Source organism: Vulpes lagopus, chromosome 12 (assembly GCF_018345385.1).
Source record: "Vulpes lagopus strain Blue_001 chromosome 12, ASM1834538v1, whole genome shotgun sequence".
NCBI lineage: Eukaryota > Metazoa > Chordata > Mammalia > Carnivora > Canidae > Vulpes > Vulpes lagopus.
Genome location: NC_054835.1, coordinates 25,410,131 through 25,554,309, shown reverse-complemented (window position 1 = coordinate 25,554,309; position 144,179 = coordinate 25,410,131). Strand labels below are relative to the sequence as shown.

Sequence of the window (144,179 nt, the reverse complement as noted above, 5' to 3'; positions counted from 1 at the left end):
TTCGATCCCGGGTCTCCAGGATCGCGCCCTGGGCCAAAGGCAGGCGCTAAACCGCTGCGCCACCCAGGGATCCCTACTTAGCCTTTTCTTCTAAAGAGACCTACTCTTGAATTTACTGCTTTTCCTTGATGAGCATTCCATTTTTTTTTTTTCATTTTCTGGTAAGTCACACAAGTTATTTAAATAATTTGGAAAAATCTTTTTCTTGAAGTAAGTACTGTGTGTTTTAGTTTTACTCAGCAGTACTATTTACTGTGTTTATTTCTTTTTTTTTAAGATTTTATTTATTTATTCACGATAGACATAGAGAGAGAGAGAGGCAGAGATACAGGCAGAGGGAGAAGCAGGCGCCATGCCAGGAGCCTGACGTGGGACTCGATCCCGAGACTCCAGGATCGCGCCCTGGGCCAAAGGCAGGCGCCAAACCGCTGAGCCACCCAGGGATCCCCTGTTTACTGTATTTCTGTTGGAGAAAATTTTAAGCTCCAAATAATGTGCCGTTTAGAACTGGAGACAAAAATCACAGACCATCTTTAAGAGAGAAACCTAGGTGGCTCAGCAGTTGAGCATCTACCTCTGGCTCAGGGCATGATCTTGGGGTCTCGGGATCAAGTCCCACATTGGGCTCCCTGAATGGAGCCTGCTTCTCTCTGTGTCTTTCATGAATAAATAAATAAAATATTTAAAAAGAGAGAGAAGCCAGTAAAATTTAAACATTACATTTTTTTTTTTTTTTTTTATGATAGTCACAGAGAGAGAGAGAGGCAGAGACATAGGCAGAGGGAGAAGCAGGCTCCATGCACCGGGAGCCTGACGTGGGATTCGATCCCGGGTTCCAGGATCGCGCCCTGAGCCAAAGGCAGGCGCTAAACCGCTGCGCCACCCAGGGATCCCTAAACATTACATTTTAAAATTTTTTAATTATTTTTTTGAGAGGGGAGGGACAGAAGGAGAGGAAGGGAGTACCTTAGGCAGGTTCCAGCTTTAGCACAGAGCCCAATTACGGAGCTCAATCTCAGGACCCTGAGACCATGATCCTGAGATCATGACCCCAGACAAAATCAAGTCAGATGCTTAACCAACTGAGCCACCCAGGTGCCCCCATTGTTTTTAGATACTAACAAGATCATTTGGTTTCTTTCTTTTTCTTTGTAAATTTTTATTTATTTATGATAGTCACAGAGAGAGAGAGAGAGGCAGAGACACAGGCTGAGGGAGAAGCAGGCTCCATGCACCGGGAACCTGATGTGGGATTCGATCCCGGGTCTCCAGGATCGCGCCCTGGGCCAAAGGCAGGTGCTAAACCGCCGCGCCACCCAGGGATCCCTGATCATTTAGTTTCTGAGGCAGGGTAGAAGCAAGTTATTTATAACACTCACTGCATCCCCTATGCTGAGCTGTAAGGCATAACATTATTATTTTTTCCATATATTTTCCCTCCATTCAGTCTGTGGGACTTGAGAGAACTTAGAAGGGATTTCAGAACCGACTGTTAAAGGTGAACTTTTAAATCACCTATGTAAAGAAGGGAAGCTTGTACATTTAAGTAAACATTGGCAAGAACACTTTAATAACTTATAATTTGCTTTTTTAAAGATTTATTTATTTGAGAGGGAGAGAGTGCATGCATGTGCAAGAGAGAGAGGGGAAAGGGGCAGAGGAAGAGAATCTTTAAAGAAGACTCCCTGCTGAGTGTGGAGTCCAACATGGGGCTTGATTCTAAGACCCAAACCCAAGAGTCAGTCACTCGAGTGACTGAGCCACCCAGGCACCCCTAAGTTTGCTTTCGATTTAAACCATTTATAATTTTTTTCCCTAAGTTATTCTCTCACCACAAAAATCCTGAGTTTTTTTTCCCCCTCAGCATGTGCTTTAACAGAAAAATCTACTTCACTTTCCAGCTGTTTAACTTGGTATAGACCATATTGTACCTACCTCCTAAGGTGTTTGTGAGAAAATAGATAGTGCCTGGAAAATGTCTAGGATAGTACCCACATACAATAAGTATTCAGTAAATGTTACCCCTTACCATTTGCTTTTTTTTTTTTTAAGATCTGCTTTTTAAAAGACTTGTTTACGTATTGTTAGAGAGAGCACATGCGTGAGCAGGGGAGGAGCAGAGGGAGAGGAGAGAATCTCCAGCAGATGCCCCACTGAGCATGGAACCTGATGCAGGGCTCAATGCAAGGCTCAATTCTATGACCCTGAGATCATTACCTGAGCGAAAATCAAGAGTCAGATGCCTAACTGACTGAGCCACCCAGGCATCCCTCTTACTATTTGCTATTAATGATTTTTTTCTATTAAGCTTCTTGGTTAATTTTTCTCAGTACAGTAGTTTTATTTTTCACCTACTCTCCTGTAATCTGGCCTCCATCCTCTTTACTTTCCTGAACCACTTCTTACCTCCTAATTACCAACTTCAGTTCCAATTCTCTTGCTCATGGACCTTTCACCACAATCCATATTTTCAATATTTATTTTGATTTGCATGAATATATATTAATTTGCCAATCTTTCAATGTAAGGCCAAGACTTTTACTTGACATACGAGTCCACTGTTTGAAATTCAGCATCCCTTCTTTTTCATAAACTGCATCAACAGTGTATCACCTAAGACTTTCAGTTTTGACTTCTTTACAGTGGAACAAGAACTTGAAAACATATGCAAAGTGCTTACAATGCAGAATCTTTATGGATTTTATAATTTACTCCAAACACCATCAATCTTTTACAGTTATCATGCACATACCTAATTCACAGCAGTTTCTTTTATTGATTTGCCTTTATTAAATCTTTCTAAAGCATTGAATTTAATTTTCATGGAGATAAATTATTTTTCCTCCCATTCATATTTCATCATGTTGCACAACATTTAATTAAACAAGAACAACTGGAATAAACAGGTTTGTGAACCAGCATTGACTTACCATGTGGGAACAGTAGTGTGTGGGATGTAACAGAGAATTAAAGTCTAGCCCCAAACGGATGTCAAAATATCTGTGATATTTTATTTATTTTACTTAAAGAGGTCAAAAAAGTGTGAGGAAAGTATTCACAATCTTCAATCTTTGGTATTTTAAAAAAATTCTCGGGATCCCTGGGTGGCGCAGCGGTTTGGCGCCTGCCTTTGGCCCAGGGCGGGATCCTGGAGACCCTGGATCGAATCCCACGTCGGGCTCCCGGTGCATAGAGCCTGCTTCTCCCTCTGCCTATGTCTCTGCCTCTCTCTCTCTCCCTCTCTCTCTGTCTCTCTGTGTGACTATCATAAATAAATAAATAGAAATTTAAAAAAAATTCTCAAAGAGAAAAAGCAAAAGCAAATGATTTTATAGGCTGTATGAGGAGGAAAAGTAAGGGAGAAACTAAAGATCTTAGATACTGGTGTGTCCAAGGAAAGGTTATCCTGTGCCTGGTCCTCTCTGTGAACAAAGCCTGGGGGAAATCAATTGAATTTCTCCGCATCGTTTAAGGATCAAATGCTCCCAAGTGTTTGCCTCATTTTCTTGGGAAGTCAGTCAGCAACCTCTAAGCCTTACCTCTCCATTCTGTCCACCATGGTAAGGCATCAGGAGAGTAAAAATGTCTGCCTTGGGATTTGGGAAGGTGTATCTAAGGCCCCTCTCACCACTCATGTTAAGTAAAGCCTCACATATGGAGACTCTGAATGGAAATAGCCCATCTGAATTATTTGAAAGAACACTTGATTTCCTAAAATGAACCAACACAAGAAACAACAGATGGTGATGAGGTTGTGAGGAAAGGAGAACCCTCTTGCACTGTTGGTAGGAATGCCAACTGGTACAGCCACTCTGGAAAACAGGCTCCATGCACCGGGAGCCCAACGTGGGATTCGATCCCGGGTCTCCAGGATCGCGCCCTGGGCCAAAGGCAGGAGCCAAACCGCTGCGCCACCCAGGGATCCCTGGGAAGGAATTTTTAAAACCCTTTTTGGGAATCACTATCTGAAAACAGAAGGCCAACAAATTGTCTAACACTTTCATAAACTCATTAAAGTGGTCTTCTTGCTTTCAGGGGATAGTACACATATACAAAGGAAAAGGGAGAGGAAGAAAGAAAGTAGCTAAGCACTTTCCTATCCTATTCAGATATCCTTTCCTTTTATCTTGTCTTACTGGAGAGTCTTGAGAGTAGTTGTCATGGGTAGTCTATAGTTTACCCAGGTTCTAAGTAGGGCTTCTAGAGAAGATTTAAGTGATCTTGAGGGTGTAGAGAAGTAACAGGACTGAAAACCAAAATTATGATGAAACAAGATATTCTGCCTAGAGGAGTGTAGTAATTTGCTAAACATAAATTCTGTGGTGGCGATATTGGTGGATCTGTCATACTGTCAGTAAGAAATATAGAAATGTGAGTATTCCTTGAAAATTCACTTGAAATTACAGTCATGGTCATCCATCTCTGTGATTGGTGAGCAATGAACTTAGAGATTCTTTAAAAGTCTCTAAGATTCTGTCAGGCGTAGAGTTGTGAGAAATATACTAGAGACGTGTGATGCAGGTACAACACAAAACCTCTGGTGGAAGAAGTTTATAGAGAGTCAGTTGAGTGCATGCAGTCCCCTACTGTCTCATCCCATGGAGAGGTAAGCTTGGGTCAGGCATAGCTGAACATTCTAGAAATTATGCTCCAGGAAAACACACACACACACACACACACACACACACACACTCCCCTAAGCTGCTCTTTATATTCACAGGGAAATGAGAGGGAGTAGAGAACACTAATCAACCAAAGTGTTTTAGTTGGAGGAATAGCCATGAATACAACAGGGACACTCTGTGTGACAGTTGTCTAAAGGAGTTCAACCTCAGTGCTAGTATCTGCTGGTAGTATTGTAGCCTTTCCTACTGAGCTACATCATTTCAGCTGAGCCAATTCTTTGCCAGGCTACTCAAACCCTATCCAGCAGATAAAGGGTTTGTCTCGTCTCACTCTGAAATCTGGGATTTAATTTTTTTTTTAATTTTTATTTATTTATGATAGTCACACACAGAGAGAGAGAGGCAGAGACACAGGCAGAGGGAGGAAGCAGGCTCCATGTACCGGGAGCCCGATGTGGGATTCGATCCCGGGTCTCCAGGATCGCGCCCTGGGCCAAAGGCAGGCGCTAAACCGCTGCGCCACCCAGCGTTCCCTGGGATTTAAATTAAAGGCAATACTTAAAAGGAATGAGCCATTCATGCAGTAGATGCCACTGAAAATTGATTGGCAATGAGTCATATTGTGGGGTTTGGGTCAGGAAATAAAATGTGCCGTTATGAGAACCATGGCAGATCTATAAAAATAGATAAAATCCAGGGTAGCCTAGAAATGTTTGGTTACCAATCTCTTCAATCTTTCAGAACCAGGGCTTCCCAGGGCAGTCCTTGAGCTAAGCAATGACAGATAATCTAAGTGTGGTTCATTATGTGTTTCATGTGGAACTGCCCCAGAACGCTTGTGTCTTATTGGCCAGATTTTATTCACATGGTCACACTAACTTATAGAAGGCTGGGAAATGCATTTCTCTTTCTGAATGGGCCATATGCCCAAATTAAAAATTCTATGGCAATCTACACCAAACCCCACACAACAGTATAATTAAAAAATAATTTGTGGGCCCCTAGGTGGTTCAGTCAGTTAAGCAACTGTCTTTGGCTCAGGTCATGATCCCAGGGTACTGGAATTGAATCCTGATTGAGCTTCCTGTTCTTTGGAGAGACTACTCCCTCTCCCTCTGCCTGCTACTCCTCCTGCTTATGTGCTCTCTTGCTCTGTCAATTAAATAAATAAAATCTTTTTTAAAATAATAGTAATTTCTTAAGAAAAAAAAGAGGAGCGCCTGGGTTGCTCAGTTGGTTAAGTGTCTGACTCTTGGTTTCATCTCAGGTCATGATCTCAGGATGGTGAGATCAAGCCCCAAGTCGAGCTTCACACTCGGTGTGGAGTGGAGTCTGCTTGAGGGTTCTCTCCCTCTGCCTCTCCCACTTGTTCTCTGTCTCAAATAAACAAACAAACAAATAAATATTTAAAAAGAATTTGTTATATAAATGTAGGGGTATCTTGTGAAATCAAAGGGCAGGGAGACTTCAATACCTACTTAGGATCTTGAATAGGGACTTGTCAGAAACCAAACCAAGGCAGTTGTTCTCTTTATCTTTCTTTTTTTTTTAATTTTTATTTATTTATGATAGTCACAGAGAGATAGAGAGAGAGGCAGAGACACAGGCAGAGGGAGAAGCAGGCTCCATGCACCGGGAGCCCGACGTGGGATTCGATCCCGGGTCTCCAGGATCGCGCCCTGGGCCAAAGGCAGGCGCCAAACCGCTGCGCCACCCAGGGATCCCTCTCTTTATCTTTCTAAGGGCATAAAGAGCCTCAACTGTGCCTTTCTCAATAGACCAGCTCTTTATTATTATTTTTAAAGATTGTATTTATTTATTATGAGAGACACCCAGAGAGAGAGAGAGAGGCAGAGACATAGACAGAGGGAGAAGCAGGCTCCCTGCCAGGAGCCCGATGTGGGGCAATCCCAGAACCCTGGGATCAAGACCCAAGCCAAAGGCAGATGCTCAACTGCTGAGCCACCCAGGTGTCCCCCCAAAATATGTATTTTCAAAAATGTTCATCCATGCCCTTGTAGCCTGTGTATCCTTTCAATTGCAAGGACCTGTAATTTATGGACTCTTGTTTCTATTTCTCAATTCCAGTTCTTCCACAGGATTAAATGAGAGGTCTTAGAACTGCAAAGAAAATTGGTTTCAGGTTAGTTAGAATAGTTCAGCCTCCTAAGGTCATATCAGCAGAAGATACCACTGAGCCTCAGGTACAATGAAAGAGGGTTCTGGAGTCTAGCCAGACCCTTTTTCTGACTTCTCTGTTCCAGGTGCCCCTTCAATTGTTCAGGGAGAGTTGTTTCTGAGGTTTTAGTTTAGGCCTAGGAGCTAGGAGTCATCATGACAGTGGTGAGATGGCTGGCCTCCATGCAAAACATGGAGAAAGAGAGAAGAGTTAGTGTCTTCTGGGAAACTAAAGTAGAAAACCAGACAGTGCAAATAAAATGACAGTCTAAAGGGAATGAGCTGAGAGAGGAAAAACAGGTACAAGCAAACGAAACAACAGGAGGCAACAAGATGAGTAAGTAAATTTGGAAGGTATATTATTCAAGATTAAATCTGGAGGAAGAACAGACATTAGGACTAGTTGATCCAGTGATCCAGTGATGTCATGAGACTCATCTCATTCTTCACCCAGAGTTACAGGATGACTGCCTGTAGCATTCAACTTACATGCTTCCACCATACAGTGGAAGAAAAAGAATGGCTTTCCATAGCTCTTTCTCAAGTACAGGATTTTCCTAGAAATCTTCAGGAAGCCTCTCTTAGTGCTAGGTCACATGGGATTACCTTTAGACCATATGGTTTTCAACCGTAGGCAATCTTTCTCCTATGAAGACATTTAGCAATATCTGGAGACATTTTTGGTTGTCACAACTGGTAGAGGAAGGTGCTACTGGGATCTAGTGGGTAGAGGTCAGGGATACTACTAAACATTCTACAATGCACAGGACAGCACCCACAATAAATTATCTGGCCCCAAATGTCAAGAGTGTTGAGACTGGGAAAGCCTGTTTTAGACCAAGTAGGCCCACTCCTCTGAAGCACCCAGACTAAGGTATGGGAAGGGTACATACCAGAGAAAGACTGATAACAAGGAGCCAAGAAGTAGGAGAAGATGGGGAAAAAATGTCCTTTTTAAAAGCCAAAGGAGAATTTCAAGGAAGATATGGCCAGTAATAACATATGCTACAGAGAGGTCAAGTAAGTTTATGACTGAAAATCAGCCAGTGGATTTATCTATAAAGGGGTTACTTGTTACCTTTGCCCAAGAAATTCCAAAAGGATGATAGGGACCAAAGGTAGGCTGATATGGAGTGAGTGAGGGATGGTGACCAAGAGATCTTAACTATGGTGTACGCAAATCCTTCAAGAAGTTTGTCTGTGAATGGAAGGAGAGAGAGAAGGAGCTGAAGGATCAGGGAGTAATTTGTTTTAATTTTTTTTAAATAATAACTTGTTTTTAAATCATGAAGAGATAGGATCATTTTTTAAAGGCTCATAGGGAAGATCCAAGACAGTAAAAGGTAAAAGAGAGGGGAAAATGAGACTGCCATCTACAATAGTGCTTCTCATACTTTAATATGCATGTGAACCGCCTGGGAATCTTGGACTCACCTGTAGGAATCTATTAAATGCATGTTCTGATTCAGTAAGTCTGGGAATCTTGGACTCACCTGTAGGAATCTATTAAATGCATATTCTGATTCAGTAAGTCTGGGGTGGAGCCTATGGTTTTACATTTCTAACAAGCTCCCAGGTGATATCATAATGCTGCTGGTCCATGGGCCCCACTTTAAATAGTAAGAATTTACAACAGTGGTTCTCAAACTGAAGGGTGCATCAGAATCACCTTGTGGGCTTGTTAGAACAGAGGTTGCCAGGCCCCACTCCCAGAGTTCCTGCGTTCCCAGCAGTACATCTGAGATTGGGCACAAGAATTTGCATTTCTAACAAGCTCCAAGGTGCTGATGCTGCTAGTACAGGGATCACACTCTGAGAATCATTGATTTAGTGTATATATGGAGAAAATCACCTTCAAAGAGAGATCGCTTCACCACTGAGACAATAAGGAAAAGGCAAAAATTGACAGGGCTAGAGATAAGTTGGTAGGTTTGGGGGAGGTAGTATGCTGAAGAATTTACTGCTTATTGACCTGTATCTTCTCTGTGAAGGAGGAGTAAAATCATTAGCTGAGAGCAAGAAAGAGAGGATGAAGGGATAAGGAACTATAAATATTAGGTATAGCTTATTGCCCTCCAATTAGCTCTCTTCATAACACCATACAAAAAGTCTATTTGTTTTGTTACTTATTAAAGGAATGTTTTGCAATTAATTCATCCAGACAAGTTGACCAGGAAGTTATGTGGTGCAGTGGAAGAATTAGCAAGACTTTCCTTTGGCTGGTAACTAGAAACTCCTGCTTTGGAAATTTCCAAGCTTGAATCTTGTTGACAATGTGCTTTGATGTAGAAATGTAGGAATTCAATTAGTTTTATTTTTATTTAATTTTTTAAGATTTTATTTATTTATTCATGAGAGACACAGAGAGGGAAGCAGAGACATAGGCAGAGGGAGAAGCAGGCTCCATGCAGGGAGCTCAATGTGGGACTCAATCCCAGATCCTGGGATCACGCCCTGAGCCAAAGGCAGACGTGCTCAACCGCTGAGCCACCCAGGCATCCCTCTAATCGTTTTAAAAGCAGAAAGATATAGAATTTATAAATGGACAGACTCTAGAATGAGAGTCTCTGTGTTTCTTTCTTTTTATTAAAGTAGGGCACCACACTCAGTGCAGATCCCAAGTTGGCTTGAACTCAGATCCTAAATAATACTGGAGGCTTGAGATCAAGAGATAGTAATTTGCCAATCTTTCAATGTAAGGCCAAGACTTTTACTTGACATACGAGTCTACTGTTTGAAATTCAGCATCCCTTCTTTTTCATAAACTGCATCAACAGTGTATCACCTAAGACTTTCAGTTTTGACTTCTTTACAGTGGAACAAGAACTTGAAACATATGCAAAGTGCTTACAATGCAGAATCTTTATGGATTTTATAATTTACTCCAAACACCATCAATCTTTTACAGTTATCATGCACATACCTAATTCACAGCAGTTTCTTTTATTGATTTGCCTTTATTAAATCTTTCTAAAGCATTGAATTTAATTTTCATGGAGATAAATTATTTTTCCTCCCATTCATATTTCATCATGTTGCACAACATTTAATTAAACAAGAACAACTGGAATAAACAGGTTTGTGAACCAGCATTGACTTACCATGTGGGAACAGTAGTGTGTGGGATGTAACAGAGAATTAAAGTCTAGCCCCAAACGGATGTCAAAATATCTGTGATATTTTATTTATTTTACTTAAAGAGGTCAAAAAAGTGTGAGGAAAGTATTAACAATCTTCAATCTTTGGTATTTTAAAAAAATTCTCGGGATCCCTGGGTGGCGCAGCAGTTTGGCGCCTGCCTTTGGCCCAGGGCGGGATCCTGGAGACCCGGGATCGAATCCCACGTCGGGCTCCCGGTGCATAGAGCCTGCTTCTCCCTCTGCCTATGTCTCTGCCTCTCTCTCTCTCCCTCTCTCTCTGTCTCTCTGTGTGACTATCATAAATAAATAAATAGAAATTTAAAAAAAATTCTCAAAGAGAAAAAGCAAAAGCAAATGATTTTATAGGCTGTATGAGGAGGAAAAGTAAGGGAGAAACTAAAGATCTTAGATACTGGTGTGTCCAAGGAAAGGTTATCCTGTGCCTGGTCCTCTCTGTGAACAAAGCCTGGGGGAAATCAATTGAATTTCTCCGCATCGTTTAAGGATCAAATGCTCCCAAGTGTTTGCCTCATTTTCTTGGGAAGTCAGTCAGCAACCTCTAAGCCTTACCTCTCCATTCTGTCCACCATGGTAAGGCATCAGGAGAGTAAAAATGTCTGCCTTGGGATTTGGGAAGGTGTATCTAAGGCCCCTCTCACCACTCATGTTAAGTAAAGCCTCACATATGGAGACTCTGAATGGAAATAGCCCATCTGAATTATTTGAAAGAACACTTGATTTCCTAAAATCAACCAACACAAGAAACAACAGATGGTGATGAGGTTGTGAGGAAAGGAGAACCCTCTTGCACTGTTGGTAGGAATGCCAACTGGTACAGCCACTCTGGAAAACAGGCTCCATGCACCGGGAGCCCAACGTGGGATTCGATCCCGGGTCTCCAGGATCGCGCCCTGGGCCAAAGGCAGGAGCCAAACCGCTGCGCCACCCAGGGATCCCTGGGAAGGAATTTTTAAAACCCTTTTTGGGAATCACTATCTGAAAACAGAAGGCCAACAAATTGTCTAACACTTTCATAAACTCATTAAAGTGGTCTTCTTGCTTTGAGGGGATAGTACACATATACAAAGGAAAAGGGAGAGGAAGAAAGAAAGTAGCTAAGCACTTTCCTATCCTATTCAGATATCCTTTCCTTTTATCTTGTCTTACTGGAGAGTCTTGAGAGTAGTTGTCATGGGTAGTCTATAGTTTACCCAGGTTCTAAGTAGGGCTTCTAGAGAAGATTTAAGTGATCTTGAGGGTGTAGAGAAGTAACAGGACTGAAAACCAAAATTATGATGAAACAAGATATTCTGCCTAGAGGAGTGTAGTAATTTGCTAAACATAAATTCTGTGGTGGCGATATTGGTGGATCTGTCATACTGTCAGTAAGAAATATAGAAATGTGAGTATTCCTTGAAAATTCACTTGAAATTACAGTCATGGTCATCCATCTCTGTGATTGGTGAGCAATGAACTTAGAGATTCTTTAAAAGTCTCTAGATTCTGTCAGGCGTAGAGTTGTGAGAAATATACTAGAGACGTGTGATGCAGGTACAACACAAAACCTCTGGTGGAAGAAGTTTATAGAGAGTCAGTTGAGTGCATGCAGTCCCCTACTGTCTCATCCCATGGAGAGGTAAGCTTGGGTCAGGCATAGCTGAACATTCTAGAAATTATGCTCCAGGAAAACACACACACACACACTCCCCTAAGCTGCTCTTTATATTCACAGGGAAATGAGAGGGAGTAGAGAACACTAATCAACCAAAGTGTTTTAGTTGGAGGAATAGCCATGAATACAACAGGGACACTCTGTGTGACAGTTGTCTAAAGGAGTTCAACCTCAGTGCTAGTATCTGCTGGTAGTATTGTAGCCTTTCCTACTGAGCTACATCATTTCAGCTGAGCCAATTCTTTGCCAGGCTACTCAAACCCTATCCAGCAGATAAAGGGTTTGTCTCGTCTCACTCTGAAATCTGGGATTTAATTTTTTTTTAATTTTTATTTATTTATGATAGTCACACACAGAGAGAGAGAGGCAGAGACACAGGCAGAGGGAGGAAGCAGGCTCCATGCACCGGGAGCCCGACGTGGGATTCGATCCCGGGTCTCCAGGATCGCGCCCTGGGCCAAAGGCAGGCGCCAAACCGCTGCGCCACCCAGGGATCCCTCTCTTTATCTTTCTAAGGGCATAAAGAGCCTCAACTGTGCCTTTCTCAATAGACCAGCTCTTTATTATTATTTTTAAAGATTGTATTTATTTATTATGAGAGACACCCAGAGAGAGAGAGAGAGGCAGAGACATAGACAGAGGGAGAAGCAGGCTCCCTGCCAGGAGCCCGATGTGGGGCAATCCCAGAACCCTGGGATCATGACCCAAGCCAAAGGCAGATGCTCAACTGCTGAGCCACCCAGGTGTCCCCCCAAAATATGTATTTTCAAAAATGTTCATCCATGCCCTTGTAGCCTGTGTATCCTTTCAATTGCAAGGACCTGTAATTTATGGACTCTTGTTTCTATTTCTCAATTCCAGTTCTTCCACAGGATTAAATGAGAGGTCTTAGAACTGCAAAGAAAATTGGTTTCAGGTTAGTTAGAATAGTTCAGCCTCCTAAGGTCATATCAGCAGAAGATACCACTGAGCCTCAGGTACAATGAAAGAGGGTTCTGGAGTCTAGCCAGACCCTTTTTCTGACTTCTCTGTTCCAGGTGCCCCTTCAATTGTTCAGGGAGAGTTGTTTCTGAGGTTTTAGTTTAGGCCTAGGAGCTAGGAGTCATCATGACAGTGGTGAGATGGCTGGCCTCCATGCAAAACATGGAGAAAGAGAGAAGAGTTAGTGTCTTCTGGGAAACTAAAGTAGAAAACCAGACAGTGCAAATAAAATGACAGTCTAAAGGGAATGAGCTGAGAGAGGAAAAACAGGTACAAGCAAACGAAACAACAGGAGGCAACAAGATGAGTAAGTAAATTTGGAAGGTATATTATTCAAGATTAAATCTGGAGGAAGAACAGACATTAGGACTAGTTGATCCAGTGATCCAGTGATGTCATGAGACTCATCTCATTCTTCACCCAGAGTTACAGGATGACTGCCTGTAGCATTCAACTTACATGCTTCCACCATACAGTGGAAGAAAAAGAATGGCTTTCCATAGCTCTTTCTCAAGTACAGGATTTTCCTAGAAATCTTCAGGAAGCCTCTCTTAGTGCTAGGTCACATGGGATTACCTTTAGACCATATGGTTTTCAACCGTAGGCAATCTTTCTCCTATGAAGACATTTAGCAATATCTGGAGACATTTTTGGTTGTCACAACTGGTAGAGGAAGGTGCTACTGGGATCTAGTGGGTAGAGGTCAGGGATACTACTAAACATTCTACAATGCACAGGACAGCACCCACAATAAATTATCTGGCCCCAAATGTCAAGAGTGTTGAGACTGGGAAAGCCTGTTTTAGACCAAGTAGGCCCACTCCTCTGAAGCACCCAGACTAAGGTATGGGAAGGGTACATACCAGAGAAAGACTGATAACAAGGAGCCAAGAAGTAGGAGAAGATGGGGAAAAAATGTCCTTTTTAAAAGCCAAAGGAGAATTTCAAGGAAGATATGGCCAGTAATAACATATGCTACAGAGAGGTCAAGTAAGTTTATGACTGAAAATCAGCCAGTGGATTTATCTATAAAGGGGTTACTTGTTACCTTTGCCCAAGAAATTCCAAAAGGATGATAGGGACCAAAGGTAGGCTGATATGGAGTGAGTGAGGGATGGTGACCAAGAGATCTTAACTATGGTGTACGCAAATCCTTCAAGAAGTTTGTCTGTGAATGGAAGGAGAGAGAGAAGGAGCTGAAGGATCAGGGAGTAATTTGTTTTAATTTTTTTTAAATAATAACTTGTTTTTAAATCATGAAGAGATAGGATCATTTTTTAAAGGCTCATAGGGAAGATCCAAGACAGTAAAAGGTAAAAGAGAGGGGAAAATGAGACTGCCATCTACAATAGTGCTTCTCATACTTTAATATGCATGTGAACCGCCTGGGAATCTTGGACTCACCTGTAGGAATCTATTAAATGCATGTTCTGATTCAGTAAGTCTGGGAATCTTGGACTCACCTGTAGGAATCTATTAAATGCATATTCTGATTCAGTAAGTCTGGGGTGGAGCCTATGGTTTTACATTTCTAACAAGCTCCCAGGTGATATCATAATGCTGCTGGTCCATGGGCCCCACTTTAAATAGTAAGAATTTACAACAGTGGTTCTCAAACTGAAGGGTGCATCAGAATCACCTTGTGGGCTTGTTAGAACAGAGGTTGCCAGGCCCCACTCCCAGAGTTCCTGCGTTCCCAGCAGTACATCTGAGATTGGGCACAAGAATTTGCATTTCTAACAAGCTCCAAGGTGCTGATGCTGCTAGTACAGGGATCACACTCTGAGAATCATTGATTTAGTGTATATATGGAGAAAATCACCTTCAAAGAGAGATCGCTTCACCACTGAGACAATAAGGAAAAGGCAAAAATTGACAGGGCTAGAGATAAGTTGGTAGGTTTGGGGGAGGTAGTATGCTGAAGAATTTACTGCTTATTGACCTGTATCTTCTCTGTGAAGGAGGAGTAAAATCATTAGCTGAGAGCAAGAAAGAGAGGATGAAGGGATAAGGAACTATAAATATTAGGTATAGCTTATTGCCCTCCAATTAGCTCTCTTCATAACACCATACAAAAAGTCTATTTGTTTTGTTACTTATTAAAGGAATGTTTTGCAATTAATTCATCCAGACAAGTTGACCAGGAAGTTATGTGGTGCAGTGGAAGAATTAGCAAGACTTTCCTTTGGCTGGTAACTAGAAACTCCTGCTTTGGAAATTTCCAAGCTTGAATCTTGTTGACAATGTGCTTTGATGTAGAAATGTAGGAATTCAATTAGTTTTATTTTTATTTAATTTTTTAAGATTTTATTTATTTATTCATGAGAGACACAGAGAGGGAAGCAGAGACATAGGCAGAGGGAGAAGCAGGCTCCATGCAGGGAGCTCAATGTGGGACTCAATCCCAGATCCTGGGATCACGCCCTGAGCCAAAGGCAGACGTGCTCAACCGCTGAGCCACCCAGGCATCCCTCGATCGGTTTTAAAAGGCAGAATGATATAGAATTTATAAAGGGACAGACTCTAGAATGAGAGGCTCTGGTTTCTTTCTTTTTTTTAAAGTAGGCTCCACACTCAGTGCAGATCCCAATGTGGGCTTGAACTCAGGATCCTAAGATGAAGACTGGAGCTGAGATCAAGAGATAGATTCTCAACAGGCTGAGCCACCCAGGCACCCTGAGGCTTTGGTGAAACCTTGGGCAAGCATGTTCACCTCTCTTGGCTTCAGTTTCTCACCTATAAAATGGGGACAAGAACAGGAACAGTACCTATCTTAGAGTTTTGGGGAGAATTAAATAAGATAATGTAGTAAGTACTTGAAACAGTGTCACAGGAAATACTTCAAGTCAACTTCTCATTTAAATCAATTTCATAAAGATCATCTGAGGGGATTGAATTAAATCAAATCTAGAGCCACATCCATCTTCATCCACAATTCTAGGTGACAATTCATATGAAGTTGTGAAAAATGTATATATCATTTCTATTGTAATAGCTAATATTTAGGGGCGCCAGGGTGGCACAGTGGTTGAGTGTCTGCCTTTGGCTCAAGTCATGATCTCGGAGTCTGGAGATCAAATCCCACATCGGGCTCCCTGCGAGGAGCCTGCTTCTCCCTCTGCCTAGGTCTCTGCCACTCTCTGTGTGTCTCTAATGAATAAATAAATATATTTTTTAATAAATAAAATTGAAAAATAACTAATATTTATTGAACCGTTTGTTGTGTGCTAGGCATTGTTCTAAGCCCTTTACACATGAATTCAGGTGACCTTCACAATAGCTCCATGAGATGGGGTCTATTATCCCCATTTTGTAGGTGAGGAAACTGACACCTGAAGGAAAAGTTGCTCAAAGTTACACAGAAAATGAGTGATAGAGTTTGATCTCACACAGTCTAACTCCAGAGCTATATTCCCAACCATCTCATCATATAGCCTCTTCAGGGCACCACAGTGTGAATCCAGTTCAGGTGAAGTGTCAAATAAGTGGATCACTTTTCAGTTGGTATTAATAAATTTTGAGATTCCAGAGTCTAGAAACAACTGTTTTCAGCTTTGTTCAGATCACAAGTGGTGATCACTAGGTGTACGTAGTACCAATTAACCAGAGATTAGCTTTAAGCTTGGTGCTTCACACAAACTCTCAATAGTCTTCTCTTTAGGTCGCCAACTAATTATTCTTATTCAACTGGACTATTATTATACTTAAAAAGTAGAATTTATGTGAAATGGAAAATTATAATAATGGTCACTATTTGTTGAATACCTTATTTCATTCTAGGTTCCTTATATGCTCCAGCCTTAATACAATGGCTCTACAAAGGTAAATACTAATACCATTATTTAACAGATAAGAATCTAAAATTAATAGGATGTCTGGGTGGCTCAGTGGTTGAGCATCTGCTTTAGGCCCAGGGTGAGATCCTAGAGTCCCAGGATGGAGTCCCATGTCAGGCTCCCTGCATGGAGCCTGCTTCTCTCTCTGCCTATGTCTCTGAAGACGGGGAGTCTTCAGGGGGACATTGGGCCGCGTTCAAGCTGACAGGAGCCCCGGTCTCCTCAGAACCCCTTGACTATGACTCAGGAACACGTGGGGCCACGTCCGCATTCACAGGAGCCCGGCTTCCTCAGGACCCCCTGGAGGACTCTGGAGGCGCCGCTGGGGGCCACGTCCACATCAGAAGGGACTACTCACAACCACAGGACTGTTGTGCCCAAGATTGCGAATCCGAGAAACCACGGAGAAGCCGACACCGATGCAAACACACGAGGGTTGATTTACAAGCTGGAGCTGGCGTCCAGGTACACCCGACACAGAGGAGCAGGGACTTGGACCCCGAGCTCAATCACTCATCAGGAAATGCATCTTTTTGGATTTGGAAAGAACTGAGAGACATTATTACCAGTGGTCCTATTAATATGTGAAGGATTCTTCCGTGAGATTCTTCCCCTGTTTCAACTGACACTGAAACACTGTGAACTCTTTGGAAGACAAATGTCAAGGAAATAAATGTTATGCTTTGCTAATTTGAAAAAAAAAAAAAAGAGTCCTTTCTCACAGGGCTCTGCACTCAATATGGAATCTGCTTGAGATTCTTTCCCCCTTCTTCACCCTCTGCTCCTACCCCAACTCACCCACATGCTCCCACCCTGAAATAAATTAAATCTTTTTTTTTTAAGATTTGTATTTATTTATTCATGAGACACACACACACACACACACACATACACACACACACACACACACAGAGGGGGTGAGAGACATAGGTAGAGGAAGAAGCAGGCTCCATGTAGGGAGCTGGAGGAGGGACTTGATCCTGTAACTCAGGGCTCACACCCTGAGCGAAAGGCAGATGCTCAACTGCTGAGCCACCCAGATGTCCCAAATTAAATCTTAAAAAAAAAAAAAAAATTGCTGGGGGATGCCTGAGTGGCTCAGCAGTTGGGTGCCTGCCTTCAGCTCAGGGCGTGATCCTGGGATCCGGAGTCCCGGGATCGAGTCCCACATCAGGTTCCCTGCAGGGAGCCTGCTTCTCCCTCTGCCTATGTCTCTGCCTCTCTCTCTGTGTGTCTCTCGTGAATAAATAAATAAATCTTTTTTAAAAGTTTGCTGGGAGTCAGGAGAGTTTCACTATTTCCAACACTGCAGAATGAAAATAATTATTTCAAAAAAAGTAGTGTGCATTGAGCTTTCACAACTTCAGGGTCTGTCAATCTCCCTAACAAGGCTTTACTTTCAGTTTATAAGGTGTTATTTGCATATGGTTCTGGGTAATTAATGACAATCCTATTCAGCACCTTCTGTACTAAAGCATAGTAAAGGGAAGAGGAAACAAATCAATAAACATATAGCACAAAACAATAAAATCCCTGAAGGACAAGTGACAATATCACTGAGATTAGATCTGTGGGAAAATATTCAGAAGATGAAGTGAGGTTAGGATATGTCACAATTGTAGGTTGATTAGATGGTGGTGATGGCAGGAAGTGAGATGGACAGAGAGATTGTTTATTTTTTTTAATTTTTTTATTTAAAAAAAATTTTTTTTCTATTTTTATTTATGATAGTCACAGAGAGAGAGAGAGGCAGAGGGAGAAACAGGCTCCATGCACTGGGAGCCCGACATGGGATTCGATCCCGGGTCTCCAGGATTGCGCCCTGGGCCAAAGGCAGGCGCCAAACCGCTGCGCCACCCAGGGATCCCCAGAGAGATTGTTTAAAAGACATTTCCTCCACTTCACTTGGCAAAGGAATGATTTCCTTATGTTCCTTTCAGAAGCTTGAGTCTCATAGACTTTTCAGTTAGTGACTCTTTTGAACATGTATCATGGGATGAAGTACAATGAATTCTCTCCACCTCCTCCTCAACAAACACATCTTCCTACCCAAAATTAAGTTCATCTGGTCCATACCCTTGCCTTTGGATAAGATAGCCTCTCCGCCATTCCAGTTCTCTGAGGTAGCCCACTCCTATCCCACCCCATTCCCCTGTTCTAGGACTGTTGATATGGGATAATTAATATACATTGAACATTGACTATATACAATGGCTTGGAAGTTATTCAATGATAAATCCAAACTAGACCAGCTCCAACATGACCACCCCAACTCCCCAACTTGGATATTATGATACAGAATCCACTGAGACCTTATCTGAATATAGCTATCTCAGGAGATCATCTGAACCCAGACACCAGGATTTCATCTAGAGGCCAGCTAAAATTACCTATCATTCTTGGATTTTACCCAAAATACAGGGAACTCATCATTTAGCCTCTCTATTTTTAAAATTTATTGTTGAATAATAAAATAAATAAATTTTATTTATTCATGAGAGACACAGAGGGGCAGCGACACAGGCAGAGAGAGCAGCAGGCTCCATGCAGGGAACCCGACGTGGGACTCAATCCCCGGTCTCCAGGGTTAGGGCCTGGGCCAACGGCGGTGCTAAACGGCTGAGCCACTGGGTGTCCCTCAGTATCACTTTATTCTCTCTTTCCTAATTCATCATCCCACTGCTCCCTTCCCTAAAATATTTCCCCTGTGCCTTCTGGACATTTATTTCCTCTATAAACAAACTCCCCCACACTCTCTTCTCTCCTATAACCTTACCTTCCTCCTTTCCTTCTTGTCTTATCCTGAAAATCCTATTCCTGTACTCTCCTTTTGAAGTTAGGGAGCTGATGTTTTCCCATAATCCACAGATCGTAAGGGCTGAAGGGTATTTTGAATTTTTCTTCTTTCTGTAATTATCAAACCAATATTCCTCTCAGAGGGGTACAAGTTCTTCTACCACTTTTATTTATTTTTTAAAGGTTTTATTTATTTGAGAGAGAGAGAGTGTGTGTGTGTGTGTGTGTGTGTGTGAGAGCAGTAGAGAGGAACAGAGGGAGAGAGAGAAGCATACTTCCCACTGAGCAGAGAGCCTGGTGGGGGATCCCATCCCAGGACCCTGGGATTAGAACCTAAGCCGAAGGCAGATGCTTAACCAAATGAGTTACCTCAGTGCTCTATCACTTTTCTTTCTTATCTTCCAGTTTATAGTTACTATTCTACATTTATAAGAAGAGCCTGCAGTTCTAGGCTCTTATCTACCTCTAAACCCCATATTGTGCCTGCATTCTGATAACTTCACTTTGGAAGAACCATTCAACCCCCAAACCTCACACTTTCATGACTTACTCAAGTGACATACATCCTTCACTCCGGTTCAGACTCACACATGACCATGCTAGAAACTACTCTACACTGGAAATCTTTGACTCCAATTGACTTACCATTCTCTCTCTTCCACCTCCAACACACTCTAACCTTCACCAGTATTGTTCTCAGGTCATACAGAGACCTATTGTTTCTTTTGTCTTACCAGCTTTATTGACGTTTGACTAACAAATACTTATAGGTTCTTGATCTTTCTTCTCTTCCCGACCTATCAGCCCCATTGTTACATCGCTTCTTTTCACTCTTCAGTCTGACCTCCATGGCTTGTCACTTCAAATACTCTTTCAGAAGCACTTTCACCTTCCTCACATCCCTTCCTTCTTCAATCAACCTGCACATCAAAACACCATCTCTGAAATAAATCCTGTGCCCTTTTCTCTGCCCCATACCAAGAATGAAGAGGAATGCTATGAGGAAAAATGCTGGTAACAAATTTCTGGATCTGCAGATGCAGACTAATGCTCAAGAGCCTCATACATTGTCCTTGGTTGAGTGACCTCCTGTTCTCTCCCACCATTCCAAGCTTCCCCCACTCACTTCCAGTCCCCTTAAATGCAGAGCTACTCACTCTGCAGCTCATTCTTGACTTGTTTTTAAATCACTTTCATGGGGATCCCTGGGTGGCGCAGCGGTTTGGCGCCTGCCTTTGGCCCAGGGTGCGATCCTGGAGACCCGGGATCGAGTCCCACATCGGGCTCCCGGTGCATGGAGCCTGCTTCTCCCTCCGCCTGTGTCTCTGCCTCTCTCTCTCTGTGACTATCATAAATAAATTAAAAAAAAAAAATAAATCACTTTCATGTTATGCCTTTGTACCAATCTTTTTTGGTCAGTTTTGGGAATTTTCATTTTCCCCAAATCTTTCACTTAATCCAGATTTCTGACATAATACATTTTTTTGAACATCTGCAGAAGGAAAGTGACTGAATCATAGAGAAGAGCTAAGAAAAAAGATGGGATAAAAAGACCATGTTTCTCCTCCTTTTGATCTACCCGTCCTCAATTATCTGAGCTAATAATCTTTTCCTACTTAAGCTGGTTTCAATGGGATTTCAAACCAGCTTAAGTAGCTGTCATGACCAAATGTGCCTCAATATATCTATCTCTTGTGTATGCTGTGTTTATCTTTTTCACTGGGTCACAGACCCAGTGTTTTCCCGAACTGTTCATATTTGAGTGAGGGTAAGTCTAGATCAGCGAACCATGAGCCATACCTGGCCAGCAACCTGTTTTGTTTCTACAGCCCACAAGCTAAGAATGGTTTTAATATTTTTGTAATGATTACATTTTAAATAGATTTATAAGTATCTGCATAATTGCCTTGGTTGTGTCTCTTGGCTCACAAAGCCTAAAATGTTTACCTATCTGGCCCTTTAAGAAAAACCTTGCGGATCCCTGATTTAGAGAGACATGATAATTGACTAAAAATATTGTGCATTTATTTATTTAGCTGGTTACTGTCAGAGTCCTTCATCGTGTGGGTTTAAATCATCAGTTCAGCATTTCAGCATTCTGCACAGGGTAAGAGGAAGTCACAGTCATAGGTCATCTTTTCTAGAAGTTTGTCTTAGTGAAGCTTTTCCCATTGTTTATTCAAATTGCTGCCCCAGGTAATAGTTTTTGGTATCAATTTTGTTTGGCCTGGCTCCTGTTTTGGATTTGGGTGTTATGGCTTCCTTCCTGGCTGTTTTGTAAGTTGAGTTGAGAGTAGCTGCCTCACAGGGTCAGTTGCCCCTAAAAATAAGGAAACTTCTCCTAGTGTTGAGTGTTGAACTACCTGCTCTAATGAGATGTACAATCAGGGAAAGATCTCCCCACCGGTTTTTCTATTTTCATGACCTCCTTTTCTAAAACCTGCAACTGCCCTCAGGTGCTATTGATCTGTAGCATCAAATCAGTTTCCAAGTAATAATGGCCCCCAAACTTCCAAAAAACAGCTTTTTCTAGGAGATTTTATTTCTTTGATTAGTAGGTACTAGTGTGGCTCTGCCAGGATTTCCTCTGCTTAGTTTTCGTGATACTGCACTATTCTCTTGGAAATGATAAGTTTTTACCTTTCATTGAATCCAAGGGGACCATTATCTAGCAGAAATTCTTTTGTGATTGTGATATATATATAATCTCCCTTCCATCATTTCATCATTGGCATTATTTTCTTTTGATTATTTAAGTCAGTTCCATAGACATAGGGGAGTAGACATATATGTCTTTCACTAACTCTCAATCACTGGAGGACAATAAAAATTAAAGACAGAAAACTTTTGTCAGACTAGTGCCTAGAACCCCAAAAAGGTACAGTTCAGGGCAGCCCCGGTGGCTCAGTGGTTTAGCACCGCCTGAAGCCCGGGGTGTGATCCTGGAGATCCGGGATGGAGTCCCACATCAGGCTTCCTGCATGGAGCCTGCTTCCCCCTCTGCCTGTGTCTCTGCCTCTCTCTTGCTCTCTCTGAATAAATAAATAAATAAATCTTAAAAAAAAAAAACAACAACAAAGGTACAGTTCATGTCTCAGCCATAAAGGCATGAATGACAATGGAGATGATATGAACTGATTCTTGGGGGTGGGGGGGTTGGGGACTAAGATGTCTGCTCCACTGCCTGGATGAGTTCAACTAATGCCAGATGAAAGGTCCAGAGCTAAGTAGGAGAGATTAGCACCTTATTCCAAATAAATAGCCCATGATGCTTTTCCCTTCCCCAAAGATAGCAGTGATGGATCAAGAACACATCCTGGATGATAGGATGAATAAAAACAGGACCAGAAGAATCTATTGGGATTTGTTTCAGCCAAGGCAGTCATACAGAGAATTGACAGTACTCAAGTTATCACCTTCTTTTTTTTTTTTTTTTTTTAGATTTTGTTTATTTATTTGTGAGAGAGAGAGAGCACAAGCAGGGGGAGGGACACAGGGAGAGAGAGAGAGAGAAGCAGACTCCCCACTGAGCTGGGAGCCAGACACAGGGAGGGCTTGATCCCAGAACCCTGGGATCATGACCTGAGCCAAAGGCAGATGCTAAACCCACTGACTCATCCAGGGACCCCTCAAGTTGTCACCTTCTGTCCAGGATCTGATATCAATAAGCAGTCTTCTATTGCACAGCAGGCTAGGGTATTGCTCTTGATGAAATGACCTGTGGAAGTTCCATTTAAGAGAACCATACACTTTAAAGATAATTGGGATATTTCACATCAGAATAAGTTTAAATCATGCTGTGAAGACTCAGTCAGATCTGACCTTGAGTCTGGTGGAAGCAGCACAAACTTTAAATAAAAGCTCTGCTACAAGGCAGCCTGGGTGGCTCAGTGGTTTGGGCACCTGTCTTTGGCGCAGGGTGTGATCCTAGAGACCCGGGATCGAGTCCCACATCGGGCTCCCTGCATGGATCTCTGCCTGTGTCTCTTTCTCTCTGTGTCTATCATGAATAAATAAATAAAAATTAAAAAAAAAAAAGCTCTGCTACTACAGAGATGTAGAATATGTGCGAAGAACCATGTTTAGGAATGAGCTTGCCTAGAGATCAACTTCCAAAATGGCAGAATGAGGACTTCAGTGAACTTACTTTTCCACAAAAACAATACAAATACTGGCAAAACAACTAAAATGAACCATTTTATAACTTTGGAAATTAACCAGAGCCCCAGGACAAACTGGAAGTCATCTATCCAGGAGAAATTACTGAACTTTGGTTAGAAAATGGGATCTGTGGTATTTTAACTTGTGGATGGGATGCTATTTCTATCCACCCTCCCTCCCCAGCTCAGTTTATGGTAGCCACAAAAAGCTAGCAGTCTCACAGCCCATGTAGAGGACTGACCTCTTGTGGGGCTCAGTTAAAAGCAACATCCCCAGAGCACAGCCAATATTTTTTTCAGCTCCCTGGAAAATCTCTATCTTTAGGTAGTTCTGGCTATTAGATTTGACTCAGAATTCAGCTCAGCAGAAAAAAAAGAAAGAGGGGGACTTGCGGCTCAGTCGGCTAAGTGTCTGCCTATGGCTCAGGCCATGATCCTAGGGTCCTGGGATCAAGCCCCAAGTCTGGCTCCCTGCTCAGTGAGGAGTCTGCTTCTCTCTCTCCTTGTGTCTGCCACTCCTCTGCCTGCTTGTGTTCTCTCTCTCTGTCAAATAAAAAAATAAATTTTTTTTAAATGAAAGGAACAAAGCATTTCCTTTCTTTTTTATAAAGATTTTATTTATTTGGGATGCCTGGGTGGCTCGGTGGTTGAGTGCCTGCCTTCAGCCCAGGACGTTATCCTGAAGTCCTGGGATCGAGTCCCACGTCAGATTCCCTGCATGGAGCCTGCCTCTCTTTCTCTGCCTATGTCTCTGCCTCTCTGTGTGTGTGTGTGTCTCTCATGAATAAATAAATAAATTTATTTCAGAGAGAGAGAGAGAAAGAGAGAGAGAGAGAAAGAGAAAGCATAAGCGGGGGGGGGGGCAAAGGGAGAGAGAGAGAAGCAGACTCCCCACTGAGCAGGGAGCCCGATGTGGGACTTGATTCCAGGATCCTGGGATCATGACCAGAGCTGAAGACACTTAACCAAACTGAGCCACCCAGGGGCCCCACATTTTCAAAACAATAGCCATCTACTGGCAACATTGCTGCTGGTAAGGTTATGCTTTTCGTTGGGGTTAGCAAGAGACAAGATGGGCATTTAAGAGTACACCCTGAAGAACTAGATAACCATAGGTAACTCTAAAAAGCTACATCATATTCCAGGGGATCTAAAAGGCTGTGTAGAGACACCTGTCTGGCTTAGTTGGTAAAGCACGTGACTCTTGATCTTAGGGTCATGAGTTCGAACCCCACCTTGGGTGTAGAGATTACTTAAAAATAAAATCTTTAAAAATAAGTAAATACAGGGATCCCTGGGTGGCGCAGCGGTTTGGCGCCTGCCTTTGGCCCAGGGCGCGATCCTGGAGACCGGGGATCGAATCCCACGTCGGGCTCCCGGTGCATGGAGCCTGCTTCTCCCTCTGCCTGTGTCTCTGCCTCTCTCTCTCACTGTGTGCCTATCATAAATAAATAAATTAATTAATTAAAAAAAAATAAGTAAATACATAAATAAAAATAAAAAGCTGTATGGTGAGAAAACACACATTTCTTTGACTAATAAAGAATAAAATTCCCACAAATGTGCGAGTTGGTGGAGTAAGGCAAAAGTAGAGGAATAAAAGTATTTTGAAGCTATAAAAAAAAAAGGGGCTGTGCACATGCTCAGGAGAGACTTGGGAATGGAGAAGGTCCTAGTCACTAATTTCAGGCTGACTTTAAGAGTCTTTATAAGCAGAAAGTGAAAGCTGAGACTGTCATAGACTGTCTGAGGTTTGAAGGCGTGTCTTCTCACACAGACTCCCTTGGCAGACATCCAAGTAAAGAATACCTCCTGTTCCTAATGGATTTTAATTTGTAAGTTTAGAGAATGAATGACAAGACCCAGGACCCCATTCCCAAGGAATGTGAGAAGAGGAGAATTACTCCTCTGGCCAAATTAGAGGAAGAAATGGAGAAAGTGGTAATAATAGTGTGATCCTATAAGCGTACAAAAGTGACCTGGCACTGAGGCTGAGCCACAACTCTTGAACTTAAGAATCAAATATATAGGGTCAAAGTGAAGAGCTCAGTGGCTTTTATCTTCCTCTAACCTATCATGAAAGTCTACCTGATGATCAGTTGGGGTATCAAAAAAATCAGGGAGATAGGGGGCTAAGGAAGGGTAGAAATGAGCTAGGTAGGGATCCTTGGTCATAGGGCCTGCACCATGCATTCCCTTCTCTCCATACTTGCCATATATCATCCCTGGAGGGGGGATAATACCCATGACTGCGTGTTCCTGAATGTGTTGGAGACTCACTGGAGCTATCAGAATAAGAATTAGGGGAAGAATAGAAAGAAAGAGTGATATGTCAGTGTAGCCTCAGTACAGTCTTGAGCTGGTCTCCTTTCTAGAGTGAAGGTGTATGCTCCTTTTCAGATTGTACAGGACGCCCATTCACCCTTTTCCCCATTCCGTCAAAACCCTTCCTCTTCTGCCTTGTCCTGGTCTGAATTATTCTCTCCTCCTTTACCTGTCTCTGTTTGCTGCAGTATTTTATTCCATACTCAAAACCATCAGTTTGTTCCCACATCTCCCCAGCCATAGTTCTCTAGAGGGACCAAGTGCCAAGATATCCAGGTTTCTGTACAGAGAACTCAAATATCAATGCCAACTTTTGGGTTTACCTGAAAGCAGAACCTGTGACAAGGAATTGAATGAAGGTTGTTTACTTGGAAAATAATCACATGAGGGAAAAGATCATGTAAGGGCCATTACCTAGGTTGTTTCTGCGGGAAATGGAAGGTCTGGTCAGCCAGGGCCTTCTGAGAAACTATAGGATGCCTCCCAGAATGATCCGTCTGCAGGCCAGCAGGGTGGACCATCATCCCCTCTCATTCCCCTTTGGATAAGTTTGCCCTGGACTGCATGTGTCTATGGATCTAGCAGACTCCTGTGGCATTGGGGAATGTTGTCAGGGCTTCTGTATATGGTCATGGCCACTGTGGGTGTTACACACCTCTGAGCTCACATGGAACTATATCCACCACAGCTGGGACTGTAACCAGAGATGGGTCAAGGAAATATAATGTGGAAGCCCAGAGGTATGCCACAGACCCCCCTCCTGTGATTTCCAAAACTTTTTCATCACAAACTATTATAGATGATCTCACTTGGAATGGAGGTTTATTTCTGTCATTTTCTACAACTGACAATATTCAAATATGAAATTCCTGGTTGGGAGAGAGGGAGAAATGTACTATTCCGCTAAACCTAGGATAGATCAACAAGAGGGAAGAAACACAAAAGGGCTTCCATTGACTCAGTAAAAGTGCAGCCACTGATAATTTGACATTTCAAGTACTTGCGTAAGTTTCAGATAGTTTTTCTGTCTTTTTAAAAAAGATTTATTTATTTATTTAACAGAAAGAGAACACACAAGCAGAGGAGTACAGCAGAGGGAGAAGGAGAAGCATGCTCCCCACTGAGCAGGGAGCCCCACAAAGGGCTCGATCCCAGGACCCTGAGGTCATGACCTGAGCCAAAGGCAGATGTTTAACCAATTGAGCCACCCAGGTGCCCCTAATTTTTCTGTTTAAACGCAGAGTGGATTTCAGTTTTCCTCTGACATTTCTCAAGAGAAGATTTCAAGGATCTTGTCTATGACCGTTCAATGTCTGAGGTCAAGGAATAGGTTTGCTTAAAAGACTTCCAGAGCTTTTAGTTGCTACTCTTATGTGTGGGGAGAGTCATGATTTATACTTTTTGCTAACAATAAGGCATCTATTGAATTCTTACATGATATTCAGGATTTTTGGTTTAGTGGTTTTCCTGCTGGGTATGGGTATTCTATGCTGTTGGAGAGTGAATATACTAATTCTAACTTCCTGTAATTGCCTAGCACCTGAACCTTTACTGCTTCCCCAAAATATCTTGCTACCACAAGAGCTAACAACTTGTGATAGCACGATAACACGAATTGGAACAAATATTTTCCTCTTAATGATTGTAATGTGATTAATTTAGAGGGAAGCAGAAAAGACAAAAGGTAATGGTCATCAAAGGCCATATAGGCTTGATTACATGGTGAGTGGACCCAAGCAGTGGGTTAGTTCACCCCCTGTGCCCACTCTATTATCCCCAGTGACTTTGTTGTAACGGTTTGTTACAATGGAAACTATTCTAGTTCTGACCACCAGGGGGCATTTTCAAAATAGAAGGGATAGAATCATGTGGCAAGATTTGCTCTTGCCACATTGGGGAATGATCCAAAGTTCTAAAGTTGACATTCAGTTTCAGAGTGCCTCTTCTGAAGAAACCAGGTCCTTTGAGGACAAATGTTAGCAGAAAACAAAGATACTAAATGTCGTCAGGATGTAAGAGAGATTTCTGTTGCTAGTCCATAGTAAGCAATAGAGACTCAGGTGTCATCTGGGTTCCAGACTTTAGTATATGATGGACTGAATCCTGATGTTTCACAGGATCATAGGCAGGTTCTGTTTGGTTAGGAATACCTGAACTCCCCCCCTTTTTTCTTGGGGTAATATTAGACATTAGGTCTAATGCTTTGATCCAAAGCAGGGAATTTTCTTATTGCCTCACAGAAATCCTAATCCACCCAGTGGATAGGAAAGTACCAAGAACGGATATGTAACTTATCTCTAGCAAGTCAACAAGAAAAGAGACACCTCAATCAAATTTATACAGACCAGATGGGTGGTTTCTTTGTGGGAACCTCAAGTACTGAAGTACTTGCTACTTTTATCTGCTTGGCATCTTTGCCATCATTTTCTTCAGGTAGCAGGCTCATGTTCCAGGCAGAAGGAATATGACCAAACCAGGCTAATCATAACACCTCATCTGCAGGGATTAGGCCACCAGCAGTCATGAACACATGAACAGCAGTCTATCACCCAGGAATTGCAATCTTGAATGGAGACACATAGAAACAGTTTAGAGTAGAGATGCCCTGTGGCAGCATACCAAGGACTTCTCTGAGGTGCCTGGGTGTTCCAGTGCCTATTCTTTCCAATATAGACAGAGCACTTAAGAAAGAAAAAGAAATAAAAGGTATCCATATTAGAAAGGAAGAAATAAAATTATTTCAATTTGCAGATGGTATGATCTTATATGTACAACACCCTCAAGAATCCACAAAAAAACTGTTAGAGCTAATAAATGATATTAGTAATTATGCAAGATACAAAATAAATACTCAAAAATCAGTTCTATTTCTATATACCAGAGCTACAAACAATAAAAAGGAAATTAAGAAAACAATTCCAAATAGCTCATGGGAATGTTGTGTACAGCATAGTGACTATAGTTAATAATACCGTATTGCATATTTGAAAGTTGCTAAGAGGGGCACCTGGGTGGTTCAGTGGTTGAGCATCTGCCTTTGGCTCAGGTCATGATCCCAGGGGCCTGGGATAGAGTTCTGCATCAGGCTCCCACAGGGAGCCTGCTTCCCCCTCTGCCTATGTGTCTGCCTCTCTCTGTGTGTCTCTCATGAATAAATAAATAAAATCTTGAAAAAAATGAAGAAAAAGAAAGTTGCTAAGAGAATAAATCCTGGAAATCCACATCAACAAGAAAAAAATTGGGGTAATTACGTATAATGACATATGGTAACTAGACTTTCTGTGAGGATCATTTCACAATGTAAACAATTATCAGCTCCTTCCTCATTAGTACAGTGGTCAGTATCCCCACTTGTCACAATGTATACAATTATCAAATTGTTATGTTGTACACATGAAACCAATATGATGTATAGGTCAATTACACCTAATTTTATAAAAGATCTCTTGTATATATACACTCCTAATAAACAGTAAGCTCCTTGAAAACAAACAAACAAAAAATTCTGTTTACAATATCATCAAAAAGCATAGAATACTTGGGAATAAATTCAACCAGGGAAGTGTGAGACTTATACATCAAAAACTATCAAACAGGGTATCCCTGGGTGGCTCAGCGGTTTGGCACCAGCCTTTGGCCCAGGTAGCGATCCTGGAGTCCCAGGATCGAGTCCCGCGTCGGGCTCCCGGCATGGAACCTACTTCTCCCTCTGCCTGTGTCTCTGCCTCTCTATCTATCATAAATGAATAAATAAAAAATCTTAAAAAAAAAAAAAAGAAAAGAAACCTATCAAACATGGGATCCCTGGGTGGCGCAGTGGTTTGGGCCTGCCTTCGGCCCAGGGCGTGATCCTGGAGTCCCAGAATCGAGTTCCATGTCGGGCTCCCTGCATGGAGCCTGCTTCTCCCTCTGCCCGTGTCTCTGCCTTTCTCTCTCAATCTCTGTGTGTCTCTCATGAATAAATAAATAAAATCTTTTAAAAAAACTATCAACATTATTGGATGAAATTAGAGACCCAAATAAATTGAAAGACATTCCATCTAATGAATTGGAAGATTTAATATTGATAGGATGTCATTACTTCTTAAAGTGATCTATGGATTCAATGTAATCCTAGCAAAGTCCCCCCCTTTTTTTTTCAGAAATGGAAAAAGACAAGATTATTTTATCCATTCTAAGATTTCTGATATGATCATATTTAAGAAATACTCTCTAAGTCACAGTAAAAAAAAGTTACTAAAAGATTAAATCATGGAAAACAGTATGGTGGCTCCTCAAAAAATTAAACACAAAATTAGCCTATTATCCAGCCAGTCCATCTCTGGATCTATGACCATAAAAATTGGACACAGGAATTCAAACAGATATTTTGGTTTTTTTGTTAAAAACATCATGCTAAAAGAAATAAGCCAAACACAAGAGGAAAAATATTGTACGAGTCTGCTTACATGAGGTACCTAGAGTAGCCGAGTTCATGGAAACAGGAATAGGATAGAGGTTACCCGGGGCTGGAAGATGGGGGAATGGGGAGCTATTGCTTAATGAGTACAGAATTTTTCTTTTATTTATTTATTTATTTATTTATTTATTTATTTATTTATTTATTTATTTATGATAGTCACAGAGAGAGAGAGAGAGAGAGGCAGAGACACAGGCAGAGGGAGAAGCAGGCTCCATGCACCGGGAGCCCGATGTGGGATTCGATCCCGGGTCTCCAGGATCGTGCCCTGGGCCAAAGGCAGACGCCAAACCGCTGCGCCACCCAGGGATCCCCAGAATTTTTCTTTTTCTTTTTTTTTTTTTTAAGGGAGAGGCTTCTTTTTTTTTTTTTTTTTTTTTAAGATTTTATTTATTTATTCATGAGAGACACAGAGAGACATAGACACAGGCAGAGGGAGAAGTAGGCTCCATGCAGGGAGCCTGATGTGGGACTCGATCCTGGGACCCCAGGATCACGCCCTGGGACGAAGGCAATCGCCAAACTGCTGAGCCACCCAGGGATTCCCCCAGAATTTGTTTGGGGTGATGAAAAAGTTTTGGAAATAAATAGTAGTGATGTTGCACAATATTGTGATTGTAATTAGTGCCACTGAATTTTACATTTTGAAATGGTCAAAATGGAAGAAAAAAAAAAGACTACTTTTTTCCAAGACTTGTGAGTTGCTTCAGCTGCTTTTCTTTTCTTTCCCTTAGTATGTAGCAGTCACTTTCTGTTAACATCCAAAGGAATTTAACTGATAAACCCTCACTACTTTCTTATTGGTTGCTGATTAGGAATTCTGAATAGTTGTTAGATAACCCCTTACACTTCTGGGTTTCAGTCATCCATGGTGTCCATTCAACAATGAGTGGAAGAATCCATGGGAACCATGTGTGGCTTCTTGAAAAAAAGGGGGAGGAAATGAGTGATATTTTTGGCCTTTAGGTTTATGAAATTTCATTTAAAGAGAATCTGCATTTGGAATCCTCAGCTTTATGGGTTAGGTTAGAAAGATGGAGGAAGGGCCTCTGGCAGAAAAAAGAATGACAATAGGAAATCTTTTTTTTTTGGTAAGATTTTATTTATTTATTCATGAGAGACACACACAGAATGAGGCAGAGACATAGGCAGAGGGAGAAGCAGGCTCCCCGCAGGGAGCCTGATGTGGGACTCGATCCTGGAACTTGGGAATCATGCCTTGAACTGAAGGCAGACACTCAACTGCTAAGCCACCCAGGCGTCCCAACTATAGGAAATCTTAAACGAAGAAACAAACAGCAATTTTTGTTTTGTTTTGTTTTGTTTTGAAGTGGGTTCCATACCCAGTGTGGAGCCCAATGCGGGGCTTGAACTCATGACCCTGAGATCAAGGCCTGCGCTGATATTAAGAGTTGGTCACTTAACCAATTGAGCCACTCAGGCGCCCCAAACAGCAGTTTTTATACAGAATTGGCAGAGAGTAGACTAGGGGTTATCAGCATGTGAGGGAGCAGAGGACCCTATCAGAAAGAAAGGCTGTGCTTACAAGTAGGGAGACATGAAAAAAAAAAACTTTACTCAACTATAATGGTCTTGGAAAATAGGCAGTTCATCATTGTTACCATTTCAGGGAGGGACCTGAAAGATTTAACAAAACAGGATCAAGTAGTACTCTCAGAAGTAGCTGGGTCTCTCTCAGAAAAAAACAAAGTTCAGGAAATCGTTGAAATTTACCCTTCAAGGGATGCCTGGCTGGCTCAGTGGGTAGAGCTTGTGACTCTTGATCTCAAAGTCTTAAGTTCAAGTCCCATATTGGGCATAGAGATTACTTAAAAATAAAATCTTAGGGGTTCCTGGCTGGCTCAGTTGGTTGAGTTCTCGATTTCAGCTCAGGTCTTGATCTCAGGGTCATGAAATCGAGCCCCATGTCGGGTTCCTGCTTGGGCAGGGAGTCTGCTGGAGCTTCTTTCCTTCTCTCTCTGTCCCTCTCCCTGCTTGTGCTCTCTCTCTCTCTAATAGATAAATAAATCTTTAAAATAAAATAAAATATTTTAAAACAAAAGAAATTTATTCTCTGAAAGCAACTAAATAGTGGGGTTGGTGGTAGGGTGAGGTAAGTGAGGCAGTAGTGCGCAGGAGGAAGCTCCTGCAAGTGCAGGCTGTGTATAAAATAGAACTATTCTCTACAATTTAATTGTACTTTCTGATCTTGAGTCCTCATCTTGCCTGAGGCAGAAAACAATCTTGCCAATTTAAGGCAGCCAAATTCAGTTTATCTTAATTCATGTTTAAAATATAGTGTGTTTAGGTTTATTTCTACTGGGTTCTTCTTCCCTTTGGAATTCATCATGGGGGTGGGAGGATGGGAAGGTGGTTATGGGAGTGAGAAGTCATTTTCTCAGTCTCTATTATCTGGTCTTGCCTGCTGGCTATATTTATCTACTTTCTCAGTATTTCTTGCTTTATAATACAGAAATGGCCTTTGAACTTACAAATCAAAATTTACTGACTTTTGTTCCTTATATTGCACAGGGATGTCCCCACCTCTTCCCCTGTTTTGGCAAAGCAACAGGGGAGCGAGAGCTAATAGTAGGTTGTGGAAAAAAATTCTTCTGGAAAAAGCAAAAAAAAAAAAAAAATTTTTTTTTTGTATGTGTGATCTGAAGGGCAAGGAAATACATATTAACATTTGAAATATTATAGCCCATCTTACAAACGGAGACATATGCTAAATGTGACTGGGCTTAGAATGCAAATGAAGTTAAGGGAAAACACAGGTGTTGAGAGGCATGAAATGGGAGCCAGACGGGACCACAACACTACCAGTGACAGTACCACAAAAGGTCATGTGTGAGACTAGGTTGGATAATGGGCTAACACTCCACCAAGGAGGTACTGGGTTAAGAGGGAGTTTTTAAACCAGTTGACTTTAGATCTCACTCTAGAAGCTCACCACAAGACAACACTTAGAAGAGTATATTATGAAAATAACTCTAAGTGCCTATATTCAGGGCAGCCCCGGTGGTTCAGTGGTTTAGCACCGCCTTCAGCCCAGGGTGTGATCCTGAAGACCCAGGATCAAGTCCCGCATCAGGCTCCTTCATGGAGCCTGCTTCTCCCTCTGCCTGTGTCTCTGCCTCTCCCTCTCTCTCTCTCTCTCTGTGTTTCTCATTAATAAATAAATAAATCTTAAAAAAAAAAAGTGCCTGTATTCATTTCATAGGACTACTGCAGCAAATTACCACAAACTGGTTGTCTTTAAACAGCAGCCCCTCCTTGTGAGGAAATTGACCATTGCTTCATCTTTTCATCACTAGATCAAGGCTCAAATTCCTGGGTAGTTGCATTTGTTTGGTTTTGTGTTCTGGCTGCTGGGAAGGAGAAGGAGGAAGGGAAGATATGCTTCTTTGTTTTCTGTTATGAGAGATGAACTGCTACTTCTCACCATGAAAGAGGTTAGAAGATAGACAGGAAAAAAAATTTCCCATTAGTCTGGATCTGAGGAGGAACTATTTTAAGTTTCCTTTTCCTTTTTCTTTTCCTTTTTTGCAAAGAGACAAAAGTAATTCACGTGCTGTTGTCTGGGTAGGGAAAATTTATATGTGAGGTAAATTTTTCTTCTCAGACCATTGGATGCTTCGTGACACAACTTTTTATGGTCGATCTCCTCCCACTTGAGTTGTAATTTCATAGGTGGTATGTTCTGAATACCTCGAAGGGACTGATAAGACTTATGGCAGATCTAAAATAAGGAAGCCCTTTCTTGTTGTCCTTATTCTCTGGTTCCAGCAATGCAAATTCTGCTACATTGGTACCTAGCCTGTAGATTTAGATTGCTACTCGATCATCAAAAACACTATTGCTTAGGAAATGAAATTTTGTGGACAAGGGGATTATGCTGAAACATTTTCATGTGTCCTTCTAAAACTCAAGAAAAGTACAGAATCGGATTGGAATGTCCTGAGAATTGCTGGAAGAACTACAGTAGGACAGAAGATGCAGTTGTCAAATAAAACTCTGATAAGGCACTTGAATAAGACCTTTCCAGCTAAAGCTCAGAATTGGGAAAGGGAAAATTGAGTGGTTTTAATTTTTCTCTAGGAGTAAAAGAGTTTCATTTCAGGGAACATTAAAATACAAGGAAAGGGGATCATTATGTTAAATTCCAAATGTTATGATTTTTACATAAGTAAATAGCTGGCATAGTATTATCTGGGTAGTGTCATCTAATAAACTAGACTTGAAAATATAACTGAGCAGGAAATAACGCATTCTCAGGTAGTATACAATGTGGCTGGTGAATAAAAAGTGAATGTTCTGCCTTGATCCATTTCAAAGGCTTCAGAGGCCAGTATCAAAGAGGCATTCATAAAGGCCTTGAAGAGCTAGACTCCTTGTCTCATTTGCTCCAGGCCAGCATGTGAGAGGCCAGCCCAGGATGTGTGGGTAGGACTTGTTTGATATTACCTTGATCTCCTCCCCCTAGAACATCCACAGGGTACACTGTGTTCTAGGAAAAATTGATACAAAATGGTCAGTACACCAACAAATTAATGAAAAATTTGCCTCCTCCTCGACTTCAAGTATGACAAGATACTAGGAATCATTAAAAACACAAAATAGAACACACAGAAATTTTAACTTCTTCCAAGGCCAAAAATCACCCTAAATGAAGACAAACTCCAAAGGACAAACCAGGAGAAATATTTTGCACCACTTGACAAAGGTTCATATTCTTAATATATAAGAAACCACACCCTAGAGGGAGAAAAAGGAGAAAAACACAAATAGGCATCTCATTAAAAAAATAAAATAAACAAATGGCTAATAACATGAGAAGTTTTTCAACATTACCAATAATTTAAAAGTAAAATAAAAAACCACAAATGAATGCAGAAGTGAGAAAATGCAGAAGCAGGAGATAGCAATGTAAAATACCAATACTACCTGGTGAATTCCCAGATTACAGAAATAAAGCAATCATGTCCTATTAGTGAAAATGCAAAATAGTACAGCTTTTTTGCAAGGTTATATGACAATGCTCATCAACCTTTACAACATGTATTCCTTTTAAAGCATCAGTTCTTTACTAGAAATGTTATCTTATAGGCATATTAACACAAATGGAAAAAGATATATGTACAAGGCTAGCCATTGTAGCATTATAATAGGAATAAAAAGAAACCCTAAGTTCAACATAAATATCCAATAAAAGGGAAACAGTTAAATAAATTAGTAAATATCCACCTAATGGAAGACTCTGGAGCCATTAAAAATAATGAGATCAATATCCTTTTACTGCATCAGTTGCTCAATAAATTATTGCTAAGCACCCATTAACAGCCCAGATGCCCCTTCATATAACTTCCTAGTCACAAGCATCCTCTCCAGAGGTAACCACTTCTTGAATTCTATCACTATTAGATTCATTTTGTCTATTTTGAACTTTATATAAGTGTAACCATTCAGAATATTTTCTTTCACATCTGGCTTCTTTGGTTGTCATTGTTTGGAAGAAACAGTCACGTTGAATCTTGCTATAGTTTGTTAATTTCTATTTTTACATAGTATTTTTATTTAATATGCCAAAAATCTATTTGTGCGGTCTACAACTGGTTGTAATTTTTATTTATTATCAATAATATTCTATGATTGTTTCTTATATTTTTAAATTCACATATATCTACATTTTTGTTAGGTATATATCTAGGAGTAAAATTGTATACATTTAAGTTCTTTAAAAAAGGGACGCCTGGGTGGCTCAGCAGCTAAGTGCATCTGCCTTCCTCTCAGGGCGTGATCCTGGAGTACCGGAACCAAGTCCTGCATCAGGATCCCTGAGGGGAGCCTGCTTCTCCCTCGCCCTCTGCCTATGTCTATGCCCCTCTCTTTCTTTTTCTTTTTTTTTTTTTAAAGATTTATTTATTTATTCATGATAGACATAGAGAGAGAGAGAGAGGCAGAGACACAGGAGGAGGGAGAAGCAGGCTCCATGCCGGGAGCCCGATGTGGGACTCGATCCCGGGTCTCCAGGATTGCGCCCTGGGACAAAGGCAGGCGCTAAACCGCTGCGCCACCCAGGGATTCCCTGCCCCTCTCTTTCTGTGTGTCTCATGAACAAATAAATAAAATCTTTAAAAAAATAAGTTCTTTTAAAAATAATACTATCCTTTCTTTTTTAAAAAAAGATTTATTGGGGATCCCTGGGTGGCTCACGGTTTGGCACCTGTCTTTGGTCCAGGGCGTGATCCTGGAGCCCCGGGATCGAGTCCCACGTCGGGCTCCCAGCATGGAGCCTGCTTCTCCCTCTGCCTGTGTCTCTGACTCTTGTTCTCTCTCTCTGTGTCTCTCATGAATGAATAAATAAAATCTTAAAAAAAAAAGATTTATTTATTTTTGGAGAGGAAGAGTGAGAGAAAGAGCGCATGAGCAGAGGAGAGGTAGAGTGAGAGGGCCAGAATCTCAAGCAGACTCCCTGCTGAGTGAGGAGCCCAATATGGGGCTCAATACCATGACCCCCAGATCATGACCTTAGCCAAAACCAAGAGTTGAACACTTAACTGAGTTACCCAGGCTCCAGCATTATTTCCTTTTTAAAAAACTAATATATAATATTTTCTTCTTTCCTATATTCCATTAATTTTATAATTAAAAGAAAGCCAAATCTTGAATATAATGACAGAGACCTGATCCAAAGAAGTGGAAAAGATAATCAGGCTAATTAATAAGAATTAGTAAAAACAGTTCAGTGAGTAGATATCAAATTTAACTTTGAGCTGCCTGACGGCCCAGGGAGGATATATTCTGTGTACTTCAGGGTAAATAGGTTCTCAGTATTGATAAGATATATCAAAAACATGATTCATCATGTGTTGCCTAATGAGACAATGGCCAGTTTTTTTGGCATAGTTGAAAACTGGATTTCAAAAATAGGAGAGTAGGATAATGAAAGGAGTGGAAATGTAGGTTTAGATTAGATTGTGAAGAGCTTTAAAAGCCAAATTAAGAAATGTAGACTTTATGATTTGGGCATTGATTAGACCAGAGGTCTTTAATCAGAGAAGACAGTTTATTCATACTTTAGAACTATACTCTGCTATCACTATGTGACAGTAAGACAACACCCCACCTTTCTAACTACTTGCCCTAAGTAATATAGCTTAATATAGCCATTGGTACCAAGGATCAAGTCTCTACTTCTCATCCATCCAGTGGAACAACAGAAAAAGGGTGAAGCAGAAATGAGCGCCTCCAGTCTCCTGTCAATTATTTTTCAAGCCAAGACTGAGAAACAGACTCTAGTTCTCTTCCTCAACAAAAAGAATTATTTGGGACCACCTCTCCACATGCCTTGCCACATCTTGAATCAATAGACTATCTCCTTCATCTGGGAGCTATTCAACAGGGAGGATTGATTCCACTTTGGAGGTATTTTAGAGAGGCTTCACTATTGGGGGTAGGGAGAGGATTTGAGATTTAGCTACTGTTGTTGGAAAACAGACTCATCATCAAGCCCAATAGAAATTGAGGAGAATAGAATTTGGGGCTTTAATTTATAAAAGGAAGGGAATTTCATTTTTTGACTTTGATTTATCTGTGAGAATGCCTGTTGTGTGTGGGTCACAAGATCTGAATTCAGGCCAGCAATAAGAGTCTGTATTTTAGCCTCAAACCTAAGCTAAATTATAGCTTAGCATTGGAGTAGTAGAGTTCTATCCATATTAACATAATTGTATTTCAATTATCATTTGACTAATTTTTTGGGGGGTGTGTATTCTTCATTAATCAGAATTGGGGTAGAGATGGGGAAAGGATCATTCAAAATCTCCAATGATATACAGTTCTTGAAGGTGTATAGTGATAATTTTTTGAAGAAAATCTAGCAATATTTATCAAATGTTTATTTTTATTTTATTTTTAAAGATTTTATTTATTTATTCATGAGAGACACACACAGAGAGAGAGAGGCAGAGACACAGGCAGAGGGAGAAGCAGGCTCCATGCAGGGAGCCTGATGTGGAACTCGATCCCACGACTCCAGCATCACATCCAGGGCCGAAGGCAGACACTAAACCGTTGAGCCACCCAGGGATCCCTTAACAAATGTTTAAATGTACATACTCTTTAACTTAGCAATTTCATTTCTAGGAACTTATTTTATTTTTATTTTTATTTTTCTTTCTTTCTTTTTTTTTTTTTAAAGGGAGAGGGATCTCAACAGGGTTGCAGGAGGGTTTTTACAGTCTGTCTTTTATAGGAAACTGAAGGGATTCTTGGTAAATTTCTTATCAATATCAGAGTGGATTTATTTATTTATTTATTTATTTTAAGATTTTATGTCTTTTTTTTTTTTTTTTTTTTTTTTTTTTTTTTTTTTTATGATAGTCAGAGAGAGAGAGAGAGGCAGAGACACAGGCGGAGGAAGAAGCAGGCTCCATGCACCGGGAGCCCGATGTGGGATTCGATCCTGGGTCTCCAGGATCGCGCCCTGGGCCAAAGGCAGGCGCCAAACCGCTGCGCCACCCAGGGATCCCTATTTTTATTTTTCAAGATTTTATTTATTCATGAGACATGGAGAGAGAGGCAGAGACATAGGCAGAGGGAGAAGCAGGTTCTTCGAGGGGAGCCCAATGTGGGACCGATCTCCAGACCCCGGGATCATGCCCTGAGCCAAAGGCAGACACCCAACCACCGAATCACCCAGGAGTCCCTCTAGGAATTTATTTTAAAGATAGTGTACAGGTATATAAAGATGTAAGGAATGTTTATTGTTTATTAATAATATTGGAAACTTGAAATTTTTTTAAAGATTTTTATTTATTTATTCATGAGAGACACACACAGAGAGAGACAGAGACATAGGCAGAAGGAGAAGCAGGCTCCATGCAGGGAGCCCAATATGGGACTCAATCCCGGGACTTCAGGATCATGCCCTGAGCCAAAGGCAGATGCTCAACCGCTGAGCCACCCAGGCATCCCAAAACTTGAAATAATTTAAATTTCCAAGGACAAGACAGGTTAAATATGATACCTCCATTTTACACTATCACTATTCCTCTGCTAGCATTAAAAAGAAAGACTCTGGGTGGTTTGGGGGGAAAATGAGAATATACTAAAAATATCTTGTATGTCATGAAAAGGAAGGAAAGGTTGAAGAATTAATACTCAGGAATAGATGTAATCAGGGCAGTTTCAGAGGATGAGGGAGTTACCCTGTTTACTGCAAATAACTCTGTACTGTGTGTGTGTGTGTGTAACAAGGACACATTATGTTTATAATTTTTAAAACTTTAAGGAAGAATTGTTGTTTTTTGTTCTTGTTTTTGTAAAACCTAGCATGACTAACATATTCTTAGGGCAGTAGTTTAGATTCATTTGGCCTAGTTTTCCTATATGTATAAACCTTGAGTTAACTCTTAAAATTCTCTGGTCATAGTATATTAGTTACCTATTACTGCATAGAATATTACCCCAAAATTTGGTGGCTTAAAATAACAAATATTTCTTATTTACAGTTTCAGTGGGTCAAGAATTCAAAAGGGGCTTAGTTGGGTGTTCTGACTTAGGGTGTGTCATCAGACTGTAATTCAGATGTCATTTGGGGCTGCAGTCATTTCAGACTTACTGGGTATGGAGAATCTACTGCCAAGATGGTTCACTGACATGGCTTTTAGCAGGAAGCCTCAGCTTCTTTCTGACTATTGGTTGGGGGCCTCAGATCTTCACTACATGGACCTCTGTGCAGGGCTGTTTGAATATATTTATGACATAGCAGTGGCCCCTCACCCCACTCCCAGTAAGTGATCTAAGAGAGGGCAAGGCAGAAGCCATAACGTCTTATTATACTCCAGCATCAGAATGGACATGCTGGGGTAACTGGGTGGCTCAACTGGTTAAGCATCTGGCTTTTGGTTTTGGCTCAGGTCATGATCTCATGGGTTGGGAGGTTGAGCCCCGTGTAGGGGTTCAGTGGAGAGTCTGCTTGAAGACCATCTCCCTCTGCCCCTCCCCCCTTAAAATAAAATAAAATTTTTTAAAGAAGAAAAAAGAATGGACATATCAACATCTCTGTAGTATACTACTGGTTATACAGACTAGTCCTGGTACAGTATGAGAGGGGACTATATGTGGGAGTTGTTTAGGGAAAATACACTCTTTTCCTACTCTACTTCTAGTCACCAAATATGTGGGGGTTTTTCCACCACCGACAAATACTCCAACACCATCTGGTGTCCTACAATTCATTTCAGTTCTGACACTATGTACTTGGAGTTAGTATCAGATCCCATAAGTTAGGGATTCAGTACTACAAGACCATCTTCAAGACTTTAGATGTCAATTGTAAGTCCCAGGTTGTCATTTATACTACTGATGGCTGAAGCTATAAATTGGAGTTCCCATAACTCCATCCTTAGGTTTGATAATTTGCTAGAATAGCTCACAAAATTCAGGGAAATACTTACTGATACTTATTACCATTTTATTATGTAATAAAGGATATGATAAAGGATACAGATTACAGCCAAAGAGATCCATAGGGTGAAGTCTGAAACGGTCCCAAGTGGAGGAACTTCTGTGGAGTTTAGATGTGTCACAATCTCAGGATGTGGATGTGTTCACAAAACTGGAAGCTTCCTGAACCCTGTAGTTCAGGGATTTTAATAGAAGCTTCCTAATGTAGGTATGATTATTAACTCCTCTTCTCAGGTAGGGCAAGGGCCTAAAGATCTTTTAATCATGGCTTGGTCTTTCTGGTGACCAGTGCCCATTCTGAAGCTATCCACAAACACACTGAATCAACTCATTAGAACAAAAGATACTCTTATCACCTGGGAAATCCAAGAGACTTAGGAACTCTATCAAGAAAAAGGTCAAAGACCAAATATTCAAACAAAATATGCTCCTAGCACCATCATTACTTAGAAAATTACAAAGGTTTTAAGAGCTCTGGCCAGGGATTGGTGATAAAGACTAAAATATATGCTTCTTGTCACATCACAATATCAAAGGAGCAAACACCAGGAGGTATGAATTGGTGGAGGCCATCTTGGATACTGACTACCAACATATCATTTTGATCGTTTTGGGGGAGGGGAAATGGATAGTTTGGGCCAGGGTGGGAAAGGAAGCTTTTTTTTTTTTTTTTTTTTAATTTTTATTTATTTATGAAAGTCAAAGAGAGAGAGAGGCAGAGACACAGGCAGAGGGAGAAGCAGGCTCCATGCACCGGGAGCCCGACGTGGGATTCGATCCCGGGTCTCCAGGATCGCGCCCTGGGCCAAAGGCAGGCGCCAAACCGCTGCGCCACCCAGGGATCCCTTTTTTTTTTTTTTTTTTTTAAGATTTTGTTTATTTATTTGAGAGAGAGTGAGAGAGCATGAGTGGGGAGGGGCAGAGGGAGAGGGAAAATCAGGCTCCCTGAGTGCAGAGCCCACATGGAACTTGATCCTGGGACTCCAGGATCACGACCTGAGCAGAAGGAAGATACTTAACTGACTGAGCCATCCAGGTGCCCCAGAAAGGGAAGCTTTTTCACTGTATATACTTTTGTACTTAAAAAAATTTTGAACCATGTTGAATGTGTTTAGTACAAAATTTTAGGGGGGTCTGGGTGACTCAGTTGGTTAAGCATCTAACTCTTGGTTTCAGCTGAGGCTGTGATTTCAGGATCATGAGATTGAGTCCCACATTGGGCTCCTCATTCAGTAGAGAGTCTGCTTGAGAATCTCTCTAACCACTCCCCCTCCCCCACCATGGGCTCTCTCTTATTTATTTATTTATTTATTTATTTATTCATTCATTTTTAAGATTTTATTTATTTATTCATGAGAGACACACACAGAGAGAGGCAGAGACACAGTCAGAGAGAAGCAGGCTCCATGCAGAGAGCCCACAATGTGGGACCTGATCCTGGGACTTCAGCATCACACCTTGGGCCAAAGGCAGGCGCTCAACCACTGAGCCACCAAGGCGTCCCTTATTTATTTATTTGAGAGGGAGAGAGCAGAGGGGAAGGCAGAGGGAGCTGGAAAAGAAGGCCCCCCCACTGAGCAGGGAACCTGACTTGGGGCTTGATCCCAAGATTTTGGGATCATGACCTGAGCCAAAGGCAGACACTTAATTGATTGAGCCACCCAGGTGCCCCAATAAATAAATCTTAAAAAAAAAAAAAAAGAACAGAATTTCTACTACCAGGTCCCCAGGATTTAAAAGTAAAGGAAAAAAGATTCTCCTATCAGTTTCCCATGATTTAGACTAATGGTTCTCAAATTTAACATGTGACAGAATCACTGAAAGACTTGTTAAAATGCAGCTTTTAAGCTGTGCCCTACTGTCAGTTTCCAAATCAGTAGGTCAAGGGTAAAGATTGAGAATTTGTATTTCTAACAAGTTTTAGGGTGATATGGATAATGTTGCAGGATCGTTGAGTGTGAAGGTCAGCAAGAATTCTTGAGACGTCTTACAGTGCAACTTGGTAAGTTTAGTTAATAACTTGGTAAGTTTAGTTAATGGAAATAAGACCCCTGGGCAAAAGCAGCTGCACTTTTGCTGTATGAAGCTGGTAGTTATATGCTTAGTGCTCAAGGGGGAGGGGACATGCAGGGAGTATGAGGTCATAAATGTTTCTTCAAAGTTCTACTCATAAAACTACTTTCACAAGATATCTCTGGTGCTTATCATTCAGTTTGATATTAACTATCAGTGAGATTTATAGGCAGTCATGAGACCCTTTCAGAATGTAACAACCAGCACGTATTTGATCCTTATCGAAACTATGCAGGCTATAGGTTAGTCTTCTGAGCTAAAGGTGAATGTTTCCCCCCCCTTTTTTTAAGATTTTATTTTTTATTTGAGAGAAAGCAAGCACAGAAGGAGAGGGAGAAGTGGACTCCCCGCTGAGCAGACAGCCCGACATTGGGCTGGATCCCAGGACCCTGAGATGATGACCTGAGCCGAAGGCAGACCCAGAGTGAATGTTTTTCTGTTTCTTTCCCTTATCAATACTGCTGGTCCAGGAAGCACACTTTTAGAAGCACTAATTTAGACCCACTCTGTCCAATACAATAGTCACTAACCACACGTGACTATTAAGCACTTCAAATGTGTCTAGCAAATTGATCTGTGTTTTAAGTATACACTGGATTTGAAAGACTACAGAGGCACCTAGGTGGCTCAGTCTGTTAAGTGTCTGCCTTCGGCTCAGGTCATGATCCCAGGGTCCTGGGATTGAGCCCCAAGTCAGCCTCCCTGCTCAGTGGAGAAAACCTGCTTCTCCCTTTCCTTCTGCTGCTCCCCCTGCTTGTGCTTTCTCTCTCTCTCTCTCTGGGTCAAATAAATAATTAAAAAAAAAAAAAAGACTGAGTACAAAAGAATATAAAAGATGTCCTTAGTAATTTTCTTTTTTTTTTTTTGAGAATTTTACTTTCCTTTTTTTAAAAGATTTTATTTACTTATTCATGAGAGACACAGAGAGAGGCAGAGAGAGAGGCAGAGACAGGAGAAGTAGGCTCCATTCAAGGAGCCCAATATGGGACTCAATCCCGCAACTCCAGGATCACGCCCTGAGCTAAAGGCAGACGCTCAACCATTGAGCCACCCAGGTGTCCCTCCTTAGTAATTTTCTTCATTGATTCTATGTTGAAATGATAATATTTTAGATATATTGGTTTTTAAAAAACTTTTTTTTAAGAGATTTTATTTATCTATTCATGAGAGACACACACACAGAGAGAGGCAGAAACACAGGCAGAGGGAGAAGCAGAGACACAGGCAGAGGGAGAAGCAGGCTCCCTCCCTGTGGGGAGTCCAACACAAGACTCCATCCGGGCACTCAGGGATCCTGCCCTAAGCCCCTAAGCCGAAGGCAGATGCTCAATCACTCAACCACACAGGCATCCCCGGGTTAAAAAAAATATTTAAAAATAATTCCACATGTTTCTTTTTACTGTTGGCTATCGGAAAATTTCAGTTAAGGTATGTGGCTCATTACATTTGCATTACATTTCTATTGGACAGTGCTAATTCAGACAATTCTTTGTTCTCTTCAATGCTTACTCTTTCTGGTCCTTTAACACTAGGATTTTTTTTTTAAGTCTTTTTATTTATTTATTCATGAGACACACAGAGAGGAGAGAGAGAGAGGCAGAGATACAGGCAGAGGGAGAAGCAGGTTCCATGCAGGGAGTCCGGCGTGGGGCTTGATCCTGGGTCTCCATGATCAGGCCCTGGGCTAAAGGCGGCCCTAAACCGCTGAGCCACCCTGGCTGCCCCAACACTAGGATTTTGCCAAGAGACTAGATCTGATAAACTATTGTCTAAATTGTTAATAAGTGACTTAGTAAATTTGTTTCAATTGAAACCTATTTCAATCTGCTGTTCACATATGAAAGAGTAACTAATAGAAGGAATTTTCTGACATCTTGACAGCCAGGTGGAGAAGACACCTTTGGTTAAGCAGATCTTCTTAACCCTTCTTGGCTTCTACTGATCTCCAGCCACATCTGTGGCTTCAGCACAGGAAATGATAGGACCCGCAGGCAAAAGAATTCATTCCCTTTTCTCAGGCTTAACATAAGTTTTTTTTACCATAACACAGACATGTTAAAAAAGAAAAACCAAATTAATGTTGAGCTACAGGACACCCGTTTTAAACGCCTTTAAGTTACCCTTTCATGAATGTCACAATCTTTTTTTTAGGCAGGTCAAAGGAATTTTTAAAAATATTTTTTATTTTAATTAATTAATTTTTATGTTTTAATCTCTCTAGTGAACATTTGGGGCTTGAACTCACAACCCTGAGGTCAAGTGTCACATGTTCTTCCAACTTAGCCAGCCAGGTGCCCCTCAAAGTAATCAGCATGGAGCCTGACTCAGGACTCGATCTTAGGACCCTGAGATCACAACCTGAGATGAAATGAAGAGTCAAATCCTTAACCAACTAAGTACCCACGCATCCCACTATTGAGATTTTCATTTCTGTGATCATATTTTCAATTTCCAAGACTTTTTATTGCTCTTTAAAATTTAGAGTTTAGGACAGCCCTGGTGGCTCAGCGGTTTGGTGCCTGCCTTCGGCCCAGGGCGTGATCCTGGAGACCCGTGGATTGAGTCCTTGCTTCTCCCTCTGCCTGTGCCTCTGACTCTCTCCCTCTCTCTCTGTGTCATATTATAACTATTAACAATTTATGGGTAACCACCATTAAAAGAGGAAAAAGATTTATTTCTAAATAATAATGTAAATATTTATGTATTTGACAGAGAGAGAGTGAGCATCAGAGAGACAGAACAAGTACGAGTCAGGGGCAGAGGGAGAAGGAGAAGCAGACTCCCCACTGAGCAGGGAGCCAGACAGTGGGGACCTGAGCCCAAGGCAGACACAAACTGATTGAGCCACTTGGTGCCTTGAGAAAAAGGACTTAAACAGAAATTGCAAATCCAAATGGCCACAGGGTTGGAGAAGTAACACAGAAGTGGGCAGTCTTACTTTTTTTTTTTTTTTTGAAACATGGCTGTATTATTTAGCTCAGGCCACCATAACAATACTATAGATTGGTTGGGTCAAACAACAGAAATTTATTTTCTCACAATTCCAGAGGCTAGAAGTCTGAAAACAGGATGCTAGCATAATCTGGTTCTGATGAGAGCTCTCTTCTGGCTTACAGATGGTTGCCTTCTTGCTATGTCCTTACACAGAACAGAGAGAGAACAAGACCTCTGGTATCATTTCTTATAAAGGCACTAATCCCATCAGGAATGTCCCACCCTCATGGCTTCCTCTAAACCTAATTATTGCCCAAAGGCCCCATCTCCAAATACCATTACATTGGGGGTTAGTACTTTAACATATGTATGGGGGCAGGGAACACAATTCAGTCCAGGGCAATGGCCATCTTAGGTTTTTAATAAAAATGATCACTCCATTGGAACAGAGGCATATTCTACCATAAGAAAACAAGAGTGCAAGCAAAGATTATAAATATAAACTGAAATTTACTTTCCACTTTGGAAAAAAAAAAACACAAAATGATAGAGACTATGGTGAACCAGAAGGCACATACCTCCACTGGGTAGCCAACCACTATATAGTTCCAGATGATTGTTGCCGTGTGAGACTAGGAGTCCCTTATAGATCTTCTTTTAAGTGTGGCTAGATAGGTATCTGAATTTCTGGATAAAATAACCATAATTTTAAATATCAGATTAAAAAGTTTTAAATATTCTATATGAGACCAAAACAGAAACAAAAACAAAAAGACCCAGCCATGTCTGTGGGCCAAATATAAGCTATCAATTTGTAACCACCTATGTATGACTTCAAAATTACTAACGAGCAAGAAAGCAAGATACATAGAATGCATAAGCCAAAATAGCAAGAATAAGAATAAATGTATGATTAAGCACAATTAAAGTAAATGTAAATTCTCCTATTCATAGACAGTCATGGTGAGAAAAGAAAAAAATTTACATTTGAGTCACAGCAGAAAAAGAGAATTTCTCTTTCCCAATAGTGTCAACCAAAGTTCCAGAATTGTTTGCCATTAGCCTTCCTGGTCTATCATCACTGACCAAACCTGAGTCTTGTGCTAGTTCTCGTAGCTGAAGGGTGATGGGGTCAGTCCCATCTGAAACACATGGACTTAAAGTGAGCCAAATATACACCTAAAATAATATAACTAAAAAAGTTTGAAAATAGAGACGTTTCATATCAAAAGATATGTTAACAGAAGAAAGCTATTGTGGCTAAAATGATTGGCTCATATAACTGGAAGGCTAAAGTTAAGGTGGGGTTTATGGCTATTTCTGTAACTCAATAAGTTTATCAAAGACCTACTTTTTTTGGTCTAAGTAATTTGCCCCTTGCAATATTACATTCATCCTAAAATTGGCTTTCTTTACGCTAACAAGTTGGTTGCTAGTTATACAATCTGAATATAGGTTTTCATGCTTGTGGGTAAGTGGAAGAAGAGTTGCTCACCGAACTGTTTAAAAAAAAAAAAAAAGGATCCCTGGGTGGCGCAGCAGTTTGGCGCCTGCCTTTGGCCCAGGGCGCGATCCTGGAGATCCGGGATCGAATCCCACGTCGGGCTTCCGGTGCATGGAGCCTGCTTCTCCCTCTGCCTGTGTCTCTGCCTCTCTCTCTCTCTCTCTCTGTGACTATCATAAATAAATAAAAATTTAAAAAAAAAAAAAAAAAAGGAAGCCTGTCCATTTGGTTGATCTAGTAACATGCCTGCTCCTAAACTAAGAGAGTTTATCTGGGAATGCCATCTTCTCATTAGCTTCAGTTTGGATTCCTAATCTTATATTAGTTATCTATTGCCACTTAACAAATTACCCTAAAACTTTGTGGCTTAAAGCCACAACAAATATTTATTATCTCTCAAGGTTTCTATGGATCAGGAGCAGCATAGCTGAGCAGTGCTGGAAATCCGGAACCAGTATTTCCCATGAAGATTTGGTCAAGATGTCAGGTAGAGCTGTAGTCTTCTGAAAGCTCAACTGAGACTGGAGGGATCCCCTTTCAAGGACTCACATGGCTGATGCCTCAGTTCCTCTCTTCAGGGTCCATTTTACAAGGTTATATGAGTTATTTTCACAACATGGTGACTGGCTTACCCCAGAATGAATAATTATAGAATGCCAGCGGAAGCTATGTCCTTGGAAGTCACACAGCATCATTTCCAATATATTCTAGTTGTTACATTTGAGTCACAGCAGAGAAAGAGAATTTCTCTTTCCCAATAGTGTCGACCAAAGTTCCAGAATTGTTTGCCATTAGCCTTCCTGGTCTATCATCACTGACCAAACCTGAGTCTTGTGCTAGTCCTTGGAGCTGAAGGGTGATGGGGTCAGTCCCATCTGAAACACATGGACTTAAAGTGAGGAAGAGAGAGAGTTCTCCAAGGGAAAATCAGGGTATTATTACCAGAAAAAGAAGAAATTGATATTGAACAAGCAAAAATAAAAGATTTCCACTATAGTGCCCATGTATTAATTGAAATTGTTACAGGAAGTATGCATTATTTCCTTAAAAAAATTTAAAAACACAAAAAGTTTAAGGATAATAATAGTGATTATCTCTACATGGTAGGATTACAGTAAAATTTTCCCTAGTATTCTCTGTATTCCAAACTTCCTTTCATAGGTATTTATTACTTTTATAATTAGAAAATAACAGTAACTATGATTGTATAAAAGGTAAAATTCACCACTCTAAGAAAGGAAATACGGTGCAGTACTTCAAAAACAACAGATTTTTTTTAAAAGATTTATTTATTTATTTATTCATGATAGACAGAGAGAAGAGAGGCAGAGACACAGGAGGAGGGAGAAGCAGGCTCCATGCTGGGAGCCCGACGCGGAACTCGATCCCAGGACCCAGGATCGAGCCCTGGGCCAAAGGCAGGCGCCAAACCGCTGAGCCACCCAGGGATCCCCAAAAACAACAGATTAAAAAAAAATCGATGTTTTTAAAAAAACATTTTATTATTTGAGAGAGAGAGTGTGCACGAGAAGGGAGGAAGGGCAGAGGGAGAGGGAGCAGACCCACTGAGCAGGGAGCCCAACTTGGGCTCAATCCCAAGACCCAGAGATCATGACCTGAGCCAAAGGCCGATGCTTAACTGACTGAGCCACCTACGCACCCTTCCATTATATTTTCTAATTTGTTCTTATTGCTATATAGGAAAATTCTTGCCACTACTGTCAGGAATATAAATTAGTAGAGTATAAAGTACTTAGAAAGAAGTTTGGTCTTCAAAAATGATTGCATCTTTCCAAACAGCTGGAGCTGTAAGAAGGAAGGTAAGAGCATCAGAAGTTGTAAGTAAGCAGGAAAATGGAAAAGATTGTTTTCTTTTTTCTTGTTATTTACTTGAAAAACAATGTTTAAAACAAAACCAAAAAAAAGTAAGGTGGGGTTTATAACAAATGTAGAAGGAAAATATATGACAACAATCATACAAAATACAGGAGGGCAGGTAAGTTTATTTGTAAATTTTTATTCGTCGTCAAGTTATTTCATTGTGAAGGAGGAAGTAACATAAATAGGGGCTTTCTAATTAGAAAGTAGGAAGTGGGAAAAGATACAGTATTGACTCTACATAGACTGTAATAAGTTAAGAATACATATTATTAGCATTATAGAAAACACTGAAAAAATAAATGTATAGCTAAGAAGTTAATGGGAAATGAAATATTTCATTTCATATTCATTGGAATAATAATTATTCCATTTATATGAAATTCAAAAACAGATAAAACTAGTCAATAATCTTAGAATCACATCAGTGGTTGCCTGAGGTGGGGCATTTGAGGAGGCTGACTGCAAAGGGGCAGAGTACTTCTGGAGAGATGGAAATGTACACCTTGATTGGGGTAGTGGTTACATACATTTGTACATTTGTCCAAAGTCATCAACTTGTTCACTTAAAATGTGCACCTTTTATTGTATATAAATTATGTCTTTAAAAAGTAGATTATTTTTTAAAAGGTTTTATTTATTAATTCATGAGAGACACAGAGAGAAAGAGAGGCAGAGACACAGGCAGAGGGAGAAGCAGGCTCCATGCAGGAGCCCAACATGGGACACAATCCTGGGTCGCCAGAGGCAGCGCTAAACCGCTGAGCCACCCAGGCTGCCCACAGAAAGTAGATTAAAGATAGTATTGGGGCACCTGGTGGCTCAGTCGATTATCTGCCTTCAGCTCAGGTCATGATCACAGGATCCTGGGTTTAAGCCCCACACTGAGCTCCCCGCTCAGCGGGGAGTCTCCTCCTCTCCATCTGCTCCACACACCCATTCATGCTCTCTCTGTATCATTCTCTCTCTCTCTCTCTTTCTCTCTCTCAAAACATATAAATAAAATCTTTTTTTTTAAATGGTATTGTATCTTTGACCCAGGAATATGCTTGGTAAATACAATACATATCTGTAGTTTTTACTTGCCAGACATCCCTGACCTCATTTTTTGGTACTATCACCTGATTTATCTTTTTTTAGGTAACCACCCCCCTTTTCTACTTGATATAGCCTTGGTAACTAGTCAATTATATTGCCTTGTACTCCCCTGGCCAAAGGTGAACATAACTCAAGCTAGCTAATCAGACTCTCTGTCCCTGACATTTGAATCTTGAGTCATGTAATCTAAGAACTAAAAAAGGTTAGATCTGTTATCTGGCTAATGATCAGCATCCTATTTTTTTTTTTTTAAGATTTCATCTATTTATTCATGAAAGACACACACACACACAGAGGCAGAGACACAGAGAGAAGCAGGCTCTATACAGGAAGCGTGACATAGGACTTGATCCCGGGTCTCCAGGATCAGGACCTGGGCTGGAGGCCACGCTAAACCGCTGAGCCACCCGGGCTGCCCATCAGCATCCTATTTAGATCTTTGCCATGGTCTGTGCCCATCACTGCTGTACTTTTCTCCTTTTGCATTTCAGAGGTTCTTTTTTCCCTTTTTCAGAGAGAGAGACAGACAGAGTGCGCACACACACAGATGAGTGTGTGCACCTGAACAGGGATGAAGGAGAGGCAGAGAGAGATGGAGAGAGAATCTGAAGCAGGTTCCATATCCAGCATGGAGCCTGACCTGGGGCTCAATCTCACAACCCTGAGGTCATGACTGGAACAGAAATCAAGAGTTGGCCACCTAACCAACTGAGCCACTCAGGTACCCCTGGATCTCAGTGGTTCTTAAAGAGACAAATTTCTCTCTCTCATGGGCACTCTCTGGTACTTTGGAATTATCAGCCCCTGTGACAGGTTGCCAGTGGCTCTGGGAGGCCGTGTAAGGCTCTTGGGCACAAATCATTCTGAGAAATTCTTGGGCTGCTCAAAGCCCTTCATAGATGCTGGTTACCCTCAGGTAATTAAAGAAAGTTATTCTACCACTCCCATATCATGCTGTGGGGCCCTGTGATGTTGTCTTAGGCTCACTTGCCTGAGCCTATCAGGCAACCATTCCTACTATGCATTCTTACTGCTTTTCTTATTTATTTATTATTTATTTATTTATTTATTTTTATTTATTATTTATTTATTTATGAGAGACACACAGAGAGAGAGGCAGAGACATAGGCAGAGGGAGAAGTAGGCTCCCCAGAGGGAATGTGATGTGGGACTTGATCCCAGGACCCCAGGATCACGACCCAAGCCAAAGGCAGATGCTCAACCACTGAGCCACCCAGATGCCCCTTCTTACTGCCTTTCTAGACTCCACTTATGAAAGTAAACCTTCTGCACTCAGACCACCATAAACCTTTTTTATCCTATACTCTAGGATCCATACAGAGGTGCAGAAGTAAGTGGTAGTCGTGGTGAGGGGACAGGGTATAGGGCACTTCCACCATTATCAGGTTCCTATACTTTTTACTTTGGGTTTTCCCCTTTCCTTTCTTTCTCTTTTCCGGGGAAACTGGAAGGGAGGGAGAAGCTCTATTCATCAAATCTACTGTGTTGTCTATGCATATAAATTCTTTGTTTCCCTGCAGGGCCTAGAATTTTAAAATGCAAAAGTAAAGAAAAGGCTCCTTGTTTCCCTCTTCTGTGTCCTCTCACTAAAAACAAATAGCATAGAACCATTCTATGCGCTGTCTACTGGGGGGAGGGCTGCCCTTCATATTTTATTTTATTTTATTTTATTTTATTTTATTTTATTTTATTTTATTTTTATTATTTATTTATGATAGTCATACAGAGAGAGAGAGGCAGAGACATAGGCAGAGGGAGAAGCAGGCTCCATGCACCGGGAGCCCGACGTGGGATTCGATCCCGGGTCTCCAGGATCGCGTCCTGGGCCAAAGGCAGGCGCCAAACCGCTGCGCCACCCAGGGATCCCGCCCTTCATATTTTAAAACTGATAAGCACATAAACAAGCTGTTTGAACATCCTTATACATATGTCTATTTGAACATGTGAGAAAATATCTATAAATTAAGTTAGAATTTGCATATTTTTAAGGCTCTTGGTGTGTATTGCCTGTTTTTTCCAACATAACTTTAGCCTCTTCAACTATGTATTTAATATATTTTTTCTTTAAGATTTTTATTTATTTCAGACAGAGAGAGAAAAAGCACGAGTAGGGAGGTAGGCAAATGGAGAGGCAGTGGACTTCCTGTCAAGCGGGGAGCCAAGCTCAGAGCTCGATCCCAGGACCCCAAGATCATGAGCCGAGCCAAAGCCAGATGCTTATTTGACTGAGCCACCCAGGTGCCCCTATACTTTCTCTTCTTATTGGGCTAGCTCATAATTCTAATGTGAATTTTGGTGGAACACAAAAATATTTTAATACATTTACAGCCATTAGGATGGCTATTATCAAAAAATGAAAAAAATGGAAAATAACAAGTGTTAGTGAATATATGCAGAAACTGAAGCCCTTGTGAATCACTGGTGGGAATATAAAATGGTACAGCTGTTGTGGAAAAGTTTGGCACTTCCTCAGTAGGTTAAAGGTAAAATTACCAAATTATCTGGCAATTCTACTCCTAGGTATATATCTAAAAGAATTGAAAACAGGGATTCAAACAGATGTTTGTATATTTACGTTCATAGCAGTGTCATTCACAATTGCCAAAAGTTGGAAACAACCCAAATGGCCATGCACAAATGAATGGAAAAACTAATGTATTTTATACATATAATGGAATATTATTCAGCCTTAAACACTAATAAAAGGGGGTAAAAGCAAAAACAAAAAACAACTGAAAGTGGTGTCTGGCTGGATCAGTCAATTGAATGTGCGATTCTTAATCTCAGGATTGTAAATTGGAGTTCCACATTGAACGTAGAGATCCCTCAAAAGTAAAATCTTTAGGGGCACCTGGGTGACTCGGTTGAGCATCCAACACTTGGTCTCAGCTCAGGTTTTGATCTTGGGGTTGTGAGTTCAAGCCCCACATTCAGCTCCACGCTAGGCAAGTAGCCTGCTTTTAAAAAGGAAATAAGTAAATATGCTGCTTCTGGATGGCTCAGTCACTTGAGCGTCCAACTCTTGATTTTGACTCAGGTTGTAGACTCAGGGTTGTTAAATCAAGCCCTATGTAGGAGCTTCACACTCAGCACAGAGTCTGCTTGTCTCTTTCCCTCCCTCTCTGCCTCTCTCCCTGCTCACTGGCTCACGAGCTTGCACTCTCTTTAAAATAAACAAATTTTATTTTATTTTATTTTAAATAAACAAATTTTAAAAATACTTTCTAAAAAAGTAAATAAATAAAAATAAAAAATAAAATCTTTTTAAGAAAATGAAATTCTGTTATGTTACAACATAGATAAGCCTTCAAAACATGCTAAATGAAATAAACTAGGCACAACAGGACAAAGGCAGGATTCCACTTATATTAGGTACTTAGAATAGGCAAACTCATAGAGACAGAAAACAGATTACAGGCTACCAGGGGCTGGAAAGAGGGGGAAATGGGGAATCATTGTTTAACGGGTACAGAGTTTTTGGTGGAGCTGAGGAAGAAGTTTTGGAAATGAATGTGGTGATGACTGTGCAACATTGTTAACACACTTAATGTCAATGCTTAGTATATTTAAAAATAGCTAAAATAGAAAATTTAATGTTATGAATATTTTGCCACAACTTTTTTTTTTAAAGGAACAATATATGAATGCTTGGGTGGCTTAGTCAGTTAAACATCTGCCTTCAGCTCAGGTCATGATCCCAATGTTCTGGGATCAAGCCCCACATACTGCTTCCTGCTTCGTGAAGAGTTTGCTTCTCCCTCTCCTGCTCCTCCTCACCTTAGGCCCTCCCCTCATGCTCTCTTTCCCAAATAAATAAATAAAATCTTTTTTTTTTTTTTTTTTCTTTTTAAAAAGGAACAAGGATGCCTGGGTGGTGGTTGGGCGTCTGTCTTTGGCTCAGGGTGTGATCCCAGAGTCCTGGGATTGAGTCCTGCATCGGGCTTCCTGCATGGGGCCTGCTTTTCCCTCTGCTTATGTCTCTGACTCTCTCTCTCTCTGCCTCTCATGAATGAATGAATGAATGAATGAATGAATGAATAAATAAATAAATCTTTAAAATAAATAAAAAATAAAAAAGGAACAAAATACTTTAAAGTATGTGTTTTTGAAAATTTGAGTGTAAAGGAAGTAAATATTTTGCAATGTAGCCAACTGTGTGGTTTTTCCCCAAGAGAGGTAGGAAGGCCTATTTATTAATCTAATTATTAAATGCTCACATATGTCTGCACTAGGCTTGGTATCTGAAATACACAATATTTACTATCTAGTCCTCAAGATCTTCATGCACCCGTTGAGGAAATAAGGCATCCACACATGATATAATTGACATGATATCATTATAAGAGATGTTACAGAGTAGATTATAATATGATCTCTTAGTTTTTTCTTTTCTCTGGAATATACATTCTTTCTTTATTTCAATATACTCTCTTGTCTTCAACGATCATAAACAACTATCAAGGTTTTGTTCTCCCCCATACCTGAAACCTTTCCCAAGTCTGCCTGTCTATCTTATAGATATATCATAACTTAAAAAAATCTCAAACTAGGGGTGCCTGGGTAGCTCAGTCATTTAAGCATCTGGCTCTTGATTTTAACTCAGGTGGTGATCTCAGGATTCTCTCTTCCTCTCTCTCTGCAACCCCCCGTGCTCTCTCACAAACAAACAAAATCCAAACCTGGACCCAAATCCTTCAGTATGTTGTTTAACCTCAGTAAATGGGCTCACTATAGATTTTGTCATCTAAGTTAAGTATCTGTGTCTTTTGTGTATTTTATTATTTATTTTTAATATATTTTTAAAAGATTTTATTTATTTTAGGGGGGGATAGAATGCATGAGTGGAGGGAGGGGCATAGGGAAGGGGACAAGCAGACTCCCCGCCCAGCAGGGAGCCTGATGTGGAGCTTGATCCCAGGATCCTGGGATCATGACCTGAGCCAAAGGCAGATATTTAACCAACTGAGCCACCCCAGTGCCCTTCATTTGTATATTTTAACTAAATTATTTGGTGAGTTGGAGGTGGATGGGATCCACTCACGCAGGATAATGGTATTTCTCTCGGATTGGCTCAAGTTATTATTATATGACTACATCACTTTGTATATAGCTTACCTAATTCCTATTTCTTTTTTTTATAATAATTTTTTTTAAATAATTTTTTAAATTTTTATTTATTTATGATAGGCACACAGTGAGAGAGAGAGAGGCAGAGACATAGGCAGAGGGAGAAGCAGGCTCCATGCACCGGGAGCCCAACGTAGGATTCGATCCCAGGTCTCCAGGATCACGCCCTGGGCCAAAGGCAGGCGCTAAACCCCTGCGCCACCCAGGGATCCCATAATTCCTATTTCTATTTCATTGAAAAAGTCACAACTTTTCACTGTCACAATTAAAGAACTACAAGTTTGTTTCACATTTTTTCCTGTATTTTTCACATTCTAATAATTAGTAAATTTCCCAGAAATCAGAGGTATAGTGTCGTGGCAAAACAAACCTACTTTTAATTGTCCAAGTAAATCTGTTCAAGTGTTCTTTTCCTATGAATTTCATTGCAACTAAAAATACTTTGAGAACTGACCTACATTGGAACTTTTATAGCATTACTACAACCCCAACCAACTCATTATCTCCTCTTTAACACTCCCACAATGTCCTATGCAAACTATCACAGTATTTCTCACACTGTATTATTTTGTGTCTTTCCAAAAATGACCCGTAAGTCTTTATTATATACAACGGAATCAGCACAAATTGTCTACGGATATGGGTAATAGTACAGAGGAATGAGAATTGGGCCGAATCTCCTATCTGCATTATTTCCCTAAGTGACAAGAATTTGTTGACAAACCCTTGCTCTGTTCTTTGGTGATAACAAGTTATAGGACTCAGTCATTTTGCCTCTATCATGTGTTGTACCATAGATGTACCTCGACAATCTTACTTATGAGGTCCATGTGATTTTTGATATGTGGCTAACGGGTGTTGAATAAGCGGGTGTAGACTTGGAGGGCTCTGAAAGATTCTTCAAGTGTTGGATAAAAATCATTGTCTCGGGCAGCCCCGGTGGCTCAGCGGTTTAGCGCCGCCTTCAGCCCAGGGCGTGATCCTGGAGACCCAAGATCAAGTCCCATGTCGGGCTCCCTGCATGGAGCCTGCTTCTCCCTCCGCCTCTGTCTCTGTCTCTGTCTCTGTCTCTGTCTCTCTCTCTCTCTCTCTGTGTCTCTCATGAATAAATAAATAAAACTTTAAAAAAAAAAAATCATTGTCTCTGTGCTGATACTCTATGGTTAGGCAATTCAGTCTTATAAGTAGTGTAGCAGAGCCATCGTCAGAGAGTTAAGACTGTCCAGTACAGGTTATGAATTTTATAATTTTCATGAATGCATTTATACCCTTAGCAATATGTAGCCCTGAAAGGGAAGAGGTTCAATATGCAGTCTAAAGTGATGGGTTCCTGGGAACTTTATAATAAACCATCCAACCTTAGTGATACATCAACAACCATTTTATTATGCTCCTGTGGGTCAGGAATTCAGATGGAGTAGAACAGGGATGCTTGTCTCAGCTCTGTGACTCTTGAGCCCTCAGCTGGGAACACTGGAGTGGCTGACAGTGGCTCAAATGTTGTGGAGTTGGAATCATCTGGAAGTTTCTTCACCGAAATAACGGGTACCCGATGTGGTATGACTCAAAGGCTGTACTCAGTTGACTAAAGTGCTTACACATAGTCTTTCCATGTGGCTTGAGCTTTCTGAAAGCATGGTTGCCTCAGGATAGTTCCTCTTATTAACATGGTGCCTTGGGAATCCAAGAATGAGAATTCCAGAGAATAAAATGGACTCTGTATGGCCATTTCTGACCTAGCATCACTTCTGCTGGACTCTACTTGTGGGAGCAGACACAATCTAACCAGATTCAAAAGAAAGGTACTTATGGAGTACCTAGGTGGCTCACTCAGCTCCTTCGATGCTTAATCCTTTGTACACATGGCAGCTACTGGTCCTGATTCCTCCAACATTTAATTCTCAGGGGCCCTGTCCTTTCAGGTAATCTGTCTGCCCTATGTCAGGGCCTCCCAGACCATCACATACATTTTAATAACAGTCAATCTCAAAACAATGAAGAAGGGATCAAGAGGTCCTTTTGTCCATAAAGACTCCTTTGTCTATATACATTTTTGGATGTTTAATTCTGCCTAACAGCACTAAGGTCTATATAGCAATCAATGTGTGTCCAACACAGCTTAATCTGCTTATAGGAACTGAGCCCAGTTCCTGATTCAGCCAAAATGTCCTAGAACATCTGCACTCAATTTCAGGGGATTCATGGATCCTTTGAGGTAGGGTTGCTGGATAAAACACAATGCCCAGTTAAATGTGATTCTCAGATAAACAATAAATATATATTTTTTTTAGTGTAAGTATGTCCCATGCAATATTTGCATGGAAAATTATACATGTTTGTGGAAAGAGGTTCAAACAGCCTCAAAAGATCTAAGAACTCCTGATGCAGAATTTGCTGAAGGAACTCATGTGCTTGAGAGACTTGAAATGGGTGTGTAAAACTACTGCATGCAACATACTTAGATTAAAAACTATTCATTATTTATCTGAAATTAAAATGTAACTGGGCATTTGCTTTTGTTTTTACTTAGTAAGTCCTCAACCCTTAAGGCCAACCACATCTATCTTAGGTTCATGGAGAAAAGAATTAAGTGTATTTCTTTTTTTACCAAATTACTTAGCCATTTAACATAGAAATACCGGGTAAACTGGAAGAATCACTTCCAATTCCTTTTATCATTATTGTCTTTAGGTTTTACGTTGTCACAGGGTGACTATCAGACGGTGTCATCAATTACAGACAGCAACTGTTAAATTCCTAGAACAGAAATATATTGCACAAAGTTCTTGAGGTGGCCAACTTGGAAAATTAAGTTACATAAATAGCAGATGTTCAGGCTGAATAAGGAAGGGAGCTGAAACAAGTACTCTCAATTATTCAATAGTCTCTTGAGACTGGGACTAGAACTATGAGAGAAAATTGAAACCTTCATTTCTATCTTACTATTAAGCCCTGACACAGCCAGCAATTAACCCCTTTCTTCTCACCACTATTTGTAATTCCATAATCAGGCTAACCTTCCTGCCAAATTCTTCTACAGTTCTTTTTCTCATTTTCTGTTTGTAAGTTTTCTTTGGAAAAAGTAAATATGGTAAAAAGTTCAAACAACGCAAATGGTTATACAATGACCCATGATAAGCCCTGGTTTCCAGGACCAGAGTTTCCTAACTTGGCTTAGGGACCAGTGTCTGAGGAAGGGTGTTTAGATCCCTTCTGAATTGTCTGAATGCGTAATTTTCATTGTACTGATAATGTGCATTTTAATTAGGAAAGGATTCAAACTTTTACCTGAACCTCGAAAAGGTCCATGCCTAAGAACTCTCCAGGCGGAATCTGCTGAAGGGACGGAGGCGCCCGCGTAATTCGGCACGGGAGAGGGTTCCTCACCCCAGCGCAACCTGCCCACCCTCATCCACCACCTCGGGCCCCCTCGGAAAATACATTCTCGGCGGGAAGCATCACGACTCCTTTCTTCCCAAGTTTTCCGCCTGCCGCATTCCTACCCTCCGGCGCGTCAGCGTGCGCTGACGTCATGACGCCGCACACGCAGCCCCGCCCCTGCAGAGCTCCGCGCTGGGACGGAACTCGGGTTTCTCTCAAACCCGGAATGTGACGCCTGGGCTTGGCTCTCTCTGGCTGCGTGCCCCGCTGTTTACCCGGGCCTGCGTGCGCCGCGGCTACCCTACAGCTCGCCCGGGAGGAGCCAGGACGGCCGTGCGCTTCTGCCCTGTGCCCGCGTGGCTGCCGCCGCCCGTCCGAATCCTCCGGGGCCGCAGACGAGTTCGCTACGGAGGGAGGCGGGGGCCTTCGGGAGGAGGAGGCGGAGGAGGCGGAGGAGGAGGGAAGGAAGATGGCGGCCGTGGAACTAGAGTGGATCCCAGAGACTCTGTATAACACCGCCATCTCCGCTGTCGTGGACAACTACATCCGCTCCCGCCGAGACATCCGCTCCTTGCCCGAGAACATCCAGTTCGATGTTTACTACAAGGTACGGGCCGTGGGCCTGCTCTCTGCTCCCCTGCCGCAACCCCTGGGGCCGCACCCCCTTCCACGTCTGCGAACCCCCGCAGTTAACCCCTCACCCCTCGTAGCAGGATCGCCTCCCGAGGCATCTGGTGCGGTCTCGGCGTTGCCGGTATAGGAAGACCCTGTCTCCGTATCCTCTCTCAAGCTCTTGGGCCTTGATCGCTGCTATCTCTTCCTAATGAGTCTCCTCGTTTTTCGGTGATCCCTCCTACCCTGTGCCCCCTCATCTTGGGCAGGCCTTTTGCGTGCACTTGCTCTGTTGTCCCACTGCCCCACTCAGTCCTTCACTTCTAGCCTGTGTCTTCAGGATATTTTCTGCCCTTAACCCAGATTAAATGTCAGCATCAGCTGAACTTTTTGCTCTGCTCTTAAACCCCCTTCCCACTTTCTCCTTTTGTCGCCCCTTTTCCCAAGTCATTTTTTTCTGCTTTGTGTACTTCGTTTCTCCTTTTTCATCCTAATCGAGAGGGAGTTGAGGATTTACTTGGAATAAATAGTTGTATGGTTTTTTTTTTCGTATATTCTTTAAAGCTTTGGTTTTTGTTTATGATTGGGAATTTTGTTAATATGTGAGTATATTAACATATAACAATAATAATATACACTATTGGAAAGGAAAGGGGAAAAAAATCTTTCCTGAAAGAAAAAAATACTTAAGAATTTATGTTCGTGTATTTGAAAGTTGCAATCTTGCAGCATTCCTAAATAGCTCCCCCTCAGAAATCTGAACAAAAAGTCTCCCAAGTCACTCTCCAAGGAGTTTCAAGGGTAAGTGTCTTAAGACGTGGACAATTTTTGCAGTGTTTAGGGAGGGAGGAGAACTTTATGGACTCGGAGCCTCCCTTTCCTCCCCCCTCCCGCGTTTGAATGTGCACAGTGGACTTATTATTCGGTCCTCATTGCCTTGAATCGGCGTGGATAACTCGTACTCTCTCCAGTAGCTACCCGTGCAAAATGTGACCAGAAGTGGAGTGGGATTTATTTTTTAGATTTTAAATGCTTCCTCTTGATTAGTAATTTGGCTAGAACACAGTGTAAACTGATATTTAACAGATGTGTATGTTCTTATATATGTATGGTTGTTTTATGGCAGTTGTTTTATTGGGAAGCTCGCCCACTTTCTCCACCCCAGAATATTTTTTCAGAAAGCAGCTGACTTGCTGCATTCTACTAAATCCAGCCTCATTACACCAGTTCTAATAATTCAAATGATTTTTTTACTCCATAAATATTTGGAGAAGATTTGTTTTGGTAATTCATTTTATTATTTGGCCCTGGTGTAGAGAAAATCTCCCTTCATCTCAATGTCTTTGATACATTGATTTACTTTTGTATATATCTAAGGAAATTTTGTGTATTTAATATTCATTCCTCCTAAGGTAGGGTGTGTTTAAATTTGGCTTTCTCAGCCTGGGAAACTACAGCTTTGTGTGTATGCTTACTCTGTCCATTTTATTAAATCTTATGTAATCTTTTACACTCTAAGAAGAAACAATTGGAAATTCAAGCAAAGTACGATCACTGCTTGAATTCTCTCAAAATATTCTTGACCATCTTCTAGTAACTTTTGCTTCTAATTGAAGCTTTTCATTTGAAGATTATTACTAGTATGAACAGATGGTGCTTTTGCCACGTTTTCTGTTTCATGTAGTTACAAAGTTTTAATATTGCTTCTTTTTGGTACACTTCTAAATAGTTGTATGTCTGATGAGAGTGTGGCATTGTGTTAAAGTGAAAGAAGGCATTTAAAATGTGCCTGGAACTATGCTAAGTGCTTTTACATGTGTTGTCTTGTTTAATCCTCACAAACTATAGAGTAAGGCATAACCCTGTGTTAAAGGTGAGAAACTAAGTAACTTAGACAAGGGCTAATACTTAGTATTGAGTTCCTGTGTTCCTTGCTTTCTTGATTGTGAAGATTTTGCATTTTGAGATAATTGATGAAAGACATTTATAGAACTAATTACTTGACTTACTAATCTTTGTTGGAAATAGAAGGAACTTTTGCTCTAAAACACGGTATCACTACATAAATATGGTACTTTTTAAGCATTTTAATGCATATGAGTATGAAGTACTCATCCCCTGCTCCAATTTGTGAACATTTTAAGAGGCTGTTTACAGTTTAATTTTATCTAACTTAGAACCAAGGAGAAATTTATAATCAGATTCCTTCAGCAGTCCCAACTTCCACCAATAGGCACTGTCACAGATAAAGTTGTAATATTTGTGGAACCAAAAAATACCCCATTCCTCTTGATTGTTGTAGTCCAGTGTCAGTGTGTTAATTTTTTGTGAATAGCTTCAGGTAAAGGCACAGCTTTAGGAGATGGGGTTATGGAATGAATGGGAGGTGAAGTAGGCATTCTGACTGCTCTCTGAGGAAGGGAAGGGAGAGAGGTGTTGATATGTAGAAAGGGTAAAATAAAACGTAAAAGGAATTTTTTTTAAAGAATGGAGACACTAGGGTCTATTTATTGGCTGAATGGCAGAAACCAAAATGGAATGACAGTTTAATTGTACAAGTGAGATGGGAAATGAATTATGGAGTAGAGTCCCTAAGCAGGAGAATTAATAAATGAGTGTTGCTTCTTCCTTCATTGTGCATAAATTAAGGTATTGGTCTTAAACTGATCTTGGGGAAAGAATACTTATTTCTCTAAGATCAGATGGAAAGAGTTAGGTACATAAAGTATCAGCATAGTTAAGTTTGCAAAGAATAGTTGTCATGAATGGTAAGATCATTTGCTGAAAATAAGGGATAGGAGTGGTGGCTTCTATGTAGGAAGACTAAAGTTGGAAATGGCTGTTGATGTATATGGGAAGGGAAGTTCACTAAAAATGTGTTCTAAAAAATGACAGGTGGGGAGCACCTGAGTGGCTCAATGAGTTAAGCATCCTACTCTTGATTTTGACTCAGGTCAGGATCTCAGTATGGTGAGAACCAGCCTGGCATTGCATTGGGCTCTGGTCAGCAGGGAGTAGAGTTGGGATTCACTTTCCATCTCCCCCTAGTCCCCACCGTGCACGTGCGTGCCCTCTCCCTCTCTTTCTCAAATTTTTTTTTTTAATGACAGGTGGAAAAAATGAAATTAAAAAAATTTTTTTAAATGACAGGTGAGGGGATCCCTGGGTGGCGCAGCGGTTTGGCGCCTGCCTTTGGCCCAGGGCGCGGTCCTGGAGACCCGGGATCGAATCCCACGTCGGGCTCCCGGTGCATGGAGCCTGCTTCTCCCTCTGCCTGTGTCTCTGCTTCTCTCTCTCTTTCTGTGTGACTATCATAAATAAATAAAAAAAAAATTAAAAAAAAAAATGACAGGTGAGGGGGCATCTGCCTTCGGCTCTGATCATAGTCCCAGGGTCCTGGGACTGAGCCATGCATTTGGCTCCATGCTAAGCAGGGGAGTCTGTCCCTCTCCCTCTGCCCCTACACCTGGTTGTGCACGCATACATTCTCTCTTTCTCTCAAATAAAATCTTTAAAAAAATGACAGGTGGTTCAATAAAAATTTGTATGTTACAAAATAATATCTTTGAATTTGAATAGCTTTTAACCAAGAGCGCTCATTTAGGTATAGAAATGGAAAGTTAAATAGAAGGAATTGTAAAATTGTACACCAAGTGAAAGCAAATAGAGTGAAGGGCTGGGTGTTTTATTTTATTTTTAAAAAAATATTTTTTTTAATTTATTCATGAGAGATAGAGAGAGAGAGGCAGAGGGAGAAGCAGGCTCCATGCAAGGAGCCCGACGTGGGCCTCGATCCCAGGTCTCCAAATTCACATCCTGGACTGAAGGCGGCACTAAACCGCTGAGCCACCGGGGCTGCCCAGGGCTGGGTATTTTAAAGACTGAAGTTTATGATCTTTTAAACTGCTGAGCAATCTATTTTGTGTCCTAGTCTGGTTACAAAATTGACCATAGAGTTAAATTTTGGTCAGGTGAAGTGTTTCAGTAATGTGTTCTGTTTATTATTTTTCAGTCTTAACCTTAATGATTTTGACTTTTATTGTAAGTCTTAGGCTGAAAACCATACAAATGCATTAATGTCTGACTTTAGAATTTTTTCTTTTTCTACATGTATTTCTGTTGTATAGCTATATAGTGTGTCAACTGATATTCTGATAATCTTTTAATTGGCTGGTAAATTGAAAAAAAATTTGCAACATTTGACAGCAAAAGATTTAACAATCTTTTCATATAAAGAGCTCTTGGGATTAATAAATTGAGAACTAAAACTGTGGGGGAGGGGCATAATGGACCATAAATAGCCCACCATACCGTGTATCTCTGGATGGTAAGGTAATATGTTATAAATAATGTCAGATCATCTCAGTTTAAGCTGTGTATTTATTTGATATACGAATCAAGCGCTCAACATTATTGGTATAGAAAGTGATTAAATATGAAGTTCATCTGGAGGAACTGATTATATGAAAAGAGTCAAAGACATTTTGAAGATGCACAATACTTAGGAGATATGTGCATTATAAAATAGTCAAGTATGTTAGAAAGTTACATATTTTAAAACAGTATAGCATTGGCATAAGAACAGTAGAGAGAGGAGCACCTGGGTGGCTTAGTGGTTGAGCGGCTGCCTTTGGCTCATGTTGTGATCCTGGAGTCCTGGGATCAAGTTCCGTCCCCATCAGGCTCCCCACAGGGAGCCTGCTTCACTCTCTGCATGTCTCTGCCTCTGTCTCGATGTCTCTCATGAATAAATAAATAAAATCTTAAAAAAAGAGATAAATTACAGAACATGGTAAACAGTCTAGATAGAAATCAAAACATTTAAGAATTTGTTAAATGATAAAGTTATGAGGGGCACCTGAGTGGCTTAGTTGGTTAAGTGTCTGCCTTCAGCTCAGGTCATGATCACAGGGTTCTTCAATTGAACCTCACATTGGGTTCCCTGCTCAGCGAGGAGCTGCTTTTCCCTCTGCCTGCTATTCCCCCTGCTTGTGTACCTGCTCTCTCTCTTTCTTTCAAATGACTAAATAAAATCTTTGAAAAAAATGAGAAAGTTATGAGACCAATGCTATATTTTAAATGGGGGAAATATCTAAAAATACCTTGGGCAACTGGCTCTTTGGGGGAAAAGTTAGACCTTTACATCTTATCATATATTAAAATGACTTCCAGGTGAATTAAAGATTTAAATATGGAAGGGGTGACTGGGTGGCATAGTCTGTTAAGCGATCAACTTTTATTTTTGGCTCAGGCCATGATCTTAGGATTGTGGGATCGAGCCCTGCACTGGGCTCTGTGCTCAGCACAGAGTCTGGTTAAGATTCTCTCCCTTTCCTCTGCTTCTCTCCCCATTTGCGTGCGTGCGCACTCTCTCCCTCTCTCTCTAAAATAAATGAATAAATCTTTAAAAACAGAGATTTAAATATGGCAAATGAAATAATAAAAGTATCAGAATAGGAGTGCCTGGGTGGCTTAATTAGTTAAGCATCTGATTCTTGATTTTGGTTCAGGTCATGATCTCAGGGTTGTGAGATGGAGCTCTGTGGAGTTCCAGGTGCAGTGCATAGCTGCCTGTCTCCCTCTGCTCCTCCCTCTGCGCACCCGTCTCTTTCACATAAATAAAATCTTAAAAAAAAAAAAAAAGTGTCAATTATTGGGTCAGTATGTTGTAGTGGGAAATGACTGAAATTTCTTCATTAAAGAGATTATTTAAAACATAAATAAGATTATTAAGGGCACCTGGCTGACTCAGTTAAGCATCTACCTTGGCTAAGGTAATGATCCTGGACTCCTGGGATCAGTCCTGCATCAGATTCCTGGCTCAGAGAGGGGGAGTCTGCCCCTCTCTCTGCTCGTGTTCACTCTCACTAAAATAGATGAATAAAATACTTTTATTTTTTATTTTATTTTATTATTTTTTAAAGATTTTATTTATTCATAGAGAGAGACAGACAGACAGACAGACAGGCAGAGGGAGAAACAGGCTCCATGCAGGGAGCCTGACCTGGGACTTCATCCCAGGTCTTCAGGATCACACCCCAGGCTGCAGGTGGCGCTAAACTGCTGCGCCACGGGAGCTGCCCGACTAAAATCTTTTTTAAAAAATTATTAAGGTACTTTGCAAATTTAAAAAATGTCAAACAAGTAATGTAAAAGATGAAGTCCTCTGTTACAGTAGCCAAGGTTCTAATGCCATCTTGGCATGGGTAAGGCTTTTCTAAGTATAAGACCAGAGCCTAGAAGGAAAGAAGGAAAAAAAAATGATACTTGTAAATACATAAAAAAAAAAAATAGGGAAAAAATTGTAGGCATTTCTTTAAAGACTATGGAAATGACAATATTTGACAGATAACAGGTGTATTTTCTAATACTGAAAGATCTAATACTAACCAGTATGTAAAGGATAATCAGCTCATTTCCAGAAGGCCTGAACAGACAGCTCGTAGAAGAGGGAGATATGAATGGCTGATAAACATCAAAAGATGCTCAACTGAAACCAGAATCAAGTCAAGACAATCATGAGGAAGAAGAAAGAAAATCTGGAGAACTCACACTACCAAATATCAAGCCATAGCAATTAAGATAATATGGTATTGGCACATGAATGGACAGATAGACCAGTGGAACAAAACATTCCAGAAACAGACTGATACATATACTATCACCTGACTTATGATAAAAGTGACACAGTGGTACAATAGGGAAAGGAAAGTCAGATTAATGGTATTGGTCAATTAGGTATTCATATAGGGGGGGAAAGTATACAACCTTACCTTACACTGTACACGGTAATTATTTTTGGATGGTTTGCTGACCTAAATGCGAAAAACGGTTTTTTAGGAAAACAATTTTCACTATGTCAGCAAAGATTTATTTAATACTATACAAAATGGTCTAAATATGAAGATAACTTGATAAATCAGACTATGTTAAGATCAAGAACATCTGTTCATGAAAAGATACCATTAAAAAAAAAAAAGATACCACTAAAAGTGTGAAAAGCCAAGCACGGAGTGGGAGAAGTGGGAAAAGATACTTGTAGGACATACGTGTAATCAGGGGTTCATCCTGCATCTAAAGAACTAATATTAAAGAAATGAAAAATGACCTTTTTTTTTTAATAGTGAAAGAACTTGACTAGGCATCTAAAAAGAGGATATTCAAAGAACCAAACATTTGGAAAGGGATTCAACCTTATTTTGTCTTCAGGGAAGTTGCTGTCTTACTGTTCATTTCTCAGAACGATTAAGTGAAAACAAAAATGTTAGTAAGGTCATGGAGCAATCAGAACTCATACATTGTTAATGGGAGTCTAAATTGATATACTATTTTGGAAAACTAGCATTTTCTACTAAGACTGAACATATACCCTGTAACACAGTAATCCCACTTCAAGAAATGTAAACTTAAGAACATTCAAAATGGGGGCACCTGGGTGGCTCAGTCGGGTAAGCTTCCAACTTGATTTTGGCTCAGGTCATGATATCAGGGACCTGGGATCAAGCCCTGTGTTGGGCTCTGTGCTCAGCATGAAGTCTACTTGTCCATCCCCCCGCCTCCCTTTTTCTCTCTCAAATAAATCTTCTAAGAAAGTTCAAAATGAAAAAAGAAGAGACTTTTAAATATAGAAAAGACTGGGAGCACCTGGGTGGCTCAGTTGGGTTAAATGTCCCAGCTCTTGATTTCAACTCAGATCATAATCTCCGGGTTGTGAGATCAAGCCCCACATTGGGCTCTGCACTTAGGGGGAAATCTGAAGTTTCTCACCCTCTGTCCCCTGCCAACCATGCATACTCTCTCAAATAAATAAATCATTAAAAAAAAAAAATTGATGATTACCAGAGGGGAGATAGGTGTTAGGGGGTGGTTAAAATAGGTGAAGGAAATCAAGAGTACACCTTGTGATGAGCACTGAGTAATGTATAGAAATGTTGAATCACTGTATTGTACACCTGAAACTAATATTTGTAAACTAAACTGGAATTAAAATTTTAAAAATTGGGATGCCTGGGTGGCTCAGTGGTTGGGCGCCTGCCTTTGGCTCAGGTCGTGATCCCCAGATCCGGGATTGAGTCCTGCATCGGGCTCCCTGCAGGGAGCCTGCTTTTCCCTCTGCCTATGTCTCTGCTTCTCTTCTCAATCTGTGTCTCTCATGAATAAATAAATAAATCTTTAAAAAAATTTTTTTTTAAATTCACACACAAAGAATGTTCATAGCAACACTATTCATAAAAACCAGAAAGTTTCTATCTAAATACCTATCAATAGAATTAATAAATAGATTGTGGAATAAATAAATAAATGTAGTGGAATATTATGCAATGAAAATGAATGGATGCACCTGGCTGCTCAGTTGGTAGAGCATATGACTCTTGATCTCAGGGTAGTGAGTTCAAGCCTCATGTTGGGTGTAGAGCTTGCTTAAGAAAGAAAAAAAGAAAACGAGTGAACTGCAACTGTTTGACACAATATGAATGAATCTCACAGGTGGATATTGAGTATAAAAAGCCAGTGACAGAGATAGACACCAGAGGCTCTCATACTTTCTCCTTCACAGCAGTTGGTTCATGGCACTGTTAGGCCAAAAGAAATATCTATTTATTAAGTAGTAGATACAAACAATCTAATAATATTTTTGTTGTAACAAGAGACATTAAGAAAAATGCACAGAGGGATCCCTGGGTGGCGCAGCGGTTTGGCGCCTGCCTTTGGCCCAGGGCGCGATCCTGGAGACCCGGGATCGAATCCCACGTCGGGCTCCCGGTGCATGGAGCCTGCTTCTCCCTCTGCCTGTGTCTCTGCCTCTCTCTCTCTCTCTCTCTGTGTGACTATCATAAATAAAAATTAAAAAAAATGCACAGAAATTAAAAGAAAAATAGTATTTTTACTTTACTATTAAACACAATTATTTATTAATGAGATGTGTATGTTCAGCACTATACAACTTCTCAAATCTTGGAATCAAATTGGATACCCACCACCCTCATTTTCTGTTCCACGTTGAATTTTTTTTTTTTTTTTTTTTACAGATTTTATTTATTTGAGAGAGCAAGTATGGGGGGGGGAGGCGGCCAGAGGGACAAGCAGAGTCTCCACTGAGTGTGGAGCCTGACATGGGGCTCCATCCCAGGACCCTGAGATCATGACCTGAGCGCTGAAGTCAGACACTTAACCTACTGAGCCACCCAGGTGCTCCTGTTCATTGTTCACTTTTATACATTACTTATTATTATAGCAACCATTGAAAGTGCAACTTATTAACAAAGATCACTGAAAAGAATATAGCGATCTAGTAGTTGGTATGGTGTAATACAGTTGAATATCATTTCTCTCAAATTTATGTATTTATTTTCCCCCCTCCCCTATTTCTCTCAAATTTAAAGTACCTTGCAGGGCACTTGAATGGCTCGGTGATTGAGTGTATGCTTTTGGCTCAGGTTGTGATCCCAGGATCGAGTCCCACATCAGGCTCCCTGTAAGGCGCCTGCTTCTCCCTTTGCCTCTGTCTCTGCCTCTTTCTGTCTCTCTCATGATAAGTAAATACAATCTTTTTAAAATAAATAAAGTACTTTGCAGTGCTTCACGCACCCTATATCCAGTTTGGAACTGTGAGTGTATTGTGCATGATTCCATTTATATAATGTACAAAAACATGGGACATCTGGGTGGCTGAGTCAGTTAAGTGTCTGACTCCTGATTTTGGCTCAGGTCATCATCTTGGGATCAAGCCTGCATCAGGCTCTATCCTCAGTGGGGAGTCTGCTTGAGGTTGATTCTCTCCATCTCCCTCTACGTTCTGCCCGTCCCCCCCCATGCATGTGCACACTCTCTCAAGTAAATCTTTTTTTTTTTAATGTACAAAAGCAAGCAAAATTTAAAAAAATGTTGGAAGTCAGGAGAAGTTACCCTTGGAGGATAGTGATTACACAGGGACACAAAGGGAGGTGTCTGATATTCTAATATTCTGTTTCCAATCTGGATGTTGGCTATGTGTGTTCCCTTTGTGAAAATTGTTGACGTTTTAAATATGAGTTGTGGGGTAGCCTGGGTGGCTCAGCGGTTTAGTGCTGCCTTCGGCCCAGGCCGTGATCCTGGGGATCTGGGATCAAGTCCCATGTTGGGCTCCCTGCATGGAGCCTGTTTCTCCCTCTGCCTGTGTCTCTGCCTCTCTTTCTCTGTCTCTCATGAATAAATAAATAAATAAAATCTTAAAAAAAAAATGAGTTGTATGCTTTATGTTATACCTCAATAAAAAGGTTTTAAAAAAATAACATCCATCTTCACTTATTGTCAAGGTTTAAAGATTGAAATCACTCATACCCTTTAACCACAATACCACTTAGAGATTTTTTTTTTCCCTATAGGAATGCTTGTTGAATGTAGAGAAAGTTCTGTTCAGGGATGTTCACTACCATATTGTTTATGATGGCAAAAATTGGGTACAAACTATATGCTAATCAAACAAGAGTGGAATATCATAATGCAGTGATAAAGAATGAGGATGCTTTATGTACTGGGGTAGAGATGCCAGAGCACATCAAGTTGGGAGAACAAGAAGCTTATCACAAAGTAGAATGAATAACACATCCTCTTTGTGTTTTAAGTAGGGGAATATATGAGTTTCTTTTTCTTTTCTTTTTTTTTTTTTTTTTTAAGTAGACTCTATGCCCAATGCAGAGCTTGAACTCATGACCCTGAGATCCAGACCAGAGATCAAGAGTCAGACACTCCACCAACTGAGCCACCCAGCACCTTTATATGTGTATGTTTCTATGTTCATTGAAAAAAAAAAATCTAGGGACACATGGATGGCTCAGTGGTTGAGAGTCTGCGCAGCTTTGTTCAGGTCGTGATCCTAGGGTCCTGGAATCGAGTCCTGAATCAGGCTCCCCATAGGGAGCCTGCTTCTCCCTCAGCCTATGTCTCTGCCTCTCTCTGTTTCTTGTGAATAAATAAATAAAACCTTTAAAAAAAATCTAGAGGAACACAAAATTTTAGTGGTAATTATTCAAAGAATTGGATTGCAGTTGCTTTATACTTTGTGCATATATCCTTTCTGTTTTAATACTTGGATTTTTATAATCATGTATTATTTTGATACATGAGAGAAGTAAAATTGAATTTTTAAGATAAGATACCTGGACACAAAATTGTGCTAAGAGGAGAATAGTCTAAAAACTGATAATCTCTAGGATGCCTGGGTGGCTCAGCAGTTGAGCAGGGTCCCCGTATCAAGTTCCACCATCGGGCTCCCTGCTGGGGCTTGCTTTTACCTCTGCCTGTGTCCTCTGTTTTCGCTCTCTTGAGTCTCATGAATAAATAAAATCTTAAAAAAAAAAACCAAAAATTGATATTCTCAAAAATTTGTCAGTGTGAATGAGAAGTCCATGTAATTTAATTTAAAAAATATTCAACTAATTAAATAGTTGATTCAGTAGCTAGATGAATCAAGAAACATGAAAGATCTCATTCCCATAATTAAGAATAAAAAAGGAAACCAGATACAATGAAAAGAGGGAAAATAGCTTTTTAAAAAATTTTTAAGGGCAGCCCGGGTGGCTCAGCTGTTTAGTGCCTGCCTTCAGCCCAGGGTGTGATCCTGGAGACCTGGGATCGAGTCCCATGTCTGGCTCCCTGTAGGGAGCCTGCTTCTCCCTCTGCCTGTGTTTCTGCCTCTCTCTGTGTCTCTCATGGATAAATAAATAAAATCTTAAAAATAAAAATAAAATAAAAAATTTTTTAAAAATTTATTTTAGAGATAGCTCGAGCACACAGCAGGGAAAGGGGCAGAGGGAAAGAGAATATCTCAAGCAGACTCCCCATGGAACACGGGGGCGGGGGGTTCAGTGCAGGGCTCAACCTCACAACCCTGAGGTCAGAACCTGAGCCAAAGTCAAGAGTAGGCTTCTCAACTGATGGAGCCACCCAGGCTCCCTGGAAAGTAGCTTTTTAGATGGCTTCTTTAGAAGAGCTATGTAATTCTGTGCTAATCTGTCTGAAAGTGTTACTGAAATTATGTTTCTAGAAAAATAACAGACAACCAAATGAGAAGTTAATAGACTAAAAACCATGAAAGAAATTGAGAAATTATACATCTTCCTTAGTTCATCTGCCTTCTCCCTCAGCAAACAAGAACTCCTACCAACTTCGGGCACTTCCCTTGAGTATATTCAGAGAAGAGTTGATGCTACTGATACTTCATTTCTTCCAAACCAACATAATTCTTTCCAGTTGGAAAAAAAAAAAAAAAAAAAAAGAGGTCCGGACGCCTGGGTGGTTCAGCAGTTGGGTGTCTGCCTTTGGCTCAGGGTGTGATCCCAGACTCCTGGGATCGAGTCCCACATTGGGCTCCCTGCATGGAGCCTGCTTCTCCCTCTGCCTATGTCTCTGCCTCTCTTTCTTTCTTTCTTTCTTTTTTTTTTTTCTTGTCAGCATCACACTTTATTTCCTCTTCCTCTGCCCCAAGATCCAGAGTGGAACAGGTAACTGTGAGGAAGATTCTAACTTCCAAGATCTGCCTCTCTTTCTGTGTCTCTCGTGAATAAATAAATAAATAAAATTTTTAAAAAAGGTCAATATAACACTGATACCTAAACCTAAAATAGGAACAAAAAAGAAAATTTCTAGAAAACCTCACTTGTGAATTGTGAGGCAGAAATTCTATATAAAATAACAGATGCAAATCAGCATATCTTAATTCACCATATTAATAGGACAGGAAAATTATCATAATATGAAAACCTAACATCTCTTCCTTTAAACTTTTAATAAGAAATGTAGATTGACATTATAAGCATATACCTAAGCAAAAGGTAATATATGTAAACAAGAATACTTAGTGGTGAAACATTTCAAGCATTCTAATTAAAATCAGGACTACAATAAGATATTTTCTATTGTCAGTATCATTATTTTGTTGTTTCTTTTGCCACTGAAGCCAGACTGATTTTTTTCTTTTGTTTTAAAGTTTTATTTTATTTTTTTAAAAATTTATTTATGATAGTCACACACAGAGAGAGAGGCAGAGACACAGGCAGAGGGAGAAGCAGGCTCCATGCACCGGGAGCGCGACGTGGGATTCGATCCCGGGTCTCCAGGATCACGCCCTGGGCCAAAGGCAGGCGCCAAACCACTGCACCACCCAGGGATCCCTAAAGTTTTATTTTTAAGTAATCTCTATACCCACCCAGTGTGGGGCTTAAACTTGCTACCTTGAGATCAAGAGTTGAATGCTCTACCAAGTGAGCCAGCCAAGTGCCCCCAGACTGTTTTTTTTTTCTTTTATTTATTTATTTATTTATTTATTTATTTATTTATTTATTTATTTATTTTTTGTTTTTTGTTTTTGTTTTTTTCTTTTCTTAACTGAAATATAGTTGTCATTAGAATTTTTTTTTTTAGATTTTTTTTTTTAAGTAAAGACGTTTACGCTTATATCTGGAGCTGTATGATGAATATTCAACATTCCTGAAGTGCTGATTAGTGCAATTAGAATAAAAAAATTTTAAAAAAAGAAAAAATAGCCAGCAAAATCAACTGAAAAACTAGAGCCATAAGAGACTTCAGGGGCACCTGTGTGGCTCAGGTGAGTGTCTAACTCTTGATTTTTGGCTCAGATCAAGATTTCAGGATTGTGAGATGGACCTACGCTGGGCTCCAGCCTTTAAAGAAAAAAAATTCAGTAAGAGGGATGATTACACATTTGTGATTAAAAATTCTATAATTTGGGCCGTTCGGGTGGCTCAGCAGTTTAGCGCCACCTTCAGCCCAGGGTGTGATCCTGGAAACCCAGGATCGAGTCCCATGTCAGGCTCCCTGCATGGAGCCTGCTTCTCCCTCTGCCTCTGTCTCTGCCTTTCTCTCTCTCTTTCTGTGTCTCTCTCATAAATAAATAAAATCTTTAAAGAAAAATTCTATATTTTTTATATGCAGTGTAGGAAAGAGTATACTCAAAATAACAACAGAAAAAATGCTGTGGAGTAAATCCAAGAGGAAGTATACTGAAATCCAGAAGTTTTCATGTCAAATGTAGTAAATATAGAAGAGACCTATTTTGTTTCTAGTTTGAAAGATTCAGGATTTTAAAGATAGGATTTCTCTGTAGAGGTGTATATTCATTGTAAACATAAAACCCCCAGAACATATTTTGGAACCAAGTTCAAGAACTTAAAAATGTGTGGGATCCCTGGGTGGCGCAGCGGTTTGGCGCCTGCCTTTGGCCCAGGGCGCGATCCTGGAGACCCGGGATCGAATCCCACGTCAGGCTCCCGGTGCATGGAGCCTGCTTCTCTCCCTCTGCCTATGTCTCTGCCTCTCTCTCTCTCTCTCTGTGACTATAATAAATAAATTAAAAAAAAAATTTTAAGAACTTAAAAATGTGAAATGGAGGGACGCCTGGATGGCTCAGCGGTTGAGCATCTGTCTGCCTTTGGCCCAGGGCATGATCCTGGAGTCCCAGGATCGAGTCCCACATTGGACTTCATGCATGGAGCCAGCTTCTCCCTCTCCCTATCTCTCTGCCTCTCTTTCGCTGTGTCTCTCATGAATAAATAAGTAAAATATTTTTTTAAAATGTGAAATTGAAGTAAAAGTTTTTAACTTACATAATAGAGTATTGAAGTTTATGTAACATACTCAAAACTCCTACAACTAAAATGAAATGTGCCATTATATTGACAGTGATTTTTTTCTAGATGGTAAAATTGTGTGGAATTTTTTTCATTCTTATAAATTCTTTTCCAAATTTTCTTTTTTTTTTTTTCCAAATTTTCTAATTTAAAAAATTGTAATTCTGAAATCAGAGGAAACAAATTGTTTCAAGTTGGTTATCTAGGATACAGAATGAGTTTTCTTATAGAGACAGGATGTATTTCTTAGAACTATACTGCTGTTTTTCTACTGTCTAATGGGTACACCTAATTTTCACCACAGATGAGTAATGAAACTTTAAGAGAAGCTGAGGAACTTCTTACCCAGATATAGAGATCACAGACGCAAATTGAGTCATATATGGCTGGTGGTTATTGTTATCGTTGTTAGATACTGCTGCTAACTAGATTTTTTTTGATCTTCTATTTGTATCATGGTAGCCTCTTCTACCATTAACATAATCATGCAAATTGACCCATCAAATGAGGGATGGAGTTAGAGAGTCTGGGTACTAGACTTGAGTTCATCCTCATAATGATTGGGGAATAAACTCTTAATTTCTTGTTTAATGGATGTGACTCTAAGAGCATCTTCATGGGCAGCCCCGGTGGCTCAGCGGTTTAGCACCACCTTCAGCCCAGGGCATAATCCTGGAGACTTGGGATCGAGTCCCACGTCAGGCTCACTGCATGGAGCCTGCTTCTCCCTCTGCCTATGTCTTTGTCTCTCTGTCTGTCTGTCTCTCTCTCTCTCATGAATAAATAAATAAAATCTTAAAAAAAAAAGAGCTTCTTCATATGTGGATAGCATTTTTAAACTTCAGTAAAGTTTTGCCCTCTTATTTGAATGTTAACTGCTCCTTGTGCTTTTTAATTATATGAACATGGGATCCCTGGGTGGCGCAGCGGTTTGGCACCTGCCTTTGGCCCGGGGCGTGATCCTGGAGACCCGGGATCGAATCCCACGTCGGGCTCCCGGTGCATGGAGCCTGCTTCTCTCTCTCTCACTGTGTGCCTATCATAAATAAATAAAATTAAAAAAATAATAATAATTATATGAACATGTTCACTTAACCTTTTGGCCTACTTAGCAATAAGCAAATCATTTGCCTGCAAACTATGAATAATCATGTTGGTCAATTGCATTTTGTTTTAGAATCAATGAGTGGGGCAGCCCTGGTGGCGCAGCGGTTTAGCGCCGCCTGCAGCCCAGGGCATGATCCTGGAGACCCTGGATCGAGTCCCACGTCAGGCTCTCTGCGTGGAGCCTGCTTCTCCCTCTGCCTGTATCTCTGCCTCTCTCTCTCTGTGTGTCTCTATGAATAAATAAATAAAATCCTTAAAAAAAAAAAATAGAATCAATGAGTGTAGAGCAACTAAGAAATTAAGATTGTTAATAAGAAGCAAGACATTTAAGTGTTGGCCTACCTTCAGAAGAAAACATTTACCTTTTAATTGCATGTATGTTATGTTATGTTAAAATACTTCTATGGTACTTGCTTTAATCCAGGAATTTATAATCTGAGATTGCAATGTAATCAGTTACAGAACTTTTTTTTTAAAGATTTATTTTTATTCATTTATGATAGACACAGAGAGAGAGAGGGAGGCAGAGACACGGGCAGAGGGAGAAGCAGGCTCCATGCCGGGAGCCTGATGCGGGACTCGATCCTGGGACTCCAGGATCGCACCCTCGGCCAAAGGCAGGCACGAAACCGCGGAACCACCCAGGGATCCCCATTTTCAGAACTTTACATATAATATACAACATAGGACCAAAGGAGAACTAGAGTATATTATGCTAAGTGAAATAAGTCAGTCAGAGAAAGACAAACATATGGATTCACTTATATGTAGGATTTAAGAAAGAAAACAGAGGAACATAGAGGAAGGAGAGCAAAACTAAGATAAGATTAAAAAAAAAAAAAAACAGGGAGGCCAATCATCCAACCATAAAAGACCCTTAACTATAGAAAACAAACTTAAGTGTTGCTGTTGGAGAAGGGGAGTGGAATGATGGGTAACTAGGTGATGGCAATTAAGGAGGGTATGTTAGGTATGAGCACTGGGTGTTACGTGGGACTAATGAATCACTAAGTTCTACCCCTGAAACCAATAATATACTATATGCTAACTAACCTGAATTTAAATAAAATCTTTTTTTAAAAAGGGACCAAAAGAAATGAATCTTGTTATATTCCAGTGTGGATTTTTTTCAGGTCTACATTTCAGATGAAATTTGAGAATAGAGAACAAGAATAAGTGTATAAGTGAAGCTAGTATATGTGTATTTAATAAAACAAAGTATTGCTAATTTTACTTATTTTAGAGGTAAAGAATGCATACTTTTTTTTTTTTAAGAATACATACTTTTGGGATCCCTGGGTGGCGCAGCAGTTTGGCACCTGCCTTTGGCCCAGGGCACGATCCTGGAGACCTGGAATCGAATCCCACGTCGGGCTCCCGGTGCATAGAGCCCTCTGCCTGTATCTCTGCCTCTCTCTCTCTCTCTCTCTCTCTCTCTGTGACTATCATAAATAAATAAAAATTATTAAAAAAAAAGAATACATACTTTTAAAAAAATGTTTTATTGACAAAATTAAATACAAGGAACGAGGAGTGCCTGGGTGGCTTAGTCAGTTAAGTATCTGCCTTCAAAAGAAAAAAAAAAAAAAGTATCTGCCTTCAGATCAGGTCATGATCCCAGGGTTCTGGGATGGAGCCCCATGTCGGTTGCCCTGCTTGGTGGTGAGCCTGCCTGTTCCTATCCCTTTGCCCCTGTCCCTGCTCATGCTCTCTCAAATAAATAAATAAAATCTTGGGGGAAAAATAGAATAATGGACCTCCATGTGTCCGTTGCCCAGCTTTAAGAGTTAAACTTTTTGGCCAGTCTTGGTGGTAAATCTGATCTACTCATATCTCCCTTTCCTATACTATTTGGAAACAGATCTAGCCACAATATAATTGTATCTGCAGATATTTTAGTAGCTACCATCCTATTGTAACACCTAAAAAAATAGTAATTCAACTCATTGTTATTAAATATCCAGTCATTGTTCTGATTTTCAGTTTCATATGTCAAACGTGTGCACTTTTACAGTTTGCTTGTTTGGATAAGAATCCAGATAAGTTGTACACCACGCCTGTTGGTTGATCCCTCTTAAGTCTCTCTTGATCTGTAAGTTTCCTTTCCATCTGTCTTTTTATCTTTGAATTTATATGTTGAAGAAACAGGATCCTTTGTCCTATAGACACTACAGTTTCCTGCAGGCTGATTGCGATATTAAACATTTTTATCATCCCTTCTAGGTGTTACAGCCTTTGTCTTTGTGGGGATTTCATGGGTTTAACTGGTTTCAAGCCAGTTTTTATTTCTAATTTTTTAAGATCTTTTTTTTAAAATTCATAACACACACACACACACACACACACACACACACACATAGAGGTAGAGGGAGAAGCAGGCTCCATGCAGGGAGCCTGATGTGGGACTCGATCGTGGGACTCCAGGATCATGCCCTGGGCCGAAGGCAGGTGCTAAACCACTGAGCCACCCAGGAATCCCCCAGGCCAGTTTTTAAAAACAAGTTCGGGGTTTGGGGTTTGTAAATTATTTAGGTAGTATGAATTTGGGCTTATTATTCATATGTGTCTTAGGTTGAAGTTTTCCATTTTTTTATAGAAGACTTTTAAGGTTGTGAATGTTTTCTGAATTTTTTATTCCTGGTTTAAGTAGGTAGTTCCGCTCCAGGTCCCTTTGCTTAACAAGATATGCTTCCTGGACTCCTTCCTATTTGGTGTTTGCATTCTGCCCACAACCACCATTTAGAGGTATAACCTATTCTGTTTTTCTTCCTTCCTAGATGTTCTTGAGTGTGTGCCTTCTTAATTTTTGAATCTGTGAAGTTTTTGCTCTTGGTTTCAAACTCAGCTCTTTATCCAAAAGTTACTTTCTGATACTTTATTCAGCATTTCCCTTTGTTTGGAAAGGAGCTGGAAGATTTTCATAATGTGTCATGCTATCTGCCCTATTGCCTAGAGCCTTACTCCTTTTCTTCTTCAAAACTCAGCTAAAACTAAAACTAAAAATAAAAATAAAAAATAAAAATAATAAAAATTAAAACTCAGCTAAAATTTTTCTTAGAGAAAATATATTTTATTTGTGTGATTAAAACACTGCTTACTTCTTTCTATTGTATAATCTGTGAGCATTATTATTTTTTTTTTTTTTGCTCTGGCAGATTCTAAAACTTTTTTAATATCAGAGGACAAGGGGATCCCTGGGTGGCGCAGCGGTTTAGCGCCTGCCTTTGGCTCAGGGTGCGATCCTGGAGTCCTGGGATCGAATCCCACGTTGGGCTCCCAGTGCATGGAGCCTGCTTCTCCCTCTGCCTATGTCTCTGCCTCTCTCTCTCTCTGTGACTATCATAAATAAATAAAAATTAAAAAAAAATATCAGAGGACAATTATTACTGACTCTGTCTTCCTGTAGTGATAGTATCTCTAATACCTAGTACAGTATCTTACACAAATGTCCCTGACATTTATTATTTTGACAATAGTAAGAATATTCCTAGCTATAGTTTTCTTTCCTTTGTTGTGAAAAATCACAAAGACAAAACGGCTTCGGTAAGCTAAGAGTTTCATGGACAGAATATGTCAGGGTCCTTGGTAAAAGATCAAATGTTAAAATAGGAAATGCCTATTTTTATCTATAAATTTAAGCAGCTATTATTTAGATTTTGTTCTTGATTTTTCCATTTAGGTACTGGCAGTTTCTGTTCTTCATCACTAGCATATTAAGTTTGGATGCAAATTTGTTCTCAGAATTTATTGTATGAGCACTGTTATATACAGAGTACTTTAGAAACAGAACATAAGATTATGCCTAATAAATGTTTCTTTTTAGGGTGCTTACAGTGTGGTTGGGAGAAAATAAGTAACTGCCTATGAGTTGAGGTTTTTTTCCCCTAAGTGTCAACTGTTTTAGATGAATTTGGGCACTTTGTTTCTTCTGAGGTTGAGTTCTATCCAAAATAGATCGCTGCCAATTTGGATTATGGATTCAGAAAGCACTGAATGTGTATCCAATGCTAGGCCCTTGTGCTGGGTATTAGGGATACAGTGGTAACAGTGGTCACCTCATAGAGTGTAGAGTGTAATGGAGTGACATGTTTAACAAGTTGAGTGAATGTGTGCATGCATGTCTTGATACTACTATGGAGGAAAAATACAATGTGTCATGAGAAAGTATAATAGGAAATAATTTAGACTGGGGAGTCAAGGGAAGATCTCTGTGAGGAGGTAACATATTAGTTGAGACCATTAGAAAGAGTTACAGATCAACTAGGCAAAGAATCATGGTACTAGTGCTTCATGTGGCAGCAGTAGCATATGTGTGCAAAAGACATGAGGTGAAATAGAACTGAAAGAAAGCTAATGTGGCATGAATGTAAGGGGTGGGGAGAAAAAATGGTAAAATAGGAGTCAGATGACTCCTTTAGAGATTATAAACCACATTAAAGATTTTGAATTATGTTTACATTGACACTGCCATTGAAAAGTTTTAAACAAGGAAAGACATGAAATAATTTAAATTTTTAGAAAATTGTTCCAGCTACTGTTTGGACAACAGTAATTGTTTGGACTACTGTTTGATTAGAAGTAGACAAGAGTGATAATGGAGAAGCCAGTTTACCAAACCTTTGCAGTAATCCAGGTGAAAGATTTGAAATATAAACCTTATCTCATGGGTATACAGTTGATTGAATATCGTCCAGATTTTAAAAAAACATACATACATATAACGGTAGATATACAATTTAAAAACAGAAGTGGGGCCACCCCGGTGGCCCAGCAGTTTAGCACTGCCTTCAGCCCAGGGTGTGATCCTGGAGACCCAGGATCAAGTCCCACGTTGGGCTCCCTGCATGGAGCCTGCTTCTCTCTTTGCCTGTCTTTCTCTCTCTCTGTCTCTGTCTCTCTCTGTCATGGATAAATAAATAAAAATCTTTAAAATTAAAAAAAAAAACAGAAGTGGATTGGAATCCCTGGGTGGCTCAGCAGTTTAGCACCTGCCTTTGGCCCGGGGGTGATCCTGGAGTCCTGGGATCGAATTCCGCATCGGGCTCCCTGCATGGAGCCTGCTTTTCCCTCTGCCCGTGTCTCTAGATTGTGGTATGTGACTTTTCATAGTTGCTCTTAGACCATAGTTCTTTTAAATTCTTTCTGAACCTTTCCAAGTTTTAGTTGTGGGGAATTAGCCTAGATTATTTTGTATTACTAATCTGATGTCAAAACTAAGCTGTTCACTCTTAGCCTGTAGTGATTTTGAAGTGGTCAGGAAAGCAACCGTGCCAATTAAAATTTCCTTGGATTAAGGAAGTCTTTCATCCCCATCTTTATCTCCCAAAGAGTTTTCTGGGTTTGGGGCTGTCTTGCATTGCCCTTGCATTAGTTTTTCCTTTGTTATGTTATAAAATTTTTCTCTAATCTATAGAAGCTTTTGCTTCTAACATACAAGGTGGTTTTTATTTGACTAGTGAGTACAGTCAAATTGATTTTTTTTTTAATACAGATGTTTATTTTATTAAAAAAGTTACAAACAGGTGGACTGCAGGGTCATCTTACAAAATGACAAGAATGAAATCTATTGGAAAAATTTTACTTTTACAAATCTTTATAGGTCATTGTTCAATGCTTGTACTTGTTATTTGAGATTTTTACCTTTCATTGATAGTTACAGTACATTAGATCCATTAACAGGTTACATTATTTTATTTGCAGAGCCCTACTGCAGTGATTTGAACAACTCCTAAACAGATGCCATAAAAGACAAGACATATATTGCATTTAATATTAATTTATTATCCTAATAAGCAACTTGACATGCAATCTATTCAGGAAGCTAAAATAACTTTTGGTCCCTTTTCTTAAAATGTGCTGGAGAAACCACCTTTAAATCACTTTCCCCTGATACCTGTGATCCTAAGTGAATATCACCAGGAGTTTCATCCTTCTGTGTTTTAAAGATTTTAACTCTTATACATGTATGTTACTAATATTTTACTCAGTTTTGTTGTATTTTAAATTGTTGTTTTTAGGGGTGCCTGGGTAGCTTAGTCAGTTAAGCATCTTCATATGGCACTGGTCATGACCCTAGGGACCTGGGATCTAGCTCCACGTTGGGCTCCTGGTGTCTGCTTCGCCCCTTCCCTCTGCCTACAGCTCCCCCTGCTTGTGCTGTGTGTCAAATAAATAAAATCTTTTAAAAATTTAAGAGTTTGTAATATTTTATTTTTATGGGCATTTTAAGGTTTTATGTGATCACTTCTTTATGATTCTTGCCTGTGATACAGTGTTTCAAAAGGCAGTGTTTAGCAGGTGATTTTTTTTTTTTTTAAGATTTTATTTATTCACAAGAGACACAGGGAGAGAGGCAGAGACACAGGCAGAGGGAGAAGTAGGCTCCCTACAGGGAGCCTGATGGGGAACTCGATTCCAGGACCCAGGGATCACGACCTGAGCCAAAGGCAGTTACTCAACTGCCAAGCCACCCAGGTGCCCCTAGTAGGTGATTTTAAACACTAGTATGATTTAAGTCTGAAATTTATTTTTGCTATATTTTATTGGGAGGCATTTTACTTTGTTTCCTCATTTTTATGTACTTTATGAGCTACTTCAGTGATTTAAAAATTTTTTAATTTAAAATTTTTTCTTTCATATGTTGATTTTTTTTTTTTAAATACGTGCTGAGATCTGCTTTTAAACTTTAGATTTCGTTATACTGGTTGATCTATCTTCATACCTGTCCAATATTGTTCTGGGTGCAGGGCAGGGGGTTGTTTGTTTTTTTTATTTTTGAAGTGTAAGAGAGGGGCAGAGGGAAAGAGAATGATAAGCAGACTCCATGCCCAGTGCAGGCTTGGTGTGGGGCTTGATCTCACAACCCTGAGATCAGGACCTGAGTTGAAATCAAAAGTCAGACCCTTAACTGAGCCACCCAGGCACCCTTATTCTAGTGGTATTTTTTGTCTGTTTTCATATCCATTGGGAGGTAATTTACCTACTTCTAAAAATAAACTATTTTTCCTTAAGGAACCAATAGCTAAAAGTAGTTGATAAGAGTCCTTTAATAGCCTTATTATTCATTGGGTGCAGAATATGGAACACTGTAATAATTAACTGAAATAAGATTTTTAAATTTTTTTTATTTTATTTTATTTTATTTATGATAGTCACACACACAGAGAGAGAGAGAGGCAGAGACACAGGCAGAGGGAGAAGCAGGCTCCATGCACCGGGAGCCCGATGTGGGATTCGATCCCGGATCTCCAGGATCGCGCCCTGGGCCAAAGGCAGGCGCCAAACCGCTGCGCCACCCAGGGATCCCTGAAATAAGATTTTTAAAAATCTAATCAGAATTATTACCCAAGGAATCTGGAGCCTCAGTTCCCTTTTCTCCAAGCTCTACTCCATAAGCTGTTTTGAGTCTATGAAGGAATTATTCTTTAAATCTTCTGTAAAATGTGAAACATTATCCTTTTCTATATACTCTTACTTCCTGATAGATTACCTTCAAGAGGCTGTCTAGTTAAGTTATTAAAAGCATGGATGTAAAGACAGACTGCCTGGGGCCAGCTTTGTGCTTTACCACTTCTTAATTGTGTGGTTTTGAGCAGGTTATTTAACTTTCTATGCCTCAATTTCCTTATCTGTGGAAGAATAGAATGAGTTACTTACAAAAAGCACTTAGAACAGTGCCTGGCATGTATTAGATCTTTTTTTTTTTTTGTATTAGATCTTTGTAAGCATTAAGTGCTGTTTTTATTCTGAATCAGTGTCCAGAAATCCTGTTCATAGAATGTGTAAGCTTGCATTTTTTGCATAAACCTAGTAAGGATAATTTGAAACAAATAATTATCCTCTTCCCAGAATTTAAATGTGAGCCCATTTTTAGCTAGAAAAATTGAACAGCTAAGTAAAGGGGGTGTGTGTGTTAATAAGGGCATATTCACGATATAATTCTAATTGTAACTAAGGAAGCAACTTCTCTAAATTTTAGTTTCAAGTCCCACTTAGTAGGATATATCAATTTTTAGTCACTGAAGGGATACTGATGAGTTGGAGAACATACAAGGTGGTTTTTATTTGACTAGTGAGTACAGGCAAAAAACTTGTACAACTTGTTTTCATTTCTGCTGTCTTAAATTCTAAGCTTTAAGTTTGCTAATGATGAACAATTTTGGTAAGAAGTGAAATTTTTTTTTGTCCTATACCGTTTTTGGAGTATGTGTATACATTTATTTTGTTAACTACATTTATTTTTCTGCCTCAGATAAAAAATTTATCGCATTGTTAAACCCTCAAATAGGGATTAGGTTATAAATTCTCAGCTTTATTTTCCCTGAGTTATTCTCTATTGGTTAATAGTCTAAGTATGACAGTGATTAATAATAGTGAATTTTACTGTGTACATTCCTAGAAGCTGTTACTATAGCAGAAAACATAATCATCTCCCAAATTAGCAAATCTTACTATTAATACTAATATCCATTTTATGTGAAAATAACATTTCTGCCTCCCTTTTCTGGACATGTGGTGATCCCTTGTCTCTCTTCTCCCTTCAGCAGTTGTTATGGACTTTTCACAGCTGTCGTTATTGATTTGCATTAAAATATCTACCTAATTTGGCCTGGCTTCTGTTGTGGCTAGTGACTTATGCCCAAGAACTTGCTGACTGAATTTGTGGTATATTTTCCGAGCACATTGTTAACTGGCCCATTTGGCAAATGAACTCTAGATCTTGTCCTTTTTCTGAAACCCATGTTTTTATCAACTGAGTTAAGAGTTAAGTGCCTATAAAGTGAATTAATAAAATAAAATTCCAGCCTTCTAAGGCACTATATTTTTATAACATATATAAATTCAAAAGCATTTGATGAAGCTGGAGTTGGAGAAAGAAGGGCAGTAGTATTTGCGTCTTTTTAACTGTGTGCATGTATTATTGGTGATAAACATTTAACATTTGTTAAAATGTTATTTTTCTTTTTTTTTAATTTTTAAATAATCTCTGCACCCAATGTGAGGTTGAACTCACAACTCCAAGGTCAAGATTCACATGTTCTACCAACCAAGCCAGCCAGGTGCCCCTAAAATGTTATTCTTTTAAAAAGATTTTACTAAAAAAAAAATAAATAATAAAAAAAATAAAAAGATTTTACTTATTTGAGAGCACGTGAGAGAGAGCACAGGTAGAGGGAAGAGAAAGAAACAGAAGGCAGATACTTAACTGACTAAGCCACCCATGCACCTCTAAAATGTTGTGGGTTTTTTTTTTTTGAAAGATTTTATTTATTTATTCATGAGAAACAGAGAGAGAGGTAGAGACACAGGCAGAGGGAGGAGCAGGCTCCATGCAGGGAGCCCAATGTGGGACTCCATCTCCAGGATCATGCCCTGGGCTGAAGGCGACGCTAAACTGCTGAGCCACCTGGGCTGCCCTAAAATGTTATGATTATTTTTTAAAGATTTTATTAATGAGAGACAGAGAGAGAGAGAGAGAGAGAGAGAGAGCACGCGGCAGAGACATAGGCAGAGGGAGAAGCAGGCTCCACACAGGGAGCCCGATGGGGGACTCGATCCCAGGTCTCTAGCATCAGGCCCTGCGCCTCTACCCAGGGTGCCCTAAAATGTTATTTTTTTTTTTTTTTAAATTTTATTTATTTATGATAGTCATACAGAGAGAAAGAGAGAGGCAGAGACACAGGCGGAGGGAGAAGCAGGCTCCATGCGCCGGGAGCCTGATGTGGGACTCGATCCCGGGTCTCCAGGATCGCGCCCTGGGCCAAAGGCAGGCGCCAAACCGCTGCGCCACCCAGGGATCCCCAAAATGTTATTTTTAAAAGAAGTTCTAGGAGCTCCTGGGTGGCTCAGTCAGTTGAGTGCCTGACTCTTGCTTTCAGATCAGGTCGTGATCTCAGGGTCATGAGATCAAGCACTGCATGGGGCTTCTCACTCAATGCAGAGTCCATTAAGATTCTCTCCCTCTTCCTCTGTCCCACCTCCCTCCCCATGCACCCATGTGCACTCTCTCAAATAAGTCTTTAAAAAAAAAAGTTCTAGGGGATCCCTTGGTGGCTCAGCGGTTTAGCGCCTGGCTTTGGCCCAGGGTGCGATCCTGGGGTCCCGGGATCGAGTCCCACATCAGGCTCCCTGCATGGAGCCTGCTTCTCCCTCTGCCTGTGTCTCTGCCTCTCTCTCTCTCTCTCTCTCTCTCTCTCTCTCTCTCTCTAGGTCTATCATAAATCAATCAATCAATCAATCAGTCAATCAATCTATCTTTTTTTAAAAAGTTCTCAAAAGTCAGGCAAAATGAATAAATTATTGTGACAGGATTAGAAATCCTGCCATGTTGGGTGTGGGGTGCCTGAGTGGCTCAGTCAGGCATCTCCCATCTCATCATGATCTTCGGTCCTGGGATTGAGCCCTGCATTGGGCTCCCTGCTCTGCTCAGTGAGGGGTCTACTTTTCCCTATCTCCCCCTCTGTTCTCTCTCTTAAATAAATAAAATTTAAAAATCCTGCTATCTTGGATTACTTTATTTTTGTTTTTATTTATTTATTTTTTAACCCTGGATTGCTTTATTTTTTAAGGGTTTTATTTATTTGAGAGAGCAAGAGCGAGCACGAATGGGAGGGGTGGGGAAGAGGGAGAGGGAGAAGCAAAATCCCCACTGAGCAGGGAAGCCCGATCTGGGGCTTGATTCCAGGACTCTGGAATCATGACCTGAGCCACCCTGGTGCCCCTTGGGTTACTCTAGATGTCTTTTAGTCTGCTTGAAATGCCATGCCCAGAATTTAACTGAGATTCTTGTGGTATGAGGAGCCCTTTAGTGGGGCACATTAACCCTATCCAGTTTTGTTCAAGGAAAAAAGTTAATTTTAAAAGTTTCTTGAGTATAACTTATTTTTATTTGATGTAATTATATAACACCTTGTATTTAATATGTACCAGATATTATTTTGTAATTATCAGTTTTTCATTTTATATACAAGTATTAAAATGTTTTATATGAATTTTAGAAATTTCTAAATTTAGGGGTGCCTGGGTGGCTTGGTAGGTTGAACATTTGACTTTTGATTTTGGCCGAGGTCATGATCTCAGGGTTGTAAGATTGAGCCCCGTGTCAGGTTCCACACTGGGTGTGAAGCTTGTTTAGGATTGTCTCTCTCCTTTTCCCTCTGTACCCCCCCACCCAGATTTGTTAATTTAGTCTTATATTTCTCCTAGCGGAAGTATCTTTACTGATCCTGCTATGTGATCCTACCAACTTTGAGTAGTATCCATTAAATTCATCAAATATTACGTCCATCAAATTATATTCATAAGTATAACTAAAGTAGAAATTAAAATTAACATTTTAAAATTACCTTTTTCATTTTCATTTCAGCTTTACCAACAGGGGCGCTTATGTCAATTGGGCAGTGAATTTTGTGAATTGGAAGTTTTTGCTAAAGTATTGAGAGCTTTGGATAAAAGGTAAAATCACTTTTTAAAAATTATGGTAAACTGTATATTTAAAATGCTAAATTTTATCATTGTAAAGTATACTTCATTGGCTTTGTGTGTATTCCCATTGTTCTGAAACCATCAATACCACCTTGCTTTTCGTGTTCAGAAGAAGAGAATGAGTTCGATCTTCCCCATTGTAGCTGTTACCATGTAGTAAGAGCCACATACAGGTATGGGTGACACAGCTTTTGATTATGCTTGCTATTCACTTTAGTATTCTTCCCAAAATTTGTTTTAAAGCCATTTTTCTTTTTCCTAACCCTAGAAAAATAAGTTTTCACAAAATATTGCTAATTTCTTATATGAATATTGCCAAGTTGTTCTATGTGTTCAACAAATTAAGTATATACTTGTTGAATGGTATTACAATAGTGATTAAGATCTACAACATCTCTTCCCATTTTGTATTTTAGAGAGGAATGATAAAATAATAAGTAAATAATATAATTTAATTGTTCAGGAGTAACTTTGAGATGTGGCCTTTGTCCTATAGAGAAACTTTTAGTTGGATAATTAAAATCTAAAAAAAAAAAACATAACTGAGAACTTTACTTTGGTAAAAAAAAAAAAAAAAAGCTACAGAAAACTTTTTAAAAACATTCTTTAAGAAAAGGTTGGCTTTTGAGATACGAATTTCTCTATATAATTCTAAACATGGCCATTGTGAAGATTTAGTGGAATACCTCTCTTTCATCTCTCAGGTTATCTTTCACCAAGTCCAAATCCCTTGGTAAGTGTTTAATATATTTGTGAAACTAAAAGCATGTAGTTTGAGTTTTCCCCCCTTTATCCAAAGCAGTGATTTCATTATTTACAATTTTGTTATTTAGAATTTTCCATTGAGATATAATTCACATACCACCACACTCACCGTTTTAAGTTGTACAATTCAGTGACTTTTAGTGTATTCACAAGATTTTGCAACCATCACCACTGTCTAATTCTAGAATATTTCTATCACCCCAAAAAGAAACCCTGTACCCATTAACAATCACTCCCTATTTCCTCTTACCCAGGCCTACCATTAATCAACATTCTGTCTCTGAATTTACCTATTCTAAACACTTCATATAAAGAGAATCATATGATATATGGTCTTTTGTGACTGGCTTCTTTTACTTTTATAATGTTTTGAAGATTTATTCATGTCGTTGCTTATATCAGTATTTCTTTCCTTTTATGGCTGAGTAATTTTCCATTGTATGAATATACTGTGTTTTGTTTAATCATTTATTGATGAACATTTTAGCTATTTGGCTATTCTGATAATGCTGCTATGAACATTTATGGACAAGATTTTGTTTGGACATATGTTTTCAATTCTCTTATATATGTAACTAGGGTATATACATATGATCACCCTATGTTCAACTTTTTTATGAACCTCAAAACTATTTTCCATAGTGGCTGTACTATTTTACATTCCTGCCATCAATGTATGAGAGTTCCAATGTTTACATATTTTTGGCATCACCTTTTTAAAATAGTAATCACATCCTACTGGATATGAAGTGGTATCTTGTTGTGATTTTGGTTTGCATATCCCAAATGATTGATGATATTGATCATCTTTTCTTGTACTTATTGGTCATCTGCATATTTTCTTTGGAAAAAATCTCTATTTAAATCCATTGCCCATTTTTAAATTGGGTTATTGTTGAATTATAAGATGACTTGGTTTTTAAAAGTTAGTTTTACGAGATGCCTGGGTGGCTCAGCGGTTGGGCATCTGCCTTTAGCTCAGGGTGTGATCCTGCAGCCCCGGGATTGAGTCCCGCATTGGGCTCTCTGCATGGAATCTGCTTCTCTCTCTCTGCCTCTCTCTGTGTCTCTCATGAATAAATAAGTAAAATATTTTTAATAAATAAAAGTTAGTTTCACTCTTTACTGTTATTTATTTTTTTAAGATTTTATTTATTTATTCATGAGAATACACAGAGAGGAGAAAGAGGCAGAGACACAGACAGAGGGAGAAGCAAGCTCCATGCAGGGAGCCCAACGTGGGAATCGATCCCAGTCTCCAGGATCATGCCCTGGGCTGAAGGCAGCGCTAAACCGCTGAGCCACCTAGGTTGCTCTCTTTACTGTTATTAATTTTCACATACAGGATCACTTAGTGATCTACTGAATAAACATATGAGGCTAAATTGTGGATTATTGTGGCCTCATAATTTATAAGGCAAAAACGTTTTTTATCTTGTTCCATCTTGGAAAACAATAGTACTGTTATTTTTAAAAAGCAAGCTAGCACTTTCTAAAACTATAAAATATATTACCTTTATAAAATAACCTTTTCTTCTCTTGCAGACATTTGCTTCATCATTGTTTCCAGGCTTTGATGGATCATGGTGTGAAAGTTGCTTCAGTCTTGGCCTATTCATTCAGTAGGCGGTGCTCTTACATAGCAGAATCAGATGCTGCAGTAAAAGAAAAAGCCATTCAGGTTGGCTTTGTCTTAGGTAAGTAATAGTAAAATAGAGGAGTGTTTTGTTCTATGACATGACTCGTTAAACCTATTAACAATAAAGGATTCCACTGGGACATTCCCAAAGTCTACATAAGAAGGTTATGAGAAAAACATCAGAAAAATTAGATATGATTTATTGAGTGTTAACTTTGGGTCACATACTACTGTAGGAATTTAAATGATATCTTTGGGTTGGGGGGTGCAGAGGGAGAAAGAGAATCTTAAGCTTCAGTCTCACAGGGGCTCAATTTTACAACCCTGGGATCATGACCTGAGCTGAAATTAAGGTTGGGACACTTAACTGATTGAGCCACCCAGGTGCCCCAAATGTTATCTTTCTAAATCCTCATAACATTTCAGTATTGTGATGGTATTAATAGATTTTACAAATGAGGAAGGATTCAGAAAAATTAAATAACTTGTTCTAGTCACATAGCTGGTAGTGGACTAAAAGTTTAGAATCCTGGATCTATGGATCCATACCATATACTTTGCTACATGTCATGCTGCCAACAGCCTCTTTCACCAGCTTACCATATGCTGTGACATGAGACTTAATCCTTTTGGGGCTTCAGTGATTCAGTATCTAAAATAAGCATAATCTTGTATTTCCTCATGGAGATGTTAGGAGAATACGGAAAACATACTTTGGAAAGGAATCTGAGAAGTTCTTGTATGCCATATGTAGAGAAATGTTTAAGGTTTGCATAACATTTTATATGATTTTTACAAATCTACATAGATTAGGTATGTTTCAGGCAACTACTTATTAAAGATGTTGCCACCCTTTTTGCTTTCTTTTTAAAAATTTTTTTTGAGGGCAGCCCCAGTGGCTCAAGTGGTTTAGCGCCACCTTCAGCCCAGGGTGTGATCCTTGAGACCCGGGATCGAGTCCCACGTCAGGCTCCCTGCATGGAGCCTGCTTCTCCCTCTGCCTGTGTCTCTGCCTCTCTCTCTCTCTCTCTCTCTCTCTGTGTGTGTGTGTGTCTCTCCTGAATAAATAAGTAGAATCTTTAAAAAAAAATTTTTTTTTTAATGATTGTAGATTCCCAGGCAATATCAAAACCAGGGATTGACACTGGTTTAATACTGCTAACTTGACTATAGACTTTATTTAATTTTCAAGTTTTTACATGTACTCCTGTGTATGTGTGTCTGTTTCTGTGCAGTTGATTCCATGTAAAGATTCATATAACTGTCATTACCATCAGGTAATGGACTATTCCATCAGCACAGACTTTTGTTTTTAACTTCTCACATGCATATGCATCTTTTAGCTCTCTTACACATGCACATACACTTTCTTTGCCAACAAATTTTCATGATCTTTTCCTTCAGTCTTAGAATAATTATTTGTAGTCGTCATGGACAGTTTGCTAGAGAAACTTCAGAACCTTTTTTTTCTGGAAAACAAAAACAAAAACACTTAGCATTTATCCTTTGGTAATCCCATGGAATGTAAACTGCAACCAAGAATTGTGACCAAAGAATGTCTTTAACCAGAGAGTGTGATCTTGATGAATCTTAAGGTTGACATTCCCTCTAGTCCTAGGTGGTCATGTAAAAGTCTGTGGGAGAACAACTTTAGAATCAACAAAAGTGAAAGGCAGGAAGGTTAGTGTTCATTAAGGTCCTCTGTCATCTCCACAAACATTTATACCAGTATCTGGCCATTGTAATGAGCCAGATTAAAGAAATATCTTGGAGATAGAACCAAGTTCTAACAAACTCATGGTTACTTTATTGGTCTGGATTCTAAAATTACCAAAATGATGAAAAAAACTTCATATCAAAGTATACAGTGATGAAGATAATTTTTTAAATGGCAGCTTTATTGAGATGTTCTTTGAAATTGAGTATGGAGAGATTGAAAAGCCATGTTTACCCTATAAGTTGAAAATATTAGGATCCTTCGAATTTATGGCTAATTAACTGGAAAATGTCAGTTCTTAGGCTCTGGAGTAATTTTAGAGTTAAAACTCTTGACTCTTTATTCAAGGTCTCAACTTTAATCTAATTCTCCTAGTTTAAAAGTTTTTGTTTTGTTTTATTTCCTGTTTCACAGTATCTTTGTTTTGGGCCAACACAGGACTTTAATATTATGGGTGTTTTCATTTTAGATGATACTCATTTTAAGCATGTCACTCTAGCTTTCGAGTGATTTGTTAAGTTATTTAAAGTTATTGGTTTCCTTGTCCTTTAGGTGGCTTTCTTTCAGATGCAGGCTGGTACAGTGATGCTGAGAAAGTTTTTCTGTCCTGTCTTCAGTTGTGTACTCTACATGATGAGATGCTTCATTGGTTTCGTGCAGTAGAATGTTGCGTGAGGTGAGTTGGAACAGATCCTGCTGTAATGGTCCTTAGTGGCTTTATTATAGTTTTAGCTTTTATAAGCATACTCTAATATTTTTATAAACCTCTGAGGTGATATTTTTATTCACAGTTTCATTAGTTTGGTCTCCTGTCTTTCATCACCAAAATATAGTTAACTTATTATGGTCACCTAAGCTTAATATTTTTTGCTTTGTCATAGAGCTTGTGTGTTCTGTTCATTGAACAAATATTTATTGAATGCCTCTGTGTACTCATAACTGTGCTAGGTATTAGATGCTGATAAAATATATGTTTTTCTTAGATGTTATTTTTTAACTTTTGCTGTTTAGATTTTCAGAATTGTATATAGAAGATTAATATTTTACTTATAAGTAACTGTTTTCTTTAAAAATACATTATTTAACATGTACTTAAAGGAAGGCAAGCAAGGCTAGAAGTAACTTTGTTTTTACTGTCTTTATTTTTTCTATGCATTTAACATTTAGTTACAGCTATTTTCATATACATGTCAAATCAATTTTGCAGAGAGAACATTTCTTAAAAAAATTTTATGAAACCAGAGAGAAATCAAAATAAAGTAAAAAAACCAAACCAAAAAACACGCAGAAATTTCTTGTCGTAAGTTAAGTTTGGTCAATTTACTGAATTTATGTTCTATTTTTATTGAATAAAGGGTCATATTTCCTTGATATCTTAGAAATGAGTTAATTAAATTGGAATCTTCAAAACTAGAAGATAGATCCTACTTTATAATACTATTGTTGATTTAATCTAAAATTGAATAAAGCACTCTTTTTTTTTTTTCTTTTTTTTTCTGCTGGGGTTCAGTCTTCTGAGGTTGTCATTACCTTGTTTTATACAGGGATTATCTGTGTTAGACAGACTTTCAAATTCTGAAATTATTTTGTAGTATGCTACCTTAATTATAAATAATATTTTAGGCAACCCAGGTGGCTCTCGTAGGACCAGGGCTCCCTTTCTCCTTCCTGTGTTGTCATCTTTATCATGTAGCTCCTATCATTGTGTCTACACAGGTTATAGGCAGGGAGAAGAGCAAAAAGCTCATGCCAGCTGAGTCTGCTTTTTCTTCTTTTCTTTCTTTTCTTTTCTTTTTTCTTTTCTTTCTCTTTCTCTTTCTTTTTTCTCTTTTCTTTTTCCTTTCCTTTCCTTTCCTTTTCTTTCCTTTTCTTCTTTTCTTTTCTGTCAGAAAAAAATAGCTTTCCCAGAAGTCTAGCCTTGTTTCTTTGCTTAACTCTCTTCAAAATTGAGACACATTCCACATATCCTTCAGCCTGTATAAGGTGATCGGGGGAGCAAAGCATTTTTTATTGTGTTTTTTAATTCTTCCTTGAATGAACTTATGGGTCTACATTAAGGAAGGGAAGGGAGGGAAAAATTGGATAGGTAATGTCAACACAGTATCTTTCTTGGCTGTTTTTTGAAACAGGCATATATGAAATTGAAAAAATACCTGAACTAAGAAGCAAAACTATTTATAATACAAGGTTACTGCTTATGTACATAGACCTTTTTTTTTTTTTTTAAGATTTTGTTTATTTATTCATGAGACAAAGAGAGAGAGAGGCAGAGACACAGGCAGAGGGAGAAGCAGGCTCCATGCAGAGAGCCCGACGCGGAACTTGATCCCGGGCCTTCAGGATCGCTCCCTGGGCTGAAGGCAGGCGCTGAACTGCTGAGCCACCCCGGGATTCCCCAGACCTTTTGTTCTTAAGAATTTTAAGTTTCAAAATAAAATGTGCTTCTATGCAGCTATTATACTTGCCAACGTCCTGGCCATTACAGGTGTATTTAATGTAATTTATATATAATATATAGTTTTGTCTCCTCTTAGTATTACTTGAAAAAAAGATTAAAATTTTTACTTAGCTTTTTTTAAAGCAAAAAAATTGGGGGGAATTAATTGATCATATGTTTAATTAAATTGGAAAAGAAGTGTATTGCAGAACAGATACTAAAGAAATTCTTTGCCTAATAACACAAGCTTTTGAACTTAATGTGAGAGTATGGACTGTTTTTGTTTTTGCCTTTTGTTTTTTAATGGGAGTTCTCTCTGCCCTTTTTTTTAAAAATTAATTTATTTCTTTTAGTACTCTACACTCAAAGTAGGGCTCAAACTCACAACCCCAACATCAAGAGTCGCATATTCCACTGATGGAGTCAGGCAGGTCCCACAAGAGTGTGTGTGTGTGGGGTTTTTTTATTTATTTATTTATTTATTTATTTATTATTTATTTATTTATTTATTTATTCATGAGAGACAGAGAGAGAGAGGTAGAGACACAGGCAGAGGGAGAAGCAGGCTCCCTGTAGGATGCTAGACGTGGGACTCGATCCCGGGTCTCCAGGATCATGCCCTGGGCTGACTGCGGCGCTAAACCGCTGAGCCACCTGGGCTGCCCAAGAGTGTGTTTTTTAATGTAATATCATAAAGGTGGTTTCTAATCTGGGCTGGCATGGAAGCAGTATAGAGCAAATGTCAGAGAATCTTCTTGTTAAATCTGCTATCACTTCTCAGTCCTTTTGCAATCCTTGAAGACTCTGCCTGTTTTCCTATACTCATTATCTATATAATAGTTTCATTTTTTCTGCCCTTGTGTCTATTGCCAAACAAATTTTTTAAATACAGAAAATTATGAAAAGAATAAATATTATCTATAATCCTGTTGCCTAGAAATAACCACAATTACTCTATTAGTGTATTTTTTTAATTTTAAGTGTGAGAGGAACTTCTGAACTGATGGAGGAAAGACTTGAATTTAGATTAAAACGAACTCTGAGTCCTACACAATTGGATTTCCTAAAATTAAAGAATACATAGAAATTGGAAGCTAGAAGACAGTAGAAGTATCTCCTTTATTATTATTATTTTTTAAGATTTTATTTATTTATTCATAGAGACACAGAGAGAGAGAGGGGGGCAGAGGCACAGGCAGAGGGAGAAGCAGACTCCATGCAGGGAGCCTGACGTGGGACTGGATCCAGGGTCCCCAGGATCACACCCCAGGCTGCAGGCAGCACTAAACTGCTGCACCACCGGGGCTGCCCAAGTATCTCCTTTATTGAAAGAAAATGGTATACTTTGCCAACTTTTAGGGTAAAATAAAGAATTTTCAGATACATAGGGATGCAATATACTTCCATGTACTTGGGCTGAAGAAAATACTCAAGAAATTTCCCTAACCAAATAAAAATTTCAGTAATAACAATTCTCAAGATAGGAGAAGATATAGAAATGGTGGTAAGCAGTGAATTTTGTAAATACATGGTTACATGTAAATGGGGTAGAAAGAAAATGAAGACCAAATTGGGAATTTTTTTTGTATGCATTTTTTATTGGAGTTCAATTTGCCAACATATAGCATAGCACTCAGTGCCCGTCAGCTAGTCATTCCAGTGCCCCGCCCACCTCCCTTTCCGCCACCCCTTGTTGGTTTCCCAGAGTTAGGTATCTCTCATGTTCTGTCACCCTCACTGATATTTCCCACTCATTTTCTCTTGTTTCCCCTTTAATCCCTTTCACTATTTTTTATAGGCGCCAAATGAATGAGACCATATAATGTTTGTCCTTCTCCGATTGACTTATTTCACTCAGCATAATACCCTCCAGTTCCATCCACGTTGAAGCAAATGGTGGGTGTTTGTCGTTTCTAATGGCTGAGTAATACTCCATTGTATATATACATAGACCACATCTTCTTTATCCATTCATCTTTCGATGGACACCAAGGCTTCTTCCACAGTTTGGCTATTGTGGACACTGCTGCTATAAACATTGGAGTGCAGGTGTCCTGCCGTTTCACTGCATCTGTATCTTTGGGGTAAATGCCCAGCAGTGCAATTACTAGGTCGTAGCTCTATTTTTAACTCTTTGAGGAGCCTCCACACACTTTTCCAGAGTGACTGTATCAGTTCACATTCCCACCAACAGTCCAAGAGGGTTCCCCTTTCTCCATATCCTCTCCAACATTTGTTGTTTCCTGTCTTACTAATTTTCACCATTCTCACTGGTATGAGGTGGTATCTCATTGTGGTTTTGATTTGTATTTCCCTGATGGCAGGTGATGCGGAGCATTTTCTCATGTGCTTGTTGGCCATGTCTATGTCTTCCTCTGTGAAATTTCTGTTCATGTGTTTTCCCATTTCATGATTGGATTGTTTGTTTGTTTCTTTGCTATTGAGTTTAATAAGTTATTTATACATCTTGGATACTAGCCCTTTATCTGATAGGTCATTTGCAAATATCTTCTCCCATTCTGTAGGTTGTCTTTTAGTTTTATTGACTGTTTCTTTTGCTGTGCAGAAGTTTTTTATCTGATTAAGTCCCAATAATCCGTTTTTGCTTTTGTTTCCCTTGCCTTCGTAGATGTATCTTGCAAGAAGTTGCTGTGGCCAAGTTCAAAAAGGGTGTTGCCTGTATTCTCCTCTAGGATTTTGATGGATTCTTGTCTCACATTTAGATCTTTCATCCATTTTGAGTTTATCTTTGTGTATGGTGTAAGAGAATGGTCTAGTTTCTTTCTTCTGCACGTGGCTGTCCAATTTCCCAACACCACTTATTGAAGAGACTGTCCATTTTCCGGTGGATAGTCCTTCCTGCTTTGTCAAAGATGAGTTGACCATAGAATTGAGGGCCCATTTCTGGGTTCTCTCTTCTGTTCCATTGATCTATGTGTCTGTTTTTGTGCCAGTACCACACTGTCTTGATGATCACAACTTTGTAGTACAACCTGAAATCTGGCATTGTGATGCCCCTGGCTCTGGTTTTCTTTTTCAATATTCCTCTGGCTATTCGGGGTCTTTTCTGATTCCAAACAAATCTTAAGATGATTTGTTCCAATTCTGTGAAGAAAGTCCCTGGTATTTTGATAGGGATTGCATTAAATGTGTAAATTGCCCTGGGTAGCATTGACATTTTCACAATATTAGTTCTTCCAATCCATGAGCATGGAATATTTTTCCATCTCTTTGTGTCTTCCTCAGTTTCTTTCAGAAGTGTTCTGTAGTTTTTAGGGTATAGATCCTTTACCTCTTTGGTTAGGTTTATTCCTAGGTATCTTATGCTTTGGGGTGCAATTGTAAATGGGATTGATTCCTTAATTTCTCTTTCTTCAGTCTCATTGTTAGTATATAGAAATGCCACTGATTTCTGGGCATTGATTTTGTATGCTGCCACACTGCCAAATTGCTGTATGCGCTCTAGCAATCTTGGGGTGGAGTCTTTTGGGGTTTCTGTGTACAGTATCATGTCATCTGCGAAGAAGGAGAGTTTGACTTCTTCTTTGCCAATTTGAATGGCTTTTATTTCTTTTTGTTGCCTGATTGCTGCAGCTAGGACTTCTAGTACTATGTTGAATAGCAGTGGTGAGAGTGGACATAAATGTCGTGTTCCTGATCTTAGGGGAAAGGCTCCCAGTGTTTCCCCATTGAGAATGATATTTGCTGTGGGCTTTTTGTAGATGGCTTTTAAGATGCTGTGGAATATTCCCTCTATCTCTGCATTCTGAAGAGTTTTGATCAGGAATGGATGCTGTATTTTGTCAAATGCTTTCTCTGCATCTGTTGAGAGGATCATATGGTTCTTGTTTTTTCTCTTGTTGATATGATCTATCACGTTGATTGCTTTACAAGTGTTGAACCAGCCTTGCATCCCGGGGATAAATCCCACTTGGTCAGGGTGAATAATCTTAATGCATTGTTGGATCCTATTGGCTAGTATCTTGTTGAGAATTTTTGCATCTGTGTTCATCAGGGATATTGGTCTATAATTCTCCTTTTTGGTGGGGTCTTTGGTTTTGGAATTAAGGTGATGCTGGCCTCATAGAATGAATTTGGAAGTATTCCATCCCTTTCTATATTTCGGAACAGCTTTAGTAGAATAGGTATTGTTTCTTCTTTAAAAGTTTGATAGAATTCCCCTGGGAAGCCATCTGGCCCTGGACTTCTGTGTGTTGGGAGGTTTTTAATGACTGCTTCAATTCCTCTCTGGTTATTGGCCTGTTTAGGTTTTCTATTTCTTCCTGTTCCAGTTTTGGTAGTTTGTGGTTTTCCAGAAATGTGTCCATTTCTTCTAGATTGCCTAATATATTGACATACAGCTGCTCATAATATGTTTTTAAAATCGTTTGTATTTCCTTGGTATTGGTGGTGATCTCTCCTTTTTCATTCGTGATTTTATTAGAATCTTTTCTCTTTTGGTTTTAATAAGGCTGGCTAATGGTTTACCTATCTTATTAATTCTTCCAAAGAACCAACTCCTGGTTTTGTTGATCTGTTCTACAGTTCTTCTGGTCTCTGTTTCAAGATTCGAGTTCTGCTCAAATCTTTATTAACTCTCTTCTTCTGCTTGGTGTAGGTTTTATTTGCTGTTCTTTTTCCAGTTCCTTTAGGTGCAAGGTTAGGTTGTGTAATTGAGTTTTTTCCAATTTTTTGAGGATTGCTTGTATTGCGATATATTTCCCTCTCAGGACCGTTTTTGCTGTATCCCAAAGATTTTGAACAGTTGTGTCTTCATTCTCATTAGTTTCCATGAATCTTTTTAATTCTTCTCTAATTTCCTGGTTGACCCTTTCATCTTTTAGCAGGATGCTCTTTAACCTCCATGTGTTTGAATTTCTTCCAAATTTCTTCTTTTGATTGAGTTCAAGTTTCAAAGCATTATGGTCTGAAACTATGCAGGGGACAATCCCAATCTTTTGGTATCAGTTAAGACCTGAATTGTGACCCAGTATGTGGCCTATTCGGGAGAAAGTTCCATGTGCACTTGAAAAGAATGTGTATTCAGTTGCTTTTGGATGTAAAGTTCTGTAAATATCTGTGAAATCCACCTGGTCCAGTGTATCCTTTAAAGCTCTTGTTTCTTTGGAGATGTTGTGCTTAGAAGATCTGTCATTTGCAGAAAGCACTGTGTTGAAGTCTCCCAGTATTAGTGTATTATTAATTGATATACTTGGCAGCTCCCACATTGGGGGCATAAATATCCATGATTGTTAGGTCCTCTTGTTGGATAGATCCTAAAGGATCTATCCTTTAGTCCTTTAGTATGATATAGTGTCCCTCTTCATCTCTTACTACAGTCTTTGGGGTAAACTTTAATTTATCTGATATGAGGATTGCTACCCCACTTTCTTTTGAGGACCATTTGTTGTTGGTTTTTTAATTTTTATTTATTTTTGATAGTCACAAGAGAGAGAGGGGCAGAGACACAGGCAGAGGGAGAAGCAGGCTCCATGCACTGGGAGCCCGATGTGGGACTTGATCCCGGGTCTCCAGGATCACGCCCTGGGCCAAAGGCAGGCGCTAAACCGCTGTGCCACCCAGGGATCCCTTGAGGACCATTTGAATGGTAACTGATTCTCCAGCCTTTCATTCTCAGGCTGGAGGTGTCCTTAGGTCTAAAATGAGTCTCTTGTAGACAGCAAATAGATGGGTCTTGCTTTTTTATCCAGTCTGAAACCCAGCGTCTTTTGATGGGATCATTAAGCCCATTCACCTTCAGAGTTACTATTGAAAGATATGAATTTAGTGTCATCATAATACCTATTCGGTCCCTGTTTTTGTGAATTATTTCTTTGGGCATCTTCTTTCTTTTACAGAGTCCCTCTTAATATTTCTTGCAAAGCCAGTTTGGTGGTCACATATTCTTTCAGTTTCTGCCTATCTTGGAAGCTCTTTATCTCTCCTTCTATTCTGAATGAGAGCCTTGCTGGATAGAGTATTCTTAGCTGCATGTTCTTCTCATTTAGGACCCTGAATATATCCTGCCAGCCCTTTCTGGCCTGCCAGGTGTCTGTGGAGAGGTCTGCTGTTTTTTTTTTTTTTTTTTTTTTTTTTTTTTTTTTTTTTTTTTTGAGAGGTCTGCTGTTAATCTAATATTTCTCCCCATATAAATTAGGGATCTCTTGTCTCTTGCTGCTTTAAGGATTTTCTCTTTATCTTTGGAATTTTCAAGTTTCACTATTAAATGTCAAGGTGTTGAATGGTTTTTATTGATTTTAGGGGGCTGGGATCTCCCTATCTCCTGGATCTAATGCCTGTTTCCCTCCCCAAATTAGGGAAGTTCTCAGCTATGATTTGTTCTAATATGCTTTCTGGTCCTCTGTCCCTTTCAGCGTCCCCTGGAACCCCAGTTAAATGTATATTTTTCCTTCTGATACTGTCATTTATATCCCTTAACTTTTCCTTATGGTCTTTTAATTGTTTTTCTCCTCTTTTTTCCTTAGCTTCCTTCCTTTTTTTTTTTTTTTTTTAAATTGAAGGAAGGCTTTCCTTTTTTTTTTTTCTTTTTTTTTTTTAATTTTTTTATTTTATTTATGATAGTCACTTAGAGAGAGAGAGAGAGAGAGAGAGGCAGAGACACAGGCAGAGGGAGAAGCAGGCTCCATGCAACGGGAGCCCGATGTGGGATTCGATCCCGGGTCTCCAGGATCGCGCCCTGGGCCAAAGACAGGCGCCAAACCGCTGCGCCACCCAGGGATCCCCTTTAGCTTCCTTCCTTGATATCAACTTGTCTTCTATGTCACTCACTCTTTTTTCTACCTCATTAATCCTCATCGTTAGGACCTCTGGTTTGTTTTTTTTGTTGTTGTTGTTGTTTTTTTAATTTTTTTTATTTATTTATGATAGTCACACAGAGAGAGAAAGAGAGAGGCAGAGACACAGGCAGAGGGAGAAGCAGGCTCCATGCACCGGGAGCCTGACGTGGGATTTCCGGGATCGTGCCCTGGGCCAAAGGCAGGTGCCAAACTGCTGCACCACCCAGGGATCCGAAGACCTCCAGTTTGGATTGCATCTCATTTAATTGATTTTTAATTTTGGCTTGATTAGTTCTAAATTCTGTAGTCATGAAGTCTCTTGAATCATTTATGCTTTTTTCCAGAGCCACCAATAGCTTTATAATTGTGGTTTTGGGGATCCCTGGGTGGCGCAGCGGTTTAGCGCCTGCCTTTGGCCCAGGGCGCGATCCTGGAGACCCGGGATCGAATCCCACGTCGGGCTCCCGGTGCATGGAGCCTGCTTCTCCCTCTGGCTATGTCTCTGCCTCTCTCTCTCTCTCTCTCTCTCTCTGTGACTATCATAAATAAATAAATAAATAAATAAATAGATAGATAGATAGATAGATAGATAGATAGAAAATTGATAATTGTGGTTTTGACCTGGCTTTCTGACACCAAATTGTAATCCAAATTCTGTAATTCTGTGGCAGAGTACTGTTTTTGATTCTTTCTTTTGTGGTGAGTTCTTCTTTCTAGTCATTTTGCTCAGTGCAGAGTGGCTAAAAACGAGTTGTACTTGTTAGAAGTGCAGACTCTTCTCTCTTTTGCGTTCCATCTGTTCTCTCTTTAAATCTCAGATCGAATTTGTAGGTCTTCAGGTTGATTTGAAGGTTGTCTAGGTAAGTTGGTGGGGACAGGTGACTTGGGGATCCTACACCTCTGCCATCTTGCTCCGTCCCCCTGGGAATTTGTAGTATGTTTTAAGGATTTTTTTTTTTTTTGCAAACTGGAAATGAAAGGGAAATTTTAGAAATAACATAAAACCTAGAAGAAAACATAAACCTAGAAGAAATTAAATTCTAGGTTACCACTTACTATTAAATGTCAGGTAAGATTTCTTTTTTCCCTGAAAATGAATTGTTGGTAAGTTGCCTTACAAAGCCCCTCGTGTAATGTGATGTTCTTTCAAGTTTATCATTTTTACTATTTGGGAAAGAAATGTTAGCCTGAAAACTCAGCCAGTGCCAGTGTCAGGAAATTCATAGAGACCACCTGGCAGAATTTTCATTTTGAGGAAGTAATGGAATTTAATACATTCACGATTATATTTCCATTAACTGCCTTCTTAAAGTTTACTTGTTTTTAGTAACCTTTATACCCAGTGTGGGACTCAAATTCACAACCCCAAGATCAACTGAGATCAAGAGTCTCATGCTTACCCAACTGAGCCAGCCAGGCACTCTTTCACTGCCTTTTTAAATACTACTTTAAAAAATGATACAGTGAGTTTGGTCAGGGAGATTGTGGCTGTCTACTTGCCTTAGGTGGATCAGAAAAGCCCAACAATTTTAATGCTTTGCAGATGGTTATGGTGTCTTTGGATAAAATTTCTGGCAACATCATATCAGACTCAAAAGTGCTGATTTTCAAACATAGTAAAAACATTTTACTCTGAAATACTGTTAGATGACTCAAAAACTAGTTACGGTGATGACAAAGGTAAATGTTTTAAGATGTATGTGGATAGTTTGTATAAAATTATTCCATAAATTGCAAAGAGAAAAAGCAATTTTTAAAAATTTAATTTAGATTTTAGATAGGTATATATAACATAAAGATGATTTAAATATTATAAGTTTAAAAATGCTATCCTATATATCCCTACAACTTGATATATTCAAGTTAGGGGAAAAAAACCTTTTTGTGTAGAAAATGGAGGCTCTTGTTATTATATTCAGGTTGTTTTATATTGGGTATATGCGATAGTGTATTTTAAAAATACAAATTTGAGAAAATGTAGTGGTACAAGATGTTTGTTACAAAGGTCTCATCTGGGATGCCTAAGTGGTTCAGCGGTTTAGTGTCTGCCTTCAGCTCAGGTTGTGATCCTGGGGTCCTGGGATTGAGCCCTGCCTCGGGATCCCCACAAGGAGCCTGCTTCTCCCTCTACCTATATCTCTGTCTGTCTGTCTCTCTCTCTCTGTGTCTCTCATGAATAAATAATTAAAATCTTTCAAGATAAAAAAAAGGGTCTCATCTTGGTAAGCGAAGTAGGACTGGCTATTATTATTTAATGTTCAAACATTACTGGTGCTAGGGGTGGATATATAACAACTTATACAATAGGCATTTTAAATTAGGTAGTTCGAGTAGGGTTAAGATTAGAAAGTTGTCCAAGCTAGATAAAAACAAAGAGAATAGAGGAAATAACTAAGTATGGTAAATGAAAAAGCTAATGACAAAAATAATATGAAAAGCTTAAAACCCCAAATATAACTATCATCACAATACATGTAAATAGTCTCAATTGCTCTATGTAAAGGAGGCAACTATCAAAAGAGTTAAAAAATTAAATTTAGGTACATATTGTTAAAACACCCTTTAAACAGTATTAACAATAAAGCAAAGTTCAGGATAAAAACCATTAGTTGATACAAAAGGGATATTGTTAATAAAATGTATAGTCCACCAAAAGCTTATAAACTCCATGTATAGCAAATAAGATAGCAGCCCTCTATATAAGCAGTATACCCTCGAAATGCAACGAATTTGATAAAAAGATAATTAGTACGATGTTGAATGCCCCAGGGTAGGTTAATTCGGAATTCATATAGGTTATCAAGGAACTCAATTTTTTCTGTATGTCTGCTTCTCTATCCTCAGTGCTGGTTTTGACTTTGGCTAGCTCCCAAGTGGTTGTAAGAATGCTGCCATGTTTTGAAATACCACATGCAGTTTTCATATTGTCCAGCACAGGAAAGACTTCCTTTCCAAGTACCATATTTTATCTTTAATGACAGGGAACCTTTCTCAGGAACCACCCAACCAGCCCATCTTGGAGTCTCATTAGCCAGAGCTAGTTCATTTGGTGACCTCTGAATCAATCACTGGCAAGCAGAATAGGACCACTACACTGTGATTGGCTTAAACTACTCATGATTTATTCTTGAGTCTTATGAAAAAGGTCAATGCCTAAACAAAATCAGACTTCTGCCAACAAGCATGAGGTGGGGAAAAAGACTGTTAGGAAGCCAGCCATGTCTGCAACATTTCACAGTCTGCGCTCACACTTAAAATCACACCAGACTGACCAAAAAAAAAAAAAAAAGTTAGGCATCACTACTACCTTCCAGAACTCTATGAATACAGATGTAAAAATTCTCAACGAAGGACTCCTGGGTGGCTCAGGGTGTGATCCCCGGTCCCAGGATTGAGTACCTTATCGGGCTCCCTATGGGGAGACTGCGTCTCCCTCTGCCTGTCTCTGCCTCTCTGTGTGTTTCTCATGAATAAGTAAGGAAAATCTTTAAAAAAATTTTTTTTCTCAACAAAATACTAGCAAATTAAGCCAGTAGCATATGAGATTATACTCTATAACTAATTGGGATTTATTCCAGGAATGCAATGATGGTTAACATAAGAAAGTCGATGAAGTAATATGCCACATTAAAAGAAAGAAGGAAAAAAACACAACCCTCTCAATAGACACAAAAGACATTTGACAAAACCCAACACCTTTTCTTTTTTCTTTTTTTTTAAAGATTTTATTTATTTACTCATGAGAGATAGAGAGAGGTTCACAGACACAGGCAGAGGGAGAAGCAGGCTCCATGCAGGGAGCCCGATGTGGGACTCAATCCCGAGTCTCTAGGATCACGCCCTGGGGGCGCTAAACCACTTAGCCACCCGGGCTGCCCCCAACACCTTTTCATAATAGAACATTCAGAAAACTGGGAACAGAAGAGTTCCTGAATATGATAGCATTGATGAAGAATCCACAGCTGACATAGTGAGTGACATAGTGACATATGTGACATAGTGACAAAGACTGAAAGCTTTGCCCCTAAGATAAAAAACAAGACCAAGGATGCCTGCTTTTAGTACTCTTATTCCACATTGCCTTGAAAGTTCTAACTAAAAAAAAAAAGAAAAAGAAAAAGAAAGTTCTAACTAAGGAAATGAGACAAGAAAAAGAAAAAAAGGCATCCATATTGGAAATAGAGAAGTAAAACCATCTCTGTTCACAGGACAGTTGGATTTCATCAAAATAAAAAACTACATGCATGTTATTATCAAGAAAGTGGAGTTGGGGAATTGAAAATATTTGTAGATCATATATCAGAGAATGGTCTAGTATCCAGAATGTATCAAAAACTACAGCTCTACAACAACAAACAACCCAATTAAAAAATGAGTAAAGGACTTGAGTACATATTTGTCCAAGGAAGAGATATAAAACAGGCAATAAGCACATGAAGAGATGTTCAGGATCACTTTTCAATAGGGAAATGCAAATCAAACATGAAATACCACTTTACACATACCAGGATGGCTGTAATTAAAGAAAAAAAAAAAAACGTGAAGTGTTACCAAGAATGTGAAGGGATTGGGATCCTTGCTAATGGGAGTGTAAAATGGTACAGCTGGAGTAAAGGAAGAATGGAAAGCAATTGCTTGTTACAGAGTTTTCTTTTTGGAGTGCTGGAAAAGTTTTGGAAATACATGGTGGTGATGGTTCAGTGACATTGTAAATAAAATGGCATTGAATTGTATGCTTCAAATGGTTAGTACGGCAGATTTGTGTTATGTATTTCACCACAATAACAGAATATATAACAGTTTTTATTATTTAACCCTCTCCTTTCAGTCTATCTTTATTTCCAAAAAATTTTTTTAAAGATTTATATATTTATTCATGAGAAACATACACACACAAAAAGAGAGAGGCAGAGACATAGTCAGAGGGAGAAGCAGGCTATAGGCAGGATCCCGATGCGAGACTCCATCCCGGATTCCGGGGTCACAACCTGAACTGAAGGCAGCTGCCCAACTGTTGAGCCACCCAGGCATCCCTATTTCCAAAATTCTTTTTTTTTTTTTTTAAGACCTATTTCCAAAATTCTTTTTTTTTTTTTTTTGATTGATTGAAGATTTTATTTAGGTAGTCTATTTCCAAAATTCTTAAGTAGGTCTTAGAAAAATATTCTTATAAGCAGGAGAAAGATTATTTTCCTTCACATTCACCTTTTTTTTTTTTTACATTCACCTTTAACGTATTTATTTTTGTTGTGTTTAATGAGGATCTAGCTAGTCATCTTGCTTAGTCTTATAATGAGTATAGTCGTAAACCAATGGCTTCTAAACTTGTAGGGGTGTCTGACTGACTTAGTAGAGCATGCAATTCTTGATCTCAGGGTTGTAAGTTTGAGCCCCACATTGGGTGAAGAGATTACTTTTAAAAATCTTTTTTTTTTTTAATTTATTTATTCATGAGAGACATAGAGAGAGAGGCAGAGACACAGGCAGAGGGAGAAGCAGGCTCCATTCAGGGAGCCCGACATGGGACTCGATCCCGGGTCCCCAGGATCACACCCTGGGCTGAAGGCAGCGCCAAACCGCTGAGCCACCCAGGCTGCCCTACTTAAAAAAATATATTTGCCTTCAAAAAAATGAGTAGTTTAACCAGTTAAATAGTGATTGCTTTTGACAATAGCTCTTGATCAAGTAGATGTGATTGTATTTTCTCATAAAAATAACACTGTGGGAAGGAGGGTATAGGAGAAATCTCTGTACCTTCAGCTCTATTTTACTGTGAACCCAAAACTGCTCTTTTTTTTTTTTTAAAGATTAATTTGAGGGTATCCCTGGGTCACTCAGTGGTTTAGTGCCTGCCTTTGGCCCAGGATGTGATCCTAGAGTTTCGGGATCGAGTCCCACGTCGGGCTCCCTGCATGGAGCCTGCTTCTCCCTCTGCCTGTGTCTCTGCCTCTCTCTCTCTCTCTCTCTCTCTCTCTCTGTCTCTCATGAATAAATAAATAAAATCTTTAAAAAAAAAAAGGATTTATTTGAGAAGGAAAGTACGAGCAGTGGACAGAGTAGGAAGCAGAGGGGCAGACTCCCTACTGAGCAGGGAGATGAATAGGGCTCAATCCCAAGACCCTGAGATCATGACCTGAGCCGAAGTCAGACACTTAACTGACTTAACCACCCAAGTATCCCTAAAACTACTCTTAAAAATAAAATATTTTCTAAAGATAATAAAATACTATGCTTAAATTGAAGAAACCCATTTGGAGAACCTTGAGAACCTGCCTTTTCATTAGGCTGAGTTTTAAGGCAAAATTAGATCCTCAGTTGGACCAAAAGTTTCTTGGATCCTTCATCCTGTTCCATGTCAGCCCAGATGGGTGTACAGACCTTGAAGAGTCTCCATATGTTTAATTTGCCCTTTTGTTTCAATAGACAACCAGCAGGGACTGGAGAAAATATCAAGCTGTGCTTCTCTGGCTTAAAATACTTAGTTTGCTATTCCATCATATGCCAATTATTAAATAATTTCTAGAAATCGTTTTTTTAGAAGGAGTATCTCCAGTGAATGTTGTTAGAAATGCAATTCTTAGTATTGTAGAAATGAGAAGTGAATACTGTGCTTTTCATTCTGTAAATTTACAATCTATGCTTGAGTTTAACCTTTTCCTATTGAACCATTTGGATAATTATCAACTCCTCTCTGATACCTATCCTTTTTTCTTAAGGTCTTTTTTCATCTGGACTTTTATAATACCTTCTGTCCTGATTCCCTTGCTTCCACTCTTGGCTTTATTATAATCCATTTTCTTTTTCTTTCCTTCTCTTTCTTTTTAAGATATTTGCTTGTTTGAGAGAAAGAGAGAGCTCCAGCAAGAGAGAGAACACAAGCAGTAGGAGGGGCAGAGGCAGAAGCAGGAAGCCCAATTCAGAGCTCCATCCCAGGACTCTGGGATCATGACCTGAGTTGAAGGCAGCCGATTAACCAGCTGCGCCACCCAGGCACCCCTATAATCCATTTTCCACACTGTAGCCAGAGCAATCCTTCTAGAGTTAAACTGTCCAGTATTGTAGTCATTAACCATATATGACTATTTAAATTAATTACAGTTAAAAATTAAAAATAAAAAAAAAAAAAGAAATTAAAAATCAGTCCTTAGTCACACTAGGCACATTTGAGATACTCAGTAGTCACTTGTGGTTACTGGCTACCAGATTGAGCAGAGCATATCAAGAACATTTCTAGGAAATTCTAATAGATAGCATTGTTCTAGAGGATAAATGAAATCACATCTCACTATTACAACCAAAATTTCTTACCCTGACAAGGCCCTATAAAATCTTTCTAATCTCTGCCTTTTTATCTCTTTTTATATAACCCTTTATTCATAATACCTCAGACAGGTTGGTCTTCTGTCTGTTCTTTGGTTAATGCCAGAATTTTTTTCCCTTTCTCAGAGCTTTGCACTTGTTATTCCTTCTATTTGAATATTTTTAAAACGATTTATTTCTTTTAGAGAGAGGGGGCCAGATGGAGAGGGAAAGAGGGAATCCCACGCAGACTCCCCTCTGAGCATGGAGCCCGACATGGGGCTTGATCTCACAACTTGAGCTGAAATCAAGAGTGTGATGCTCCATCAATTAAGCTACCCAAGTGCCCCAGTTATTCCTTCTGTTTGAAACATGCTTCTTCCCACACCTTTACATGATTGCTTCTTCATCATTTAGGCATCAACTCAAATTTACCTTCTCAAGAGAATTATTCCCTGTCTACCCTGAAAACCTCCTTTTAAGAAGTTCCTGGTCAGGTGGCCTGGCTGGCTCACACTCTCTTTTTCAAATAAATAATTTTTTTTTTTTTTTTAAAAAGGAGTTCTTGATCATTGGGGCACCTGAGTGGGTCAGTTGGTTGGGCATCCAACTCTTAATTTCAGTCAGGTGGTGGGATCAAGCCCTGAGTCAAGTTCCATGCTCAGCATGGAGTCTGCTTGAGTTTCTCTCCCTCTTCTCCTTCTTTCCGCTCTTGAGTGCACATGCACGCCCTCTCTCAAATAAATGGATAAATCTTTAAAAAAAAAAAAAATCCTGATTATGGGATGCCTGGCTGGCTCAGTCATGGAGCATGTGACTCTTGATCTCAGATTTGTGAGTTTGAATTTAAGAAATAAAATCTTTTTAAAAAAGCATCTCCTGATTATAATACCTTATTTTTATAATATTCATAGCATTTTTAAAAGATATTTATTTATTTATTTATTTATTTATTTATTTATTTATTTGAGAGACAGAACATGAGCAGAGGGAGGAGAAGCAGATGCCCTTACTGAGTAAGGAGCTGGATGTAAGGCTATATCCTAAGACCCCAGGATTATTTCTGAAGAGAGGCTTAACCGACTGAGCTAATAAGCAGATGTGCCAATAGCATTTATGTTTAAAGGGAAGTCTTACTTACTAGTGTGTTTGTCTGTCCTAACACTCCTTCCCCCTAGAGTGAAGTTTCTTATAAGAGGTCTTGTTTACCACTGTATCCCTTTCACCTAAAAAGATGATACATAATATGGTGGTAAGTCAATAATTGACTGTAAGAGTCTTTCAAAACTTTATTATATGAACTACATATTTCTTTTTCAGGTAATCTTTTACTAGATTTCAGTTTTCTTTCCTACATAATGGATTTCATTGTAACAGATCATTGCAAACTTCTTGGTTATTAGATCACCATTTAGCAATTAAGTGACATTGTCTCTTTTTCTGTACCAGTACACTTCAGCAGGAAAAATTTTCTGTATACCAAAACATTCTTTCTACTTTTATATTTCTGCATAAAAATATAAATCCAATCAACTCACCATTCTAGAGTAGCTTAAAATTACTATATGTATAGTAATTGTACATATTTGGAATTTGGTACTTTGGTACTATAAAAGTGCTTTTAATTTGGAATTTGGTACTATAAAAGATCCTCCACTCAGAACTTTGCGTTAACCTTAGTATATTATTTTGCTTGAGAGTGTTTTAGTCTTTTCTAAAAGCAGATAACTATATGGTGAGTGTTGCAAGGATGTGCATTGGCATTATATAATATCTCCTAACCTTGGGATGCCCGGGTGGCTCAGCAGTTGGGCATCCCTGCCTTCGGCTCAGAGTGTGATCCCGGGTCTGGGCATCGAGTCCCTCATAGGGCTCCCCATGAGGAGCCTGCTTCTTTCTCTGCCTATGTGTCTCTGCCTCTCTCTGTGTGTCTCTCATGAATAAATAAATAAAATCTTAAAATCTCCTACCTCATTGAATAGTGTTGATTCATTTGAAGTTCTTCCATGTTTTCCCTGACTGTACAAAGAAATTATAGAGATTAGAAGATTGTTAGATGTTTCTCATCCTGGGTCATTGATCTGTTAAAGTTTTTGGTATAGATAGAAAAAAAATTTTTTTTTTAAATATCTGTTTTTTATATTCCTGAAGAATGCTTCCCAGATTCTCCATACTTGGTTTCTTTTAAATGATTTTTATGCCCTTTTGCCTCTCAGGGCTGAGCATTTTCAGACAGTTGTATTGGCCTGATATGTGCACAATAATGCATAATAATAGGTCATAAATATATGTCTGGTCCTCCCAGTTCTTACATCATCTATATAGATGTATAGGTATCATAGTCTGATCTAATGCATTTTACTAGTCTTGCATATCATTAGATAATGCACATGGTTTTATAGTTACTCCATATGAAGAACTATATTTTTCCACCATAGAAGATAAAGGTTATAAAGGAAATAGGTGACAATTCTATTTTCAGTGAACTTTTACCCTTACTGGAAAGATAACAAAAAATGAGCTTTTATGAAGCAATATGAGATGAGACTACTGATCAAGTGTTGCAAAAATATGCTAGAAAAAAGAATGGAAAGTAATGGTAGGTAGTAGTATTCATGTTGATTTTAATTTCCTCATTTTCTAAATTTTTTATAATGAGACCGCATTACTTTTGGATTTGGAACAAGAGTTAAGTATTAGATGTAGCACATACTGAGTGTACGATGTATACAAAATATTTAAAGAAAAAGAATAAGAGTTGGGTGAGATTAATCGTGGGTGGTTTTCTGGGAAGAGCGTATGCTATTAAAGTGCTTTGGTCAGTCTTGGTTTGGGCCAGACCGTTATTTTCCATTGCTGCTTCAGTTTTCACATCCAGTTTCCTTAATCCATTTTTTTTTCCCTTAATTCATTTTGGTACTAAGTCATGATCTATAAGAGGACCATGCTGGAATATCAAAAATAGAGGAATGTTATTTCTACTTTTGCAGGTTGCTTCATGTGCGAAATGGAAACTGCAAATATCACTTGGGTGAAGAAACATTTAAGTTAGCTCAGACATACATGGAGAAACTCTCAAAACATGGCCAGCAAGCAAACAAAGCTGCACTGTATGGAGAACTGTGTGCACTACTCTTTGCAAAAAGTCACTATGATGAGGTAAGTGTTTTGAAATGCATTTCATTGTGATCAGCAAGTAGCTATAAACAAAGGGTAAAATAAAAACAAACACATAAAAAAAAAAAAAAACTCAGAGCAACCTGATAGTTGCAGGGCATGGTAGACAAAATAGGTAAAGAGTATTAAGAGTCTAAAATGTCCAGTTATAAAATAAGTCCTGGAGATGAAAAGTACAGCATGGGGAATATAGACAATAATATTGTAATAAAGTTGTATGGTGAGAGATGGTAACTACACTTATTGTGGCAAGTATAGCATAATATATAAAATTGTCAAATCACTATGTAGTACACCTGAAACTATTATAACATTGTGTGTTAGGTATACCTCAATTTTTTAAAGAAGGATAAATCGTAACCTTCTATTTGTCTTAATTTTATTTTCACATACTAGGTTTACTTAGAGCAGTATACATTTGTAATGGAATATTTAAAGTGAGACAAAAAGAGTATTCCACAAGATGTGTTTTAAACATACACGTGTAAAAATGAAGTAAAATAAACTTACACATGTATGATTTATGGCCTTTTTTTTTAAATTTGACCAACTATATCTCTACTTAAATTATTTTGATGGGCATGCTCTATCAAATGAACCTTTAATAAATGCTTTTTTATTGGATGTTTAGCTCTGTGTAAACTCTTATAACTTAAAGGCATTCATTTTATTTTTTAAGATTTTTTTTTTTTTTTTTTTAATTTCACGAGAGACCCAGAGAGAAAAAAGGCAGAGACACAGGCCGAGAGAGGGTGAAGCAGGCTCCATGTAGGGAGCCCGATGTGGGACTCGATCCCAGGACCCCAGGACCATGCCCTGGGCCAAAGGCAGGTATTAAACCACTGAGCCACCCAGGTGTCCCTAAGATTTTGTTTATTAGAGAGCATATTAAAGAGAGAACGCGCATGAGCAGAGGAAGGGGCAGGGGGAGAAGCAGACTCCCTGCTGAGCCTGATACAGGGCTTGGTACTGAGACGCTGGGATCATGACCTGAGCTGAAGGCAGACCCTTAACTGACTGATACACCCAGGCACCCCAGAGGCATTCATTTTAATGGGAAGCTAGATTTTATTTATCCTTTTTTTGCATTGTTTTGCTCCTTCTTCTGCCTTATAAGATGGCTTCCCTCCTGTCTTTATGCTATCAAATTAATGCTTCAGTGCTGATGAATATATAGTTGAAAAGTGAACTATAAAATCTGTTTAACTCCTATACTTGGTTGTTTTCTCTATGGAAGAATATCATAATTATTTTATGTTGCCACATAGCTGTCATTTAGGTTTCATATTTTATAATTATCCCTATCAATTTTTGCCCCATTAATATTTTATATTTAAAGGAAAATTACAATTAGAGGTAAAACTAGAAAATTCTATGTCGGCAAAGTGATATTGTACAACGCTGATGCTAGGATCTTTCTTATTATCCATAGAAGAAGGCATCAGATCTACATGTAAAAATCTAAAACCCTTATCAACAGGCCTACAATTTCTTGGGGGGGTGTTATGTATGTTCTTCTGGTTATTTTTGTTGATGAATTCCTACATCTGCTGGATTAGTACTGATGATGGATTGTTTTGCTGCCCCTTGTGTGCAGTGATTGTTCCATAGCTTATCAACCCAAATACAGAATTTGGTCTCTGTCTCTCTGTAATTTTCACACGCCAAGAACAAAGAACCCCATTCACAGAAGGCCTTTATGTGGATAGCTGACTTTACTGGAAATGAGAGTGAGATATACAATAGTTTGAGTATTAGAAATGCCTACCTTAAAAGTAATTCAAGTGCTCAACCATCTTTATATATCTCTGCATAGGAACTCTTTTTTTTTAGAGTAAGCTCTGCATTCAGTGTGGGACTTGAACTCATGACACCAAGATCAAGAGTTGCATGCTCTACTGACTGAGCCAGCCAGGCGCCCCAGATAATTTATTTTAAATATAGGTGTTTGTCATTGATAGCTCCAGGAAAGTACACAAATATTGAGGCTATAGTTTGATGAATTATCACCATGTTTTGATATTAGCATGGACCAGGCTATGCTGAGGCAATATAAGCTCCAAAATAGCAGTGACGTGGAAAAATAAGTTTATTTCTTACTCATGCTACATCCTGTCTTAGGATGCCTGTGGCTCTGCTTAACATTCTGTTTACACTTTGATCAAAATCCCATGTGATGGAGCATTCTCTATCTAGAAATTACCAGCTTCAGAGCAGAGGCAAAAACATCATGAGGAAGTGCCACTTGCTCTTAGAGCTTTTTCCCAGAAAGTGCACTTTTCACTTCTCATATTTTAATTAATTTTTTAATTGACCAAAGAAATCACATGACCACTGTCATCTTTAATGTGTAAGGGAAGTATATCCTTCCCCAAGGAAGTAAATATTTTAAAGCAGTATCACAGTCTACTACAGTTCTAAAGATTTTAACTTACTATTCTGGAAGAAAATCTGCTTATTTAGCATCTTAAAAACAAACCAGGTATTTTGGCCTAAATCACATACATTTCATTTTTTACATCAAAATTGATTCTGAATCTTTTAGGTGGAATGGAAGTGAAGGAAGCTTGCAGAGGAAAACTAATGTTTATTTTTTTAATATTTTCTGTTTTTCCTTCCCCCCCTACCCCATTCCTTATGATCCTTTTATAATATTGGGAGTTTTTTTTTTAAGATTTTATTTATTTATCTATTTCTTTCTTTCTTTTTTTTTTTTAAAGATTTTATTTATTCATGAGAGCTACAGGGAGAGAGAGGCAGAGATCTAGGCAGAGGGAGAATCAGCTCCATGTAGGGAGCCCGATGTGGGACTTAGTCCCAGGACTCCAGGATCATGCCCTGAGCTGAAGGCAGACGCTCAACCACTGAGCAACCTAGGTGTCTCTATCTATTTTTTATTTATTTATTTATTTATTTGACAGAGCATGCGTACACAAGAGAGAACACAAGCAGGGGGAAGGGTAGAGGGAGAAGCACTCTCCCCATTGAGCAAGGAGCTGGGCTTGATCCCAGGATTCTGGCATCATGATCTGAGCCTAATGCAGATGCTTAACTGACTGAGCCACCAAAACACCCCTATAATATTGTTTTGTTTCTTTGAAACAGTTCTTATTATCCAAAGTAATTTGTTCTACTCTTTTTTTTTTTCCCCTTCCACTAAGTACTAGAAGAGGAAGAACAACATGCTATGTTTTTTTCTCCCAGTAGGTACCTAGGTACTAGCACATTGCCTGGCACTTAGCCTCTCTGCACCTCAGTTTCCCATAATAGTATGCATCCCATAGGACTGTTGTGTTAATTAAATGTGTTAATGCATATAAAGGGCTTGGAACAATAGCTCTCACAAAGTAAGCAGTCAACTAAACAGTTGAGATACAAAATAAATATTACAGTAGGGGAAGAAAGTGCAGGAAGTCAAATATAAGGCTGAAACCTGGAAAATAAGTTCTGTGGGTTTAGTTCAGGAAAGAGGAATATATATATATAAGGCAGAGGGAACAGTATATGCAAAGGCTTTCTTTGGATAAGAAAGAATGTGCGTCCTTGGTTTCTTTTGTGTCACTTTATTCAAAGAAAAGTATAACAAACTTAAACTTTCAAGAAAACTGAGTCTCAGAAAATTTTAAGTGTAGATATTTTGTGTGTTTCCTTATTTAGGTACTTGAAAGCTTGGGAGAAAGATACATAGTCATTTCATTAAATATTGTCAATTTGATTTATCAGTTTTTGCTCTTCTGTAAATATCTTTTAGGCTTACAAATGGTGCATTGAGGCAATGAAAGAAATCACAGTGGGCTTACCAGTCAAAGTTGTGGTGGATGTTTTAAGACAAGCTTCCAAGGTGAATATAGTGTTAAAATTATTAATAAATTATAAGATTTAGCAAGCTTTACATTTGTTGTATTATTTAACAAGTTAGGTATTGCATGCTTCATGGACTAACAAGGTCTATTTGTTGAGTTTCTGTGCTAAGTTTTAGAAATCTGGTTTCTAAAACCATTTTACATATAGAATTGAACTAATTTTCTCATACTCAGAAAACCCTTGAAAAAATAATTTTAATGATTCAGCTCACTGAACTACAGATTGAGGCAGTATTTTGGTGCTATTCTAGTTTGAGTTTGCTTTTGTTTTTCTCAACCATTCCAGCAACCTGAATTCCTCATGCCACAATTGTATGGACTTAATCATTTTTCTCCTAAAGATTAGCTTAGTTCTAAAGCTTTGATAGTGTTGCAGCCTCACAGTGTCACAGCTTCCTGTACTTGACCTGCTGGGTGACACTTGCTTGATATCCCCTTTAATTTCTTCTTATTCTGTAAACAAATGCATTCACTCTTTGAAGCCATTTAGTAATATTTTAAAATTGCTGGCTTGATGTACTTGAGGCTTTAAAGCATTGATGTACTTTTCAAATACATTCTTTCTACCCAGAGGTTTTTTGATTTTGAATATTTTATTTTGGTTGGCTTTAATTATGGAGATTTCAATTAGGAGAAAGATTCTAAAATTATAGTTTTAGAAGAGTCTAAGATTTCTGTGAAACTAAAGTCATTTTAGACAAGTACATAGCATAACTTCAGAGTCTTATCAGAGCTAGAAGAGGGATATTAATGTATTTTTTTAAGTTTTTTTTTAAGATTTTATTTATTTATTTATAAGAGACACAGAGAGAGGCAGAGACACAGGCAGAGGGAGAAGCAAGCCCCCTGCAGTGAGCCCAGTGTGGGGCTCAATCCCAGGACCCCAGGATCACACCCTGATCCAAAAGCAGACACCAAACACTGAGCCACCCAGGCATCCCTATATTTTTAAAGTTTTAAATTAAACATTGGATATGCAGTGATTGTAAAGACAGTTTAATATATGTGTAAGATTTATATTTCTATATGCAGGTAATATTTAGAGTTTGAAAACTACTGACTATTTTTATGAATCAAAATATTTTAAGAATAGGAAAACTTGAAATTCTATGCATTTTAAAATTAACAGATGAAAACTAAATAGAACTCTATAACTGGGATATAAATAAGTAACTTAAAAATACTATGTTTAAAAAAAGAAGAAAATACTATATTGAACGAACCCTCCCCCTACTTTATTATACAATCTGGAAGGATGGGAGTATATCAGCTTTGTAAGGTAACTTTGTTATAACAAGTTTGTATTAGCATGAATGTCAAAATTTTAAACTTTATAATTTCTCAGGATATATATAGATCTGTTTATAATAGAATTATTGAGTACTTGGAAGAGAAGAAATTACAAGAGTGTATATACACACACATACACACACACACTCATGTATATATATGTTTGAGGATGCTTTTGACCATCATCGTCTGATTATATAATCTGTACTTATTTTAGCACACTAACTGTTTGAGAGTTATTTAATAATGTCTCACTTTATCCTTAGGCTTGTGTTGTAAAACGTGAATTTAAGAAAGCAGAACAGTTAATTAAACATGCAGTGTATTTGGCACGGTAGGTGATTGTTATTAAAAATACCATTTCAAATTGTCTCCCTCTACCTTATATCCTAATGGTTTTATATCTTTTTATAGGGATCATTTTGGATCCAAACACCCAAAATATTCTGATACACTGCTAGATTATGGGTTCTACTTACTCAATGTAGATAATATCTGTCAGTCTGTTGCAATTTATCAGGTATGTTAACAGTTATGCTTCTTTTATTTCAACCTGAATTGACTTGCTGCCCTGTATTTGCAGTATATAACCCACTCTCTAAAAACAACTCTTTTTGACCCCCTCCTCATATATGAGACAACATTCTTTTATTAAATAATATGTAGAAGGACTAGAAGTAAAATGTTTTAGGAGTTAACCATCCAGGAAAAGAATTTTTGGCTTGTGGGCTCATAAATAAGAGTACTTTTCCATTTTTCATTTGCTCAGGTGATGGCTTATCTTCTTTGTTGATTTAGTATAAGTCATTACAGCTGTCTTTGTAATAACAAGGAGGGTTGATAACAATTATTTTAGGCCGTGTATTAGTCACTCTCAGGTAAATGTGTTACACCATCACTCTAGACAAGGAAGGTATCCTTGATGTTTATAGTTCACTTATGAAGAAGGATATAGAGAAAAATACTGATGTGATTCCCAGACATATGAATAATTTTTATTGTGAAACCTTTGCCTTTTAAGTTAGATTCAGTCTTCAGAAAATCAGGCCTTATGGGTAACTTTTATGTTCTCTTGTGATTTCAATATAGGACTTTTGCTTCAAAACTGATGGTATTGATATATAGAACATATATTTAAATTACTAGGATGCTTAATATTACTGGGTAATGTTTTCTAAGGATTTATTGTATTAATTATTTTCACGACTCTTTCAGGCAGCCCTTGACATTCGGCAGTCAGTATTTGGTGGCAAAAATATCCATGTAGCAACAGCTCATGAGGACCTGGCTTATTCTTCTTATGTTCACCAGTATAGCTCTGGGAAATTTGACAATGCACTGTAAGTTCCATGTTCCTTTTCAGTGAGCGATTAAATGCCATGGCTATTGTTTTGTTTTTCCTGATGCAATAGTATTTAATGTATTTATGGATTAAATTTGTCTTCCTGGAGCTTTAACAAGATGCCTGTAATGTTCTTGAAGCCATTTAAAATCCTACCAATTGGGGGCAGCCTGGGTGGATCAGTGGTTTAGTGCCACCTTCAGCCCAGGGTGTGATCCTGGAGACCCTGGGATTGAGTCCCACATCAGGTTCTCTGCATGGAGCCTGCTTCTCCCTCTGCCTGTGTCTGTCTGTCTGTCTGTCTGTCTCTCTCTCTCTCTGTGTCTCTCATGAATAAGTTAATAAAATCTTTAAAAATAAAAAAATAAAATAAAATCATACCAGTTTATAAGCTGTTCATTTAGATTTTATGTGGTTTAATATTGGGCGTTATATATCTTCATAAGGAATATGGCTTATCTCCCGAATACTTCAGTAATTTTTGAGTAATACAGTAGCCTCTGTATTACTAAATGACAGACTTAATCTAAAAACATTTTCCTCAAAACATGCAGAAATACTGGATAAAATATAACAATTGTCTTTGTAGATGCATAACTGAGCTTGTAGGAGAGAAAGTAAGTCCCCAAGGGCCATTCATGGACCAAAATCCAGCAGGGTAGACATGAACCTATGGTATAAGTGCCCTGGGGGTAATGCGAAAGCTTAGAAGTTTTTGTAACTTTGGTTGACAACAGTCCTGGATTTATGAGATAAGGCATTTAGTCCATAGGAAGCAGTGAGTTAGAACTGAAACCTTCATCTGAAGCCAAGATCAAGCCTGCACCCTCAGGGAAGGGGTAAACTAGGAGGAAAAAATTCTCCCACTGACAAGAAAAGTCATTCATCTCAGGTTGGGCTCTCAATTAAACAAAAATGGAGCCTCGAAACTGAATTTATAATTGCATCATGCATTCAGGAACCCCCAAACTGAGGACAACATTAAAAAGCACTTTGAGACTGCTAGTTCTCCTAAGATGCCTTTTGGGAGAAAATGCAAAACTCTTGGAAATTCTCAACCCAAACCAAACAGATTTCTCATAGATCTAGCTCTACAACTAAGATGAATTCACCATAAAAATTTTTTTGAAATAAAGTAAGGAGATATTTCCTCTATGAGTGAGAATCAGCAGACATAAGGAACAGGATTAGAACCCAAAGAATATTGGCTGACAAAGCTTCTTGGTTGATACTATAGAGTAGGCATCCTTAAATGATTAAATATATAAAATTTTATATAAATATATAAAATGGGTTAGCAAACTATGGCCGCAGGGAAAATAAAGTTTTTATTGGAATATAGCAATACTCATTCACTCATGTGTTGTCTGTGGCTACTTTCATGCTAGTATGTGGCCCACACAACCTAAAATATTTGCTCTTTGACCCTTTACAGAAAAAAATTTGCTGACCCTGGAATCCCTGGGTGGCTCAGCGGTTTAGCCCCTGCCTTTGGCCCAGGGCACGATCTTGGAGTCCTGGGATCAAGTCCCGCGTCAGGCTCCCAGTGTGGAGCCTGTTTCTCCCTCCTCCTGTGTCTCTGCCTCTTTCTCTCTCTCTGTCTATCATAAATCAATAAATAAATCTTTAAAAAAAAATTTGCTGACCCTGATGTAAAAGAAGGAATCCGTAATATTTTGGAGGGACAATAAGGGGGAGAAAGGGCAGATTTAAAAATAAAACAACTGATACCTGCTACAACCTGGATGAACCTTGAAAACATTCTACCAAGTGAAAGAAGCCAGTCACAAAGGACTACATATCGTATGATTCCACTTATATGAGATGTCCAGAATAGGCAAATCTATAAGAAACAGAAAGTACATTGGTGGTGACCATGGGCTGACAGGGTTGGAAGACAATGGAGAGAGAAACTGCTAATGGCCCAGTGTTTCTTTCTAGGGTCATGAAAATACTCTGAAATTGCTTGTAGAGGTGGATACACAATTCTGTGAATATGTTAAAAACCATTGAATTGTACCTTTTAGTGGATGAACTGTGTGATATGAATTATATCTCAGGAAGAGCTGTTACAAAAAATAAAATGTAGTAGCTAGAATTAGAAAATAGTCATTGGCATTAAAACTCAGTAGACAAGTTAAACAGCACATTGGACACAATGAAAGTGACAGTGAACTGGAAAAGAGATCTGAGAAAATCAGTAATTACCTGATAATGGGGATAGAAGCCTTGGAGTTATTTGAGGGAAACTGGTAGATAAAACAGGCAGATAGCTTACCTTCTGTTTGGTGAGATGGGCCAGAAACAAGTAACTAGACATATCAGCTGAGAATACATGCTGTGTGAAAAAGAATAAATAAGAGTAAAGAGCCATGGTACATTTTTTAGGGACTTTGTATAAGCTAGTCTTGGAAAGGCTTTTCATTGAAGAGGGAGCTATGTGGATGGATATTCAGGGGGAGAGTATTCTATTAGAGATGGTAAAGCAAGTGCAAGAGTCCTAGGTGAGAGAGTATGCTTTGCATGTTCAGAAAACTGTGAGGCCTGGGTGGCTGGAAGAGGAGGAGACGTCTGTTTCTGAGAATGGTTGATGAGGTCAGACAGCTAGCTTGGGGAAAGATGGTGAGTCCTGTAGGCTGTGATAACAGCTTCACAGTTTATTATGTGGGAGATGGAAGCCCAGTGGATGTTTAAAAAGTTCAGTCCAGGAACACCTGGGTGGCCTAGTCGGTTTAGCATCTGCTTTCAGTTTCAGGTTGTGATCCCATGGTCCTGGGGTCGAGGCCTGTGTCAGGGTCCCTGCTCAGAGGGTTGCCTGCTTCTCCCTCTCCCTCTGCCTGCCCTTCTGCTTGTGCTCTCCCTCTGTCAAATAATAAAATCTTTAAAAAAAAAAAAAATTTCAGTCCACAACAGATTGGAAATTTAAAAAACAGAAAATAGTACCTTTATCACAGATAGTTTTAGAAATTGCATCAGTATTATAAGTTGTGATTTTTTTTAAAAAAAAATGCAATAATTATTTGCAACTAAAAAGAAATGCCAGAATATATTTTTCTGTATTACAGATTTCATGCAGAAAGAGCTATTGGTATCATCACACACATCCTACCTGAAGATCATCTTCTTCTGGCTTCTTCAAAGAGGGTGAAAGGTACCTTTTGTAATTAGTCTCCAATATGTGTGTTTGTGTGTGTGTGTGTGTGTGTTTTAGATTTGCTGTTAATTGTAATAGATGTCTAGTCTTGTGTATTTTAATGTTATATGGTTTATTTTTTTGTTATATGGTTTAAAATAGGGGTATTTGTTTATTTCTTTGGGTAATAGCATAGGATTAGATTATATCTGCATATTACTAAAATAGCCAAGTCACTGATTTAAAGTATCTGCCTGCAAATCTACTTAACAATTTCCAGTGGTTCATAATAAAAGGTTCGCTTCTCTCATATAGCATTGTTAGTAAGCCAAAGTATCTTTTATGCCTTTTTTTCTTTCTTCCTTCCTCCCTCCCACCCCCTTTTCTTCTCTGTCATGCCTTCATTTGTTCATTTCTTTTTGATGAAAGAAAGAGTAACACATGATTATTGCACAATAACCTGAGTTGTTCACATACCTTCAGCTTTAGTGCAGAATTTTGAAACTACCCTTTCTGTCAGGTTACCCTTAATGTCACAAGGCTCTTACCAAATACCACTTTCTTCTTATTTTAACTTTTCTTCTAATGATTACCAAAGCCCTTTCATTTAAAAAGCATTTATTTTGCCAACATGATTGGGTGACTCATTTGGTAATTCTACACATGTTGGAGAAGTTTAACCTTAATTCTGGAACTGGTTCTTTTCTCTCCTCTAGGTTTGCATTTTTAAGTTACACAAGTAATACATAGTTGATATAAAAATTAAAAGTTAGAAAAGAGAAAATAATAAATCACCTGAAATCCCACCAATCCAGATTCAGCATTTTGGTGAATATTTTTTAGACTTTTTGCCTCCAAATAATGAAATGAATGAATGAATTTTTTTAGGTTTATATTCTGCTTTTTTGACTTAATACATTATAAACATTTTTTTTTCATTGCAGTACATGTGGATTTTTTTTTTCCTAATGTTTTTAACCTCACCTCTATTATTGGGCCCTTAGGTTGTTTTTAACTATTTGTTCTTTAAAAATGCTACAGTGAAAAAAACATTTTTTTAAATGCTACAGTGAACTAAACTTCTTATTCTTTTGTGCATATGGACAATTTTCCTAGAATAAAATTACCTCATAAAAGAATATGTATTTTTAAGACTTTAAATGGAATTTGGAAGTCTTATATGTGACTTTGAAATTGCACTGTCTTCTTGCCTGATTCGGTTGGTCAAGTGAGTGGGAGGAAACCAGTTCTTTTAGTTGTATTTGGTTAAAGGTTATATTTGATAGAGTATGGTTTCAAAATGTTCAACAGTGCTTAGGTACTCCTTGACACAGTTTCATAACTTTAAATTTTTGCCTTTGCCTGCTTACATTGCTTTAAATAAGAAATTCACATCAGCAAAATATAATAGTCCACTAAAGCAGAAATTCTGCAAAATATTTGATGTATACCATTGTTTTTCTTACATTTGAAGTCATTATACTATGCCAAGTAGAATGACCCCCAAAAGTATACTTTTTCATTAATGTGGAATTCATTTTTACCAGTTCTAAACCATAACCACAAACATTTATAGAATTTAATTTTAAATCATATGCTCTGATTAGCTTTGATAGATGGTTGGAAGTATGCTAATTTTATTGCTTTCTTAATCAGCTCTTATTTTAGAGGAGATTGCAATTGACTGTCATAATAAAGAAACTGAACAGAGGCTGCTTCAAGAAGCTCATGATTTGCACCTGTCTTCACTCCAACTAGCTAAAAAAGCTTTTGGAGAATTTAATGTACAGACTGCAAAACACTATGGAAACCTTGGAAGACTTTACCAGTCAATGAGAAAATTTAAGGTAGAAGCACGTTTTACTATCTTTTTTCTCTCAGTAAATAATTTCAGGTAATAAAGTACAATCTTAAATAATACATCTTCAGTAATCTGAACTAATAGAGTATACATATTTTTTTTTTAAAGATTTTATTTATTCATGAGAGACACAGAGAGAGAGGCAGAGACACAGGCAGAGGGAGAAGCAGGCTCCATGCAGGGAGCCCGATGTGGGACTCGTTCCGGGGACTCCATGATCATGGCCTGGGCCGAAGACAGGTGCTCAACTGCTAAGCCACCCAGGCGTCCCAAAGTGTGTGTGTGTGTATATATGTATATATGTATATATGTATATATAACATATATATATATATATATACATGTTATACTCCTACCTTATTCCACAATAGAATTGAGAAAATAGAGTATAAAACAACAGTCAAAATATAAATAAAATTCAAAATCCAAACCATGGAAAAATAAGACGTAATATCAAAACATAAAGCTAAAATGGCTATTATAATTAGACTTAAAACATAGCTGTTAGCGTGGCACCTGTCTGGTTCAGTCAAAAGAGCATGTGATTCTTGATCTCAAGGCCATGAGTTCAAGCCCTACATTGGGTATAGAGATTCCTTAAATAAATAAAAGCCTAAAAACAGAAAACCAGGGGCACCTGGGTAGCTCAGTTGGTTAAGCATCCAGCTCTTGGTTTCAGCTCAGATCAGGTCATGATTTCATAGGTTGTAAGATTGAACCCGTGGTCCGGGCTTCCACTCAGTGGAGAGTCTGCTTAAAGATTCTCTCCCTCTGTTCCCCTTCACCCCAACTGGTACATGTGCACTTATAGTCTCTCTCTTTCTTTCACTCGCTCTAAAATTAAATCTTCAAACAACAAAAACATAGTGTTATGGGCGGCTCAGCGGTTTAGCGCCGTCTTCAGTCCGGGGCGTGATCCTAGAGACCCCAGATCGGGTCCCACATCGGGCTCCCTGCGTGGGACCTGCTTCCTCCCTCTGCCTGTGTCTCTGCCTCTCTCTCTCTCTCTCTCTCTCATGAGTAAATAAAATCTTAAAAAAAAAAAAATAGTGTTAGCTATGTTAAGTATAGCCCTTAGCGAGGGCACCTTGATGACTCAGTAAAGAGTCTGCCTTCAGCTCAGGTCATGATCCCAGGGTCCTGGGATCGAGCCCTGTGTCTGGCTCCCTGCTCAGCATCGAGTCTGCTTCTCCCTCTGTCCCTTCTCCAGCTCATGCGCTCTCTGGCTCTCGCTCACTCACTCTCTTTCTCTCTCACGAAATAAAATCTTAAAAAAAAAAATGTGTTAGCCCTTAGCATAATGTCTGGCATATGGTAGGTATGCAAGAAATGTCAGATATCACAAGTATTATTATTATTTTTTAAGATTTTATTTATTTATTAGAGAAGGGGGAAGAGAGAGAGGCAGAGACACAGGCAGAGGAAGAAGCAGGCTCCACGTAGGCCTGACATAGGACTTGATCCCAGGTCTCAAGGATCATGCCCTGGGCTGAAGGCAGCGCTAAACCACTAAGCCACTGGGGCTACCCACAAGTATTATTAATTGTAGTGATAAAAATTTAACTAAATTAGTTCTCCTTTAAAATTTTGGGTTATAAATTATTAATATTGTTCATTTTAGGGTACAATAAGGAAAGGATGAGAGTCACTACCTAAGACATTCTTTTTCACCTAAAAATCCATCTACATATCCCTTAACCTGAGTTTTGTTTGTTGGAATAAAAATTGTCAGAATTCGAAAAAATAAAGCGTTAACCTATGTAATTGAACATGTTATAGTATGGAGTTTCTTAACAAGGTTCAATTAAATTTTGGAGGATGTTAACAAATAATTTTCATTTTAGAAAGTTATGATGTTCGTTTCTCCTAACAACTTATTATTACCAGGACAAATTTTCTCGTTTTTGGCATAGGACATAGTTATGATCGTGAGCTTATATGTATAGCTTCCCAAACAAGTAATGCGCCCCTTAGGCAACTTTTCGATTAACATAGTATGTCCTCTGATCTGATCATCTTATGCCATCCATGCCTTTGCATTTAGAGTAGTCTTACTCATTGTGTAAGAACTGTTTATATAAAAAATAGTATAATCTAATGGCTAATACAGCTTAATTATTTTTCAGGAAGCTGAAGAAATGCATATCAAAGCAATTCAGATAAAAGAGCAACTTCTTGGTCAGGAAGATTATGAAGTAGCCCTTTCAGTGGGACATCTGGCTTCTTTATACAATTACGACATGAATCAGTATGAAAATGCTGAGAAACTTTATTTGCGATCTATAGCAATTGGTATGTTATTTTAAAATTTTCTTAGTAAAAAAAAATAAAATAAAATTTTCTTAGTCAATTGATTAAGAATCAACATGTCAACATATCTTATATGTTGTGTAAGGGAAGTGTAATTACTAAGACTTAAATGACTTTAAAGCTGCTAAGGATATCCAGAAGCCACTCCAAGATCATCTGAAACATTTTGCTAAAGATGATTTATTGATGTTGAAGCTAGTAGTAAGAAGTATAACAGTTTAGGCAGAGTTACAAGTATAAGCAAAAGCAGTTATTGTAAACTAATTATGTAATTACTACTCCCTCCACTTCCCTTCTTCTGACTTTGACATCATAGATGAGGTCTACCTGTTTTTGAACTTGATACCAGTGGAATCATACGATGTATGTTTTTACATGTTCGGTTTCTTTTGGTGAACATGAATTGTGAAATGCATTTGTGTTGTTCCATATCACTATCACTTATTAATTTCCAGTGCTATATAATATTTTTTGGATTAATATATCATTATTTATCCATTCTACTGTTAATGGATATTTAGAACATTTGGATTGTTTCCATTTCAGGCCTATTATTTTTTTTTAATTTTTTATTTATTTATGATAGTCACAGAGAGATAGAGAGAGAGGCAGAGACACAGGCAGAGGGAGAAGCAGGCTCCATGCACCGGGAGCCCGACGTGGGATTCGATCCCGGGTCTCCAGGATCGCACCCTGGGCCAAAGTCAGGCGCCAAACCGCTGCGCCACCCAGGGATCCCTCAGGCCTATTCTAAAATAAGATACTGTAGTCATCATCTAATGTGCCTGTTAAAATTTTTCCCTGTTCTTGGGATTCCTGGCTGGCTCAGTTGGTAGAGCATGTAACTCTTGATTTCAGGGTCATGGGTTTGAGCCCCATGCTGGGGGTAGAGTTTACTTTAAAAATTCCTTATTTTTATATTGAATTGTCTGTCATTCCTTATTGGTTTGCAGAATGTCTTTATATACTGTGGATGCAGCAAGCCCTTTGTTGGTTATGTGTGCTGCAGATAGGTAATGAGACACAGGCGGAGGGAGAAACAGGCTCCCTGCAAGGAGCCTGATGCAGGACTCAATCCCAGGACCCTGGGATCATGATGTGAGCCAAAGGTAGAGGCTCAACTACTGAGCCACCCAGGTGCCTTCTGCTGCTTGTTTCTAAATGGTGCCTTTAAAAGAACAGAAGTTCTTATTTCTCATGTAATCAAATATATTTATCTTGTCTGTGGGTACCCAATCTCATTAGTTTCTCACTTATCTTAGGGAATAAAATGAAACCACTCTATATTTTAAAAATTGAACTTATGTTGTCTTTTAAGAACCTCTTGAAAAAAAAAAGAACCTCTTGTTTCATTGTTTGAGCTTTCTTTCTTTCTCTCTTTCTTTTTTGTGCATGTGTGTGTGTGTTCCTTTCAGGGAAGAAACTGTTTGGTGAAGGCTACAGTGGACTAGAATATGATTACCGAGGTCTCATTAAACTTTACAACTCCATTGGAAATTATGAGAAAGTTTTTGAGTATCACAATGTTCTGTCTAACTGGAACCGGTTACGAGATCGTCAGTATTCGGTGACCGATGCCCTTGAAGATGTCAACACCAGCCCCCAATCCACTGAAGAAGTGGTACAGTCCTTCTTGATTTCTCAGAATGTTGAGGGACCGAGCTGCTGAGGGAGGACCTCAGTTAACTAATTTACCTTTTCCCAGATTCCAGGGAATTCATACTGTGAAATCAATACCATGTTGTTTTTTAGGGCTGGAATTTGCATTGAAACACTGGTCCAGTCCACTGACCCTATTTGGGTGATCCCTATCTTGCAGAGTGTCCGTAGGAATAAGCATATATTCAGTTATATTCAGCATGTACCGCATGTATAAGTAGTCTGGCCCATATTTTCAACCTAGTAGAATAAACAACAGGAAATCTTTTTTTTTTTTTTTCATTTAAAAAAAATAATTCATTTTGCAGAAGCCTGAAAAGAACCCCTAAATAAAACTATTTAAGAGTTTAAAAGAGTTGCATTCTTATTATGTAAGGATGATTTTAACAACTTTTTAACATATTCTTCCTTGTGGAGGTATTCAATACTGTATCGTAAAGAAATTTTATGGGGAAAATCTTTATATGCAGTATAGAAAAGTTCACACAGTACTAGTAGAAGAGGGACATCCTGACTTAGGTTTGGTTACCTTACCCAGAGAAGTGGATACAACCACTCTAGAGCTCTATTACAAGGGAAGGATTGTCAGATTCATCTGAACTGGACCAGTGTTGATCTGTAAGTAATAGAAAAGCTGACAAACCAGCAGTTTTATTAACCCTTTGGTTGTTTCAGGGTTTTTTGGTACAATGCAAGATGCTGTGATAGCGTTTGCTCTTAGGACCAGGAGGACCTAAAAAGGACCAGCCTAATGTAGAAAGGGGTTATTGGACCAGAGGCTTTAGGTTATTATTTTAGCCCCTGCATATACTTTTATCAGTAGAATGTTTCATTTAGATGTATAATGAAAAATAATAATGCAAAAATTATATTCATGTAATTAGACACCAAACTAGGGAAATTTGGCAACTTCAGTGGCATATCTTTAGTCAGTGTGCACAGATGGCAATGCCATAAGCAAGTCTATAAATATCTGCTGCAACCATCCCCCTCATTTTAAATGTTTCCCTAATAATCAATGCAATTAACAAGTATATTGGCTAAGAGTCATGAAATAGTTCATGGGTGGCAATTTAAGGTTACTGTATGGTTTGTGGGGATTAATGGAAAAATGAATGTCCAAAAGAAGCAAGTCTTCTTAGAGAGCCTTCATTTTTATGGTAAATAATAATACAGCTGTGTCATTTTATTTGAAATTCAAGAGTCAAATGCAGAGATCCCCTAATTATATATCTATTTCACTAACTTATCTTCCTGTTTATTGGGTTTTGATTTTTTTAATCTTAAACCGGTCAGGTTATTTAATGTTGAGGTAATTAATATTCAAATTTGGAAAGTTGCAACATGTAGCGATTCAAGAAACAGAAAGGTCTTTTGCTGTTACCTCAATTCTTACTATAGTGGCCTATTTGGTGCTTCTATAGTTAAGAATCAGGGTTTTCCCCCCTATTTTCAGGGGTTCATGATTTGGCTGTTAGAGATGTTGCTCTTGGCTAATGCTTGGAGTAGTCTGTGGGTGAATGGATGTGTGTTGAGTTTTGGTTTTCTTTTAACATGCACGTTGGGATTAGAGTGGGGAAGAAATCTAAACTGCCACATTGAGTACAGAAAAAATTATTTGGAGATGTCAGGTAAATTTGATTTTAAACACTTTTTTGAACTTTGCAAACCTAATCTTGTTTAAAACTGTTATTTACAGTCATATTAGTTATGAGCCAGTGTTTTTAAGTCCCCAGGAGGGTACTGACTACTGGGGGAGGCACATAAAAAGATGAAGCAAGCCTAGATCCTAATATTATAACTATGATTTCAAAACCTGGGTTTATTCCTCAAATTGAATTATTTTCTTTTTAATTTTAAGAAGAGTACATTGGCACACCTACACCTCCCCTCCCAGTTCAAAGCCTAATGCCAAGAGGCACGTCTTTATTAATTACCAAATAGTCTGTGTGACCGAGGACTGACATTTAATAAGTTACTCAGCTCTATCCTCATGGGCCTATATATTTAATACCTCCAAAGATATTTCCAGGATAGGCTTTGTATACTTTTGTTGGTTATTTAGAGTCCTGTGGTATGTTTGTGGTATAGGAATGTCATGGTAAATTGTTTTTCAATAAATATTTTGAAACTTACGTTTCCATATGAAGTTTTTTTTTTTTTTTAATCAATCTGTATCTCTTGGTTTTGTGCACATATAGCATTTCCTAGGATAAAACCAAGCAAATGATTTAAGGCCTCATCCTCTCTTAATTCAGTTTGAACTCAACCTAGCTCACACTCGATGATAAAGCAACATGATATTTAGAAGCCTAAGATCACAGGGTGATATTGTTAAGTGGCAGCCAGTTTTTCTAAAAAAAAAAAAAAAAAGTTAGTTTCCCTATACCAGTGTTTTAATGTAGTTTTCTGTAAATCCATACAGTTGGATTTAATGCAAACACTGTAGGCTGAGAAAGGAGATTGACAGCCTGTTAATGATTGAACAAACAGTATGCTGTTAATTCTGGTTCTGATGAAGGATAATACCTTAATTTTTTTTTAAGTGTGAGACTTTTCCTTTTCCTAGGGATGCTTAGGGTCATTTAGAAAGGTGAATGTCACCGTGCTTTATGGGGTTAAAAAGAATCTCGAAGAAAAGAATAAAATTTACCTCACAATAACCAATAGCTTGCACAAACTTTTCACATATGGTGGGGTAGGTGTAAGGAAGCCTAGACCAACTTAAAGATTTTTCTGGAACTTCAACAAAATAATGTTAAATAAGGGGTCTTTGGTCTCATCCTTCCCTGACTTTGATTTCTTCTCTCTTACCCAGTCTTTTTTCTAAAGTTTGGTGCTACTCAAATTGGGTGCATCAGGGGGCTCTGTAATACTCCTGTGCCACACAGATAGTCCTACATCCAGTGTAATAGAACCAATTGGGTTTTTTAGACCACAGTTTTTATGGGTCCCCAAAGCCCACTTTGCCCAAAGCTCTAGGACCCTTATCAACATCAAAGCTCTGTCTCTGCTTGGTTAAAAACAAACTCAGTGTTGTCTGTAATAATCCTTGTGCAAGTATGCACTCATTTGTGAAAAAGGATTTGACAAAGGCCTTTGATCCTAGCCTGTTTGGGAAGAATTCATAATGTTGTGAAAATTAAGTACAGAGGCTGCTACCTTATAAATAAATGAGAGTGCCATTTGGGGGCTCCTTGCATGCAAACAGAGTTCTGAACAGTAAACACACCTAAAATATGACTAAAGCTTTTGGCCATACTTTACAAATTGAAACAATAGTTTGCTTAGTAGCAGATATTCTTAACTGCCACTTGGTCTTTATTTTTTTCCCCCAGAATTTGTAGCCTTGCTGCTTGCAAACTGTTCCTTTTCTGGATGACAAAGTTACTACTGGAAAAATACTTATTTATATAAGTACAAACTTTTTTAAGAGTTTTATTTTTGCTTCAAAAATTAATGTATATATTACACCTCTTGGCTTTGGAGGACCTCAGTTCTTGCTAGGAAAAAAAATTTTTTTAATCTGACATTTGGATTAATCTCCAGCTTGAACACTAGTAGTTGTATTGTCCACAAATCTCAGGAATGTGTTAGGCAGAAAACTGGTTTTAACCCTGTTGGTGATCTGAAGGAGTGTGCTTTAGGATTTATTAAATAATACTATTCTTTAATTGCAATCCTAGGTATCTATAGCATGAGTGGCCTTAGTGAGTTTGTTGAAGTGCACATTTTTTTTCAAAAGTAAAATTTAAGATTAAAAATATATGCTATATTATAGATATCTAGAAAACCTGGTTTGTGGTGCACAAGTTAAGTGTTGGATCACTAAATAATTGTTGCAGGTACCATTTGTGTAACATTACTCATTTCTGTATATTCCTTTTATGGAAAGATGTTGCCATGGTAACTAAAACTTTTCAATTTAGTTCTACTTTTATGATGTGAATGAATGCTACATTTTATTAAATATTACCAAGTCAGTACTATTTTTATACTTTATTAAGCGACAGGGGATTTTAGTTTAATAGGCTCAAGAGCTCTTAATGAAACAAATTACTAACAATTCTTTACATGAAAATCCCCACTAATAGTGCCACAGTAATTTCTATAGAAATATCTAGGGTCATTGATAGATTTTTTTAAGACAATTCTCCATTGTGTCAGAATGACCTTTCTTATCATCCTTAACACAAACTTGTCGTGCCCATCATTATTTGTAACCATTGAACCATACTAAGTATGTTTGTAACCAGCATTGTGATATATTCTGTACTTGTATTGCTAAAAATGAATTATTGACCTAATAAATATAGTGTTCCTGCATTCACAGTGTGTATTCGTTTCCAATTCAGTTGTGATCATTTTTGGTGGGGACTTGGGATTATTATTGCAACCTGTTTTTATTAGAGAACAGTATGAGAGAAACTTCTAGAACTAGAATAAAAGTGCTCTTGTTCATGAGAAATTAAGAGGTATGGCAGAGGAGACATATGGTAATGGCATCTGGAGATATGGTGGCTCATGAAAGTACTTTGGAAAAGACAGAGCAGTACATTAATCAGTGGGAGGGTAGTGGTGATTAGTGTCTACAGAAATAATTACCCCATTCTTTTCCCTATGCATCAATCTCAGAACAGCTGAGGCTGGTGCAGAGACCTGGGAAGTTCTGTTGGCAATAGTGGAGAAAACCCTGGGTCTGGATTTGGGTTCCAGCTCTGCCTCTGAGCAGTAGGAATTTGAGATGAGTTATTATAAGTTTCTTTGTGTTTCATTTCCTCATATGGATGGTGGGGTCAAATTAGATCTTTAAAAAAAATCTGCCATGGAACAGCATGCATCTTAAGCATGTAGAACAGCTAGTGAGGAAATGAAACCAAATCTTAAATTACTATAAAGAAATTAACGTTTAGACAAAATCCCCCTTCACTTGCAGTAGTCAACACTGGTTTTATCTTGCCTGCCACTTGCAGGGACACTGACTTTAAAATTTTTTCCTTTTACATTTCCATGACTCTGAACATGCTATTCTTTTGTATGGAATGCCGTTTTCTGGTAGGAGGAGGCAAGATGGCGGAAGAGTAGGGGTCCTCAATTCATCTGGTCCCACAAACTTACCTAGATAACTTTCAAAACATCCTGAACACTTATGAATTCAACCTGAGATGTAAAGAGAGAACAGTTGGAATGCTACAGAGAGAAAAGTGCTCACTTCTGACAAGGTAGGAAGGCGGGGAAGAAAAAGGGTGGGGGAGGGGAGCCGCGGCAAGCTGGGAAATCAGCCCAAGAGTGGAGCTGCGACAAGCCAGACCAAAAGCCGAGCCCTGGACAAGCATGAACTTTAAAAACCCACACCTGAGTCTTCTCTGACTGTAAAGTGCTCAGCAGGGAGATAGGGCAGAATAGCAGGAGGGGCAGTGAAGCCTCAATTCCTGGAGGCACAATAAGAATACGGCTGCCTGGGAGAAAGCTCACCGCAAACTGCGGTCAGATCATGGTAAAGGGCTGGAATGCTGCAACCCTCTGGGGCATTTGGGAGAAGCTGGATGTTTACACAGGTGGGCACCAGAGGTCCCTTTACCCTAGAGCCTGGCATTGGGCGGAGGTGGCTGTCCTCTGTTCCCTTCTGGAGAGGCAGACCCTGGGAGGACACAGGACAGCAAGAATTCTCCTGCTACTGGGTGCCCTTCAATTTGTGCAGATCAGTGCACCTGCACCTGCCCCCCCAGAGCACCTAGGCCAGTGTGGACTGGGAGACTGCAGTTTGGTATTGCTGGGAGCTCTTGCCTCCGGAGCTAGAGATCTGGACGCCACCATTTGTTTTTCTTCTTTTCCTCTTTCACCTGGGAGAGGCGGGGCCTCTAGAGAACAAAGGTCTCACAGGATAAGAGCTCACACTGAGCTCCGCACCTGGCAAAGGTGGGGCATCTCCACCCAGGCACAGACACCTGAGAATCAGTGCAGCAGACCCTGCCCCCAAAAGAACTGCTGGAAGAACGGGAACAGCAAGTTTACCAACCAAGCAGCACTGGAAAGCTCCAGTACTGAGGGAAAATAGTATATAGAACTAGAGGGCTTTTTTCTTACGATTCATTTATATTGCAGGTTAAAATTTTCCAATATTTTTTCTCTTTTCTTGCCTTAACTACAGTATTTTACCTACTGTTTGTTTTTAAGATTTTTCCTTTTTGACTTTCATATTTCTACAATTACATGTCTTAGATATATTCTTCATTATTGGATTCCCTTCAACGTAGTCAATTTAATTTTGGTAGATATATGAGTTATGGGTTTTTGTTTTTTGTTTTTTTCTGTCTCATTTTGTTTTATAATGGTGGAAATTAGTGCCTTCTAACAAACGGACCAAAATACACCCAGAACCAAGTGGAACACCATGTCGGTTCATTCTGTGAGACTATTCCCTCTTCCTTCCCATTCTGCCCCCCTTTTATCTTGTTTCTGTTTTTGTGGTCGATGTTGGGTCCCTATATAAGTTTTGCTGGTTTATATAAATTTGGAATTGAGCTTCATCTAACATACAGAACAAAATACACTCACCTTCTAGGTCCCCTTGGGGAGAGAACAAAATACACTCACCTTCTAGGTCCCCTTGGGGAGATTATATACTCTTTCTATCACCACTTCCTCACCACCACCCCTTTTTTTTTCTTTGTTTTTGTTTTTTTATTCTATTTTTTAACATTTGTTTCTCATTTTAGTGGCCCTTTTGTTTTATTTTGTTCTGTTCTTTTTCTTTTATTTTCTGCCCTCTGATCTCTTTGGAATCATCCAGGGTGTATTTTACTTTGGTCGTGGTTGATATTTCTGACTCTTCTCACTCATACAGCCACTCTACACTGGACAAAATGACTAGAAGTAAGAATTCACCACAAAAGAAAGAACTGGAAGTAATACTCTGTCACAGAATTGCTGGATGTGGATTTAAATAAAATGTCAGAAATACAATTCAGAAAAAAAAAAAAAAAGAAAAAAAAAGAAATACAATTCAGAAGTACAATTATAAAATTACTGGTAGATCTGGAAAAAAAACCATAAAGGATTCTAGAGATTCTCTTACTGCAGAATTGAGATCTAATTAGGCCAAAATTAAAAATAACTGAGATGCAGTCTAAACGGGATGCTCCAAACTGCTAGAGTTAATGAGGTGGAAGAGAGAGTGAGTGATATAAAAGACAAGTTAATGGAAAGGAAGGAAGTTGAGGAAGAAAGAGAAAAACAATCAAGAACCCACGAGGAAAGGCTTCAGGAAACAAATAATAGCTTGAGAAGGAATAATATTCGTCTTACTGGGATTCCAGAAGAAGTAGAGAGAGCAAGAGGACCACAAAGTATATTTGAACAAATCATAGCTGAGAACTTCCCTAATTGGGGAGGGAAAGAGACATTCAGATCCAACAGAGAGGACCCCCCAAAAAATCAATAAAAACCATTCAACACCTTGACATTTAATAGTGAAACTTGCAAATTTCAAAGATAAACAGAAAATTATTAAAGCAGCTCAGACAAGAGATTCTTAATTTATGTGGGGAGAAATATCAGATCCACAGAGACCTGGCAGGCCAGAAAGGGCTGGCATGATATATATTGGGTACTAAATTAGAAAAACATGCAGCCAAGAATACTTTATCCAGCAAAGCTGTAATTCAGAATAGGAAAGAAAGAGCTTCCAGGATAGATAGAAACTGAAAGAATATGTGACCACCAAACTGGCTCTGCAAGAAATACTAAAGGGGACTCTAAAAGAAAGAGGGAGCCCAAAGAAACAATCCACAAAAACAGGGACTGTGTAGATAATACTATGACATTAAATTCATATCTTCCAATAGTTACTCTGAACATGAATGGGCTAAATGACCCCATCAAAAGACATAGGGTATCAGACTGGACAAAAAAGCAAGGCCCATCTATATGCTGTCTACAAGAGACTCATTTTAGACCTAAGGACACCTCCAGCCTGAAAATGAAGGGGTGGAGAACCATTTACCATTCAAATGCTCCTCAAAAGAAAGCTGGGGTAGCAATCCTCATATCAGATAAATTAGAGTTTATATCAAAGACTGTGATAAGAGATGGAAAGGGACACTATATCATACTTAAAGGGTCTATCCAACAAGACCTAACAATTATGAATATTTATGTCCCTAATGTGAGAGCAGCCAAGTATATCAATCAATTAATAACCAAAATAAAGAGGTAATAGATAATACAGTAATAGTAGGAGACTTAAACACAGCACTTTCAGCAAAAGACAGATCTTCTAAGCAGACTATCACCAAAGAAAGAAGGGCTTTGAATGATACACTGGACGAAATAGATTTCAGATATAAACAGAACATTCCATTCTAATGCAACTGAATACACATTCTTCTCAAGTGCACAAGGAACTTTCTCCAGAATAGACCACATTCTGGGTTACAAATCAGGTCTCAACTGATACCAAAAGATTGAGATTGTTTCCTGCATATCTTTAGACCATAGTGCTTTGAAACTAGAACTCAATCACAAGAAATAATTTGGAAGAAACTCAAACAAATGGAGGTTAAAGAGCATCCTACTAAAAGATGGGTCAACCAAGATGAATGGGTCAACCAGGAAATTAGAGAAAAATTAAAAAGATTCGTGGAAATTAATGAAAATGAAAATACAACGGCTCAAAATCTTTGGGATACAGCAAAAGCGGTCCTAAGAGGTAAAAACATCGCAATATAAGCCTCCCTCAAAAAAACGGAAAAAACTCATACACAAGCTAACCTCACACCTAAAGGGATTGGAGAAAGAACAGCAAATAAAGCATAAGCCAAGCAGAAGAGAGATAATAAAGATTAGAGCAGAACTCAATGAAATAGATACCAGAAGAACTGTAGAACAGATCAACAAAACCAGGACTGGTTCCCTGAAAGAATTAATAAGGTAAACCCCTGGCCAGCCTTATTAAAAAGAAAAAAGACTCAACAAAATCACAAACAAAAGAGGAGAGATCACAACCAATACCAAGGATATACAAACGAGTTTAAAATCGTATTATGAGTAACTATATGCCAACAAATTAGGCAATCTAGAAGAAATGGATGCATTTCTGGAAACCCACAAATTACCAAAAGTTAGGCAGCCCATGTGGCTCAGCAGTTTAGCACCACCTTTGGCCCAGGGCCTGATCCTGGAGACCCTGGATCAAGTCCCACATTGGGCTCCCTGCATGGAACCTGCTTCTCCTGCCTGTGTCTCTGCCCCTCTCTCTCTCTGTCTCTCTCTGTCTCTCATGAATAAATGAATAAAATCTTTTTTAAAAAATTACCAAAAGTGGAATAGGAAGAAATAGAAAACCTGAACAGGCCAATAACAGCGAGGAAAGTGGAGCAGTCATCAAAAACCTCCCAAGACACAAAAGTCCAGGGGCCAGATGGCTTCCCAAATTCTACCAAACATTAAAGAAGAAATAATACCTATTCTACTAAAGCTGTTTCAAAGGATAGAAAGGGAGGGAATACTTCCAAACTTGTTCTAAGAGGCCAGCATTACCTTGATCCCAAAATCAGACAAAGACCCACCAAAAAGAATTATAAACCAATATCCGTGATGAACATAGATGCAATAATTCTCACCAAGCTACTAGCCAATAGGATCCAACAGTACATTAAGAGGATTATTCACCATGACCAAATGGGATTTATGCCCAGGATGCAAGGGTATTTCAACATATGTAAAACAACATCATAGATCACATCAATAAGAGAAAAAAGAAGAACCATATGATCCTCTCAATAAATGCAGAGAAAGCATTTGTTAAAATACAGTATCCATTCCTGATTAAAACTCTTCAAAGCGTAGGGATAGAGGGAACATTCCTCAATATCATAAAAGCCATTTATGAAAAGCCCACAGCAAATATCATTCTCAATGGGGAAAACTGAGAGCCTTTCCCCTATCAGGAACACGACAGGGATGTCCACTCTCATCACTGCTATTCAACATAGTACTAGAAGTCCTAGCTGCAGCAATCAGGCAACAAAAAGAAATAAAAGGCATTCAAATTGGCAAAGAAGAAGTCAAACTCTCCCTCTGCAGATCACATGATTTTGTATATAGAAAATCCAAAGACTCTACCCCAAGTTTGCTAGAACTCATACAGCCATTCAGTAATGTGGCAGGATGCAAAATCAATGCCCAGAAATCAGTGGCATTTCTATACACTAACAATGAGACTGAAGAAAGAGAAATTAAGGAATCAATCTCATTTACAATTGCACCCAAAACCATAAGATACCTAGGAATAAACAACCAAAGAGGTAAAGGATGTATACTCTAAAAAACACAGAACATTTATGAAAGAAATTGAGGAAGACATAAAGAGATGGAAAAACATTCCATGCTCATGGATTGGAAGAATAAATATTGTGAAAATGTCTATGCTACCCAGGGCAATTTACATGTTTCAAGGCAATTCCTATCAAAATACCATAGATTTTCTTTTTCTTTTTTTTTTTTTAAGCAGTTCTTTTTTTTTTTTTTTTTTTTTTTTTATTTATGATAGTCACAGAGAGAGAGAGAGAGAGGCAGAGACACAGGCAGAGGGAGGAGAAGCAGGCTCCATGCACCGGGAGCCCGACATGGGATTCGATCCCGGGTCTCCAGGATCGCGCCCTGGGCCAAAGGCAGGCGCCAAACCGCTGCGCCACCCAGGGATCCCACCATAGATTTTCTTCACAGAGTTGGAACAAATAAGATTTGTATGGAATCAGAAAACACCCCAAATAGCCAGAGGAATATTGAAAAAGAAAACCAAAGCTGGGGGTATCACAATGCCTGATTTCAAGCTGTATTGGAAACTTGTGATCATCAAGACAGTATGGTACTGGCACAAAAACAGATACATAGATCAATGGAACAGAATAGAGAACCCACAATTGGACCCTCAACTCTATGGTCAACTCATCTTTGACAAAGCAGAAAAGACTATCCACTGGAACAAGGACAGTCTCTTCAATAAGTGGTGTTGGGAAAATTGAACAGCCACATGCAGAAGAATGGAACTGGACCAATTTCTTACACATAACACAAAGATAGACACAAAATGGTTGAAAGATCTAAATGTGAGACAAGAACCCATAAAAATCCTAGAGGAGAACACAAGCAATACCCTTTTTGAACTTGGCCACAGCAACTCTTGCAAAATACATCTATGAAGGCAAGGGAAACAAAAGCAAAAACGAACTATTGGGACTTAATCAAGATAAAAAGCTCTGCACAGTGAAGGAAACAATCAACAAAACTAAAAGACAACCTACAGAATGGGAGAAGATATTTGCAAATGATATATCAGATAAAAGGTTAGTATCCAAGATCTATAAAGAACTTATCAAACTCAATGCCCAAGAAACAAACAATCCAGTCATGAAATGGGCAGAAGACATGAACAGACATTTCTCCAAAGAAGACCAACACATGGTCAACAAGCACATGAGAAAATGTTCCACATCACTTGCCATCAGGGAAATACAAGTCAAAACCACAATGAGATACCACCTTACACCAGTGAAAATGATGAAAATTAACAAGACAGGAAATAACAAATGTTGGAGAAGATGTGGAGAAAGGGGAACCCTCCACTGTTGGTGGGAATGTGAACTAGTACAGCCACTCTGGAAAACTGTGTGGAGGTTCCTAAAAGAGTTAAAAATAAAACTGCCCTACAACCTAGCAATTGCACTACTGGGTATTTACCACAAAGATATGGATGTAGGTGAAACAGCAGGACACCTGCACCCCAATGTTCATAACAGCAATGTCCACAATAGCCAAACTGTGGAAGGAGTCACTATGTCCTTGGACAGATGAATGGATAAAGATGTGGTGTATGTGTATATATGTGTGTGTGTGTGTGTGTATACATATATATATATGTATATGTATATACACACACTGGAATATTACTCAGCCATCAAAAATGATGAATACCCACCATTTGCTTCAATGTGGGTGGAACTGGAGGGTATTATGGAGTGAAGTAAGTAAATCAGAGATGAACAATCATCATATGGTTTCACTCATACGTGGAATATAAGAAATAGTGAAAGGGATTATAAGGGAAAGGAGGGGGGCAGCCCAGGTGGCTCAGTGGTTTAGTGCCGGCCTTCAGCCCAGGGCATGATCCTGGAAACCTGGGATGGAGTCCCACGTGGGGCTCCCTGCATGGAGCCTGCTTCTGTCTCTGCCTCTCTGTGTGTGTGTGTCTCTCATGGATAAATAAATAAATTCTTCAAAAAAAAAGGGGGGGTGGGGGAAAGGAGGGGAAACTGAGTGGAGAATAATTAGGGAAACAAACCATGAGAGACTCCTAACTCTGGGAAACAAATAAAGGATTGCAGAATGGGAGGTAGATAGGGGTAGATAGGGGGGATAGATAGGGGGTAGATTGGGGGGATAGGGTAGCTGGGAGAAAGGCTTTAAGGAGGGAACTTGATGGGATGAGCACCCTTGATGGGTGTTATATGTTGGCAAATTGAATTAAAAAAAATTTTTTTAATGCCATTTTCTGTCTAAACTCTTACTTATCTGTCAAGCTCAAAGGAAGCCTTCCCTGAAAGTTTGAGTTGCCTCTTCTTGGTACGTAGGCAGCAGTTTATTTAAAGCTTAGTTAAAGCTAGTTATATGATCATATAACTCACAGAATTAAACTAGCTTAGTTAAAACTAGTTATCATATTACTTACAGAATTAAAACTTCCCAGCTTCTAAACATTGCTGATTTGTGCATTTATTTAAGAAATTTTATATAGAATTTGCTCTGTAGCAGATACTGTTCTAAATATGTTAACAAACCACACCCACTTACTTTATACACATTTATTTCTACAGTTTGAAAATTCAAGGCAAACTCAAACTCCTCAGGACAGTTATTATCAGAAAAAGTATTGGCAAGAATGTAGTGAAGTTGGAAATCTTGTGCATTATTGGTGGGAAGATAAAATGGTGCACCTACTATGGTAAACAGTAAGGGGGTTCCACAAAAAAATTGAAAGTAGAATTACCATGTGATCCAGCAATCCTTCTTAGGGGTATATACTCAAAAGAATTAAAAACAGGATCTCAGACACTTGTATACCTATGTTCATAGCAGCATTATTCATAATAACAAAATGTGGAAACGCAAATGTCCAACAATGGATGGATAAATGTGATATATCCATACAATGCAATATTATTCATCCTGAGTAATAATATTCAGGAATTATTATTCCTTAAAAAGGAAGGAATTTCTAACACATGCTACAACATTAAACCTTGAGGGCATTATTCATTGTGTTTGCAAGCCAGACACAAAAGGGAGGGGAGGGTAGAGGAGGGTAGAGTGTAAGATTCTACTTACACGACATATGTGGTCAAACTCAGAAAGTAGAATGGTAGTTGTCAGAGCCAGGAGGAGCTGAAAATGGGGAGTGGTTTATTAATGGGTAGAGTTTCAGTTTTGCAAGATGAAACAGTTCTGGAGATTCATTATATAATAGACATAATACTACTGAACTGTACACCCTAAGACGATACATTTTATGAGTTGCCACAATTAAAAATTTTAGGACAGGGCAGCCCCGGTAGCGCAGCGCTTTAGCGCCGCCTGAAGCCCCGGGCATGATCCTGGAGACCCTGGATCGAGTCCTACATCAGGCTCTCTGTATGATGCCTGCTTCTCCCTCTGCCTGTGTCTCTGCCTCTCTCTCTCTCTCTGTCTCTATGAATAAATAAAATCTTTTAAAAAAATTTTAGTAAATTAAAAAAAAAAAAAAAAAAGGGATCCCTGGGTGGCGCAGCGGTTTGGCGCCTGCCTTTGGCTCAGGGCGCGATCCTGGAGACCCGGGATCGAATCCCACGTCAGGCTCCCGGTGCATGGAGCCTGCTTCTCCCTCTGCCTATGTCTCTGCCTCTCTCTCTCTCTCTCTCTGTATGACTACATAAATTTAAAAAAAAAAAATTTAGAACAAACTTTCTAATTGCATAAGCAGTTAAATAAGACATAAAGTACAATAAAGTTTGAAATAATCTGAATGCTCACTTCCACTCAGTGCCTTAATAAAGCTTAAGTGCATCTGCTATCTTGGTATCAAAGTAACTAGATTACACAAGACCAAACAAATAAAACAGCCATTTAAAAACCATCCTTAGGGGCTCCTCCCTGGCTCATATGGTAGAGCATGTGACTCCTGATCTTGGAGTCATGAGTTTAAGCCCCACATTGAGTAAGATTACCTTTTTTTTTTTTAAGATTGTATTTATTCATGAGAGACACACAGAGAGGCAAACACATAGGCAGAGGGAGAAGATTACTTTAAAAACAAACAGGGACGCCTGGGTGGTTCAGCGGTTAAGCATCTGCCTTGGCTCAGGGCATGATCCCGGGGTCCTGGGATAGAGTCCCGCATTAGGCTCCCTGCATGGAGCCTACTTCTCTCTCTGCGTATGTCTCTGCCTCTGTGTGTGTGTGTGTGTGTGTGTGTGTGTGTGTGTGTGTGGTGAATAAATACATCTTTAAAAGACAAACAAACAAGAGTTTCTGTGTGGCTCAGTTGGTTGGTGTCTGCCTTGGGCTCAAGTCATGATCTCTGTGTCCTGAGGTAGAGCTCTGCATCGAGTCCCGCATTGGGCTCCCTGCTCATTGGGGGTCTGCTTCTCCCTCTGCCCCTCTACCCCACTTGCACGTGAGCTCCCTGTGTCTCAACTTGAATAAAACCAAGTTTTATTGAAGGTAAGAGTTCTAGGGAGACAGGGTGCTTATGAGAACAAGGACTTAAGAGTCCAAAGAAGGTACCTGTTACTAGCTGGGAGAACTTAGACAAATTACTCCATTTCTGAGCTTGGCTACTCATCTTTCAAGTGAAAAGGACACTACATGTCTCTTGGATTATTTTGAAGATTAAATAAAATGAGTGCCTGAGTCAGTACCATACCCATTATAGACATTGTGAAAATGTTCGTTCCTTTCTCCCTCGCTAGACGATTATGGAGGAGAAGAGGAGCCTTAAAACTTCTTTGACTAAATACATGATGATGCAGCATGCTTAGCCAGGTGATTCCATCTGCCAGGATGGCACCTATAAGACTCAGCTGATACCCAGCACCATAGCAGTTACTCAAGGTTTTAATAGTAAGTAGGGTTGAGCAAAGCTCTTTGACTTTAGGTCAAGTTTGTGGAGGAAGAGTGTTAGGTAGATTGTGTCTTATTAAAGATTAATTCCAATGACAGAAATCACCACGGGTAAGAAAGAGGAGTCTCAGAAGAAAGAAGTTGGAGGGGAGCACCTGGGTGGCTCAGTGGTTGAGCATCTGCCTTTGTCTCAGGTCATGATTCCGGGGTCCTAGGATCAAGTCCCACATCAGGCTCCCTGGTGGGGGTCTGCTTCTCCCTCTGCCTGTGTCTCTGTCTCTGTCTCTCTCTCTGTGTGTCTCTCACATGAATAGATAAATAAAATCTTAAGAAAGGAAGAGAGAGTGAGAAAGAAAGAAGAAAAGGAAAAGTTGAGAGGAGTCTATCAAAGCCAATCAACATTTCCAGGAAGCTCACAGTTTACTAGCACAACGCAGGACAGAATGGTAGCATGGACAGATTCATTCAAGCCTAAGATTGCCCCGAGTCCTCAAAGATCTCTCTGCCCCTAAGGACATCCTATATCTGTTTCTTAACATCTCCCTGATGGAGGGCTTATCATATCCAGAGACATCTCTAGTGTGGTTGAGGCTACAGATACTGGAGCTGGACTAGAATCTTCCATCTGCCATTTACTAGCAAAAAATGCAACCTGACCACTATAGCAGTGTCCTTGCCTCTGATCATCTCAAAGCCATAGACATCATCAGGCTCTCTGGCTGCAGATTCCTAAGGCCAACTTGAGAATTTAGGAAACTACCCTCCCACACCAGGAAAAGCTATACATACCACAAGGGGTAGAGGTAGGAGGAAGGAGTGTTAAATGAGTTCACACAAACTTTAACGAAAATCCCAGAAGGAATTTTATTTCTAATAGAGGTGGTGTATATTAACTATATTGGAAAATACTAAAAAGTATTTTTTTTAAGATTTTATCTATTCATGAGAGACACAGACAGAGAGGCAGAGACATAGACAGAGGGAAAAGCAGGCTCCCTGTGGGGAGCCCTATATGGGACTCAGGATCCCAGGATCCTGGGATCACACCCTGAGACAAAGGCAGAGACTCAATCTCTGAGCCACCCAGGTGCCCCAAAAAGTGTTTTTTTTTTAAATACTTGTAACCTTAAGAAATCAAAATTACATAAAAATAAATGAAAATGAAAGCAAAACAGTCCAAAATCTTTGGGGTGCAACAAAACTGGTTCTAAAAGAGAAATTTATAGCAATACAGGGCTATCTCAAGAAGGAAGAAAAAAATCTCAAACAACCTAACCTTATACCTAAAGGAGCTAGAAAAAGAACAAACAAAACTCAAACCCAGCAAACGGAAGGAAATAATAAGGATTAGAGCAGAAGTAAATTATATAGACTAAAAAAAACCCAAAAAGCGATAGAACAGATCCGTGAAACTAGAAGCTGATTCTTTGGAAAGATCAACAAAATGGATAAATCTTTAGCCAGACTTATTTTAAAAATGAAAGAGGAGGGATGCCTGGATGGCTCCATGGTTGAGCATCTGCCTTGCCTCAGGGCGTGATCCCGGATTCCCGGAATCCAGTCCCACATAGGGCTCCTTGTGTGGAGCCTGCTTCTCCCTCTGCCCATGTCTCTGCCTCTCTTTCTGTGTCTCTCATGAATAAATAAAATTTAAAAATAAAAAAGAGAGAGGACCCAAATAAACAAAATTACTAATGGAGAAAAAGAATAACCAACACCACAGAAATACAATTATATAACAGAATATTATGAAAACATACATGCCAACAAATTGGATAATTTAGAAGAAATGAATAAATTCCTAAAAACATATAACCTACCAAAACTAAAGCAGGAAGAAATAGAAAACTTGAATAGACCACTCACCAGCAGTGAAATTGAATCAGGAATCAAAAAACATATAAGTCCAGGACAAGATGGCTTCACAGGCAAATTCTACCAAAAATTTTATTTATTTATTTATTTATTTATTTATTTATTTATTTATTTATTTAATTTACTTATTCATGAGAGACAGAGAGAGAAAGAGAGAGGCAGAGACAGACAGAAGGAAAAGCAGGCTCCATGCAGGCAGCCCGATGTGGGACTAGATCCTGGGACTCCAGGATCACGCCCCAGGCTGAAGGCAGGCGCTAAACCTGCTTAGCCACCCAGGGATCCCCCTCTACCAAAAATTTAAAGAATAATTAATATCCCTTCTTCTCAAACTATTCCAAAAAATACCAGAGGAAGGAAAACTTCCAAATTCATTCTATGAGGTCAGTATCACCCTGATACCAACTAGATAAAGACACTACCAAAAAAGAGAACTACAGGCCAATATCTCTCATGTATGTAAGTGCAAAAATCCTCAACAAAATATTAGCAAATCAGGCAGCCCCGGTGGCTCAGCGGTTTACCGCCTCCTTGAGCCCAGGGCCTGATCCTGGAGACCCGGGATTGAGTCCCAAGTCAAGCTACCTGCATGGAGTCTGCTTCTCCCTCTGCCTGTGTCTCTGCCTCTCTCTCTCTCTCTCTCTCTCTCTCTCTCTCTGTCTCTCATGAATAAATAAATAAAATATTTTTAAAAATTAAAAAATATATTAGCAAATCAAATCCAACAATATGTTTTAAAAAATCAATTACCAGGAACCCTGGGTGGCGCAGCGGTTTAGCGCCTGCCTTTGGCCCAGGGCACGATCCTGGAGACCCGGGATCGAATCCCACGTCGGGCTGCCTGCATGGAGCCTGCTTTTCCTTCTGTCTGTGTCTCTGCCTCTCTCTCTCTTTCTGTGACTATCATAAATAAAAATTAAAAAAAAAATAACTTAAAAAAAATCAATTACCACAATCAAGTGGGATTTATTCCCAGAATACAAAGGTGGAAAAACAAGCAACCTGGTACCTCACATCAATAAGAGAAAGGATAAAAACCATATGATTATTTCAACAGATGCAGAAAAAGCATTTGACAAAGTACAATATCCATTCATGATAACAACAACAACAAAAAAACTCTCTGCAAAGTAGGTCTAGAAGTCTATTATATCTTAATATAATAAAGGCCACTTTTAAAAAACCCACAGCCAACATCAACTTAATGGTGAAAAATTGAGCTTTTCCCTTAAGGTAAGGAACAAGACAAGGATGCCCACTCTCACCACTTTTATTCAACATTGTACAAGAAGACGTAGTCACAGCAATCAGACAACAAAAAGAAATAAAAGGCATCCAAATTGGTAAGGAAAGAAGTAAAACTCTCAC

At 39.1% G+C, this 144,179-nt stretch overlaps 1 protein-coding gene and 1 long non-coding RNA gene across 2 annotated transcripts; one reads left to right on the top strand and one right to left on the bottom strand.

Moving 5' to 3' along the window:
- Positions 1-45,532: 45,532 nt before the first annotated feature.
- LOC121473193 lies at positions 45,533-58,760 on the bottom strand. The gene is made up of 3 exons (XR_005983115.1): positions 58,569-58,760; positions 46,231-46,339; positions 45,533-45,856 (listed from the first exon to the last, which is right to left on the bottom strand). It is a non-coding gene; the product is annotated as an uncharacterized LOC121473193 (long non-coding RNA).
- A 65-nt stretch (positions 58,761-58,825) lies between these two features.
- On the top strand, positions 58,826-130,106 carry APPBP2 (amyloid beta precursor protein binding protein 2). Its single transcript, XM_041725237.1, has 13 exons — positions 58,826-59,268; positions 86,373-86,461; positions 88,802-88,953; positions 91,165-91,288; positions 110,136-110,304; positions 114,074-114,163; positions 115,742-115,809; positions 115,890-115,995; positions 116,691-116,815; positions 119,883-119,968; positions 121,607-121,797; positions 123,938-124,103; positions 125,537-130,106. The coding sequence occupies exons 1-13, from the start codon at positions 59,131-59,133 to the stop codon at positions 125,788-125,790; spliced, it is 1,758 nt and encodes a 585-aa protein (XP_041581171.1). The 5' UTR covers positions 58,826-59,130; the 3' UTR covers positions 125,791-130,106.
- The last annotated feature ends 14,073 nt before the right edge of the window (positions 130,107-144,179 follow it).

Excerpts from the sequence above, each read along its gene's own strand:
- APPBP2 (XM_041725237.1), top strand. The coding sequence starts at position 59,131 with ATGGCGGCCGTGGAACTAGAGTGGATCCCAGAGACTCTGTATAACACC. Across the intron at positions 88,954-91,164 it reads TCAGGTTGGCTTTGTCTTAG|GTGGCTTTCTTTCAGATGCA; the intron begins GTAAGTAATAGT and ends CTTGTCCTTTAG. Across the intron at positions 121,798-123,937 it reads AGTCAATGAGAAAATTTAAG|GAAGCTGAAGAAATGCATAT; the intron begins GTAGAAGCACGT and ends ATTATTTTTCAG.